Source organism: Acipenser ruthenus, chromosome 24 (genome assembly GCF_902713425.1).
Source record: "Acipenser ruthenus chromosome 24, fAciRut3.2 maternal haplotype, whole genome shotgun sequence".
In the NCBI taxonomy this organism is placed as follows: domain Eukaryota; kingdom Metazoa; phylum Chordata; class Actinopteri; order Acipenseriformes; family Acipenseridae; genus Acipenser; species Acipenser ruthenus.
Window position 1 is genome coordinate 11483660 of NC_081212.1, and position 124886 is coordinate 11608545.

Here is a 124886-nt window from a genome sequence, read left to right on the forward strand (position 1 = left end):
TATATAGTTGCCTACTTAGAAGTTTGCTATGAGCCTTCTACCAAGACATTTAACCTCCTCTTTGAATGTTCTCTTGCTGTTATAATATTGGAAAACATTTTGGAATTGGTTTTAGCCCCCTTAGCAATATTGATTTCTATCTCTCTATCTTGGCCTTTCTAACTTCCTTTTTGACATGTGTTTGCAGTTCCAAGTACTCTTTCTGTGTACTTTGTTTTTGGTCCCTTTTAAACACTCTGTAAAGTGCCTGTTTTCGCTGAATATTTAATTGATCTATTAAACCATTTTGGCCATTTTGTTTTAGATTTAGATTTGTCTACTTTTGGGATGTAATTGTTTTGCACCTCTAGTACTACATTTTTAAAAAACAGCCATCCTTTTTCTGTGGATGTTTTCTCTATTTTACTCCAATCTACTTCTGTTAGTCTCTGTTTCATACCTTCATAGTTTGCTTTTCTAAAATTGTAACCCTTAGCTTTAGTCATTACTTTTGGGGTTTTAAAAAACACTTCAAATGAGACCATGTTGTGGTCTGAGTTTACCAATGGCTCTCTGACTTCTGTTTTAGTTCTGTCTTCGTTATTTGAAAAGACTAAATCAGGGCATGCCTCCCCTCTAGTCGGTGCCTTGACAATTTCGTCCGTCATGCTCCCCACCGGGTTTTCCCATTTTATACGGGGGAAGTTGAAATCCCCCATTAGTATGGCTTCTCCTTTGCTACACGCATTTCTAATGTTATTGTATAACAGATTATTTTGCTCGGCGTCTGAATTTGGCGGTCTATAGCATGCTCCTATTATGCCTTTTGAATTTTTGTCCATTATTCTGACCCATATTGATTCGGCGTTGTTTTCTTTGTCCAGATTTAACACCTGGGCTTCAAGACTTTCTTATTTATAGCGCTACCCCTCCGCCTCTTCTGTCCTGCCTGTCTTTCCTATACAGTGTGTACCCACTAATATTATATTCGTCTCGATCACTCTCAGACAACCACATTTCTGTAACACCTATCCCATCGTGGGGGGGGGGGGGTTCCCAACACAGAGGTATCATCTTTTTAGCTGCTGTGAGGCCTGCCAACCAGATACGTTTCTGCTGCAGTGAAAGGTCAAGGGATGAATTGTCATTTAGTAAAAGCACCAAAGAGGAACAAAGAATATTCTTTTCCAAAATAGTGGACACGGTAGAAGAAACCTGAGCCCAGAATGAAGCCACATCCGGACACTCCCAGACCATATGCAGAAAGGTACCCTGAGAACAGAGCGTGCACAGAGGACTATGAATAATTTTCATTTGGAAGCATCTGCGAGGAGTTAAATATATTCTATGATAATAATTAAAATGGATAATCTGATGATTAGGGTTCCTGGAAGCAATGTTTATATTGTTCCAAACAGTATCCCAGCAAATTTCTTGATCTAAAGTTAAATCCCTATTCCAAGTACATGTAGCTGCAAGAGGTTTATACGAAGCCTTTAAAGGTATACATAAATGGTAGAAACCACTTCAACATGTTATTCAGTATATGTGAAGGCAGCTCTGTCCCCCAGGGCACCCCATAGGCACGCATTGCTGAGTGAAGTCTAAGATAGAAAAAAAGAAGAACCTGGCAGGTCAAACTGTAATTATAAATCCTGGAGCCTTGACCAGACTGCACCCAGCTACCTCCAGACCCTCATCTCTCCCTACACCCCCACTCGACCTCTCCGCTCCCCCTACACTAGAAGACTGGCCGTACCTCCTCTACGCTCCCCTGCCTCCAGAGCCTGCTCCATCTCCACCCTCGCCCCGCAGTGGTGGAATGACCTTCCTACAGATGTCAGGACTGCCCAGTCCCTGACCACCTTCCGTCGCCTCCTCAAGACTCACCTCTTCAGACAGCACCTGTTGAACTCCTCTTTTCCCTCTGGACACTTTATCACTCTTCCTTAATGTGCTTTACTTGCACTTATCTGCTCCCTATTTTACTGCATTTAATCCTGTACTTTACAGAGTACTATACTGTAATCTGCCATTAGTGTTATTCAATCTGTAGTATTTTGCATTTAATCGTATCCTGATGTAACTATCATTATCATTGAATCGTATTTTGTCATATACTTGTACTTACTAGAACTGAAGTCAGTGTATTTTATCTTGCTCTTAATTGTATTAATACTTGTACTGTGATTCTTGAAATGTATTTTTGTTTATGACTGTAAGTCAACCTGGATAAGGGCGTCTGCTGAGAAATAAATAATAATAATAATAATATAGCCAGCCTGTTCACAACAACCCAAACAGCAATCAGCTCGATCAGAAATCTTCAGAGGATGGACCACACAACTTGTAGTTAGCAAGTTGAGTGATACTTGACTAGGATTTTACCTCGGTTTTTATAGAGTTTTTGCCTTGTTTCTTACGTCAGAAGTTTCAATTAAGTCAACAACATTAATCAGCCTTAACAGCTCCTGTCCTTCAAGTCAACAACATTCCCAAAACACCCAGCAACTCCCTCCATAAAATTAATTAGCCATCATCCCCTAGTCCACCTCTCCTACATCTCTGAAATATGTAAGGTGAACTTTTGAACTGATTATATTCTTTCTTGGTACCACAGAGTTCCTGAACCCAGCATGCATGTGAATACAGTACAAGTATAAAAATACATAGAAAGATGTATTTAATATATAACACCTACTTTGGTGTAATAATCCCAATCCTGGGTCAAATATATATATATATAGGGGCTGGTAGAAGGCTCATAGCAAACTTCTAAGTAGGCAACTATATATCCAAGTATTCTCACTGAAATCCAGTCTATCAGGAACATAATCAAAATATAATGGTCACATTTTAGCCATTCAGTGCTTTAAACTAAACATGACCTCTCTCTGTTTTTCTCTTACAAAAATCCTGTTCAGGCAAGATCCGAACCACCTGCTTCTCTATTGAGGTTATCCATCATTAATAGAAGATTCTTTTGTATGACGTATGTCATACCATGATCCTATGCTATAGCCCCCCCCCCCCCCCCCCACACTTGTACCAAGAGGTATTTCTTATATGTAATAGATCACTCATTATAGAAACCTCGGATTCCAAACCCCCAAACTTCACCCTCTGCCTGGTACTGCAAACGAGCAAGGGTTACCAAGATTAATAACTTTCTTTTTGGCAAGCCTACTATATGCTTGACACAGACTGGTACCATTCTGCTTTGACTAAAGTTTTTATTTTAAGTTAATTTTTGCACTATATTCTCTTAGTTCCAATTTCTTGTAAACGTTCTGATAATACACTTCTTATTGTTCTTATTTTACAGAAAAAAATCACAAACCACTGTTTCCTTGAATTCAGTTCTAACTGTCCCTACACGTTTTGCTATTTTTATAGAGTTTGCTCTCCTTTACTTCACTGGTTCAGAATGCCAAAGAGGCTTTATGTTTATTTTAGAGATCCTACCAATTAAAGCTGCTTCTGGCAGGCTTGTGCAAGGTGTATGAATCTTGATCAGATAACCATGATGTTAACAAAGGACCATCCACCTTAAACCCCTCATCACCCAGGGTCCTTTGAAGGGATTGCGGACCCCCAAAACTCCCAGGATTTAAAGTATCATAGTATATTTTTTTCATGCGATTACGGGCCATTCCCCCCCCCCCCCCCCCCCCGAAAAAATTATAACAAATGCCTTGTGATCTCTGTTCAAAAAGTTTTTATTCACAGTTTATCAATCAACACAGGATCCTTTACAAGTTTTATAAAGTTCATACATAAAAGAGGGTGTCAGCCCATTAAACAGGATACCGTGTCTTGGACAATCTGAGGTATATCGGGACGTAAACCACAGTCTGTCTGGTAAAGACATACTTCAAACCCGTAGGCATACAAAACAATTATATGCACACACTTACAGGATTTTATTTAATTAAACATTTGAGGGATCATTCTCTTTAGAAACTCATTTAAGGGGGTATTACTTTGTACAGAGTCTGTAAGCATTACAACCCATTCTTCATCATCAACAACATCATGTATTAAGGCTGTAACTCTTTTTAGGTTGTTGTACATCTTTACATTTACAGAGAGGCTATTTTGAAAGAATCTCTTACATGACACTTTTTCGACTATTAACTCACACAGCAGTCATTCCATTGCCTTGCGTATTTTAGTTGGAGTCATGATATTCCCCATATTCAAAGTCACTAGCACCGTAATAAGCTAAAGGAGCTCTGGGATGAGTAAAACTTCGATGGAAGTAGGCCTGAGTTATTTTCTTGACCATGACTTTGGTCTCATCGTCCAGCTCTTCTTGGATTTGCTGTAGTTTCTCTCTTATGTAGGGCTCCGGCCTTAATTCTTGTGAAATGTTATCCACCAGTTTCTTGATCTTGGTCAAAGAGGGGTGACTATTGAAACAAGCAAGAGCTTTAGACACCAGAATTTTTAGCCAAGGAATGTGAATTTTTTCTAGTATTACAACCTTCACAATTTTTCCTCAGATCACGGTTTATGATCACTCCACCACATCCCTCATAAAAGATTAATTCTCAAACTGAACGCAGTAGGGATTCAAGTAAATGCATGCACATGGATTAGGGAGTGGTTAACATGTAGAAAACAGAAGGTACTGATTAGAGGAGAAACCTCAAAATGGAGCATGGTAACAAGTGGTGTACCACAGGGATCAGTATTTGGTCCTCTGCTTTTCCTAATCTTCATTAATGATTTAGATTCTGGTATAGTAAGCAAACTTGTTAAATTTGCAGATGACACAAAAATAGTTTTTTATGTTATGTTTTTATGTTCTTAACCTGCTTAATCCACTTGTTAGCCGTTTGCTGTGACAGTAGAGTCTTCACAGGGCAGTACTGTACATGCACAGTGTGCAGGATGTGCTGTGACAGTAGAGTCTTCACAGGGCAGTACTGTACATGCACAGTGTGCAGGATGTGCTGTGACAGTAGAGTCTTCACAGGGCAGTACTGTACATGCACAGTGTCGAAAAGACCTTACCCCTCAGGGGCAGGAAAAATGAAAAAATGGAGATGGAATCCATACAAAAAGAAAAAGGTATTAATATATATATACCTTAATACCTTTTTCTTTTTGTATGGATTCCATCTCCATTTTTTTATTTTTATAATTATACATAATTGGTATGGGTCAGTTGTCAGGTTTCTGAAATTTGTAGTATACAGTATATATAGTGCCTTGCAAAAGTATTCAGACCCCTGACCAATTCTCTCATATTACTGAATTACAAATGGTACACTGAAATTTCGTTCTGTTTGATATTTTATTTTAAAACAATGAAACTCAAAATCAATTATTGTAAGGTGACATTGGCTTTATGTTGGGAAATATTTTTAAGAAAAATAAAAAGCTGAAATATCTTGCTTGCATAAGTATTCAACCCCCACACATTAATATTTGGTAGAGCCACCTTTCGCTGCAATAACAGCTTTAAGTCTTTTGGGGTAAGTATGTACCAGCTTCGCACACAGTGTCGGAGTGATTTTGGCCCATTCTTCTTGGCAGATTTGCTCCAGGTTGTTCAGGTTGGTTGGACGATGCTTGTGGACCGCAATTTTCAAATAGTGCCACAGATTCTCAATGGGATTGAGATCAGGTCTTTGACTGGGCCACTGTAGGCACAATGTTGCTTTGGCCTTGTGCTTGGGATCATTGTCCTGCTGAAAGTAAATTTCCTCCCAAGCTTCAGTTTTTTAGCGGACTGAAGCAGGTTCTCTTGCAGTATTTCCCTGTATTTTGCTCCATCCATTCTTCCTTCAATTTTAACAAGATGCCCAGTCCCTGCTGATGAGAAGCATCCCCACAGCATGATGCTGCCACCACCATACTTCACCGTAGTGATGGTGTGTCTTGAGGCATGGGCAGTGTTAGGTTTGTGCCACACATAGCGCTTTGAGTATTAGCCAAAAAGCTCTATCTTGGTCTCATCTGACCACAAAACCTTTTCCCACATCGCAGCTGGGTCACTCTCATGCTTTCTGGCAAACTCCAGACGTGCTTTCAGATGGTACTTTTTGAGTAACGGCTTCTTTCTTGCCACCCTCCCATACAGGCCAGTGTTATGCAGAGCTCTTGATATGGTTGACTCGTGCACCATTACTCCACTCCCAGCCACTGAACTCTGTAGCTCCTTCAAAGTGATTGTTGGCCTGTCTGTGGCTTCTCTCACAAGTCTCCTTCTTGTTTGAGCGCTGAGTTTTGAGGGACGGCCTTTTCTTGGCAGTGCCTGGGTGGTGTGATGCAGCTTCCACTTCCTGATTATTGATCCAACTGTGCTCACTGGGATATCCAAACACTTGGATATTATTTTGTACCCTTTCCCTAATCTATGCATTTGTATTACTTTATCTCTAACTTCCGTAGAATGCTCTTTGGTCTTCATTTTCCTTCAGATTCACAGCCTGACCAATGATCCTTCAACAGTGGGGTTTTTATCCAGAAAATGTGACAGCAACTTTAATGGTTCACGGGTGAAGGCTAATGGTAAGGTAATTGTGTCCTCGTTAGGGCAATTTCTTTCATCGTTGTAAACTGGGAGCTTCCACAGCACAGGGGTTGAATACTTATGCAAGCAAGATATTTCAGTTTTTTATTTTTCTTAAAAATATTTCCCAACATAAAACCAATGTCACCTTACAATAATTGATTTTGAGTTTCAGTGTTTTAAAATAAAATATCAAACAGAACGAAATTTCAATGTACCATTTGTAATTCAGTAATATGAGAGAATTGGTCAGGGGTCTCAATACTTTTGCAAGGCACTGTGTGTATATATATATATATATATATATATATATATATATATATATATTGTAAACGATCCAGTAGCATGGTGCTGCTGACCACTGGTTTCCCGTTCCCACCAACTGACACAGACTCGATACGTTTGCAGGTAAGTATGTTTTATTTACAATATTTACACAATAAAGCAGTTTCTGCTACAGGCTAATGCCCTGTACGGGCCACTGACTAACTCACTTCTTCGACCCTCTCTAAGCTACTTCAAGACTACTACACGTCTACAGGCTTTGGCCTGTGCATGATCCACTTAGGTGGGACCGAGTCCACTGGAGCGAACCACGCTGACAACTGTAGCCATGGAGACAGAAGAGTAGTACAGAGATTCCTTCCGCCGAAGTGAGTCAGTCCACAGGTAAGAACAGGACCAGCTCTTTAGAGCTGTCCTGGATCACAGGTAAGTACAGGGTAGGCTCCTTCTGCTGGAGTAGTCCTGTAACACATGTGAACACAGAGCTGGCTCCCCCTTGCTGGAGTAACTCTGCAACACAGGTAAGTATAAGACAGACTCCCTCTGCTGGAGTAGTCCTGTAACACAGGTAAGTGCAAGACAGGCTCCCTCTGCTGGAGCAATCCTGCAACACAGGTAAGTACAAGACAGGCTCCCTCTGCTGGAGTAGTCCTGTAACACAGGTAAGTGCAAGACAGGTTCCCTCTGCTGGAGTTCTCCTGGAACACAGGTAAGCGCAGGTTGAATCCCCTTTAGAAAAGAATCCCAGGAACACAATTGAGATGACCCCAGATGTCCAGAGAAGTAACCCAGATAAAACAAGTTATATCCGAGCTGTGGGGAGGAACCCCTGCAGCCAACTCCTGGTCGTCCTCAGAAACAAATTGTGTCCCAACTAAAAGCAAGTGTCCACTTTTCCTGTGTAATGCGTATGCAATGTGTCTTGTATCTGTATTACAATAAACAATGTCTTGCACATCCCGACTAATAAATCCGATCTTTCTGGTAATTATTCACTGTTTCTGCAGCGCGTGAATAATCCAATACACCTTCTGGTCGTCCGTATAAAACTAAACACCCTGCGGTTGTGACGACGCACAACCGCACAACACGGAATACCACAGACCTCTTGTAAATAGCTGAGAAGTAAATTAAACTTCAACTAGCACCACGACAAAAGAAAAATAAATAAACTTACACAAAACCAAAAGGCTACCTCACCAAGAGGAAAATCTTAAACCGTTTAAACTAAATACTATATTCTAAATACAAACGATCACTTTTCCTTACGTTGTTCTAACAACACACTCGAAATTGCAGGCTTCTTCTCTGCAGAACAATAGTGTTCCCCATGATCATACAACGATGGTTCTGCCCTGCTTCCTTATAAACCCAGAAACCCCTCCCAATCAATTGGCACTCGGATTTCTGGGTTGTGTAGTTTCTCCCCTAGCGCCGCCATTTCATAAAGGCGACACTACCCTTTCCTCACAATATATATATATATATATATATATATATATATATATATATACACCAGATGAGTAGTTAAGTTATAATTTCATACAATTTTTTTAAAAAATTTGTATCGACAAGATCAGAATGTAGTTATTAATGAACTGAACAACTGAACTTGGTGTATTCAGCCTACTTGATAGTCTATCTATTCATGTTGCAAATGTAAGCAAGCCAAATACAGCAAGCAAGTTAGACTTGTCTTTAAATAGAAATCCTCTGCTGTTGAAAGCAAGTAGTACATTGTTTATTCAGTTGAGTTTCCATATGTCTGGTTTATAGTAATCTGTTGCGCTGTTCTGCTCTGTGTACCAGAATCACCCGGAATGATGGTATGAAGTAAAGAAACATTTACAGGACAACTTTCAAAGCCTTTTGCTCCAATGCAAAATGTACTTTACTTTTTCTAACTGCAAATAAACGCCAGTTAATTTTCCAAAACTGTTTAAGTGAAAAATGCTATTCATTTAATTTCTCTTTTCCATACCTACGTTGTCTCTTGCTAGATTTGCAGCTTTTACAATTATTTTCAGAAAATCAGGATCTAATTGTGCTCTGGAGCAGAAAGCTTGAAAATCAACCTGTTTAATTAAGAATCGCAGTCGAATAATAGTAATTGTAAGGAAAAATTGATGAAAACTGAAAAACAATATTAGTGAAAGTCAAAAATATGTTTATTGCTGTAATACAAGAATAGAACTACTGTACAGAGTCGTGTCACTCTGGGCTGCAGTGAGATTGGTAGAACTGAGCACCACACAATGCATTCACTTCAGTTTTGTAGATTCCAAAACACATCCTTTTAATGATGTCATTTATGACCCCCTCCTCACTATACCTGTACATGGCAAGTCTCCAAGCCTCACACACATTCCTTTGCATCTGTAGATTCTCTGAGATTCTCCCATCCCCCCATGCAACCAAGCAGAGCAGAGCAGGGGACCTTCTTCAGAAATATATATATATATACATATTTGCTCTCCCTCTATGGACTATCAAATTTCCTTACATAATCAATTACCTGTTTAATTAAGAATCACAGTCGAATAATAGTAATAATAGTAATAATTAAGAATCGCAGTCAAATAGTAATCAATGACCTGTTTAATTAAGAACCGCAGTCAAATAATAGTAATTAATTATCTGTTTAATTAAGAATCGCAGTCAAATAATAGTAATTAATTATCTGTTAATTTAAGAATTGCAGTTGAATAATAGGATCATTTACCTGTTTAATTAACCCTTTGCAGTCCATTCATTAAGTGCGTGTCAGGCGCGTCAGGTACAATTTATTTTCACACGCGCAGTTAATTTTAGACACGCTGTTTAAAAGTATTTTTTTTCCACAGTCAAACGTGTTTTACAAGGCCCTGCATAGCAACAAAGCACTCACTAGGCATCTCCAGCCGTGCCCCACCCTTTCGTTCGCTATCGCTTTCACATATGCTAATAAATAAATAATAATAATAATAATAGTCGTACATACCAATCAATCATCTCCTGATCACTCGTTTTATCACCAAATGCCTCAATAATGCGATCCAAGTCATTATTTTATTACTATAACATCTGAAAAAAGCTCTGCAAATGTCTGTGATATTCTCTGAGCACTGATGCGGTAACAGCCAGCTTGTTTCCTTATGGCCATTGTTATCTGATGCCAGGGGCAAGTATGACTATTCATGAGATACGCCCTTTTTTCGTCTTGTCTCGACTAGAAACCAGTTTTTTGCGTTTTTTTGAAACCGGATAGGAATAGTTGCAATGTCGGACCAGGTCCGACATAGGACCGCAAAGGGTTAAGAATCGCAGTCGAATAATAGTAATCAATTATAACATAAAGAAGAGGTGAATAAAATAAGTCAAAAAAAGGGGGGGGGGGGTTATGGCCCCCAATCAGCTGCACTGCCACTGTCTGGTACTGCACTGAGTTAAAGATATGTTCAGTAAACATCATATCTGGTACTGCACTAAGTTAAAGATATGTTCAGTAAACATCATATCTGGTACTGCACTTAAGGAAAGTCAAAGGAAGCATTGCTTTCAGGTAGTGTTGAATTTCCTTTGTCATTTCACCTGGAGAGTAAAATTGTCCCCATTCCTTCAATAGCTTCAGCCAGTAACAAACTATGACCCAGAATACACTGCTGAAGTGAAATGACCTAGGAATGTTTAACAGATTTTCTGAGGATAAAGGAAAACCGAGAGCTTTCTTTAGCACTACTGTGTTTAAAGTGAAATCCACACTTGTTATAACAGGTGTTTAGCACTACTGTGTTTAAAGCGAAATCCACGCTTGTTATAACAGGTGTTTAGCACTACTGTGTTTAAAGCGAAATCCACGCTTGTTATAACAGGTGTTTAGCACTACTGTGTTTAAAGCGAAATCCACACTTGTTATAACAGGTGTTTAGCACTAGATACTGTGGTAAAAGTGAACTCCACGCTGCTGCTTTGTTTTTTATTTTGTAATTTTTTATAAATACCTTTTTCAACCTCGGCTTTTAAAGTAAGAACTTTCTAAAACTGTATTGGGCAATAGAAGAGATTTTTAATATAGCCTGAAGTAAGCCAGTGGACAATAGGATAATATATTAGAGTTATGATTTCTATGAATTTAGCAGATTTAGAAAGTCCACAGTATTACTACAGCATAGTCTGAGTGACAGCTAGCACGCTGTGAGAGGCACATACAAAATCAACTGTAGCTTTTGAAAATCTGTGTTCACTGGATACAACACAGTGCTGGGGCTTTTGGTCTTTGTGAGGTCACCAGTGCAAGGCAAGCAAGCAGACAGGTCACAGTCAAGGGAAGGCCTTTGAAGATCACAGACGCGCTGCAAGACGTGCTGCAATGACTTACTACAGCAGATACCAGGGGTGAGTTTCAGAACAGGTTTGACAGCGGGTTAGCCCCTATACTAAAGCATTAGCCTAACAGTAAGCTCAATACAGGAATTGAAAGTCATTGAAGTGTGTAACCCCTGTAATAGCAACATGTAGTGTCATTTCATTTAAAAACATCTCTGGTACTGCTTTGAAGCTCTCAGATTCTTAGGATCTCTGGTGCTGTCTGAAAGAATCTCATTAAATAGGGGAAGCACAGGCTTTGCCTCCCGGTTAAAAAAAAAAATATTGATGCAAATTTCATGCCTCTTGGACAACATATTGTCACATAATCTGAGCAGCGCTGGAAAAGGGCATACTTTCTGTAAACTCTGCAGGGCTGATTTTAATGGTGGGATATCGAGCAAGAATAATGTTTGTGGTGAGCAGAGAGATCACAAAAATACCGACAAGCCAGCGACGCTCAGAAAACCAGAGCTTCAATAACATCTTTCATTGCCAAAGGAAAAACAGAGATGAAGAAAGTTACACATGCAGAGACCTTTACATGTTGTGACTGGTTCAGCAAATCATTTCCCAGACTCACACACTGCAAAGTAATCTGCAGGAAAGTCTAAAAGTCACACAAATAGTGAAAGGTGTTTCTAATTTCAGCATCAACATTGCTTTATAAATTCAGATTGATTACAAGTGTTTATATACAGCAATAGTGTGTTAATTTAAAATAGAAGATAGTTGACAATGAAATGTTACTGACAGTAGTTGTAATGTGTAACCCGTGTAATGAATAACGTTGCAATACCACGTTGTGTATTTTGGCTTTAAAAAAATAATGATGATGGACTTTATATCCAGTTATTTTCTTGTTATAAGAAAAGGCACCATAGATCACCCTTTGATGATGAGGTCAGTGTGCAGTACCAAACTCAGCCTTTAGGGGTGTGTGTGATGAAAGTAATAATTGATGAGGTCAGTGTGCAGTGTCAAACTCAGCCTTTAGGGGTGTGTGTGATGAAAGTTACAACGCCACTGTATATGCTTTGCTGTCCTGCAAAATCAACTACAGTGGATCTGTTTACAAAATATTTGCTGCTGCCAAATAAGCCACCTACACCTACAGTACAATACAATGTTTTTTGTTTGATATTTTTTCATTTTCAAAGCAATTAGAAGGAGCACTGTATCACAGTCTAACATTCTACCAAGGTTCAAGTGGAATAGTTGTATGCCTTTGTCTTATGTAGGTATTCACTTCAATTCAGACCACTAAGACTTCAGTCCCCTTCTTTTGAAAACTCAATGTTGACTTTTTAACAGCTCCAGTAGTTGTGATTGTGAAGCATTCACACAACACAGAACAGTACCGATATGGACTGAGAAATGTATTTGCACTATGCGGGACTTTTTCATGTCTGCACAGGTAATGGTCAATGCTGCCAAGAACGCTTCGGAGAGAACTTGGTTCATCTCCATTTATTTTTTTACTGAGAAGATGAAATTGGAAAGGTGTTTGTCCAGGTCTTTGTCAGTTATCTGGTGAAATTCTCTCGTTTCTCTCACTGAACACTAATATGACTTTGTGAGGTTTATGTGGGTCAATCAATAGTTATTTTATATAGCGCCTTTCATAGTGTGGGACCACCATCACAAAGCGCTTTAGTGTGTGTTTGTCTTGTTTTCATTTTCTTGCTGTTTTAAACCGTTGTTTAAATGATTCTGTTATTGGTAAGAACCAGGGGTTTAATTGGCGTGTTATGGTCCGGGACGGTGTACGGCCTCTTCAGGATTCCGTTGCTGGTCTTCTGATTGAAAGTAAGAACTACCAATCACAGAGCACCCACTAGTATACAGTTACAGCCACTGTTATGCTACATGCAGAATATATATCGTAAAATGATGTGCCAAAGATTATTAAGTTAGTTTTGATGGTCATAAGTGCATATGTCCTTTGTTGTACCACGCTGCTACTCCAGCCCAGAACACAACACGACCAAGTTAGAACGCACACCGGATTAATTCACCTTGTCCCTTAAAAGTTTCCCACAGAAAAGTATTCCTTCAAGAAACTGCTTCTGGGGTCAATTCTTCAATCAAGACCCAGCCACATGGATTCTGGGATTAACCTCATCCCTGTCAAGCTTCGATTCAAAATAATCAAACTTTATTAGAACCCAACACCAAAACTACACACACACACTATTTACATGCCAGGCTTGCCATGCCACAATAAGTAAATATTGTAAAGCCCACAGAGGTATGGTAAATGTTATTAAAAAAAACAATGATGGTAAACCCATAGCATAACCACAGCAAGAACATACTGTGCACATTTCCAGTGGTACACTTTTCTAAGGGACAGACCTTTTAGAAGTGTAAAACTGAATGAAGAGGAATAGAATACGGAATCACTTGAATATGTTCACTTAGTGAGGGTATGGTACAATGGGATGAAGCTGAAACCTGTTGTCTGTGTGTAGTGTATGTTGTATGTTGTATGTTGAATGTTTTTTCCATGTTTCTCCAGGAAATTTCCTGTAGTGGCTAAACTCGTCCCTCCCAATGTGAACTGCAAGCGTGCCACTGTTTACATGCCCAATATAGTAAGTGTGTTTAATAATGAAGTATCTGCTGCAGCCACCTTACCTCACAAACCACTGGAGATACATGAGCCTGGTTTAACTTCACCTCCCACCTAATATGGATACAATATTGTGGTCAGGTTACTCCCACAATTCAAATGAAACCTTTCTCTTGACAAAGCAGTCACATCACATTACAAGAGACCTTTAGATACTGACTTTCTATTTGCAGGGCTATATTATACTGCAGACTACATGTGCCAAATACCTTTGACATGACCTTTGACCCAGTATCAAAACACACATTTTGAATGAGACACACTGTCTTCACATTTTGAATGAGACACGCTATCTTCACATTTTGAATGAGACACGCTGACCTCACATTTTGAATGCAGTGCACAGGTGTAGAGGTGATGCAGTGCTCAAGACAATGACAAACAACACAGTACTGGTGAAATGGAGGTTTATTTATAATCTGGAGGGCTGGCAATAAACGGGTTGCAGTCCCGAAATAATAGACACAGGTAAACACACACGCACAAAACACAGACACAGTCACAAGTCCAGAGTGAGTGATGTAGTGCTCGTGGTGAAATACAATTTTAATCCATGAACAATGGTGAAGTGTTGTCCGGGTTTGTGTGGCCTTAAGCGACAGCTCCGGATCGTGTTAGCCGTCTAATAAATAACAAGCAGTACAATTAGACGATACAAACAAACAAAACACTCACGGTTATATTTCACTTGTCCTTTACATTCTCTTATTTGTACCTTCTCTTATTTGACCTTCAGTCACGCCCCCTTGGTTAGAGAGTGCTCCAATCCGCGGTTGCCACATCACTTTCCCTCTGAGGCGATGACTTAATGTATCGTAGCTCCGCCCCCTTTCTAGATGGCCAACTTCCACCTAACCCTGGGAATGAAATGCCAGGCCATCCAATCCAGGGCACTCTGTTCCCTTTACACAGCACCCTCACAGGTCAGGAGGGAGATTTATCACCAAGAATCATTCTGTCTCTGTCACACATCCTATAATAAAAAAACGTACCAGTGACTGACATTTACTACCCAAACTAAAAAGGGCTGCTACATTACCATCATACGGCCAGATGATGGAGGTGAAAAATATTTGTGTGCAAAGGGACACAGTCCAACACTGCAAATACCAGAGGGATGTGTGTGTCCTCTGAAATAACATTTCCATTACATTGTGCTATAGGGAGATTCATAGTAGCGCTTATACATATGGTCTGTTTGTTTCTCTTTAACTCCCTAGAACAGAATGTTTCTGTTAGATCTGGCCCACAAACCACAACCACAAGCCTACGATAAAGAAGCCTTCCAAAACATGTCCTCTAACTTCTGCAGGACCAGGGCAGGGTACCAAGTGTCTCCGATGTTATACCCTATGACCAACTGGACAGGTAGATCCTTTAAATAGCAATGTGAACCCTGATCTGAATCTGTATGTTTTAACACTGCCTGGAAAACACAAGAATGCAGTAAAAGCCCTCATTGCATGTGGCACTGCCCTGATAAACACAAGCATGCAGTAACAGCCCTCATTGCCACGGCTGTAAAATAAAGAATCAGAGCCTTCAGTATGATGAAAAAGCTGAAGACCATGACATAGATCAATAATATGTAAAGAATAGTATAGAAGAATCCTAGCAGTGAAATGTTGATTGGTAATTTGATAAGCTGTGTGTCATACAGACAGGCAGACACATCCATATATCTCTCATCATCTCAATAACTTGTGCTACATAATGTTAATACCAAGATGCATGACAATGTTCCCCAGATAAATGAAAAATGTGAAGTGACACGCAGACATACAGACATACGACAGCCTCCACTATATTCTATCTGCAGGGGATAATAAAGCTGCTTCCTATCATATCGTAGTATCTGCTGTAACGCTCTCTCAGATGCATAACTCCACTCTTGCCTCAGTTCTTGATGTCTAACTATATGACTGAGGCTCTTTGCTCTAACACTTTCTCTGATAAGCAGGTGCTAGTGAACAGACTCGTATATACAACAGAAACCAGCCTGATCAGCACACAGCCGGGAAGCCATTTGGTAAGGTGTTTGCTCTTTCTGGATACTGCGGGAGTCCCCAGGCTGACCTGCACAGTGCCTTGCCCCTAGCGAAACACTGCAATGAAAATGGAAACTTCAACATACAGTTGTTCATACAACAAAATGCTTTTGCCAGTAGAATTTGTTTTCTTACCCACCCATTAGAGAAGGTCCTGTTCCTTATACCATTTTTACCTTTAAATGTACCTGCAGTTGGTGTAAGGAACTGGGTTTTTTAAGTAATTGTGGCTTACAAAATATTTCTACACAACCATTCATTATATAGGTCTCAAGTGTGCAGTTTTGAAAAAGCAGGTTGGACTTTCATTTTAAAACATGAGCACTGCTGCTACACTGAGATCTGCACTGAGCTCTGCTGCTACAGAGCTCTACTGCTACAATGAGCTCTACAGCTACCCTGAGATCTACAGCTACACTGAGCTCTACAGCTACCCTGAGATCTGCCTCTACACTGAGCTCTACAGCTACCCTGAGATCTGCTGCTACACTGAGCTCTACAGCTACCCTGAGATCTACTGCTACACTGAGCTCTACAGCTACCCTGGGATCTGCTGCTACTCTGAGCTCTACTGGTACCGAGATCTGCTGCTACACTGAGATCTGCACTGAGCTCTGTACTGAACTCTGCTGCTACACTGAGCTCTACAACTACCCTGAGATCTGCACTGAGCTCTGCTGCTACCCTGAGCTCTACTGCTACACTGAGATCTGCACTGAGCTCTACAGCTACCCTGAGCTCTGCTGCTACACTGAGATCTGCACTGAGATCTGCACTGAGCTCTGCTGCTACACTGAGATCTGCACTGAGCTCTACTGCAACACTGAGATCTGCACTGAGCTCTACTGCTACACTAAGATCTGCTGCTACACTGAGATCTGCACTGAGCTCTGTACTGAGCTCTACAGCTACCCTGAGATCTGCACTGAGCTCTACTGCTACACTGAGATCTGCACTGAGCTCTACAGCTACCCTGAGCTCTACTGCTACACTGAGATCTGCACTGAGCTCTACTGCTACACTGAGATCTGCACGGAGCTCTGCTGCTACACTGAGATCTGCACTGAGCTCTACTGCTACACTAAGATCTGCTGCTACACTGAGATCTGCACTGAGCTCTGTACTGAACTCTGCTGCTACACTGAGCTCTACAGCTACCCTGAGATCTGCACTGAGCTCTACTGCTACACTGAGATCTGCACTGAGCTCTACAGCTACCCTGAGCTCTACTGCTACACTGAGATCTGCACTGAGCTCTGCTGCTACCCTGAGCTCTACTGCTACACTGAGATCTGCACTGAGCTCTACAGCTACCCTGAGCTCTGCTGCTACACTGAGATCTGCACTGAGCTCTACTGCTACACTGAGATCTGCACTGAGCTCTACTGCTACACTGAGATCTGCACTGAGCTCTGCTGCTACACTGAGATCTGCACTGAGCTCTACTGCTACACTGGGTTAAAAAACATCTTTGCAAGCTATGCTTTCATACTGTTTGCACTTCCTGGGTCATTTCACCTGGACAATGAATTTGTACCAACCGCTTCACTGGCTTCTTTCCTGTTAATAAGCAATCAGCTGTTTCTCCTGCTGATTGATACTAGGGATGCACTGAAACCAAGTTTTGGGGATTCGGCCGAATACCGAATCCATCTCAAAAGATTTGGCCAAATACCGAACCGAATACCGAATCTACAAAAACTGTCAAGAAAAGGAAACTGTTGACTGAAAAATGGACTGGCAGCTACTAACAAGGGACGCGCACAATCTATAGTTTTGAGCCTTTTAGTTAATAGTATTTTTATTACCGAATATATCCCTGAATATGATTTCAGTTTGAAACGTAATACAAATTATCCGCTAGCCCCCTCCACCCACAACAGAAATGTTTACTTTACCTTTTTACAAGAAAGCACAAACGTCTACAACCATTTGCCATTACTATATATTACAGGTTTACTGCATAACTTTACTCCATGAAAAGTGTGATGTGACTGTGCTGTTGCATGCGGGGGTATGTTTGCATTCAGCAGCTGCATGTGTTTAGTGCGTGCGCCTCCAGTAATTTAGGGGGACGAGAGCTGCAACAGAGTTCATCAAACATGTTCTTGTTATTAAATACAACAGTCACGTTACATACCGGATTCGTGTCTTTTATTTAAAGAAGAACCGCATATTGGAGGGATGTATTAAAATGGATGTGCGTCTGAGCAGATATAGAATTCTGATTCTGTTCACCGAAGTATTTGGCCGAATCTGAACCTTGCTCAAAAAGTAGGTATTCGGGGTGAATCCGAAACTGAATACTGGATTCGGTGCATCCCTAATTGATACCCTTACAACCAGAACAAAATGAAAAAAATACCGTATATTTGATGCAACATGTGATTATTTGAAAAACTGCACATTGAGACCTATGTAGCTACCAGAAGTTCAAAATGGGTAAGATATAGGAAATTATTTTTGTTCGCTACAATTAATAATTGCACAGAGCAGTATTACAAAGGTACCAAGATAATCATGTTTTGAGTTTACTGGAGTACAGGACTAGATGCAAGGTGCTGTGCGCAGGTCGCTGTCTCCCCTGAAGATGTAGTCTGTGTTGATGTTTATTCATACTATTGTGATAGCATTGGTGTGGTATGCAGAAATCTGTAAATGTGATCACCAGCTGTTATCATTGTAACATCTCTATAATAAGAAGCTGCCCTTGTGCTCTCCTGTCCCTCAGTTCAGTCAGGTATTCAAGTAGTAAATGCAGTGTGGTGTCTGTTGCATGACTTGCTGCTGTTGTTGTTCTTCTCAGTATGTGACCGGTTCAACCTGTGGAAGAGTTAAATGGCAAGTGGGAGGCGTTGCTGCAAAGCAAGGGTGACTCCTAGTGGCCCATTACATCATTACTCTGGAGGTGGAATTGTTGAAGCTTCTGAACATTTGTATTGTGTTAAACTCTCACATTAATACACATCTGATGTGTCTCACTCACATTCAGTGTGTTAAACTCTCGCATTAATACACAGCTGCTGTGTCTCACTCAGTGTGTGCATTTTGTTGAAAATTTCAGTTATACTAAACCATATAGTATGTTGAAATGTACAGTGTAAAATGCATACAGTAGGACAGGCATCACCTTATATTCCAGAGATTCCGATACTCTCAGTAACTTGTAGTAAGAGACGTACTGTTTTCATGACAACTGGTTAAGCAGTTCTCTGGGTAAGTTAATGTCAGTGTGACGTATGCAAGTAAAGACAGAAACAGAAATTTCAATGCACTTAACTCCGTATCAACTGGCTTCACCAAACCTTATCGGCACTAAATTATAATTTGTGCAGTCTTAGAAGGACCTGACAACCAAGCACCCATCATCAGTTATTCACATCTGCTGTCTTATACATCACAACAAATTGACGAGGTAACAGGGAGATGCATCTTTCATAAAGGACTGGCCAAAAATGTAGAGACACATGCTACTGAAGCCCATAATGCATAGCTCTGTCTGTGGGCTTGACTTGTCACAACCCACTGAGACTGCAGTTGTGACCTTTGCAGGGGGTGGATTCTGCCACCATTGCCATTAACCCACATTGGTCAGTGCAGCACTGGAGGGACAATGGAGGTTGCACAATCATCACCCTAATGATATCAGTGGCAGCCTTCTGCTTTCCCACACAGCTTCATGGGTTGAGTGTATCACATTACATTCATTTGCATGCACTGCAGACTTGGGAACTTTCACATCCCATTTTTAAACACACATTTATTTTTTTTAAATGTATTTTGTTGGGTGTGTAAGAGGTTCAATTTCTTAGCACACAGTAGGCCTCAGAAGGTAGCATCAGTGTAGATGTTACTTTCTGAGCTCAGAAATGACTTTGTACAGCACAGATATATATAGCTAGCTAACGTAATTTCCTTGACCACATTTGGTCTTGTTTCCCTAGCATGAGACAAAGCACATTAGAAGTTATGTTTGCATTTCTTCTTCACTTTACCAATGTCAGCAGAAACCCAGATAAGAAGTTACATTTAAGAACAATATGACTTTTGCTCAATTCTCACAGGCAGCAAAGTGCTATACCTGCGCATCACAAGGTTGAACAACATGGCTAGTGATTGCAATTTGCTTAATTTTAAGAATTTATTAACCCTGCGTTGATTCAGAGCTTAAATTACAAAACACAGGAAAATCACACAACTGTTTACAGACAGTTTCAATGATTTCTTTACCATTTAAATGGGAAGCATAAGTAACGGGTTGTACAATGCAAAAGAACAGATGGCTGAAGAAACAATAAGCTTGTGCTATTTAACTGGAACAAGGTGTACCCTGCCCCACAGAAGGTGCGTGTTCATCAGAAAAAACCTCCATGTGCCAATAGTGTGTTTCAATTGGTTAGTACACAGGCTCAAAACAGCTTATTAAGCAGAAACAATTTATGCAAAATACAAAAGTGTTATCTGACCAAAGACCACAGCTACACTCTGAGTTATGAAAAGCCAGTCACTCCAACATGGGTGTATTTTGGGCCACGTGCCAAGCTAAAAAGCTACAATGTGAGGGAAGCAAGAGTTTTAAAAGCCTTAAGGGGCGTTCACACCGGACGCGGCGCGGCAAAAGCAATGGTTTTCAATGAAGGCGGTTACGCGCAGCAGCAGAGGGACGCGCAAGAGATCAAATATTTTCAACTTTTGCCGCGCTTTAAATTTCAGATTTCCTGGCGTTGTATAATACAATTAAAAAAAAAAAAAAGATGTAGAATGGTGGTCTGTGGGTGTACAAATGAGATTACCGAGTGAATATTAAATATACATAATTACGTAAATGAGGTAATATATATTTTTTGTGCTAAACTCCACATTGAAAATAATTATGCACCTGCTTCTATAACGTAAGCTTTTTTTTTTTTTTTTTGATAAATTAACTGCAGACAAACTTTTAAAAGATAAAGCAAAACGTTTTATCCAAATCTGAGACCTATGGGTGACAATGATGTATTGACACGGAATGACCCATAAGTAAAAATGTAAAAGATAGTAAACTTAAAAAGACCCGCTGTATTTATTTATTTAAAACATGCTGTGCTGCCACTTCACCTGGAGCAGCCGGTGGTATTCGCCGTACTGTTTTCTTTTCTTTGGGAGAGGGGGGGGGGGGGGTCTTTCGGGGTGGTGCTACGCAACGTAAGCATTTTTTTTTTTTTTTTTTTGATAAATTAACTGCAGACAGACAACTGTTAAAAGATAAAGAAAAATGTTTTATTTGGCGTACATTTATTATATTTTTAACAGTTTTTAACAAAATTAATACAAAAGGAGGGGGGGGGGGGGGATTGTGGTGGTGTGGGGGTTACAATTAGATTTTATAAAAAAATATTTATAAATGTTTCGCTCCTCAGTTTTGTCTTTTGTCAGTGTCTTCAGTTCTGTCAAAATAGCTTTATTTTCCCGCTGGAATTTACTGTTTGTTGCTCGGTAACCAAAAGCCACTGTACCTGCAGCCGTGACGTAACAACGGACCGCCCACTGAATTTACCCTGCCGCGTGTGGTGTGAACAGTACTGCAGCGCGACGCGTCCGGTGTGAACGCCCCTTTACAGGTGAAAGGTTTTATTGTAACAGTGAAGGGTAAGAGTCTGGGTTTGGTTTCAGCGACTCCCCACAAACACAACCACTGAGCAATCGGAGGCTCTAAATGTATTGAAAAGGCTGTCAGCTGTGTATCTCTCGTTTGAGTTGTGCCCACCGGCGCCTCAGATCCTGCTTGACCGACTCCGGGGCGAAGCTGCAGTCGATCGCCTGCTCCGACAGGGCCCACACCTCAGCTGTGCTCAGGTTAAAGGTAGTGGCAGCCAACTGGTACTCCTGGGAGAGCTCGGTGGCAAAAACCCCCTTATCATCCGTCTGGATAGAGGGAGAACGGGACACACATGGACCTTTTATCACAAGTTACAGCAGTCAAACATTATTTTGTAAATAAAACTGTCTTACTGTTTTCTTTTCTAAGGCAATCCTATCAATATATAGTATGCAGGACTGGCACCTCCTATAGTTTAGAGATTCGGATACTCGTAACTCGTGCTACAAAAAACTCAGCAGCAGCATTTGGCACAGCACTAAGTTAAACACCACTACTTTCACATTTTCCTGTGTTCTTTCCCCACATTCTTACTGCATGCCATGTAGTTTAATTCCGTATTGTTCTGGAGAAAACCCCATCCATAAAAAAATAATTAATAAATAAATAAATGGTGAACATGTAAATCTGGCAGCCTTATCAATCAGTGTAGAGATTGGACCCCCAGCCCCCGGAGTCATCAGGCCTGGTTGTCCTGGTCTAAATTGGGGCAGCTTGCTATGGTTAATAATGTTATTAACAAAAAATGACCGGGACAAATGAGAAAGTCCCGCATTAGAAATACAGATATGGACATGTGTGTATACAGTCACATACAGCAGTGTTTTATGGACAGTCATTCCTACTCTAAGACCGGTAAACTCACACAGAGGACACAGGGATGGCCCAGGTTGTTCCAGTACAGGAAGTGATGTTTATCGTAGGAGGAGACAGTCTGGCCCTTGATGTTGGAGGTCATGCACAGCTCTATAGAGAGAGAGAGAGAGAGAGAGACACACACAGTCAAGTGCAGTTAAAGGAACAGAGGCTATTCTAACAAGCTCTCATGGGTTCAATGGCATTGTGCAGTTTCTATACAGCTTCCTCCAAAGAATTAGAGCACTCCCCACAGCTGGCAATAAGGGATACAGCACTCCCCACAGCAGGTAATCAGGGATACAGTACTCCCCACAGCAGGTAATCAGGGATACAGCACTCCCCACAGTGGGTAACAAGGGGATACAGCACTCCCCACAGCGGGTAACAAGGGATACAGGAGCACTGCCCACAGCGAGTAACAAGGGAGACAGAACTCCCCACAGCAGGTAATAAGGGATACAGCACTCCCCACAGCTGGCAATAAGGGATACAGCACTCCCCACAGCAGATAATAAGGGATACAGGATGGTGAATGAATAGGCGTGAATATCGGCAAGAGAAGTAAACAAAATGAAGATTGAAAGTCGAGGTCTGTTTACACGCTGCAAGTGTTGATCTAACCCATGCACAGATTCTTACAGTCCTAAAACTCTATTATATACTGATGTATTATTAATCTAGGACTATAAAATTCATCTATATTTGTTTCCTATTCATGACCAAATTGTTATTGTTTTGCAAGTGAATTTCGAGGGGTGCCTCATATATGATTATTAAATACTTCATTTTTAAAAGTTAATGTCAGCTGTGCCATTAAGAATAAAGCACAGTACCAAGTCAACATGGTACGAATGGGGTTTCTTCGTGATGTGGTGACATACAGACTAATTGAATGAATGATCCTCAGAACTTAAAACATCAGAGCAGTGAAAGCTGTAACTGTCATGGTTTTGTGCCACTTAACACAGTTCTGCTGCATCTCTGTATTCTTTTGATTAAATTTCTATTGACAGCATGTAGTCCTAGCCTGCTGAGGAGCTTTCTGACAGTTTTGTATGCTGCTTGCATCACAAACAAGCTCCATTCATGTAATCAACCAGACTGAATGAATTTCAATCCTATATTCTCAATACCAGCACAGCTGACATGTCCAGCTTCACTCAATTGTCCTGCTTGTTCCAATACTGCAGGGTCTCCTCATGCTTACCCAGAGGGATGCGTTTCTTCATCACGGTGTCCACGAGCTCCTGTGACCCGCCCACTTCTGGGTGAAGGAAGGTACCATGTCCTATCCTGTCAGGGGGGAGACTCAGGAGCAACTGAGTCTCTTCCTGCTGACTGGGCACCTGAAAGGGTATTGAAAGAGGCTTGATACAGTATAGCAGGTCTTTGATTCTCTTGATACAGCGTGACAGGTCTTTGATTCTCTTGATACAGTCGGCACCGCCTAATCAGGATTTCTGCTTAAATGGGACACAACTCTAGGTTCTTCCCAATGCTATTTGCGTTGTTTAAATTGGGACATCAGAGCAGGACAGGTACACGTAGCACAGTGCAACAAGTACATGATTACACTGTTGAACTCTTGAAGGAGCTTGAGTCTCCTGTGGTTTCTCAGGTGCCTCGCCTTGTGGTAAGATGTGATTGCTCATTTCATGTAGAAATAAAAAAAACAGCGATTCATTTTGTGTAGGAATAAAAAAACAAATTGCCTCGTATTTTATATTATGTATTTAACATTTAATCATAATGTGATGTAATTTAATTATTTTACTTTTCATTTAGAAACAAAAAAAGTATGACTAAGGTCGTGTCAAACGCCTCTCGTTTAATTGGGTCAGCCTCTTATTTGGGATATATTTACTTCTCCGTGGCATCCCGATGAAGTGGCACCGACTGTACTCACAGCTCTTACACCGCTCTACATGGCACTGAAACAGCTCACTTACAGTACAATGACAAGACAACATTGGCACTGGTCTCCCAGCCCAGTGAGCCCTACAAAAAGGTCTCATAATACATTTACTGTGAAAAGGGCTCTTAAACACTCAGCCTCTTTCTGATCACAAGGTACCCATACTGATCAGAGATCAATATGTTTAACACTTCTTTTAAAGTTAAGAGCTTGATGTTTAAATGTAGGCTTTAAAAATGAGCGTCCCGCGATTGTATTTAATAACAATTCTCATTGAGCCTTCGTTGCAAATGAACTATCTGATTAAACCCAGCATGCAAACCGACAGACTGCCAAACCCAAACTGATGAATGTGCTAGAATGACTTCCAATATGATATGTTGTTGTGTTATCTGTTTTCCAGAAAAACAAATCTAAAGCTCTGAATTTATGGACATACTGTAAATGGAAGCACACAAAGCAATACTTTAGTTTTTCCATACATTTCAGCCTCTTACAGAAAACGTTACCTTAGGATGCAGTTCAATAGTGCCGTTAGCCATTGGTCAGTATTAAATTATTCCATGTTTTTAATGTATTGTTTTACTGTGAACTGTTCCTTGATTGATAAATAACATATTGACCTTTACTTGAACGTCTTTTATAAGTAAATGCACTTCATGTCAAGTAATCCGTATGAACAGAAAATAAATTGGAGGTGAAGCTGGAGAACATGAACATGGAGAACACAATGGGTCACAGGGCATTACTAAGGGAAGTTTTACCCCCTTCAGACATGCAGGGGCATCCTGAGACACACTGCTCTTCCTGTGTGCGGACGGAACTCCTGCCCTCGAACCCTTTTCTCCATCACATGTGGTTTAGGTGTCGTCAACCACAAGCGGAGGAAACGCCACAGAATTTGGTCAGCTTAATGGAATGACCAACAAAGCATTCCATCTCCAAAGGTCCAACACTCCAGCCTCCCTGCAGCAGTAATGTCAGCGCTCTTACCTCAGCCAGGTGCAGAGCCAGTTTGAGTCCTGAATTCCTAGCCCTCTGAAGTGAAGGAATGAGGTCCTTGCCGTGACCTACCTTCAAAACAAAGAAACACTATTTGTTCATTAACTGAAGACAACAGCAACGGTGTTTCATTTCATATCGATTTCAGTAAAACCTGGAGTTCAGCCTTAAGCAGTGGCCATCATTCTACTATCCACTTCAATTAACATTGCCTGTCTTACCCTAAAACTAGAAAGGAAGGGGTGAGAAATTAAAAAAAAAAAAAAAAAGAAAACAGAAGGGAGACCACATCAAATCAAGTGCAACACCTCAGGAAGATAGCCATTAAATATATTTATCTAAATGCTAGAAGTCTCAAACTAAATGTTAGAACTTAAAGCTACTGCACTAACAAGTAATTACAATGTGATAGGTGTTACAGAAACTTGGTTATGCGACAGTGATGGAGACAAATATAATATCAGTGGGTATACACTGTATAGGAAAGACAGGCAGGACAGAAGGGGCGGAGGGGTAGCGCTATACATCAAAAATAGTCTTGAAACCCAGGTGTTAAATCTGGAAGAAAAAAAACATAATAGGGGCATGCTATAGACAGCCAAATTCAGATACCGAGCAAAATAATCTGTTATACAATGACATTAGAAATGCGTGCAGCAAAGGAGAAGCCATACTAATGGAGGATTTCAACTTCCAACATATAAAATGGGAAAACCCAGTGGGGAGCATGACAGACAAAACTGAAATGGTAGACATGGCAAATGACTGTATCCTAACGCAATTTGTCAAGGCACCGACTAGAAGGGAGGCATGCCTTGATTTAGTCTTTTCAAATAACCAAGACAGAATAACTAAAACAGAGGTCAGAGAACCATTGGCAAACTCGGATCACAATGGTCTCATTTGAAGTGCTTTTTAAAACCCCAAAAGTAATGATTAAAGCTAAGGTTTACAATTTTAAAAAGGCAAACTATGAAGGTATGAAAGAGAGACTAACAGAAGTAGACTGGAATAAATAGAGAAAACATCCACAGAAAAGGGATGGCTAGTTTTTTTTTTTTTTAAATATAGTACTAGAGGCGCAAAACAATTACATCCCAAAAGTAAACAAATCTAAATCTAAAACAAAATGGAAAAAATTGTTTAATAGATCAATTAAAACAAATATTCAAAGAAAAAAAAGGCACTTTAGAGTGTTTAAAAGGGACCAAGAACAAAGTACACAGAAAGAGTACTTGGAACTGCAAGCGCAAGTCAAAAAGGAAGTTAGAAAGGCCAAGACAGAGATAGAAATGAACATTGCTAAGGGGGCTAAAACCAATTCCAAAATGTTTTTCCAATATTATAACAGCAAACTAACATTCAAGGAGTAGGTAAAATGTCTAAGATACAAATGGCAAAATCTTAGATGTAGAGAAAAAATAGCAAATATATAAATGGATTACTTTTCACAAGTTTTTACAAAGGAGGATACAGACATGCCCCACATGTCGACCTGTTCCTATCCAGTTCTAAATAACTTTAGCATAAGAGGTAGAAGTGTTAAATGGACTAGGAGCTCTTAAAATAAACAAATCCCCTGGGCCGGATGAGATCCTCCCAATGGTACTCAAACAAATGAAAAAAGTTATTTACAAACCGCTAACCAAGATCATGCAACAGTCTCTTGACACAGGGGGTGTTCTAACATACTTGAGAATTGCAAATGTAATACCGATCCTCAAAAAGGGAGACAAAACCGAACAAGGTAACTACAGACCAATAAGCCTGACTTCTATTATATGTAAACTTATGGAAACTATAAGAAGATCGAAAATGGAAAATGACCTATATGGTAACAGTATCCTGGGAGACAGTCAGCATGGTTTTAGGAAAGGGAGATCGTGTCTAACTATCCTGCTTGATATTTTTGAGGATGCAACATCGACAATGACATGGTTTATTTAGATTTCCAGAAAGCTTTTGACAAAGTCTACATAAAAGATTAATTCTCAAACTGAACGCAGTAGGGAATCAAGGAAATGCATGCATGTGGATTAGGGAGTGGTTAACATGTAGAAAACAGACAGTACTGATAAGAGGAGAAACCTCAAAATGGAGCAAGGTAACCAATGGATTACCACACGGATCAGTATTAGGTCCTCTGCTATTCCTACACTACATTAATTACTTAGATTCTGGTATAGTAAGAAAAGTTGTTAAATTTGCAGAAGACACAAAAATGGGAGGAGTGGCAAACACTGTTGCAGCAGCAAAGGTCATTCAAAATGATCTAGACAGCATTCAGAACTGGGCAGACACATGGTAAATAACATTTAATAGAGAAGAGAAAAGTGTAGGCAATAAAAATGTGCATTATAACTATCATATGGGAGATACTGAAATTGAAGAAGGAATCTATGAAAAAGACCTAGGAGTTTATGTTGACTCAGAAATGTCTTCATCTAGACAATGTGGGGAAGCTATAAAAAAGGCCAACAAGATGCTCGGATATATTGTGAGAAGTGTTGAATTTAAATTAAGGGAAGTAATGTTAAAACTTTACAATGCATTAGTAAGACCTCATCTAGAATATTGTGTTCAGTTCTGGTCACCTCGTTACAAAAAGGATATTGCTGCTCTAGAAAGAGTGCAAAGAAGAGCAACCAGAATTATCCCGTATGCAGACAGGCTAAAAGAATTGAATCTATTCAGTCTTAAACAAAGAAGACTACGCGGCGATCTGATTCAAGCATTCAAAATTCTAAAAAGTATAGACAATGTCGACCCAGGGGACTTCTTTGACCTGAAAAAAGAAACAAAGGAACAGGGGTCACAAATGGAGATTAGATAAAGGGGCATTCAGAACAGAATAGGAGGGACTTTCTTTACACAGAGAATTGTGAGGGTCTGGAACCAACTCCCCAGTAATGTTGTTGAAGCCGACACCCTGGGATCCTTCAAGAAGCTGCTTGATGAGATTCTGGGATCAACTTTTTACACTCATAACTTTACAGTCTGTATCAAAGCGCTTTTCAAAATGTCCACTCTAGTGCACTGGGGTTTGAGATCTTTCCTTTAAATCACTGCAGGAACAGCAATGAAATTTTTTTTTAAAACATTGCAACAAGTGCTCTGACTTTTCTGTTCTGCCCAACGTCATGGATCGTTATTGCTGCGTTACCCGTTTGACAATGTGGGCAATAATTCTTGCATTATCAGTGCACTAGAGCAGACATTTTGAAAACAGCTTTGAAACAGACTTTAAATAAGTGTAAAAAGTTGTCAGGATGGCAACAATGAAAAGACAAAATTACAGGTACGTTATTTAAACAATTGTAGCAACGTGTAACGCTATACTGTTCAGAACCCCGCTACTTACTCCTTAGTTGGTATGACCACGTAGCTCCCAGTTCACTGTTAATATTAATACAGGGCCTCAATGGTTTTTTGCAGACTGCACACTTAAAAACCCGACGGACATGCTGGTTACCACAGCTACACAGGAACCCACTACGATGCCCTTGATTGAGATCGTGCTTTCCCATCACTGCTATTCAATAGTTTCACACAACTCTCACAATGTCTTATAATGTCTAGTGGATCAAATGACACTTCCATGCACATGACAAATGTTCTTACATTTTCTATCCTCAAATATATTGGGCAGTCAGTGCAGTATAACAGGATAACCACAAGGGCCAGGCCAATGAGCTCAATATTAATGTGACTGCTGGCAAGATAACCACTTCGACTTGGTGGTCATCTATTTGTGAGTCAAGTTAATAAGAACATAAGAAAGTTTACAAACGAGAGAAGGTCATTTGGCCCATCTTGCTTGTTTGGTTGTTAGTAGCTTATTGATCCCAGAATCTCATCAAGCAGCTTCTTGAAAGATCTCAGGGTGTCAGCTTCAACATTACTGGGGAGTTGGTTCTCCGTACACTCGTCAAAGCCAAGGGATTTTAAATAAACCTCAGAACAGATTTTCTAATCGTCCACAAGTTCGGTTTCTTTGGTGACAAGGTAATTAAAGTTTTATTGTATTGAAGACACTGCAGCAAAAAGGAAATCTCAGAGAGACTGACCGTCGGGTCTCCGCTGAGGTCCAGCCCCACCACAACACCATCGCTGGACACAGAGAAATCTTCAGCCATCTTTACAGTTTCCATGGCAACTTCGGTACCATGCCTTCTGTCAATGGCCACCAAAAATCTAGAGAAAGGAAATCCTTCAGCTTCCCCTCACACCATAGCAGCAACATCAATCACTAAACACTGTCAACAGAGTGTAGGGGGTGTCTGTGCATCACAGCCTAGAGTGTGAGCACTAACAATGAAAACCGTGTGCGACTAACTTTAGTCAATGAATACTTGTTGAATGCTTACTGTTAAATAAACAAGCTTGTCTGGAACATACATCGGACTACAGAAGCAGAAGTACATTATAGAATATGCATGAATTAGTTGAATGAAAAGAGCATAAGTGATGTTTAAGACCAAGATGTCTTTAGGTAAAGTAGGTGTTAGCATCATGGTAAAGTACAGTAAAATGGTCGATTTACAGCCCATGGACTAACTTCTTGAGTTCAAGATACATGTAAAAATGTAAGTGCGACAGAGGTGGACAAATGTATACACTGACAGACAGAATGAGATTTATCAGATTTTAGTTTTTTGTTCATTTATTTGACAGGTTTGATAAAATTAAGTTCCTAGCATACAAGTTTACACCAAAGGTGTAGGGTATGGTTAACTTTCTATTTACCTTACTTCGACATCCACACCTTCTTGTTTACAGTGTTTGATGGCTTCAAGTACTGTTTCTACATACTTCCTTTTAGTCAGCCCTACAAAAATGAAAAAGAACCTGTACATGTATGTAATAAGGCCCAACAGGGTGTGTGTATACGTTGAATATACAGACGCCTCGGGGTGCTGTGAGGCAAGAGACGAAGTCAAGTTCCTCCACACACACACACCCCTTGTATATTCGACTTATACAGGCGCCCTGAATGACCTTATTGCATTTATAATCCAGGTCAAACTGTGGATTTGAAGAAAAACACACACACACACACACACACACACACAAATCCGCAAAAAAAAAAAAAAAAAGTTTATGAAATATGCTAATGCCAATAAAAGTAATCCCATTTATAACTTTGAACTACACACAAAGTTAAGCTGAGTAAATTAATTTTAGTGGAACATGCAGAAGAAAGTTCATCTTTATTTTTGATATTGTGCACACTGCCATTGTAAAGATACACCAGGGGGCGGAGTTGAGACGGCACAGAGTTATTTTTTTCCGGTCACTGACAGTGCAGACACTCTGTTTGAGCAGAAAAGACAGGAGGAATAAAAATAAATTCAACGACATCTCTGATTTCAGTAATTTGTTCAAGGTGTCTGTCAGAGCGGTGGATAATGTGCAGAAATGTATTTTTTGTTTTTCTTTAGCGTTTACAAACCACTAAGAATACATTATTTGAAGTGACAAAGTTGGGGTGAGTGAGTATAAAACACAGTCATTTTCTTTCTCCTGTTTTGCTATCTTTCAGTTCATTAATCATCACCCAAATCAGCATGTCTACTTACTATTTTTGGGATTTCTTTGCTGGTGATTGGTCACTCAGTGTTATAGTTGAGGCTGTACATCCGTTACTGTAAACAAGACGGTTACCGGTACTTTAAATGCTGTGAGGCAGTGCAGTGATTTCGAAATGTCCATATCCATTTAATATATCACATTGCTTGTTTCACGTTCCATTGCCAGCCCTGGATTTATTTTTATATAAACTGTATGGGGCACTGGATCTTTAAAAGGGGATACTATAACTGTCAATTTAAATTAATATACACACGTGCTCAAATTTGTTGGTACCCTTCCACAAAAAACGAATGCACAATTTTCTCTAAAATAACTTGAAACTGACAAAAGTAATTGGCATCCACCATTGTTTATTCCATATTTCATAGAAATCAGACTTTGCTTTTGATTTTTTATTCAACATAATATTGTAAATAAGAAAACAAATGAAAATGGCATGGACAAAAATGATGGGACCGCTAACCTAATATTTTGTTGCACAACCTTTAGAGGCAATCACTGCAATCAAACGTTTTCTGTAGCTCTCAATGAGACTTCTGCACCTGTTAACAGGTAGTTTGGCCCACTCTTCCTGAGCAAACTGCTCCAGCTGTCTCAGGTTTGATGGGTGCCTTCTCCAGACTGCAAGTTTCAGCTCTTTCCATAGATGTTCAATAGGATTCAGATCAGGACTCATAGAAGGCCACTTCAGAATAGTCCAATGTTTTGTTCTTATCCCTTCTTGGGTGCTTTTAGCTGTGTGTTTTGGGTCATTATCCTGTTGGAGGACCCATGACCTGCGACTGAGACAGAGCTTTCTGACACTGGGCAGTACGATTCGCTCCAGAATGCCTTGATAGTCTTGAGATTTCATTGTGCCCTGCACAGATTCAAGGCACCCTGTGCCAGGCGCAGCAAAGCAGCCCCAAAACATAACCGAGCCTCCTCCATGTTTCACTGTAGGTATGGTGTTCTTTTCTTTGAAAGCTTCATTTTTTCATCTGTGAACATAGAGCTGATGTGACTTGCCAAAAAGCTCCAGTTTCGACTCATCTTTCCAAAAGACATTCTCCCAGAAGGACTGTGGCTTGTCAATATGCATTTTAGCAAATTCCAGTCTGGCTTTATGTTTTTCTGTCAAAAGTGGAGTCCTGCTGGGTCTTCTTCCATGGAGCCCACTTTCGCTCAAAAAGCGACGGATGGTGAGATCAGAAACTGACGTACCTTCACCTTGGAGTTCAGCTTGTATCTTTGGCAGTTATCCTTGGTTCTTTTTCTACCATTCGCACTGTCCTTCTGTTCAATCTGGGGTCGATTTTCCTCTTGCGGCCGCGCCCAGGGAGGTTGGCTACAGTTCCATGGACCTTAAACTTCTTAATAATATTTGCAACTGTTGTCACAGGAACATCAAGCTGCTTGGAGATGGTCTTGTAGCCTTTACCTTTACCATGCTTGTCTTATTTTCTTTCTGGTCTCCTCAGACAACTCTCTCCTTTGCTTTCTCTGGTCCATGTTCAGTGTGGTGCACACAATGATACCAAACAAAACAGTGACTACTTTTCTCCATTTAAATAGGCTGAATGACTGATTACAAGATTGGAGACATGTGTGATACTAATTAAAGAAACTAATTAGTTTGAAATATCACTATAATCCAATTATTTATTACCTTTTCTAAGGGGTACCAACAAATGTGTCCAGGCCATTTTAGAATATCTTTGTAGAATAAGCAATAATTCATCTCTTTTCACAGCTTCTTTGCTTTATTCTATGACATACCAAAGGCATCTAAGTATACATGATAAAATAGCTTTTAATTTCATCACTTTTCAGGAGGAATGAAGCATTATTTCAATGAGCTGTAAGGGTACCAACAAATTTCAGCACGTCTGTATATTGTGGTAGAGTAGGGGGGAGGAGGAAAATAAGAAAAGTTGTAGTCCAAGAGGAACTGCAGGACTACAATGCACAGAAGAGAGGCCACAGAGTTACCAGGATCCAGAGGGGACCTGGCTCCTTTTCAATGTGAAGCACCTGGCTCCAATTGAATTGAATGAAGCCCTGTATAAAGGGGGGGGGGGGGGGGGCTGCAGTCAGGGCTACTGCGGAGTCTGTAAAGAGACCTGTGAGGTCAGAAAGGTACGGGCGCAAAAAATGGCTGTGTTTTGCTTCTAACATTGTTGACGGTGTAAAGACAAGTGTTGGTATCTTTAACTGGGAAATGGCGTATCCATCCACTTTGGTTAGTTTAAGGAATTTGTAAATGTTAAGGAAGTGCTCTGGGTTTTTTTTTTTTTGTTTATTTTTATTTTGTGTAAAATAAATGTGCGCACCAGCGCTTAAAAACAAAGTTCCTGTGTCGGTCAGTAACTGTGCTTAAAATCAAGATCTATCACAAAGATTGTTCACTATATACATAAGAAGGGCTGAATGGCCTCCGCTCATTAGTAATCTATATATTCATGCTGTCTCTCAATGAACAACACTAAACAAGTCCTAATACTTGGAGTCAATAGGATGTAGATTCTCCAGCTCCCAAAACACTTTTGAAACAACTTACCAGAACTATTTTGGTATGAAAGGGATAAAGGGGTAGAACCAAATGAAAGCAGCCAGTACCTGTGCTCTTCTCCTCTCTGGGTGTGCTTCTCAACTCCAGGTATTTCACTCCGTCTGAAGCAAACTCCTTTATGACATCTGTGGTTACCTGCAACACAAAAAGGTACCCCCAGACATGGTCACACAGGCCAGTACTGAAACTGCAGCAGGAACTGGAAAACAAAGGAAATCCCATTCATTGCAGAAGTCTTTTTTGATGGGTTAGTAAAAGTTTGATATTCGTAAAACTGCTCTACACTGCTGTAGACTTATTACCAACATCGTAAAAGTTAAATTCATAGGAATCTATGCTGCAACAGCAGGACATGAAAAAGTAGTGGTGGGCTGATCAATCTAAAGTACTGCTATTTCAATCCAAAACAAAGGTGAACACACACATCTGTATGATTGAATCACACAAATGATATCTGTACACTTAAACCTTTACGGTCCATTGTCGGACCTGGTCTGACATTGCAATTATTCTTATCAGGTCCATTGTCGGACCCTGTCCGACATCATTATAGAAACGCAAAAAACAAGTTTTACTCGTTTTTTCTCCGGAAAAAGTCAAGAAAACCATTCAATGGCCGAGTGGGAACGACAGGAGCCGAGACAAGTCGAAAAAAAAAAAAAAGGCGTATCTCATGAATAGTCATACATGGCCCTGGTATCAGATAACGGGGCAGTCATAAGTAAACAACCTGGCTGATAGAAAGTCAGTGCACAGAGAACACGGACATTTGCAGAGCTTTTTTGAGATGTTATAGTAATAAAATAATGACTTGGATCGCATTATTGAGGAGTTTGGTGATAAAACGAGTGATCAGGAGACGATTGATCGGTATGCACGACTATTATTATTTATTTCTTACATAGGTGAAAGCTATAACGAACGAAAGGGTGGGGCGGGGCTGGAGATGCCTAGTGCTTTGTCGATATGCCGGGCCATTTAAACCCGTTTGACTGTGAAAAAAAAACACTTTTAAACAGCGCGTCTAAAATTAACTGCGCGTGTGAAAATAAATTAGACCTGACGTGCCCGACGCGCATTTAATAAATGGACAGCAAAGGGTTAATGTCAAGCCATTAAAAAAAAAAAAAAAAAAACCTGTTACAACAATGTGGCAGTGAAATGGTTACTTTCTACTTAAATAGACAGCGAGAAGAATCTATACCGTGAATATGTCTTCCACTCTATCCGTCAACTGGTGGATTACTTCAAACACCTGGAAACACCTCAAACAAGAGAACCACACAATTCATTATCATCATGTCCTTTTTCAAATAACCACAGGATACAATAACTGAATTTCTTGTCGTTTTACACAATTATGCAGCTATCTAAAGGGCTACTTTCACAATTAGCAAAACATTTTGTGCATAACAACATGCCCCACAATAATACAAGACACTGGCCAGTGTTGTAGTCCTATGTTTTATACAGCAGGTGACACTTGAAACTGTACATATGTATGAAAGATGTTGGAGTATTAAAATGCCTGCTGGGGGTATTGGGTCTACAACCCCAGCTGGTTACAGTGTGGCAGTACTCACTCATCGAGCGTCCTGCGCTGCCCCCTGTTGATGGCAGTCATGCTGTGCTGGATGTGGAGGTGTGGCTTCTGAGCAATGAGCCGCTGCATCGTGGCCGAGCTGATGGAACCATTCAGGTGAGCGTGCAGCTCCTGTGCAGACAACAAGGGTCACGTCACCCTTCATATGTTTAAAACCACACTTTTGTCTGTATGCTACCTACCTACAAGAAGTGAACTTTTATGACCACCTGTCATTTGTGGGGGTGTCTTATAATCTCAAATAATTAATACAAGTACTTGAAAATAGGTAAGTGATATCTTACAGCAGGGGTTCTGTGACGAAGTGCCCGCCCCTGTGTGCATTCTGTTATATGTTGCGTGTGGTGTGTTAAATGTTGGTGTATAGTCATTGGTACACGGGATATAAACGGGTCTGTGTAACACGAGTGTTTAAAATGTATATTTGTATTTAGGCACGAGGATGGCACAGCACTTCACGTGCAAGTAAAATGTAATATGTGAGCACAGGGAATTGCACTTTATTGATTCACGTGCAGTTGTACCGCGACTCCAATTGAATGATTGATTAGCAGTCGAGTCTCGGTACAACTGCATAAAAGCAGCATGTTTTCACTCAGTCGGGGTTGGGTGTTCGAGAGTGGAGAACGGGAGAGAGAGAGGAGTTAAAATAAGTAATAATAATAAGTGTTTTGTACTCACCGTGTTTGTTTGTCTCCGTGCACCGTTTGTTAATTGTTAGTTCGTTTTGTTTGTCTGTTTATTTTGGCTACAAGTGTCGTGTCCTGTTTTGTGTTTAAAACCTTTTATTTTCTGTTCTGTTTAATTATTAAATGCTGAGCGCGATCACGCGATCTGGTCTGACGCCACCCACTCCGGCCGTCTTTGTGACAGGTTCTCAAACTGTTTTTGCTGGGCCCCCCTTTGGAAATGTTTCAGGCTGCATCAACCCGCAGCAGCCTACGCCACAATACTGGAGCTCAAAACAACCATGGCGGCTAATGCAAAAATTGTATCTTCCACAGCAAATAATGTATTTGCAACCACAGAGCACACTTCTCACATCCAGTCACAGGAATTAGAAAGACATAGTTCTAAGTGCCATTTACTTAGATACTTTGTGGTTAATTTGTGACTGCTCCTGTTCAACATGGAACTTGGTAGGTATCATCCTGTGTAGATTACAGTTGGCGACCTGACGCATTTTTTGGAAAAACCTTTCAAAATCTTCTTGGGAAGCGATGAACTGATTGATATGAAACTTTGCATATGTCATCAACAACCAAACACGCCTCAAGTTTGTGAGCAGAAATTGCTGTGAAAGTTTACTATCAAAATGGCTGCCACAAATTTTACCGAAACTGCGTTTATTTGAAAGCAGTTTGACCAACAAACTCCAAACTTGGTAAACATTGTCCCGGTGACAATGGAATACAAATATGTCAAAATGGTAATGTTTTGTAAAACAATATGGCCACCAGACATACATTTACATCTTAAATTTAAAACTGCCTCAGTTGACACACGGTTTACTTGACTAACTCCAAATTTCACAAGCATCATCCCTGTCACTATCAATTCACCTGACTAAGAAAAAGGTGTTGACCTGAACCAAAATGGCCGTCTGATGCACTTTTTTTAGAAATCATCTTTTGAAATCATCTTGGGAACTGGTGAAGTTATTGACCTGACACTTTGCATCTATCAGCAACCAAACCCTCTTCAACTTTGCCAAAACGCACACCAAACTGCTTCTGCTCGAAAACCATTTAACCAACTTAATCCCAGTGACAATGGAATTAAAATATGGCAAAATGGTGTTGTTTTGTTAAACAAGATGGCTGCTGGACCTACATTTTCAAATTAAATTTAAAACTGCTTCAATTTAAAAATGGTTTACTTGAAAAACTCCAAACCTGAAAGCCATCATGCCTGTGTCAGTACAATTAACTTTTTCAAAAATGGTGTTTGTGCGTGAACCAAGATGGCCACCCAAAGCATTTTTTGGAAAAAAACTTTCAAAATCTTCTTGTGGTGAACTGGTGAAGTTACTGATTTCAAACTTGTCAAATATCAAGAATATGTTTGGTACTGGTACTGGGGCTTGGGAGCTGTAAAACTGCCTGGCTGCTAAAGAAAAATAAGTGGCCTGAAAACTCTCTGCTGTTTTGATATTTTTTGTGAAATGCCTAAATAATCCAAACACAGTGGAATGCAAACTGTACAAGTGGCTCTTAACATATGAAGGCACAACCGATTTCTGCAGTACTTGATGTAAGTTCACATTAATATTATTATTGGGGACCAATTGTTGTGCACCCATTGCTTACCTGAACATTAGGGAAATCCTAGAACACTTCAGAACGCTTTAGACAGCTCTTCCTTTTTAAACGTTTGAGTTACCATGGAGCTCAGGACAGAAAAAAAAAATTCACAGTGACACTGCCAGTGAACACGTGTGACTGAAAATTCCTTGAGGCGCACTCATATTGAGCTCAGTCTGACAGCGTCCCTCCCTCTGTTTGCCCGTCATTAACCAATCATACAGTATGTCTTTCTTGAGGCTTAATGCTGGGAGGTGCACAGTAAAAACAATGGCAACAATAATACATTATGAAAATGATTCACTTTCTTGCAGGACGAGATTAGACAGAATTCAACTGAATTGTGACCGAATGGGCCAGCTGATGCTGAGCATGTTTGTGAATGTGTTGTAGATCAGATGTGATGGTGTTGACGGACTGGCACATAAACAACTTTTTTTTTTTTTTTAATTTGAGAGGCATTGCGGCAAGTGGCTTTGGCAATGTGGCTATTGACGCCAGTGCCATCCGTTACTTTGCGCCTTGCGAGAGATAGACGTGCTCAAATTTGTTGGTAACCTTACAGCTCATTGAAATAATGCTTCATTCCTCCTGAAAAGTGATGACATTAAAAGCTTTTTTATCATGTATACTTAGATGCCTTTGGTATGTCATAGAATCAAGCAAAGAAGCTGTGAAAAGAGATGAATTATTGCTTATTCTACAAAGATATTCTAAAATGGCCTGGACACATTTGTTGGTAACTCTTAGAAAAGGTAATAAATAATTGGATTATAGTGATATTTCAAACCAATTAGTTTATTTAATTAGTATCACACATGTCTCCAATCTTGTAATCAGTCATTCAGCCTATTTAAATGGAGAAAAGTAGTCACTGTGCTGTTTGGTATCATTGTGTGCACCACACTGAACATGGACCAGAAAAAACAAAGGAGAGAGTTGTCTGAGGAGATCAGAAAGAAAAGAAGACAAGCATGGTAAAGGTAAAGGCTACAAGACCATCTCCAAGCAGCTTGATGTTCCTGTGACAACAGTTGCAAATATTATTAAGAAGTTTAAGGTCCATGGAACTGTAGCCAACCTCCCTGGGCGCGGCCGCAAGAGGAAAATCGACCCCAGGTTGAACAGAAGGATAGTGCGAATGGTAGAAAAAGAACCAAGGATAACTGCCAAAGAGATACAAGCTGAACTCCAAGGTGAAGGTACGTCAGTTTCTGATCTCACCATCCGTCGCTTTTTGAGCGAAAGTGGGCTCCATGGAAAAAGACCCACTTTTGACAGAAAAACATAAAAAAGCCAGACTGGAATTTGCTAAAATGCATATTGACAAGCCACAGTCCTTCTGGGAGAATGTCCTTTGGACAGATGAGTCAAAACTGGAGCTTTTTGGCAAGTCACATCAGCTCTATGTTCACAGACGAAAAAATTAAGCTTTCAAAGAAAAGAACACCATACCTACAGTGAAACATGGAGGAGGCTCGGTTATGTTTTGGGGCTGCTTTGCTGCGCCTGGCACAGGGTGCCTTGAATCTGTGCAGGGCACAATGAAATCTCAAGACTATCAAGGCATTCTGGAGCGAAACGTACTGCCCAGTGTCAGAAAGCTCTGTCTCAGTCGCAGGTCATGGGTCCTCCAACAGGATAATGACCCAAAACACACAGCTAAAAGCACCCAAGAAGGGATAAGAACAAAACATTGGACTATTCTGAAGTGGCCTTCTATGAGTCCTGATCTGAATCCTATCGAACATCTATGGAAAGAGCTGAAACTTGCAGTCTGGAGAAGGCACCCATCAAACCTGAGACAGCTGGAGCAGTTTGCTCAGGAAGAGTGGGCCAAACTACCTGTTAACAGGTGCAGAAGTCTCATTGAGAGCTACAGAAAACGTTTGATTGCAGTGATTGCCTCTAAAGGTTGTGCAACAAAATATTAGGTTAGCGGTCTGTCACAAAGACGGCCGGAGTGGGTGGCGTCAGACCAGAAACAGGAACACAAACGACAGAGAGATGGGGTTTTGGTGAGGCTGAACGCGTGATCGCGTTCAGCATTTAATAAACAGAACAGAAAATAAAAAGTTGGAACAGACAAAAACACTGGACACGGCACTACACGCCAAAATAAACAGACAGACAGACAGACAAAACGGACTAGACAGTGCACAACACACAGACGAACAAACACGGTGAGTGAAAACACTTTAACTATTATTATTCTTCTTCTTAACATTTACCTCCGTCTCCAATCCCGTTCTCCACTCACCGAACACCTAACCACCAGCGAGTGAAAACATGCAGCTTTTATGCAGTTGTACCGAGATTCGATTGCTAGTCAATCATTCAATTGGAATCTCGGTACAACTGCACGTGAATTAATTAAAGTGCAATTCCCCGTGCTCACATACTATTACTTTTTACTTGCACGTGATGTGATGTGCCATCCCCGTGCCTAACTACAAATCTACACTTTTTAAATACACGTGAAACACAGACCCGTTTATATCCCGTGTACCAATCTATACACCGACATTAACACACGCAACATCCAACATACAACACAGATCACACAAATGCACACAGGGGCGGGGCACTTTGCCACACGGTCCCATCATTTTTGTCCATGCCATTTTTCATTTGTTTTCTTATTTACAATATTATGTTGAATAAAAAATCAAAAGCAAAGTCTGATTTCTATGAAATATGGAATAAACAATGGTGGATGCCAATTACTTTTGTCAGTTTCAAGTTATTTCAGAGAAAATTGTGCATTCTTCGTTTTCTGTGGAGGGGTACCAACAAATTTGAGCACGTCTGTAGATATGAACATTGCCAAGGGAGCTAAAACCAATTCCAAAAAGCTTTTCTAATGTTATAACAGCAAAAGAACATTCAAGGAGGGAGTAAAATGTCTGAGAGATGCAAATGGCAACCTCATAGCTGAAGAGAAAAAAACAGCAAATATATTAAATGATTACTTTTCAAAAGTTTTTATAAAGGAGGATACAGACAACATGCCCCACATGTCGACCTGTTCCTATCCAGTTTTAAATAACTTTAGCATAAGAGGCTGAAGTGTTAAATGGACTAGGAGCTCTTAAAATAAACAAATCCCCCTGGGCCAGATGAGATCCTCACAATAGTACTCAAAGAAGTTATTTACAAACCGCTATCCAAGATCATGCAACAGTCTCTGGAGACAGGGGTTGTACCGACAGACTGGAGAACTGCAAACGTAATACCGATCCACAAAAAGGGAGACAAAACCGAACCAGGTAACTACAGACCAATAAGCCTGACTTCTACTATAATAAGATCCAAAATGGAAAATTACCTATATGGTAACAGTATCCTGGGAGACAGTCAGCATGGTTTTAGGAAAGGGAGATCGTGTCTAACTAACCTGCTTGACTTTTTTGAGGATGCAACATCGACAATGGATAATTGCAAAGCATACGACATGGTTTATTTAGATTTCCAGAAAGCTTTTGACAAAGTCCCGCATAAAAGATTAATTCTCAAACTGAACGCAGTAGGGATTCAAGGAAATGCATGCACATGGATTAGGGAGTGGTTAACATGTAGAAAACAGAAAGTACTGATTAGAGGAGAAACCTCAAAATGGAGCGAGGTAACCAGTGGTGTACCACAGGGATCAGTATTAGGTCCTCTGCTATTCCCAATCTACATTAATGATTTAGATTCTGGTATAGTAAGCAAACTCGTTAAAATTTGCAGACGACACAAAAATAGGAGGAGTGGCAAACACTGTTGCAGCAGCAAAGGTGATTAAAAATGATCTAGACAGCATTCAGAACTGGGCAGACACATGGCAAATGATATTTAATAGAGAAAAGTGTAAAGTACTGCACACAGGCAATAAAAATGTGCATTATAAAGATCATATGGGAGATAGTGAAATTGAAGAAGGGAACAATGAAAAAGACCTAGGAGTTTATGTTGACTCAGAAATATCTTCATCTAGACAATGTGGGGAAGCTATAAAAAAGGCCAACAAGATGCTCGGATATATTGTAAGAAATGTTTAAATTTAAATCAAGGGAAGTAATGTTAAAACTTTACAATGCATTAGTAAGACCTCACCCAGAATATCGTGTTCAGTTCTGGTCACCTTGTTACAAAAAGGATATTGCTGCTCTAGAAAGAGTGCAAAGAAGAGCAACCAGAATTATCCCGGGTTTAAAAGGCATGTTGTATGCAGACAGGCTAAAAGAATTGAATCTATTCAGTCTTGAACAAAGAAGACGCTGTGATCTGATTTAAGCATTCAAAATCCTAAAAGGTATTGACAAAGTCGACCCAGGGGACTTTTTTGACCTGAAAAAAGAAACAAGGACCAGGGGTCACAAATGGAGATTAGATAAAGGGGCATTCAGAACAGAAAATAGGAGGCACTTTTACACAGAGAATTGTGAGGGTCTGGAACCAACTCCCCAGTAATGTTGTTGAAGCTGACACCCTGGGATCCTTCAAGAAGTTGCTTGATGAGATTCTGGGATCAATAAGTTACTAACAACCATACGAGCAAGATGGGCTGAATGGCCTCCTCTCGTTTGTAAACTTTCTTATGTTCTTATGTCTATCAATAATCACAAACAGTAGCTGCAATACAAAGTGAAGTTGTGCAATCAAGTCTCAGTATAGGGGCGGGGTGGGGCGGGGCGGGGGATTAACAGGATTACTAATCACAACTAATATAAGAAAACTCAAGACTAGAGTGCTTATTATATAAACCAAATTGTAACGCAAATAAACAAAATCAAACACACACTACAAACTCAAAACATAACAGAAATCATTGTGGAATACAAAACAACAACTCAAACAATAAATCTCAATAATAAAAGTACAAAACTCACCTCCCCCCCGCCACCAGACATTACACAGGTACCTCGATGCAGCAGTATCTGCAGCGCTGTGCATCCTCTGCCTCATCTGTTATTTTTTCTTTGTATACTTCAAAATATTAATTTTCTTTTGAATATTCATAAACTGATTTAGATTTACGTTCTCTCCATTCCTCATCCACTGAAAATATTATATTTTCGTGTAAGAATTTCAATTTAGTTTTTGATCAAGCTAGTAGTTACTATGCCCAGCAATTGCCACAATAATCAGACTTTGATTGGCCAACATAATCAGGTGGTAATGTGTTTGTGAAGTGACAGGGAACCGTTTGAATATATTTGATCCTCCGACGTCTAAGCGTCTGTTGTATCCTAGGACATACAGCGTTGAGCTGCTATTACAATGTTGGAGTAAAAATAAAACCGCACTTTAATCTAAATATTGTGTATTTCATAGAAAATAGTACCGGGAAAATATTGAATAGACAAAACCCGACGTCCAGTTAAAAAAAAATCTTGTAATTTTTCGGTAAAATTCTGAATAAGCCCAAAACGCAGAACAGTAACCATACCTCACGCTTCAATATGTAATCTGCAATGCATTTCATTATTGTAAAATGTAGCTTTTTAAAATAACGATTGTGACAACATTTAATGTTAGCACACTTTGCTGTGTTTTACAATGTACATACAGTAATTGTTCAAAGATTAAAGCTCAGGTAGAAAATGTAAACTGGCGTGAACTCTCCCTTTAATTTCAGAACTAAAAGCGATTTTTTTCCCCATGGTCTACCCATTTCCGGTGACAACGACACTTTACAAATCGTAAATAAGATGAACAAACTGAGAGGTATGACACAGGCCCGGTTTTTGGGATGGAACCGCATAACAGTCTCGCATTTTGATTGGTCCATGTCTGTCACATGAATATGTCATCACACGAGTGGAAAAGCTTGCAGGCACTTTTAACATTGTAATCAGAGAGAGAGAGAGAGAGAGAGAGAGAGAGAGAGAGAGAGAGAGAGAGAGAGAGAGAGAGAGAGAGAGAGAGAGAGAGAGAGAGAGAGAGAGAGAGAGAGAGAGAGAGAGAGAGAGAGAGAGAGAGAGAGAGAGAGAGAGAGAGAGAGAGAGAGAGAGAGAGAGAGAGAGAGAGATCTGCTTTCCACAACCTTACCATTAAAATATAATGTGGTATTACGCTGTACTGATATAACAAACTATGGGTAATTACTTTATATGAATTATCATGTTATGCACGAATGTAAGAATTGGCTTTCTGTGGTGGTGTACTTTTTTCTTTCAAGGAGCATATATCTATAATCGTTTTTGCAATATATTTTAATATAAAATGTATACACTATTGCAGTTTTGTTAGAGGATACATTAGTTTATCTCTAATGTAACCACAGTTTTAAATATAGACTGCCTCTGTTTTCATTTACATCGCAAATTCTGGGCCGCTTTGCTTTTCAGATAATGTCCCAAATTCTTGGCCGATTTGGTTTGCAGATAACGTCCCAAATTCTGTGCCGCTTTGGTTTTTAGATAACCTCTCAAATTCTGGGCCGCTCTGATAACATCCCAATTTCTGGGCTGCTCTGGTTTTTAGATAACGTCCCGAATTCTGCATTTTCGAATTCAGGCCAGTTTTTGAGATATTCTGCTTAGCTGACAGCCGAGTTTCTAAGTCATGCATGCACAGTTTACCATAAACTGGACCATTAATTCATTTAAGAGTAACCCTTAGTACATGAATCAAAGTTAATGTATTTTTTACTCTCCCCAGAAAACATTTAGGAACATGGTATACCAAAAAAAAAAAAAAAAAAAAAAGACATATCATTTGCTTATGTAATGTCCATCAATATATATTATTATTATTATTTATTTCTTAGCAGACGCCCTTATCCAGGGCGACTTACAATCGTAAGCAAAAACATTTCAAGCGTTACAATACAAGTAATACAATAAGAGCAAGAAATACAATAACTTTTGTTCAAGTAAAGTACAAGTTTGACAAACCACAATTCAATAATACAGCAGGTAATAGTGATAGTTACATCAGGATATGATTAAATAGTGATAGTTACATCAGGATGTGATTAAATACAAAGTACTATAGGTTAAAAACTTGGCAGATTACAGTATTCTGAAGTACAGGATTAAATGCAGTAAAATAGGGGCTGATAAGAGCAAAATAAAGCACATTTACATGAAGGGTGATAGTGTCCCAGGATACAAACAGAGGAGTTCTACAGGTGCTCTTTTTTACTCTCCCCAGAAAACATTTAGGAACATGGTATACCAAAAAAAAAAAAAAAAAAAAAGGACATATCATTTGCTTATGTAATGTCCATCAATATATAGTGAGGCGTAGGGGTTTATCAGAATTTCTGGGTTTAAGAGACCAGTGCCCTTCAACAACTTCAAATAAATCCTATTGTATTGTATTAGTCAACATTTCCCTTATCTATACCTGATAGTTTATACTGTAGGTCAGGGATTTCCAACCTTTTTTTGAAACTGTACCCCTTCTATCTGGAGGTTTCCGCTCGAGTACCCCTTTACAATTTTTGCTCAACTGAACGGTACCTCAGTTACAATAAAATGGAGAATAATCTGATGACCCCCCCAACCCCCCCCCTTCCTGTTTATTTAATAAATTTGGGTGACAAACTGCTGGTTTAGGACAGAACAACAAACAGTAGGCTTAATTCTTAAAACTTTTAAACTACAAGTATTTGGATGCACAGAATTAAAAAGACAAATATTGGGTTAGGAGCACACCTATTTTTTTGTAACTGTGACAGCCTTTTGTAAAAGTGAAGGCCTTTTGATACCCAGCATACACTGCAATACCCAGCAAAGTTATACACTGATATTCTGATAGCACAGCAATTCAAATGGAGTTTGTAACTGGTTGTGTTCCTCAAATACACAATAAAAAGTGATATTTATAGGGTATGCAGTTATACAGCGATACAGTGGTTTCGGGCATCTAAAAACAGGTACTGCGAGCATCTGGATTCATACCCAGAGGTACTCTGTAGCCTCCTAGGACATTCATAGCTTGTTTAACACCCTCTTGTAGTTGCCCGTTTCTGCATATAAAGCAAAATGTTTGTCAATCTCTCTTTTTTCTTATAAATCAGTCTTTGCAGGAATCATTCCAAAAACACTTGAATCAGTTAGGGACTACCAGTCTGACACTACAGGCCTTTAAATTGCTGTACCAATTTGCAAGTTGCCAAGTGGTTTCGTTCCTCAAATTTGCACTGCAAAGTGATATTTTAAAGAATAGGGTATATAGTGCTTTTTTTTTTTTTTGCCTCTGCTCGCTTTTGGTGCAAAACTATGCTCCGTTACACTCAAGCTCATACTGTGATCACAAAACACTTGGAATAGACTTAAATTGGTGCTACTGTTGCATAAATACACTACAAAATGTGCACATTTCAGGTCTTATATATAACGGACATTTTTTGTATGAATTTTGCTATAGGAAATCGCGGTCGGGGGGTGGGGTCCTCCTGTTGTACCCCATGAGTCCACAAATCCTAGGCCAACAAACTCGCTAGTACTCTCTTTAGATGCACAACAGTCTTAGCTAAAGAAAATGTGTCCCTTCGAGTTCGTACGACCCACGACCGCCATTGGCCTAGCCTTACCCCGATGGTGTTTTTATAATGGGATTTGCCATAGGGAAGGGGGTGGTCTCTTATCGTACCCGTATCTCCACGACCCCTGGGCCAACAAACTCAGAAGGGCACTCTTTGTGTGCACAAGAGTCTTAGCTAAAGAAAGACAATCGGCCACGGGTTCATACGCCACCCCACCACCAGATGGTGGGCGTTGCTCCAAAGTGGTTTTATAATGGGATTTCCCATAGACATTTTTCAGGGTGCTATATCTCGGGTTCCGGGGGTCCCCGAGACTTAAAAATCGGTACGGAGGTCCACCTCTGGGCCACCTTGGTTTTTAGATAACGTCCCAAATTCTGGGCCACCTTGGTTTTTAGATAACGTCCCAAATTCTGGGCCGCTTTGCATTTTCGAATTCAGCCCAGTTTTGGGGACTCAGCCGACAGCCGAGCTTCCAAGTCATCCATGCGCAGTTTACCATAAACTGGATCGTGAATTCATTTGAGAGTAACCCATAGTACATGAATCAAAGTTAATGTATTTTTTACTCTCCCCAGAAATCGTATTTGTTTAAAAAAAAAAAAAAAAAAAAAGTAAACGTTTTTTTTTTTAAAACATATTTATTACATGAAGAAACTACATTGTACTGAAATAGATACATGAAAATTAATTAAAGCAATCGTTTTCCTTTATTAAAGACTAATATTAAAACACATTTTTGGGAAGGAACATGGTATTCCGAAAAAAGGACATCTCATTTTCTTATGTAATGTCCATCAATATATTGTAGTGTTTCAGGTTCTTTTTGGACAGAAATGAGACTGCAACTGTGAGTAGATGAAGACTGTTTATTTTGACAATAATTAAATAATCACAAAATAAAATCATAAAGTGAGGGCAAGGTGACTGGGAGTCGACAGTGAAAATAAATGATTGTAGTAATTTCTTTTACCCTACCCTTCCCAGTCTTTTCCCCGCCCCTCTTTTGCGCAAAACCTGCACTCCAATTCCCCTCCACACACGTGTACCACCATGCAACCCCGGCACGCACACACCACCATGCAACCCCTGCACGCATACACCCACCATGCAACCCCTGCACGCATACACCCACCATGCAACCCCTGCATGCATACACCCACCATGCAACCCCTGCACGCACACACCACCATAAGACCCCTGAACACACACACCACCATAAGACCCCTACATGTATACACCCACCATGCGACCCCTGCACGCACACACCACCATGCGACCCCTGCACGCACACACCACCATGCAACCTCTGCACGCACACACCCACCGTAGCAATTCTTTGCAAAATATATTTTCGGGTATTCTGACCCATTCATGTCTATGGCAGTGTTAAAAAAACATTTTCAGTCATATCTCTCGAACCAGAGCACCTACAACCACCGTTCGAAGGGTTCTAGACCAGCCTGAATGTAATATGCCCAGTTTCGTAGCAATTCTGTACAAAAAATATTTTCAGGGTGTTCAGCCTCATTCATGTCTATAGCAGGGTTGAAAAACACATTTCAGGCATATCTCTTGAACCAGAGCATGTAGAACCACCATTCAAAGTGATATAGACTCAGGGGAGCACCCCAAACCACCCCCTAAAATGGTGTGGTGGTTCACCCAAAAACCCATGTCATGACGAAAAAATTCACTTTGCCAAGCTGTCCTGGCATCTGAATCATGAAAACGGTGACTCCTTGTGCGGGGCCCCATGGGGCCCCACCACAAAAATAAAATCCTAACCCCCACAGAAATAAAATCCTAACCCCCACAGAACCCGAGATACGCCCTGTCAAAAATGTCCAAAAACTACCCTTTTTGGGGTCATATCTCCATGATCCTGGGGCCTAGAAACCGGGTTGAACTTCCTAGGGTCATGTCTGGGGGCCCTCTTTCACAGGGAGACGTCCGTTTTCAAATACTACATTTTCAACAAATTTACATATTTTCAGCATGATGGCATGTCAAGGTTGCATTTCCAATAGCTTTTGAGCTCCAGGTTGGCAAAAAAAGTCTAAAGTGGTGTCCTTTCTAGCTGGGGACACGTCGCTTGGAGCGATCGACAGGGACCCCGAGGTGGACCTCCGTACCGATTTTCAAGTCTCGGGGGACCCCCGGAACCCGAGATATAGCACCCTGAAAAATGTCTATGGGAAATCCCATTATAAAACCACTTTGGAGCAACGCCCACCATCTGGTGGTGGGGTGGCGTATGAACCCGTGGCCGATTGTCTTTCTTTAGCTAAGACTCTTGTGCACACAAAGAGTGCCCTTCTGAGTTTGTTGGCCCAGGGGTCGTGGAGATACGGGTACGATAAGAGACCACCCCCTTCCCTATGGCAAATCCCATTATAAAAACACCATCGGGGTAAGGCTAGGCCAATGGCGGTCGTGGGTCGTACGAACTCGAAGGGACACATTTTCTTTAGCTAAGACTGTTGTGCATCTAAAGAGAGTACTAGCGAGTTTGTTGGCCTAGGATTTGTGGACTCATGGGGTACAACAGGAGGACCCCACCCCCCGACCGCGATTTCCTATAGCAAAATTCATACAAAAAATGTCCGTTATATATAAGACCTGAAATGTGCACATTTTGTAGTGTATTTATGCAACAGTAGCACCAATTTAAGTCTATTCCAAGTGTTTTGTGATCACAGTATGAGCTTGAGTGTAACGGAGCATAGTTTTGCACCAAAAGCGAGCAGAGGCAAAAAAAAAAAAAAAGCACTATATACCCTATTCTTTAAAATATCACTTTGCAGTGCAAATTTGAGGAACGAAACCACTTGGCAACTTGCAAATTGGTACAGCAATTTAAAGGCCTGTAGTGTCAGACTGGTAGTCCCTAACTGATTCAAGTGTTTTTGGAATGATTCCTGCAAAGACTGATTTATAAGAAAAAAGAGAGATTGACAAACATTTTGCTTTATATGCAGAAACGGGCAACTACAAGAGGGTGTTAAACAAGCTATGAATGTCCTAGGAGGCTACAGAGTACCTCTGGGTATGAATCCAGATGCTCGCAGTACCTGTTTTTAGATGCCCGAAACCACTGTATCGCTGTATAACTGCATACCCTATAAATATCACTTTTTATTGTGTATTTGAGGAACACAACCAGTTACAAACTCCATTTGAATTGCTGTGCTATCAGAATATCAGTGTATAACTTTGCTGGGTATTGCAGTGTATGCTGGGTATCAAAAGGCCTTCACTTTTACAAAAGGCTGTCACAGTTACAAAAAAATAGGTGTGCTCCTAACCCAATATTTGTCTTTTTAATTCTGTGCATCCAAATACTTGTAGTTTAAAAGTTTTAAGAATTAAGCCTACTGTTTGTTGTTCTGTCCTAAACCAGCAGTTTGTCACCCAAATTTATTAAATAAACATGGGTCATCAGATTATTCTCCATTTTATTGTAACTGAGGTACCGTTCAGTTGAGCAAAAATTGTAAAGGGGTACTCGAGCGGAAACCTCCAGATAGAAGGGGTACAGTTTCAAAAAAAGGTTGGAAATCCCTGACCTACAGTATAAACTATCGGGTATAGATAAGGGAAATGTTGACTAATGCAGTACAATAGGATTTATTTGAAGTTGTTGAAGGGCACTGGTCTCTTAAACCCAGAAATTCTGATAAACCCCTACGCCTCACTATATATTGATGGACATTACATAAGCAAATGATATGTCCTTTTTTTTTTTTGGTATACCATGTTCCTAAATGTTTTCTGGGGAGAGTAAAAAATACATTAACTTTGATTCATGTACTAAGGGTTACTCGTAAATGAATTAATGGTCCAGTTTATGGTAAACTGTGCATGCATGACTTAGAAACTCGGCTGTCAGCTAAGCAGAATATCTCAAAAACTGGCCTGAATTCGAAAATGCAGAATTCGGGACGTTATCTAAAAACCAGAGCAGCCCAGAAATTGGGATGTTATCAGAGCGGCCCAGAATTTGAGAGGTTATCTAAAAACCAAAGCGGCACAGAATTTGGGACGTTATCTGCAAACCAAATCGGCCAAGAATTTGGGACATTATCTGAAAAGCAAAGCGGCCCAGAATTTGCGATGTAAATGAAAACAGAGGCAGTCTATATTTAAAACTGTGGTTACATTAGAGATAAACTAATGTATCCTCTAACAAAACTGCAATAGTGTATACATTTTATATTAAAATATATCGCAAAAACGATTATAGATATATGCTCCTTGAAAGAAAAAAGTACACCACCACAGAAAGCCAATTCTTACATTCGTGCATAACATGATAATTCATATAAAGTAATTACCTATAGTTTGTTATATCAGTACAGCGTAATACCACATTATATTTTAATGGTAAGGTTGTTGAAAGCAGATCACTCTCTCTCTCTCTGATTACAATGTTAAATGCCTGCAAGCTTTTCCACTCGTGTGATGACATATTCATGTGACAGACATGGACCAATCAAAACGCGAGACTTATGCGGTTCCATCCCAAAACCGGGCCTGTATCATACCTCGAGGCAAACTGATTATCGAAAAAGCGACTCACCACTTTTGGAAGCTGTCGGTAAAATAGGTCAGCTTCGCCCTGCATTCGCTCTGTTAGAGTGCCTGAAAAAGAAACAAATCCTAAACAAACAACCTGTTAATTTACACTACATGTGTTCAAAGACAGCGCTACAGATTTCACCATGTACTACTGCCGTTAGATCTTTGCACTGTGTGGTTGCAGCATTGAAATATTTCCCCCACGTAACACAGACTTTTGAATGCAAGTGCCTTCTCGTTTTGTTTATTTATTTATTGTTTAAATTAAATACACCGTGTAAGAATTTTTTTTTTTTTTTTGTTCCTGGGTAGTAAATGTTATTTCCTAATTGCTTATGCCTCAAAAGTATAGAAAATGGCTATTATTCCCCACAAACTTTGCTTTTGTGTCCAGGACAGTGATATTTTGAAATTTACCCATTTTCCAGAACATTCCAGATAGATTCAGTGCTGAGTAAACTTGGAGTAACTTCTAGAACTTTCTAGAACTTTCCAGTAATATAAATAGTAGTATAAATACAGGGGCCTTAAGCCCACCAGTTCAGTTTAGTTCCAGCTGCCTAAGTGGATACATATCTGCATTTTTCTGAGATGGCATCAAGAGGCTGCAAGCATCCGGCAGACGCATTTTGCTATGTCTGCGGCCAATTTATCAAGACAAGAGCGAAAAAGTACTCCGTGGAAGCATCTGCTAAGATGTGTGAGGCCTACAAGGCATATTTCGGCATGCCTGTCGGGGATCAAGACAAACCCTGGGCACCTCATTTCACCTGCGAGCACTGCAAAAAAACTCTGGAAGGTAAGATGGACAATTGTTGCTCGGAATTTTATGTTATAAAATTTGTTAATTTTTAAAATTGTAAAAGTTTTTAATTTTAAAATGTTTTACAATTTTCAATGTTATTGAAAAAATATATCATATATGAAAAATGTTGCGAGAATCTCTTACACATTAGTCATGGGTGAAATAAATGTATTTTTGTAGGATGGTACAGAGGGGAAAAGAGAGCCATGAAGTTCGCTATCCCAAGAATTTGGCGGGAACCCACTGACCACTCAAGCAACTGCTACTTCTGCATGGTGGACCCTTCCAAACGTCGGACTGGCAAGAATGCACCTGCTATCACGTATCCGGACCTTCCTTCATCCATCGCCCCGGTGCCACACTGCCATGAGCTCCCCGTACCCATTCCTCCGGAGAGAGAGTAGCCGTCTTTAGAAGAGAGCAGCAAGTCAGAGAGCGAGGAAGTTGTAGATCCAGATGACAATTTCAGAGGTGGAGCCGAGGAGAGAAACCCATACTACCTCAACCAAAAAGACTACTCACTTCTAAATCTTTTGTAGTCATTTTTGTATTACTTTAGTATAAATACATGTTAATTTGGATTCATATGTTGTTTTTTTCTGACTTTATGTGAACGAAGAGACACAAATTCACCCGTTTTCTCATTGGAAATAGGTAAATTTCAAAATATCACTGTCCTGGTCACAAAAGCAAAGTTTGTGGGAATAATAGCTATTTTCTATACTTTTGAGGCATAAGCAATTAGGAAATAACACTTACTACCCAGGAACAAAAATTGTGTTACATAACCACAATAAGAGCAAATAGCCGTGTGGATTATAATGTAGATTATCCCTGACGTGCACTGTGTGATACAAGCTGCATCTCCCTGCAGCAATTCAGTGTCGCTCACTCTCGCAGAATCTCGTTGACAGCGTTGGTTTCTTTCATTTTCATGCTCCTAAATCCACATTAGAATATGGATAGGAGATTTCCTGTAACCTGATTTGTCAGTCAGGCGGGATAAACCACGATTAAGCCCGCCCGAATGTTAGTATTCAAACTTTGTTTATTCACCGTTCAAAATCAAACCGCATGAAAAAAAAAAAAAAAAGTCCCGCAGACCTGTACTCGCTTCTGATATAATTTACATTTTCCTGCTTGATGAAACACATCTCCGTTCTTACTGTGCACACACTCTGAACGCAGTCTGTCAGGTCTGCTTCCTAGCTGTCCTTACTGTATCTATTTAAATTTAGAATAGCATTTTTTTTTTTTTTTGAAACTCAATCAAAAATAATGTTAATCAGCGGCTATAGCAACTACTCTATGGTTTTATTCACAAGCTGTAAAACAAATGGATGCAGACTGACATTCAATAACTTTATTTCAAAGGATCACCAGCAACACAGACAAGGTACCATGTTCTCTGACAGCACTTTGAATAAACTTTATGAACACAACAAACAGCACTATTACCAATAACACATTACCAAAAAAGTAGCCTAACAGTAAATACTGATATCTGGCTACACAAATATGTACACGCAAAAAAAAAAAATATCGATAACAAACACTTCACAAAACGGCACGAACAGCTGCATGGAAGTAGAATATTTGAATTAAATGCGGTACTGTATCAAGTTGTTACTTACACCGCAGCTGGAAATAGCCTACAGGGTCCACTGCTTGGATTACACCAGAGAGTCTGAACAGACCACGGATGTTTGAGAAAACCGCATTACTCATGGAATACTATGGAAAATGCTTAGCAACCAAAACCAGTTCTTCATACAATCAGGATGAAACTATTAGGAAAACATATTTTTTTAATGTTGTGTCACGTGTCCATATTCTAATAGCCCTCAGGATCCTTCTCGCCGCCTGCTCGGACATGTGACTGCAGGAGGCGGGCATTACCACACGATTAAGCAGGGTTTACACTGCACGGCTTTCACAATCGGGAGACGCAACGCCACTCACATCTTCCGAATGAGCTACGATTTCTCACTGTAGATCGGGGATTGCAAGCTACACACACTATACGAGATATCTTGTCGCGGACTGCGCCTATTTTCATTGCAGAATCGTAGACATCATTCGAGAGAATCATGGACTCAAGCAAGGAGGCGACCGCTGTTGTCTGCATTGTTTTGCATAGAAAAAAAAAGAAAACGGAGAAGATCCATTTGGACGCGCAATTGGCTTATGTAGATTTTGCTATTAATATTTCTCTGATATGAAAAACATTAAATACTAGAAAAATATTATCATTTAATTTTTTTTTTTTTTTTTTTTTTTTTTTTTTTACTTGCTTCCAAACTGGTTTCTCTGTGACGGTGCACAAGAAATGGTTTTAATAAGAATTAAACATTCTGTAAAATCCATTTCTGCCTGGAAGAGAGGTCTTTTGTCCCACTGCCACTGGGACGAGGTTTCAGCAGCTTTCCGTATTGTGTCCGCAGAGAGGATGCTTTTGTTTGGACTTCTACCACTGACCAAAAATAAATATAACTACATATTACAGTATAATGCTCCATACCTATATAATTGAAAGCATTCAGTCATGCATTTTGAATATGTAAGTACTATGTGTATATAATAGGACAGTGGATATTGCTAATTTCATACTCTGCAAATTCCAGCATGATAACTTATACTTAAGGGCCATAGACTGCACAAATGTTCAGTATTGCGATAAAAATATTTATTTCCTTGACGTCTGTGCTCTGAACCAACTCGAGTCGTGGTGCATCCAAAATAACAAAATCTAATCTGTTCAAAAAGCGCAACACTCGCTCATAGTACAAAATATTTACTAGATTAAAAGATTGGCATGGGAGATTGGCCGTCAAGCGATCTTCAACAGAATACCACATTCTGATGAATAATTTGAAGACTTTTAAACTAATAAATATTTTGTACTACGAGCGAGTGTTGCGCTTTTGAACAGACTAGACTACAACTTTAATAGTGGCTACTACAAGTTTGTCGTAGGTTTAAATATGCAACAACGTAATCTACATTCTCTCTATTTCTCACACTCACAAACGCGCCCCCCTCCTCGTATTTTGATTAAATTAGCAATACAAGCATACAGTAGGGGTTTGAAAGGGATATCGAATACGAGTGACTGTAGAAATTGATTGCCATGAGCAAGGGCGTAGGTTTGGTTTGAACATTGGTGGGGACACAATTTTTTATGGGGGCCGAGTCGCGGTCGCTAAGGGGGTCCGGAGGCATGCCCGCCCGGGAAGAAATTTTTTAGGAGACAGCTATTAAATGGTCACTTCTGGGGGCTTGAAATGAATGCTGGACATGAATCAAGGACAATTTGATTGACATGAAGTTGGCTGGTATACACTTAAAACACTATGATAAAGTGTCCCTCCTGGAAGCTGGTTTGACATCCCTGCTATAGAATTACTAACAATCTGAATTATAACCTATCCCAGCCTTACTGTAAGCTACCAATACCCCTGCCGCTACAAGCATGAGCACATGCACGCTTACATACACACACACACACACACACACACAAGATACTGCATTGTAGAGGGCATAAGTTTCAAAAAACAGTTATAGGTTTATTCACATAGAGTGCAGTTAACAGTCTTGCTTTTAGGTCTGTAGTTATCTGACACAAACCATTATCCCTAGCTAACATTAGCTGGCTTGCCAGCTACATTTGCTTCCTCCTGCTGAAAAGTGCAGCTTCCTCTTCCTTGCTTCTATGTAAAAGACCCAAACACATGCCTACGTCTGTCATTGACAGAAACGAATTGTTGGCAGATCGCTCTGAGATCAATAAGGTCCAGTTTGTCCTGATGGACATGGCACACTGCAGCGTTGTTTAGGCGCATTTGTGACATTGTGGATCTGAGCCACGTTTTCAGTCTTCTGAGTGCGCTGACGCTTCTTTCAGCTTCTGCTGAGGACACAGGAATGACCAAAAACAGCCTAACAAGGGCCTCAACCTGATCAAACAAGCCTCTAACCTCAACTGACATTCCTCTTAGGATATCTGCAGCTTGAGCGCTGGACTTGTAGGTGTTGTTTGAGAGGAACATAGGTAGTTGCACTTTCAAACTCTCCCTGTTCAGCTCTGGGTACTGATCTACAACCTCATCCATTTCCCCAGTAAGGAGAACTTTCTCCAGTTTCAGAAGGATTTGTAAATCTGTCTGGTTAAACCGCTCTGTAAACTGCAAATCCACTGTGTCTAACATTTTGTTGAATTCAATCCTGTAGTATTCTTCAGGTGACTTTGGAGCATGCTGGCTTGCCCTACCAGTATACCATTTCGGTGGCTGTCTTTGGTGAGGCATTTGAATGGGCTCAATACCAAGGGAGTCAACCATTGCCACTGCCTTGTCAAACACATCCTGGAAGCTTTCCTTATTTCTTTTGCCTTGAAGAGTGGATTTAACATACTCTATTGCAGCTTGCATTCCTGCAATGGCGTGTGTCTGTTTTTGCAGAGACTTATTCAAACACTCTAGTTCCCCTATCACTTCTGATGCTAGAAGGAGTCCAAGGACAGTTTTCCCTTTCTGGAATCTGTCTAGGAGACCATTAGCCCTCACACCTGTGTCTGATCCATTTGAAGCCATCTCTTCCAAACTAGACAACACACTGTCATACTGACAGAGAACTGAGTTCACAGCCTTCCCTCAGACCGTCCACCTCGTCAGACATAGTGGTTTTAGTGTTGTGTCCTTCTGATCCTGCCTTTACCTCAAACATCGCCTTGAATTTTCCTGATTGATTGCTCAGATTCCCCAGCTCATGGACCCACTGCAAGGAGTCACGTATTAAGGGAGAGGCTGTGCAAGCAGACTGTGTGATGAGATTCAAAAAGTGTGTACCACAGTGCACATAGAGAGCCAATGGCTGCTGTCTCTTCAGCACAGCCTGTGCTCCTGTGTACTTCCCTGCCATATTGGCAGCACCATCATATGTCTGACCGCGTAAGCCAGACATTGGAAGATTCAATCTCAAAAGGACATCAACAGCTACTTTTGCTATCTCCTCTCCAGTGGTCCCTGAGACTGCATACAAACCAGTGAATAACTCATGTGGCACCAGGTCATGGTCCACATATCTGAAACATACAGACTCTTGCTCTTTCCCTGCTACATCTTGAGTGCCATCAATTATTATGGAGTACTGCAGAACTGGTAGAGACCTGATGGATGTTGCAATGTCTCTGACAATTGTATTGCCCAACAAGTTCAAAAACTCATTTTGGGCCTGAGGACTGGCATAATCATGACAACAGGATAACCAAAGAGAGAGTGGGGTCATCCTTCCCTATGAATTTTAAAAGGCGAAATACATTCCCATCATTTGCCTCATGGCCTCGAAAGGCTCCACCCTGCCTAGCAAGGTACTGCACTGAACCCACAATCTTCTCAAGACAATGCCTTGCCTCTTTCTGTTTTTTTGCCCAGACACTTGACAGCTGTGCATCTATTGGCCTTGCCTCTTGGGTGTTAACTGTGACAGCATGATGGTGGGATTTACTACATTGATGACGATCAAAGCTAACTAGAGCATTCTTCCAGTTATTGAATCCCTTTGAGGAAAAAGCAGTGTCTGCTTTTTTTTCCAATGTGCACTTCTTGATGTTGTATGCTTTGACACACTGGAAACAGAACTCTTTTCAAGTTGGGGCTATAGTGAAGCCATGGATATTGCTTGTACCAGCTGTCTTGAAAACACAGGACCTTATTTGACAATCTCTGTACTTCTATATACTTAGGGTGAGGTTGGTTTGGCTTGTTTTCAACAATGTCCATAACATTGACATCTTCGCTGCTACACTGATCTTCACTGGAACCGTCACTGCCACTGCTACTGTCACTGTTATTATTATTTATTTCTTAGCAGATGCCCTTATCCAGGGCAACTTACAAGATATCACATTATTTTTACATACAATTACCCATTTATACAGTTGGGTTTTTACTGGAGTAATCTAGGTAAAGAACCTTGCTCAAGGGTACAGCAGCAGTGTCCCCACCGGGGATTGAACCCACAACCCTCTGGTCAGGAGTCCAGAGCCCTAACCACTACTCCACACTGCTGCCCCGGATGTAGACACTGTTGCTGTCTACATCCTTCCTAGCATGCAACCCTATTGCTCTGCCTGCCTCTCCTGTGTCTGTGCTGCTGCTCGCACCTGGTTGCATTGCTTCATTCACCTGATAAAATAATAAATTGATGCATGCCATATAAAGAGAAAATATATGGCTATGCTAACTTTATTTGCCGAGTATTACTATACAGCATTAGCCTACCATCATATCACAATGTGCCTCAAACAATAATATAGCTCAAAACTGAGTCTAACAATTTCACTGTTATAATCACCAAGTCATTACAGACCTCACCTGCGACCCTGTTGCTCCACCTGCCTCTGTACTGCTTTTACCAGGTTGCACTGCTTCATTCGCCTGATAAAATGATAAATTGATGCATGCTGTTTAGAGAGAAAGTATGACTCTGCTAACTTCATTAATAAATTATTTTTACATTTGCTATGAGAATCATTATCAACTGTGTTTATTACTTTAACGACATCTTCCTACTTACACTTTGTAAAAAACGTCCTGATGTCCATCTTTCTTTTTTTGGCTGCCATTCTGCTTTAGTCACCTAAAGCCAAACTGAATTAGCCAACGTTAGTTGGTTGACAATATTCTCTCTCTCTCTCTCAGCTGTGAAACAAGCTACAGGGTTCATACACTTTTTCAACATTAAAATTCCATACTTTTTCCAGACTTCCATTTGTTTTTCCCAGACTTGTGTTTTAGTTAGTTTCTACTAGTTTTTTTTATAGTTATCCACATAGGCGGGCAACCGCAGAGCATTATAGCTTTTTGATCCAGAGAAGAAGTTGCTCCTGGTTTTCTAAAAGTATTTGTCTGAATCTGGAGGTGCATATCTAACAAGAGACAATGAAGATATGCAAAAGAGAAGATACAATCCAAGAAATGATTATGTTGCACTATGTTGCATTATTTACAAAGAGAATATAAAAAGTTGTATACTGCAAGTATACTTGTGCCAAAATAGGATAGTATAATGGTACCAATAGTATATTAAAACCAGACAACCCTGTAACGATCACTCTGCACAACTGAGAAGCAGTTGTACTGTCCTCCCTAAGGAGATACTACTGGCCCTATTCCTATAGCTAAATAAGTCAGCAAGAGTGACAGACAGCAAAAGCAGGGACGTCAGAGGTGTCAATTTAAAGAACAATCGGTTTATTATTGTGAACAATAATGTCAACAAATGAAAAAATGAACAAATGAATGAAATGAATAATGATAAGAAAGGAATTCAAATAATTGCAGGTAACAGGTAAGAATAAAGCTGGTACAGATAAATATGTAGGGACAAACAGAAGGCTAAACAGTATCACCAAATAGAAATGAATGTAGTGTCCGGAGGGTCTCCAATAAACCCACACTCACAAACACAACACACACACACAGATAAAGATCAAGGATAAATAAATAGATACAGATGAAAAACAGTGACTTGTGGAAACAATTACATTTAACAGTCTCTATGGCAATGGTGGGAAAATGACAGGTAGGCCCAACAAGTCCAGTAATAGCAGGGTAATTGAAATCCATACAAAGTAACAAAATACCAAAAAATACAGGAAACAAAGTATCAAATTAAAGTAGAAAAAATCCAAACAAAAAAGAAATGATCTCACCCACAAATAAGGCAGTCCAGCAAAGTGTCCCAAAATGATGGGGATTGTAGAAGGTTGAAAACATTGAGTATGTTGAAATTGTTGAGACTGTCCAGTAGTGTTGAGTTGAATGGTGAACAGTTGTTTGGAAAAAATCAGGAGGATCAGGAAAAAATGGAGTCTGTCACACATAAAACAACAAACACTAAACAGACCTAGAAAAACAGCTAAACTTAAACAAGTAACAGTGAAAACAAAAAAAGAGCAGTTTAGACAAAACGCAGCAACAAAAGAAAATGAACGGATGCACTGGAATTATCTAAGGATGGTAATGGATTCACTGAAATTTAAGTAAAGAAAATGCTGCCGTTTAATGGATTCCTCTGAGAAAGGGAGTCTCCCTCAGGCCTGATTAGCCAGCTTTAATACAAGTGCTGGCTACTAAGGAGCTCTGAGATTGGAGGGGTGGAAATCTGAATGAGCCAATGGGGAGAGAGGATGGACAGAGGGTGGTTGCAAGGAACTATGGGAAATGAAGTTTTAACCTGGCCAGGCTACTGACCCTAATTAAAGGGACAGGTGGGTGAGACTTACACCCACATTATGTAGCATGGGAATTGCTACAACCCTGTTTGGGTTCAAAACCTTTTGTTCACTATAGTAAAAGGACAATACAAAATGAACAATATAAACTGCTGGAGTAAGTTAAGGAAGTCACCTTGGATAAAGGCATTAGCTAGATTATTAATAATATTAGTACTGTTTTTATTATTTGATTTTCTTTATTATTACAGTATGTGTCACTACTACCACTTATATAATAATAATAATAATAATAATAATAATAATAATAATAATAATAATAATAATAATAATAATAATAACAGCAATGAGATTGTGTGAATAAAAGTAGAATTACAAGTACAGTACCTATTTGTGTTATGCTGCATCCAGTATTCTGGCTATATCCTATTCGTTGAAGAACACAGTACAACCCCCCCCCCCCCCCCCCCCCCCAAAAAAAAAGCATTAACAAAGCTTCAGTTTTGTGTTTCCTTATTAACAAAAACACACACACACACACACACAATGTTTCTTTGCCGTGTCGGTTGCATAGAGCTGTACAAGCCAACATCAGCAGCAGTTTTAGAATTTTTTTTATTTATTATTTTTTTTTTAAAATCAGTATTTAATCGTATAATGAAGGCCATATAGCGAGGATGTAAGTAGTATATCTACACTCAGCTGACGGTTTGGAGACTGTTGCTGCACTTGGGACTGTAAGTTACAAACAAGCACCATACATTTAAAATACAATTACCGGTACATTTTATTAATCACATTAAATAAATGAAAAAAGCGACGTTAACATGCTACGTTTATACACACCATAGGGGCTACAGAAAACTTTTTTTTTTTTAAATCCGAGTCAGTGATGACAATAACTTGTTTTGTATTCGTATTTTTTCCCCCTGGGTTGGGAAATAACGTTAATGATTTAATAAAGGTAACGACAAGATAACAAAATGTGAATCTGGGTGAACAGAGTACAGTAGCTTGTAATTCTTTTGCCCTTCGTTTCACTGGAGCAGACAGGGTCATGTGACATATACCAGTGTGCTGACTGGATAGGATTGCTTGAGTTGTGATGACGTTGTCAGCGGTGATACACGGGGCAATCCTCGTGCGATTTGGTCGCAAGCAATATAGTTGCTACTACTATCAAATTGCCTAGACAGTTGTCACTGCTGACCCTCTTTCAAAATCAATTATTATTAATAATAAAAAATAAAAATAAACGCGGAATTATTTTCATTCTCCCGTGATACTAGTAAAGTTCCAGACTTTTTCAAGACTTTCATAACGGAGACATGGTTTTTCAAGCATTTTCAAGCCCTGGAAATCAGTTTGGCATTTTTCCAGACTTCCAGAATAACGTACGACCTGACAATACCTTAAGCCCAGGCACCTGGCTTTGTTTCATTCAGTCAGTGGCTCACACTCATAACCAGACTGACCGGCAAGCGGCAACTTCAGCGTCTTTCCAGAGTCCAGTCTAAGCCAGCGGTTCTCAACCTTTTTTTTACTCACACCCCACTGAAATTTATTTTTACATCTGCCCCCCCTTTTTAATTTAACTTTTTAATATATATTTTTTATTCCTGGCTATATAATATAGTGCGTTTATTGAGCCTCCTGGATAGTCACACTGTCCATTCAATCAAAAACACTGTTCGTGTTCGCTTTTTACACACACGATACAAAAACAAATCAAGCAAGGAGTAAGTTAGTTACAAAGTAAGGTGGAGGATAGAAATACTGTGACAACGCATTAACCAACAAACACAAACTAAATATCGAATTAAACTGATTACATTTACTCTTATTTTTTAAGTAAATGTGAAAATTGTGGCACAATATACACCGTTTGAGAGTGACTAGTTTTTTTTTTTTTTTAATTTTAAATCCGGATAATTACCTTTCACTCCCGAGTCCTTGTATACTTTCGTATGGGGTGCCATGTGTAAAATAAGTCTTTTTTTCCAAATTTAACTTAAATCTTGTATTTTTTCCCAGATTTAACTTAAATGTTGTATTTTTTCGACGGATTTATAAATCTTGTGAAAATAAATAAATATTTTTTTTAAATGTGTACATTCAGATATAATTTATAAATCTAGTTAGAAGGTTTACCATTTAGCTAAATATTTAACTAAATATTAAATCCCTTAACACGATTTAACATTTAGCTAAATATTAAAATAAATCTTAAATCTCTTAAAAGATGTAACATTTAGCTAAATATTTAACTGACCAGCTAAATCTGGAGTTTGTATGCAAATGAGCTCCGTCCACTTTGTGACGGACTTCGGTTAGGCTCACGTTCAGAACGTCATGGCGGATTCCAGTAACTTGCATGTAATTATCGAGCGCGCAGTTGCTGCTGGTGTAAGGGCCGCGCTACAGGCTGGAACAGCCAGCGGTGCTCAACCACCAGAAACTGAGGGACGGGTACGGATGTCATCCGTGGGACTACGACAGTCGCATTCGGTAAGTTTAGCGAAATGTCATTTAATCAAACCAAGTAGTGTAAGAAGTTGTATCGTTCATGACGTTTTTCAAATCAAGGTTATTTGTGTATATAAAAGACAATTGTGCAGCCAGTGTCGTCTTACTTAAAGGCACTCAACATGAAATCGTAAAGTAATTTAAAGTCGGCTAAAAACGTGGCAGCGGGCTGTCTCTTTAGCGCGCACGCAAGAACTTGCAGACTTTATACAACTGTGTTGAGAATTTAAAAAGAAAGCATTTTATTATATTTTTAATTAGAGGTACCGGGAATATGACTGCATGCCAAATTAAACACCGAGTATAGCGATGTAGAAACAAACTTTTAAATATCCCAGTCGATGGAAATTCAAACTTCAATTGAAGGCCAAAGCTATTTCAAATTAAATGAGTGTGTCGATGTAATAATACATGTACTGGAATAGACGGTCACGATAAAAGCGGAAAAAAAGATTACCTGTGATATTAAGAGGTATGAAAAACGTATGGTTTCCTACATTGCAGGTTCCACTCCCTTCTTTTATATAGTTGTATACGTTTTTTTTTAAAATTATTTAATTACTTCACCTGATTTGTTTACATATTACCAAAAGTGTTCCTACAGGAAGTCCTGTTTTAGAAATCAACATTTAACATGCATCATAATATACTATGCATCATAATATAAAGCAATGCTACCATATATACAGGAGCCTCCAGAATTATTCATACCCTTCATAGACTATGATGAGTTTTAGCAAAATAAATGCAAGTGTACATTCAGTATTTGTTGCATAAATATATGAAAACATTAATTTTTTCAGACATTCAGTATTGGACTTTGCAAAAATATATTTGTCCAACATATTTTGATTTTTTAAAAAATTTTATACTGGAGGTTCAGAATTATTCACACCCTAACATTAAAATGCAGTAACTCTGGACATACATGTTTTTGCAATATCTAATACTGATAGTCTTACAATGTTTCATGTTTGCACAGGGCTGCGGAGAGCCATCATGGGCCTGGGGAAGGATTGGTATGTCCCGCTGCGGAAAAAAAAAAAAAAAGTTCCCCCTTCAAGTTCCCCGTCCTCTCGTGGGCCTGTGTTAGCATGTATTTATGCAAAAAAAACCAAAACTGAATGTGTACACTAAAACCAACTTTTTGTTACCGGAATCGGGTATGAATAATGCTGGAGACTACTGTGTGTGTGTGTGTGTGTGTGTATGTGTGTGTATATATATATAATTTTTTTCCTTTGTACAGTAGCCTCCAGAATTATTCACACCCTTAATACACTGTAACTGGTTTTAGCCAATTATTGCATGTTATTCTAAAATCACGATGTTCAAATGTATTCTGTAGATTAAGTTATTTTGGACAGATACTGATGTTTTCATTTATTTATGCAACAAATAATTAATGTACACTTACATTTATTTATTTTGAATAATTCTGGAGGCTACTGTATGTCTGTGTATAATAAAATGGAGAAAGCATATTTCATTAGATTGTCTACACTTAAGCCCTGATATTATTATTATTATTATTATTATTATTATTATTACTAGTAGTAATAAATTGAGCTGCAACAGAGGATTTTGCAATTGTTGAACTACAGTATGTTACGTGTAGTTACAACATTCATGTACAACATTACAGAAAGACATTTCCATTGATGGATTTAATTGTCAAACCAAAAGAACATAAATCTTATCTCATTTTATTTAAAACTATTTATGTATTTATCTTCAGGATGGAAATTGTGGAAGACCCAGACAAAATGTCTCAAAAGAAGAAATGGAACATTTGCTCTCATTAAAAACAAAATTGTCTGACGTTGCATCCATACTTGGGATTTCAAGACCAACTCTGAACAGACTAATGAGAGAATATCAGATCACTGGACCCACATTTTCAACTTTAAGTGATGAGCAGCTTGATGCTGCTGTATGTGAGATAAAAGTCCACCACCCACATGTAGGAGAGATAATGCTAAATGGCCACCTGCGGTCTAGAGGCATATTTATTCGGAGAAACCGTCTCAGACAGTCTTTAAAGAGAGTGGACTCTCATGGTATTGAGGCTCGGAGGAGCAGAACAATACAGCGACGTCTGTACTCTGTGCCATGCCCAAATTACTTATGGCATATAGATGGTAATCACAAATTGATTAGTTGGAAATTAGTGGTTCATGGTGCCATGGACGGATTTAGCAGGATGGTAATGTTTCTACGGTGCTCAAATAATAACCGAGCAGATACTGTAAAGCACAATTTCAGACAGGCAGTGTCTGAGTTTGGCAGACCACTTCATGTGAGAACAGATCATGGAGGAGAGAATGTCCATGTTTGGGAAGACATGTGCCAAACCAGAGGAGAAGGTTCTGTCTTCACAGGAAGTTCAGTACACAATCAGCGCATTGAACGTTTCAACAGGGACTTAAACAGAAATTGCAGCCAAGTCTATGCTCCTGTGTTCTACGCCTTAGAATCCATGCACCTGTTGGACCTAGACAATAAAACTGACCTCTTTAGCCTTCACTACGTTTATCTTCCAAGGGTCAATCGTACACTGAATGAATTCAGAGCTGCGTACAACCACCACTCTGTGTCTTCAGAGGGAAACAGAACACCACTCCAGCTGTTCATGGGAGAGAAGCATCTGTTGTACATTCATAATCCACATGCTGAAGCTGAGGAAAGAGCAGTTCCCTCACAACCAACAAGTGCTCCTCCTACCAATGAAACATTTTGTCCACTGAATGAAGGAGATTTACAAGAACTCTCAGAAACAATTGACCCCCTTGCAAATGACCACAATCACGGTAAGACTTTCTTTCAGAGTCCAGGAATTTATTTACAACAAATTATCAAATTCCCAGTAAATAAATTAATAGTGGTATGACCCAGTTTCTTCCATAGCTAACTTATGCCCATATTAAGTCAATTTGGTCCCACCTGCTAATTGCAAATTACAATATGTACTTATCAATGTTTATTTTTAATTTAAAAAGCTGCTTCTACTCATGGAAACACCAGCCATCAAATACTGGGTTATAATTTGCGATTAGTGAGTGGGTCAAAGTTTTGATTTAACCTGTGCCTTTCGTTTCCCTGTGAAAACGACTAATTATATCGGTGGTTCTCAACCCTGGTCCTCGTGGACCCGTGTCTGCTGGTTTTCATTCCAGCTGAGTTGTCAGTTACTTAATTGAACACTTACCTGAACTATCTCCACCTGTTTCAGAGCTGAAAACAACAGAAACGGTAAAAAATAAGCCAAGTATTAGTTAAATTAATGATTCCATTAGGTATTTAAGGGCTCAGTTGGAACGAAAACCAGCAGACCGAGTTACGCGAGGACCAGGGTTGAGAACCACCGAATTACATGACTTGTTGCATATGTGTTTAACTGCATTCTTCAACACCAAAACTCAAACACTTCTGAACTGCTTTCATTTCTATAAATGAGGTAAACGTATGTCTGCTTACTCTGTGCAGTTCAGTGGTGTTCAATCCTGGGCCCTGCGACTCACTGGGTCGACTGGTTTTTGTTCCAGCTGATCTATTCATTAATAAATTGAACTAATAATGAGCTTAAGTTACTTGAGCCCTAATGTGAAATATCTTCACGTGTAAGAGCTGAAAACAATAGAAAAGGTCTTAAGCTCATTATTTGTTCAATAAAGTAATTAAGGGATCAGTTGAAGGGAAAACCAGCAGACACGGGTATGCGAGGGCCAGGATTGAAAACCACTGGAATAGTGTATATAAAGCTGTTTTATATTTTTGTTTTTTGTATATCGATTGTTTTGTTTGTTCTGTTCTTCTGCACTGTACACTGGCTTCCTATCCCAGGTCTTATATTTAATACCCATGTCCTTAACCACTGCTGTCTTTTTTTCAATGTACTCCACTCCATCCTACCTCCAATCTCTGATCTCTCCCTTGTTCCTCTTCTACAGGCTGACTCAATTTCAAAATCAGGAAAATAAAATTTAAATTCTTGAAATCCTATTTTTGTTTAGTTTAATAAAGGACAAATACAAGTGGGCTTAACACTAGAACTGATGTGAGCAGGAGGATGATGGCTGTGTGGTCCAGTGGGGCTTGTAACCAGGAGGTCCCCGGTTCAAATCCCACCTCAGCCAGTGACTCATTGTGTGACCCTGAGCAAGTCACTTAACCTCCTTGTGCTCCGTCTTTCGGGTGAGACGTAATTGTAAGTGACTCTGCAGCTAATACATAGTTCACACACCCTAGTCTCTGTAAGTCGCCTTGGATAAAGGTGTCTGCTAAATAAACTAATAATAATAATAATGGGAAATGTAGTTCTGAAGGGGTCAAAATAACTTCATTGGCATTTCTAGTCAAAGGTACATGAATATGCACATGCTGTAAATTGTATTATCAAACTGAAATGTTAAAGTAGTCTACACAATAAATGAGATGAATAATTCATTAAACTTTATTATTTGCACAAAAGAGCTTTATCTTTAAAAAGCTGAAAAACTGATTTGGTCGGCTTAAAGTGTACAATAGCCCGATTTTCATGAGTTTTATACTGCTTGTATGTCATCTTATATAAGACACGATTTTTTTTATTTTTTTATTATTCATGTTTCTGTATGCTACACAAATGGACTTGAACCTGAATGTTTTCTTTATTTTTAACAATAAAGGAGGACAACATTTCTGTCTGTGACAATCTTAAATTTATTTCCACAATCTGTTTAATTGTTCTTACGTAAAAAATAAATAACCAGATTGTTGTGAGGGAAAAACATTAACACACTGTAGTTTAACAAATTTGTGCAACAGGTGTATTCCATGACACGTCCTAGTTGAATTTTAAGTAAGAAAAATCTATAAAAACAATGTAGTGACAATACAGAACATCATGAACTGGTGAATTAACAGCATTTGTATGTACTTGCCATTATGAATATGAAATACTTAAACCACAAAGCTAGTTCATTGTCATGTCAAGTACCAATGTAAAACCACAAGCTTCCTTCCTATCCGGTTTTCATTTTCTACTACATTTACAAAATCAAATTGGACCGTGTGCTTGTTATGTTCTGCCCGTCAAACTTACTCACCACTCTGGGACAATTCTAGTATTTAGTTTGGCATTAAAGCATTTGCATTTTACTTTTATTTAAATGCGCTTCACCCATGTCCTTATTATTGGTCAAATTGTATAAATTAAAAAAATTAATATTGAAATTAGCCTATAATAAACTCAAATTCAATAGGTGCGTTTACACTGACATTTCTGATTGTGATCAAATGCATCGGTGCAATTGATAACGATCAGTGGTGTTGCATCTACACTGCCATTGAAAAGGATCACCTTTAAACACAGCCCAAGAGCTTTGCATGTGCAATTAGTGCAGAAGAGTTAAAAGAAAAAAAACACACACACAACACTCCTTGGTTATTTATTAACAAGTGGTGAATGATTAAGTGTATGACTAAAAGTTTCACACATACACTTTTTGCCATGAAAAGCCCCTAATGAGAGGCTGTAGTAGTTACATTTTGCTTTCCAACAGTTCTCTCCATGTTAATTGACTAGTATTATTTTGAAGGGTTACTGTAGGGGTAGATTATGGCTTAATTTGTAATGAAATATTTATTTACCAACTAGTTTATCTGCAATTAATAGATTAGGAAGAAAGTTAGCTTTGGTATGTTTAATTTACCTACAAGATGTACAGGTGGGCTGCTCTTTCATAGTGGTCTACTTGTCCTGTACATGTTACACTGTGCTGAACACAGCCCCATTCATTAGGGCAGCTAAAATAATATACTCAAACTCATCATTGTTAGCCAGAGTTCTGTTATTGACAAAAAGTTGCAGCTCATTGGCACACGTGTGAGCGATGGGGTGCACTTTTGCCTCATCATGACTGAAACTTAGTTTGGGATTTGGATTGAATCCCATAGCTGGAATGGTGCTACTTCCTGTCGCAAATGCCAAGATGTGACCCAGTCGTAAAGCATTCACAAAGTCCTTTTCTGCTTCTGTCAATTCCCTGTCCTTCAGCCTGTCACCAAGCTCTTTATCTGAAAAAAAAAAAAAAAAGTGGAGGCTATAACCAAGCTAAGAGCATAAAGATTACAAATGCTTTCAAAATTACATTTCACTTAAAGGCTGTTAGAACATCACGTGCCATAAATGAGAAGTTGAAATGTATCTTTTTTTTGTTCCCATATTAATTCTGAACCTTTGAAGGTCTGAATGTATCCCTCATAACAAGCGTACATTTAAGTGGATACTGGTAACAGTCCTTATAATGAATCTTGACAGAAATGCACTTGAGTTTGTCTAGGAGAGACACACAAAGGCAGACAATTTCAGTTCTATTAAAACAATGTTTAAGGAATCATGCTGCTCACGTCCAGAACTATTTAATAATGAAAATGTATGAAATACAAAAACCTATAACAATATGAAAGTAACTTTGTACCAGTGTTTTTCAACAAGCTTATCAGTATATGGGTTGTACATGATTTTAAAGAATTCTAGTTAGGTATCGTGTGATGAGAATATCAATCAATCAATCATTATTTTATATAGCGCCTTTCTCAGTGGACCACCATCACAAAGATCTTTACAAGATGCAGTAACAAGAAGAAAATCCATAAAACTTTAAATAGAGAAATACGTAATACATCCTATACAGTAAAAAAAAAAAAAAAAAGCATAATACATTAAATATCACAGCACTGAACTAACTTGGCCTGGACTGAGTGAAATGAACTATGGGCCTGTGGAAAAGGGGGGTTAATTAAATAAGAGAAAAGATATTGACTTACCTGTTCCAAGGTTCACCAGGAATCCACAGCCTATGATTCCAGCTACCACCCTCATTTGTCAGTTGTATGCATCAGTGACCCATTGCATCTTTAATCTGTCGCCATGCCTAGCACACTGTATCGACGCGAGAGGAAACCGACATGATACGTTCACGATGGGGTAAAAATGTTCAAACTTGTTGAAAACCCACAGACGAGCAAAATCCAAAATCACAACGAAATCGTGTCAGTGTCTTATCGGGTCAGTCTAGTGTGCGATGGCTTTTATGGTAGGGACCTCCCAGCATTCAGAGGAAAAGGGGAGGGGCCTAGGGTATAAAAGGAGTGTGTGGGGAATGGAGAGAGTGAGTGAGGTTGCTGGAAGTCCGTAAGGGAGCCAAGTAGAGCAAAGCTCAACAGGGACAATATGTCTTGTTTCCAAGATCTATAATATCAGCTGCTAAAGATAACTGGGTTTTTTTTTTGGTTGTTTGTTTTGTTAATCTAATTAATTATTTTTGAATTGCACCTTCATTATTATTTTTGCACAATAAACAACCGCACTTCTGCTCTGCAACTTGTGGAAGTGGACTCAGATTTCTGTCCAATGACTGGCCTTCCTGCACTGGTCCATGGCCACATGAAGGCGGCGTGCGACATATCACTGGTTAATTATTAGATCAGTGGTCTAAACTGACCTACCCTACACTACAATGAGCTGTACACTCCTGTTGTTCTGCTTCTTCAGTTCCCTTAACTACTAAATGAGTTTGTGGTCACATATATTCAGGTAGAGAGTACTGTACCATAAGAAATAATTATTAGTAACAACCAGTAAGTAAAAAGCTCCCACAATTAATTATTAATAAGCGGTGTGTACATGATTTAATAAAGTGAGCACACATTAAATCCTGTTTTTTGGTCTCAACAATGCTGTCTCTGGAGCTCTGGGATAAGTAGTTGCTGTATGAAATGAATATATGGGTATTTCCAGGGGAAGGTCAACCCCAGGGGTGATTTTTAAAAATAATTTGGGTTTTATACTCACCCTGGATACTGTGGAGAATATCCCTAAACTTCACTACTAGGATTTCTTCTCTCTGTCTTCTGTTGCTCCCAAGCACAGAGTAGCTGGGTTTGAGCAGGTTTATTACACTTTCTGCAGTAATTGCACCACTGTCTGCACTCTGTCCATCCAAAAGAGACCGCATACACGGTTTCTTCCTCAGAAGCTGGAGCACCTAAATGCAATGATGTAGAGTAAACTATCAGTATTTAGATTATATTTATAACAGTCAAAATATCAATTAATAAATAATGGTTGTTATAAATATTACTTAATTACATTTTATTTATTTTTGAACAAAAGAAAAAAAGACGAAGCAGCGCATAAATACAGAGTAAACATAATACATGATTAAAAAGGAGGAAGTATGAACTGATAACTGTTATTGCATCAAAGAAATAACATAAGTAACACTAACACACTTATCTAAGGAAAGATTCTTGCGAAGCTCCCAAATAACTAAGCCAATTATTCACAACAATGCTAATGCCATATATTTCAAGTTTCTTCATTAACAAATTAATCAATTGTATCAAATAGATTTTAATGAGACAAAGGTTTTTACCAGAAAGGAAAGCGCTATTAAGTACAGGTTTGTAATTTGTGATTAGCGCGCTGGTTCAAAGCTTTGATTTAATCTGACCCAGAGTATGTTTTATCATACTTAAAACATTCACCTCATAGTAGGCCAATCCATCCATTATCTGATTAAGACAACTCTGCCGTTGTAGGATCACTGTGTACAAAGTTGCAATTCTCACAAATTGAAGCCGGTTTGTCATTGTCACAGGGTTTGGCACTGTAAAACGCCATGAGTCACACAACTGTAAAACTTCCTCCAATTCAGAGTCATCAGTTGATTGTTCAATCTGGGGAAATATATAATACAGTATGAAAACATATGGCTAGTATGTATGTGTGTTGGTGCAAATGTGATAGGACTTGCTCATTTAATCTCTCACGAGTCTTTTAGAGGACGTGATTGCGTTTCAGAATATACTCAGATATTCAGTGAGCAAGCCGTGTTGGGGGTTAAATTGAGCAATAAAAACATGCTCTACTACTGAGAGCATGTTAGAAGCAATTATCAGTCACATTTTTTATTAAAATGATTCTCGCTACCTTCTACTGTGCTCTCCAGACGCACTTTTTCACACTGCACCTAGTCTCTTAAATCAAAATAATTTATAACAACAATAACTAAAGTTAAAAGATGGGTGTAGGGGGCTCCCGAGTGGCGCATCCAGTAAAAAGCACCCACGTAGAGTGCAGGATATGCCCTATAGTCTGGACGTTGCCGGTTTGAGTCCAGGCTATTCCTTTGCCGACTGAGGACGGGAGCTCCCAGGGGGCAGTGCACAATTTGCCAAGCGCGGGGGGAGGGAGCTGAGCTAAACAAAATAATTGGACACTATTAAATTGGGGAGACAACAACAAAACATGAATTGGCATCTACTAAATTTATATATATATATATATATATATATATATATATATATATTGTGAGACAGCAGGGAGGGGGTTAAAACCTCTCTGCAGTAAAAACATGTGCGGAATGCACATTTGTCTGGGTTAATTGTTTTCTGTTAATTGTTTTATTGTTAATTATCACCTGCACCTGGCTATGATTGTAAATTAGAGCCAGGTGCAGGGTTTATAAGGAGAACAGCTCTAGGCTGCTGAGTAGGAGGCAGGAAGAGGTACTCTGCGTCCCAGCAGTTGTAAGGTAAAAGTGTGTTGTATTAAACCTGTGTGGTGTTGTTTATTGTGTAGTGGGGAAACAGCCTAGCTGTCCCACTGGCAGTCGGGGTGTTCCTGTGGTTTAGTTAGTGCTCGTACAGAGCTAGGTGTTTGTTTTCTATTTTGTTTTATTTTTGTGTGCATTAAAAATTAGCGCTCCATTTCATTGTTCTGGGTCGTATTTTTAAAGGGGCACGAACCCGAGTGAGTTGCGCTTTGTCACAATATATATATTTAAAAAAAGGGTGGAAAAACTTACACAACACCTTTTTCAATGATTCCCTGAGGAGTGTATCAGGAATATCATCAGTGTTGACACAAACTTTCATCACATCACCAGTTAGGATGTAGTCAACAACGCATCTAGCCAGAAATGCAGGTGGTTCACCACCTTGCACAAGGTCTGTGGACATCATCTGGCCAATCGTGTGAAATAATCCACTTGAAACCCATGATACATGCATCTGAGGCACAAATCCATTGGGTGACTCTAAGAGGAAAAAACAAAACAACGTAGTACTCCTAAGTTGATAGAGAAGTGTTTTCTTCAATACACAGTACTTAAAAAAAAAAAATACAGCCCCTTAAGTAACCACTTCAGTGAATCTGAGATGGAAATGTTTAAAGATAATCTACATTCACTAAAATTTGATTTAAGATACACTTTTCTGAAGAATTTTTTTTTAATTGTGCGGATGTTCAGCCATACTCAATTTTCTTGGTCTTTGACAGTTTTGAAAATTTGAATTACTTGGTAAAATAGTAAAGTAAAATAAATGTTAATCAAATAATGGAATTGTATAATCAATTACTAATACAATATCAAACACCATATGGAACTCAAGCTGATGTCGAGATGTCAGTGAATCAGCTTGTTTAAAGTAGTCCTAGTTGTCCTGGGTCACATAAAAATAATTTAAAAAACAAAACAAAACAAAACAAAAAAAACTATAAACAAACTTTGAAATGCTCCGCTATCTTGGAATATAGCTTTAACAAGGAGTCTAAAAAACTCCCTTCTCGGTCCTCCCAAGTCAGCAGCGTTCTCTTGGCTCCCATGTTCATCACAGTCAAAAGTGACATAAAGCATGCCATGTTTCTTAATAAAACTGGGCCTGCTGAACTGCCGAAAGGCAGTGGTCCACAAAGCACTCCGGCTTATATAAATTGGTCTTGTCGGTGGAACAATGACCCTCTCGCTGTGAGCTTTGAGTACTCCAATAATTTCTTCCTTGGACATTGTAATTTCAACTGACCTTAAAAAAAATGTATATATTACTACAGTGGGGTATGGAAGTTTCCATACATTGCTTTATGTAAACTTGGATGAAGTGTAAAAATAAACAAATAAATAAATAAATAAAATAAAATAAATATCAAACCTTGGTTCAAATATGCCATCCTGAGAATCTTCCTGCTGAATAGCTTCTTCGACTGCTTGCTCTTCCAGGACCACAGGACTGAATTGTTAAACAAACAAAACAAAATCAGTAAACAGAGAACACATTCCACTATGTCAATGTACTATGCTTTCTATTAATTGTAATGTAAAGTTTATATGACTGTACTGTTCAAGCTGTTAATTATTGCATCCAAGGGTTTAAAATACTATGTAGTGCTGTTAATTACAGTAAGTAAAACACATGGATTATAACAGTATATGGAAATGCAACTCCAAGTAACAAGTATTAACACCAAACAAACATTAAACCAAAAATATATAGAAGTCCATACAATGTGAATGAAAAGTAACTGTAGTTACTGTTAAGCTGTAATGCAAAAGTATTCAACCTCCTTTCTGCTCACAGAACTTTCTCTCATAAAATGTCTTACACAAAGTCTGCAAATTCAATAGGAATATATGAATCAACTGCCAGAAGTTCAGCTGACTCCAGTGCTTCCTGTCTTTCCATATTAGTAACTGCCCCTATCTGTCCATCATCTGGATATGGATTCCACCTCATTCTGACTCTCTGGATTTAAGTTTTCAGTGAGTGCCAAAGTACTTGCAGCTTCACTTGTTCCTGGCAAGTCACTGCTCTGGCGCTGATCTAAATAAAATTAAAACAGTGCATAGACATGAAGAGCAAGGTTTTTAAAAACAACATACATTGTTTGATTTGTTTTAACACAATAAGTACTCACAACTATTCAGATAATGTAGCCCATACATTATTCTACTTCAAGGTTGAACCTGATAACCATGCATGGATACAATTTTTTTTTTTTTTTTTTAAACAAACAGACATTTCAGGATGGATAACAACTTTACATCAAGCCTCTCACAAAAATTTAATAAAAACTCTTTAAACACATTTCACAAGACAATGTATATTTAGCAACATGCAGCCTAAGGACCAAACAAACCTATTTCTTACCTCCTCCTCCTCCTTAGTTGTGGAGACCTTTCAAAATCACTATCATCTGACATTTGTGAATTGTCATACTGAAAAAAAAAAAAAGCTTTAAAATGTAACTGGTATTTTAATTAAAATATTTGGTATGACAAAAACATTTATTAACCCATTATGCAACAACAGAAACAATTGTGTCCCAATCAGCTTTGAGATATAGCGGACACCTAAATGTCATAGCTATTTTTCATGCCACAAACAAAAGAAATTCCTGAAGACCTCCGGAAAAAAAGTTGTTGATGCCTATCAGTCTGGAAAGGGTTACAAAGCCATTTCTAAGGCTCTGGGGCTCCACCGAACCACGGTCAGAGCCATATTGTCCAAATGGAGTGTTTGGGACAGTAGTGAATCTTCCCAAGAGTGGCAATCCTGCCAAAATCTCTCCAAGAGCAAGGCGTAAAATTGTCCAGGAAGTCACAAAGAACCCTAGAACCACATCCAGGGATCTGCAGGCCTCTCGCCTCGGCTAAGGTCAGTGTTAATGACTCCATCATCAGAAAGACACTGGGTTAAAATGAGATTCATAGCAAAATAGCAAGGCGGAAACCATTGCTCACTAAGAACAACATGAATGCTCGTCTCAAGTTTGCCAAAAAGCACCTGGATGATCAAGAGTTCTGGAACAATGTTCTATGGACAGATGAGTCAAAAGTGGAACTTTCTGGCCGACATGGGCCCTGTTATGTCTGGTGAAAACCAAACACTGCATTCCACAGTAAGAACCTCATACCAACTGTCAAGCATGGTGGTGGTAGTGTCATGGTTTGGGGATGCTTTGCTGCATCTGGACCTGGACACCTTGCCATCATTGAAGGAACCATGAATTCTGCTCTGTATCAGAGAATTTACAGGAGTCAGGCCATCCGTCCGTGAGCTGAAGCTGAAGCGCAGCTGGGTCATGCTGCAAGACAATGATCCGAAACACACAAGCAAGTCTACATTAGAATGGTTGAAGAACAAGAAATTTAAAGTTTTGGAATGGCCTAGTCAAAGTCCAGACCTAAACCCCATTGAGATGTTGTAGCAGGACCTGAAACGAGCAGTTCATGCTCAAAAATCCACAAATGTCACTGAGTTGAAGCAGTTCTGCATGGAGGAGTGGGCCAAAATTCCTCCACGGCGCTGTGAGACTAATCAATAACTACAGGAAGCGTTTGGTTGCAGTTATTGCTGCTAAAGGCGGCATAATCAGTTATTGAGTCTACGGGGGTGATTACTTTTTCACACTGGGGCATTGGGTGTTGCATAACTTTCTTTAATAAATGAAATATGTATCCAATTTGTGTTATTTGTTCACTCAGGGTCCCTTTTATCTAATATTAGGTTTTGGTTGAAGATCTGATAACATTCAGTGTCAAAAATATGCAAAAATGCAGAAAATCAGACAGGAGGCAAATACTTTCACGGCACTGTATTTATATATACACACGTATTGTACACATTTTTTCAACACTGAAATTAAATATATAAAACATTTTGGATAGACCATTTAAGACTATTAGGAAGTAATTAGGAAGAGTTTACCTGAGCAGGTCTCTGTATTCCATCCAAAATGTACAGACAAGAGTTAGAGCAAAGGGTTGCAACCTCTTCCCCTCCCCAGAGGAAATGCTGCGATACATTTGGTTTAGTGAGTTTTTTTGACCCTCTTACTGTACTTAAATATTCGAACGAGAACGTTTCGTGTTCTGCTACATTAAATTTGGTTTTAAAAAGGGTGCCGATCTCCTCTCATTTGCCCTTCTGACCATTCATTACTAAAGGAAATCTTGCCAATAAGGCCACATTCAGCTAGTCGAGCTCTATTTTCCCCTCTGGGTATTGTGAATGAAGACCCTGAATGGAATGGTAAACACACAACATCCTTGGTGTAAAATTTGTGTCTTCTGCGAAAATTCCCACGATGAAAGTTGGCTCTTCCCAAGGGTTGAAAAGAAGGGAGTGGAACCTGCAATATAGGAAAAAATACATTTCATACTTACTAATATCACCAAATATAATATTATCACATATTTCGGATGAGACATTTAACCAAGGTCCTGACTCTCGTGGTCATTAAAGATCCCATGGCACATTTCCAAAGGAGTAGGGGTGCCAACCCCAGTGTCCTGGCTAATCTAAATAATAATAATAATAATAATAATAATAATAAACCCTATAATTTTACCCACCCCCCCATGATCATAACAATATAAATGTCCTTCATCCATAATTGATATTGATAGCACAGATTTTGTAACCTCCGTCAAAGAAAGTTACGTATGTTATTTTTAGTTTTTAGTTGTTTTTTTTTACCAGAGAAAGAATAAGGACTTTCATATTTTATAGTTGAATATGGTATTGTATAACAGAGACAAAAAGCAAGATGTTTTATTTACTTTATAAAAAAAAATACAAATACACCCAACTTTAAATAAAGCCTTATCTTTATCTTACACAATTATATATATATATATATATATATATATATATATATATATATATATATATATATATATATAATCTTATCAAAGCACAATCAGCTTAGAAGTGACATGAAGAACTTATAAAATCATAATTTTTTTTATCGTATTTAATTTTAGCCTAATAGGTGTATGGAGCGGGCATGTTATGGTTGTGACAATATTAAACTAATTAGTTTGGTTAATTTAACAAAATTATAAAGGCCATGTGCTGTCCTTAAATTTATAATTGAAACAATTATTTGCAGAAAGTAGGCCTATCTTGTCTGGCAACATAGGCGTGCAATTTTACAGGGAGAGGGCGCCAAGCAGGACCGTAACTACAGCGGACGAGCGGAAAAATTACTTTGTTTAAAAAAAAAAAAGAAAAAGAAAAAAGGCCAGATTTATTAACCCTATGCTGCCGACTACAGTTCGAGTGTGTGCTCATTGGTTGGTTGCCTCATTATTTTTTATTATTTTATTAATTTTCTTAACAATGCAAATTTACAAATAAAAATAGGCAGTATTTATATCTACATACAATACATATTATATAAGTATTATACATATCCTAACTCCTATAACGTCAAAAAGAAAAAATGGGTAGGGGGCGCGAATATTCTTGCTCGCCCCGGGAGTTAAAATACTTAGTTACGGCTCTGGCACCAATGGAAGACGCGGGAAATGTCATTGTACTGTATGGTACACTTATTACATATCGTGCCCGCCTTTTACATTAATTAAATCGCGACGCTCATTCAATCTGAAATAGCTTCGGACCAGTGTTAGAGCTATAGACTACACCAGGGGTTTTCAACCTTTTTTTGAAACTGCACCCCTTATGTCTGGAGGTTTCAGGTCGAGTACCCGTTTACAATTTTCGCTCTACTGGATGGCACAACAGTTGCAATAAAATGACAAAATAACAAACAGTACGCTTAATTCTTAAAATTTTTAATAAGTATTTGGATGCACAGAATTAATAGACATGTATTTACTAATCTATTTGGAAACAGTCGTATTCGCTTTCTATTCGGCAAAGTTAGTATAAATAATAGTGTGCATTGTAAACACGAACGTTTACTTCCCATCTCCGCATAATTACGTGCCATTTAAAATGTTTACCTAAACATAAAACTATAATAACTACTAACAATCATGTCATTTTTATTTGTGCTTTTCTGAGTCATCCTGTGTACCCCCTATGACCCTTAGAAGTACCCCGGTTGAAAACCCGTAGCATAGATACACGTAAATTGTAAGGCCTATTATGAAATTAAATAAATAAACAAAAACATTTCGCTAAACTTACCGAATGCGACTGTCGTAGTCCCACGGATGACATCCGTACCCGTCCCTCAGTTTCTGGTGGTTGAGCACCGCTGGCTGTTCCAGCCTGTAGCGCGGCCCTTACACCAGCAGCAACTGCGCGCTCGATAATTACATGCAAGTTACTGGAATCCGCCATGACGTTCTGAACGTGAGCCTAACCGAAGTCCGTGGACAGTTGCCCGCCCTTCTTAAGAATGTTGACGTCACAAAGTGGGCGGAGCTCATTTGCATACAAACTCCAGATTTAGCTGGCCAGTTAAATATTTAGCTAAATGTTAAATCTTGATAAGAGATTTAAGATTTAGTTAAATATTTAGCTAAATGTTAAATGTTGTTAAGAATTTAATATTTACTTAAATATTTAGCTAAATGTTACATCTTTTAAGAGATTTAAGATTTATTTAAATATTTAGCTAAATGTTAAATCTTGTTAAGAGATTTAATATTTAGTTAAATATTTAGCTAAATGGTAAACCTTCTAACTAGATTTATAAATTATATCTGAATGTACACATTTAAAAAAATATTTATTTACTTTCACGAGATTTATAAATCTGGCGAAAAAATAAGATTTAAGTTAAATCTGGAAAAAAAGACATGTTAAAATATTAACGCGTTTTTTTTACACATGGCACCCCATACTTTCGCGCCTCAATGAAAACAACACAGACTCTGCTTGGTCCCTGACGTCAGCTGCGCACTGAGTCTGTGTTACAGTGATGCATTATGGAATTTGTAGTTTTCTTGTCTGCTGATTGCACCCCAAAACCCCACCAAACACCTACAAATCCCAGGGTGCCATTTTTTTTAAAGCTACCGGTACCTATTTTTCTCTCTTTAATAACTCGCTGCACTCAAAGGGCGAAATCGGGAGTATCGTTGGGCACGTCACTGTTATTATTACTAGAACATTATTATTCAGACGTTCACTGTGAGGGAGGAGCAACTAGGGGATCTTGAGAGAGTTAACCCTTTGTGAAGCAGATAAAATGACTTGACAAAAGACGTTTCAGATTTATCAAAATTATTGGTAGGGACAATTCAACAGTCCCTTGACATTGGTAGGGACATGTCCCTACCGTCCCTAGCTAAATCTACACCAGTGGCCATGAGAGCACACACTACCACACACAGTATCTGCTTCGGCATTAATAAGTTATAACAAAGCATTTTCCCTCCATTTTTGTTCCTTCAATGAGCGATCATGATAGGAAATGTCACTTATGTTAAAGAGACACGGGTGTTCTGCCACATCGCCACCATCCTTTCCTCAATTTTGAGGCTCCACATCTTGCGGGGCACAACCTTTCTCTTCGTCGCCATTGTTGCTAGCGTGTGCTATTGGCTACTGGCAGTATTCGTCAAGAAATCGGCCCGTAGCCCCTCACACATTTCACAAATTGCTTTGTCGGGGACTAAAGTTTTCTGACATGTTAAGCCGGGCTTACACTACACGATTTTTGCTGATTGCCGACGAGCTGAGGAGTCAATGACTAATTTCTTAAAATCTGGGACAAAATGAAGACATAAGTGACATCTCTTTGACATAAGTGACATTTCCTATCATGATCGCTCATTGAAGGAGCAAAGATGGAGGGAAATTGCTTTGGAACTTCAGGTACCTAAGTAAATAATTGTTATAACTTGTTAACGCCGAAGCAGATACTGTGTGTGGTAGTGTGTGCTCTCATTGCAATCCATTTCTACAATCACTCGATATCCCTTTCAAACCCCTGCTGTATGCTTGTATTGCTAATCTAATCAAATACGAGGAGGAGGGGTGCGCGTCTGTGTGGTGAAATACAGAGAAATTAGATTACGTTGTTGCATATTTAAACCTTAACAAACTTGTAGTAGCCACTATTAAAGTTGTAGAGTCTGTTCAAAAGCGCAACACTCGCTCGTAGTACAAAATATTTATAAGTCTTCAAATTATTCATCAGAATTTGGTATTCTGATGACAATCGCTTAACGGCCAATCTCCCACGCCAATCTTTTAAACTAATAAATATTTTGTACTATGAGCGAGTGTTGCGGTTTTTGAACAGATTCGATTTTGTTATTTTGGATGCACCTCGACTTGGTTCAGAGCACAGATGTCAAGGAAATAAATATTGACATTACTATAATGTTATAACTGTTATAAACGTTTTTGTTTGTTTGTTTTTATCGCAATATTGAACATTTGTGCAGCAGTCTATGGCCCTGAAGTATAAATTCTCGTGCTGGAATTTGCAGAGTATGAAATTAGCAATATCCACGGTCCTATTATACACACGTGTACTTACATATTCAAAATGCATGACTGTATGCTTTCAATTATATAGATATGAAACATTATACTGTAATATGTATTTATAATTATTTTTGGTCAGTGGTAGAAGTCCAAACAAAAGCATCCTCTCTGTGGACACAATAGGGAAAGCTGCTGAAACCTCGTCACACACAGACCTCACTTCCAGGCAGAAATGGATTTTAAAGAATCTTGAATTCTTAAAGCCATGCTTGTGCACCGTCATAGTGAAACCAGTTTGGAAGCAAGTAAAATATATATTTTTTTAATGAGAATATTTTTCTCATGGTGCAGCGCTTGGTGCTAGCACGTCTGCGCTTGGGGACTCGGTGCTCGACGCTTCGGCGCTCGATGCACGCACCGTCGACGCTTGGTTCTCGACACGTCGGTGCTCGACGCGTCGGTGCTCAACGCACGCACTTCGGTGCTCGACGCTCGGTGCTTGACGCGTCGGTGGTTGACGCACGCACTTCAGGTGCTCAACGCTCGGTGCTCGACGTGTCGGCGCTCGACGCACGCACTTCGGTGCTTTGGCGCTCGACGCTTCGGCGTTTGACGCACGCACTTCGGTGCTCGATGCTTCGCTCCGCTGCTCGTCAGTGCTTGCAAATTTCAAGGCACTATGTCGGGCTTTCACCGATGCGTGACCTGCCAGGCCAAGTTGCCTGCCAGCGATCCGCACGATGACTGCGTAGCGTGTTTGGGGCCGGAGCACATCGCATCTGCCTTGGCGGATAAGGCATACTGCCATCTATGTGCGGGGTTCCAGACCCGCACCCTTCGCCAGAGAGCAAGGAGGGCGGTTGGGGGTCATTCTCCATCCTCGGGGTCGTCCCATACTATCTCGGCCCCGCCGTCGTCTGTTATGACGCCGCCGGTGACGTTGCAGCTCTCCAGGAGCCCATCCTCCCAGCTTACAGCTGGTCAGAGGTCCCCAGCCAGACGTGCTCTGGAACGTTCCCGCAGCCCCTCCTCTCGCGGGGCACGTCCAGGTCAAGATCTCGATCGCCTCGCCATAGAAGGCACTCTCGCTCCCCTCGACGGGGCAGGCGACATCAGGACAGATTTGGAGTGGCTGAGCTCACCTCCAAAATGTCACAGTTTATGGAGGTCATGATGGGGCAGCAATCCCTCCTCATGACCCTAGCGAACGTGGCGCCTCGGGTTCCAGAACAAACAACCGGGCCCATCGCTAATCAGCCGGTGGCTCCTCCACCAGTGGCTCAGGCCAACCCCAGGAAGTGTGGGACGTCGATGCGGTCTCAAGGGACGCATCCGACGTAGAGCCCTTATTGGAGGAGGATAGCACAGAGGCCGAGGTGGCATCCCAGCACTCTGGGCAGGACGACCCTGAAGTGCCGGACATTAATGACCCTATGTGGTCAGTGGTGGAGAGAGCAACCCGTCACTTGGGTGTGGACTGGCCCATGTTAGAGCCAACACGACGCTCCCTCTTTGAGTCGCCGTCAGCCCAGCCCCTTCAGTCCAGGATGCTACCGGCATTCCCGGATTTTATTAAGGAGGTGCAGTCCACCTGGGGGGCCCCGGCCTCCTCCCCTGCAACTTCTCGCAAGGCTTCGGCCTTCACCATGCAAGGGGCGAGCGAAGCTGGATTAGCGTCCTTCCCACCGGTGGGCGCTGCGTTCGCCGCGTTGGTGAAGGCGCCAACATTATCGGGGCTGACTAAGGACCCTTTGTGCCCTAACAGATGTACTTTCACGTTCCCATCTGCCCGGGTCACAGGAAGTATCTGCGGTTCGCATTTCAGAGCAGGGTATACGAGTTTTGTGTCCTTCCATTCGGCCTGTCACTAGCTCCTCGAACCTTTTCGAAATGTATGGATGCTATCCTAGCCCCTTTGCGGGCCCTTGGTATCCGACCCTGGAGGTCAGCCCACATCAATGCTCTGGAACTCAGAGCGGTGGACCTCGCCCTCCGGCACTTCTTGCCAGTGCTTCTAGGCAAGCACGTGTTCGTGCGGTCAGACAACACCACAGTTGTGGCGTATATCAACCGCCAGGGCTGCCTACGGTCCCCCAGCCTTCACCGGATGGTAACACGGATGTTGCTATGGGCACAACCGTGTTTAACCTCTCTGCGTGCAGTTCACCTACTGGGCAGAGTCAATTACGCAGCGGATCTCCTATCCAGAGGAGGCCGTCTTGCGGGCGAATGGCGTCTTCACCCTCAGGTGGTAGAGCACGTTTGGGAATGGTTTGGCATAGCGCAAGTAGATCTCTTCGCTTCGCGGCCATTCGTGAGCCATCCGAGGGAGCTTCCCCTGCGAGCTGACTTATTGTCCCAGGCCCAAGGAGGCCTTTGGTACCCGAACCCCAAGCTCATGCAGCTATGGGCTTGGCCCCTGAGCGGGAGCGCCTGTCAGCCTTAGGGCTTTCAGCGGCGGTGATTTCGACCATTCAGAGCGCCAGGGCGCCCTCTACTTGGTCGCAATATACGTACAAGTGGGAGTTGTTTCAAGATTGGTGTCTGGCTAAGCCATGACCCAATATCCTGCCCTATGACGGTGATAGAAACTGCTAGATGAGGGGAAATCTCCCTCTACACTTAAGGTGTATTTAGCCGCCATATCGGCTTGCCATGTATGCATTGACGGTTTGTCACCAGGTTGCCATTTTCTGGTATCTCAGTTCCTGAAAGGCGCGAGACGCTTGCGGCCTTCAAGGACGACCAGTTTACCGTCATGGAGCCTTGACGTGGTGTTAGAAGCCCTTACCAAGGCACTGTTCGAGCCTCTCCACAGCATGGACATGAAGCTCGTGTCTATAAAAACCACGTTTTTGCTATCAGTGGTATCTGCGAAACAAGTGCATTCATCATGTACTTGTTTCGCAGGAGACGGTTCTAAGGTCTCCATGCGTCCAAATCCGGCCTTTTTACCCAAGGTCATATCCCCGTTTCATTTGAACCAATCAGTCGAGTTGATGGCGTTCCATCCTCCTCCTTTTTCTTCCCCAGAGGAAGAACGGTTACACATGCTCTGCCCCGTGCGGGCATTGAGGTGTTATATTGACCGTACAATGACTGTGAGGCAAACAGAACAGTTGTTCATATGCCATGGTTCTAGGTCTTTGGGTCAGCTGTTGTCTAAACAATGCCTTTCCCATTGGATAGTGGATGCTATTAAATTGGCATATGAATTGCACATTCCACTAGGGGTATGGCGACATCCTGGGCCCTCTTTAGAGGGGTGCCAATGTCTGACATTTGCACTGCAGCCAGTTGGGCTACACCGCATACTTTTATGAGGTTCGACCGTTTAAATGTACTGGAATCCTCTGCTCAGTCATTCGGAGCATCCATGTTACACTCTATGATGCCCTAGTTGGCGGTCATATTGAGTATTGTCACGATATGGTGTTGATTATTCCACCTTAGGACAGGTGTCATTGCGAGCATAGACGCTGAGGCGCGGTTCCGCATACGCGTAGATGTGTTGCCTACGCAATTGCGTTATGATGCAAGTCTGTCCTACTGCCGAGAATCCTCCCTCGCGACGGCTTGGGTACACTGTTCCCATACTTGATGGTTATTTTCGACTTGAAAGGGAACGATAGGTTGCGGATGCAACCCCGGTTCCCTGATTGTCCCAGATTTTAAGAAATTAGTCGCCGACTCCTCAGCTCGTCGGCGATCAACAAAAATCGTGCAGTGTAAACACACCAGACGCGACACGAAGAGCAATACGACAAAGCGACGCGAGAAAATCAATAGCACCCTTCACACCAAACAGCGACACAAATTCCAACGCGAGCGATGAAAAAAAAAAAAAATAGAACCTGGTCCTATTTTTGCGAATTCGTTGCGTGACAACTACACAACTGAGCAATCAGAGAACAGCTTCCTGTCATGTGGTTTGAAATCAAGCCCTGTTTCACTTTGTGATAGGTGCTCAGCCCTTGTGCGTATTTTATTATTTATGTAGGTATTCATTAATTATTATTATTATTATTATAATATATTGTGTTTATGTGCAGACGGACGAAAGCCGTCCGACATGATTATTTATTATTTAAGATGACGGCAAAAAGCCGTGTGTTTGTGTTTTTCCAATTCATTACAGTACCTCAACTGAATCAATCAAGTACTTTCCTCTTATTTCCATGTAGTAGCTTTACAGGAGAGGTCACTCTCACCGTCACTCTTCACTGCTCACGTCCCTTACTATTTACTCATCTATTCATATGGCTCTATCAGTCTTTCTGGACGTTTCACTTCACAAGCTCATCTTCTTACTGCTATGCTCAATCCACAATTCTCATCTCACTCCGCTTCACTGGCTGTGTTGCTCAAAGTGCACACCTACAGTGAATAGTAATCGGACACAATCAAAAAATCTCTTTCTCGGCACATGAATAGGTCTGTGCCTACCTAAGAGAGACAAAACTGAACCAGGTAACTACAGACCAATAATCCTGACTTCTATTATATGTAAACTTATGGAAACTATAATAAGATCCAAAATGGAAAATTACCTATATGGTAACAGTATCCTGGGAGACAGTCAGCATGGCTTTAGGAAAGGGAGATCGTGTCTAACTAACCTGCTTGATTTTTTTGAGGATGCAACATCAACAATGGATAATTGCAAAGCCTACGACATGGTTTATTTAGATTTCCAGAAAGCTTTTGACAAAGTCCCGCATAAAAGATTATCCATAATCCATATTCGAATAGCCCCAAAAGTAATGATAAAGCTAAGGTTTACAATTTTAGAAAAGCAAACTATGAAGGTATGAAACAAGAGACTAACAGAAGTAGATTGGAGTAAAATAGAGAAAACATCCACAGAAAAAGGATGGCTGTTTTTTAAAATTGTAGCACTAGAGGTGCAAAACAATTACATCCCAAAAGTAGACAAATCTAAATCTAAAACAAAATGGCCAAAATGGTTTAATAGATCAATTAAAAAAATATTCAGCGAAAAAGGGCACTTTTCAGAGCGTTTATAAAGGGACCAAAAACAAAGTACACAGAAAGAGTACTTAGAACTGCAAAAACAAGTCAAAAAGGAATTTAGAAAGGCCAAGAGATAGAAATCAATATTGCTAAGGGGGCTAAAACCAATTCCAAAATGTTTTTTCCAATATTATAACAGCAGGAGAACATTCAAAGAGGAGGTTAAATGTCTAAGAGACACACATGGCAAAATCATAGACAGAGAACAAAAATAGCAAATATATTAAATGATTACTTTTCACAGGTTTTTACAAAGGAGGACACGGACAACATGCCCCACATGTCGACCTATTCCTATCCAGTTTTAAATAACTTTAGCATAAGAGGCTGAAGTGTTAAAGGGACTAGGAGCTCTTAAAATAAACAAATCCCCTGGGCCGGATGAGATCCTCCCAATAGTACTCAAAGAAATGAAAGAAGTTATTTACAAACTGCTAACCAAGATCATGGAACAGTCTCTTGACACAGGGGTTGTACCGACAGACTGGAAAATAGCAAACGTAATACCGATCCACGAAAGGGAGACAAAACCGAACCAGGTAACTACAGACCAATAAGCCTGACTTCTATTATATGTAAACTTATGGAAACTATAATAAGATCCAAAATGGAAAATTACCTATATGGGAACAATATCCTGGGAGACAGTCAGCATGGTTTTAGGAAAGGGAGATCATGTCTAACTAACCTGCTTGATTTTTTTGAGGATGCAACATCAACAATGGATAATTGCAAAGCACACGACATGGTTTATTTAGATTTCCAGAAAGCTTTTGACAAAGACCCGCATAAAAGATTAATTCTCAAACTGAGCGCAGTAGGCATTCAAGGTAATGTGTGCACATGGATTAGGGAGTGGTTAACATGTAGAAAACAGAAAGTACTGATTAGAGGAGAAATCTCAAAATGGAGTGAGGTAACCAGTGGTGTACCACACAGATCAGTATTAGGGCCTCTGCTATTCCTAATCTACATTAATGATTTAGATTCTAGTATAGTAAGCAAACTTGTTAAATTTGTAGACAACACAAAAATAGGAGGAGTGGCAAACACTGTTGCAGCAGCAAAGGTAAATCAAAATGATCTAGACAGCATTCAGAACTGGGCAGACACATGGCAAATGACATTTAATAGAGAAAAGTGTAAAGTACTGCATGCAGGCAATACAAATGTGCATTATAAATATATGGGAGATACTGAAATTGAAGAAGGGAACAATGAAAAAGACCTAGGAATTTATGTTGACTCAGAAATGTCTTCATCTAGACAATGTGGGGAAGCTATAAAAAAAAGGCCAACAAGATGCTTGGATATACAGTGCTTTGCGAAAGTATTCGGCCCCCTTGAACTTTGCGACCTTTTGCCACATTTCAGGCTTCAAACATAAAGATATGAAACTGTAATTTTTTGTGAAGAATCAACAACAAGTGGGACACAATCATGAAGTGGAACGAAATTTATTGGATATTTCAAACTTTAACAAATAAAAAACTGAAAAACTGGGCGTGCAAAATTATTAAGCCCCCTTAAGTTAATACTTTGTAGCACCACCTTTTGCTGCGATTACAGCTGTAAGTCGCTTGGGGTATGTCTCTATCAGTTTTGCACATTGAGAGACTGAAATTTTTGCCCATTCCTCCTTGCAAAACAGCTCGAGCTCAGTGAGGTTGGATGGAGAGCATTTGTGAACAGCAGTTTTCAGTTCTTTCCACAGATTCTCGATTGGATTCAGGTCTGGACTTTGACTTGGCCATTCTAACACCTGGATATGTTTATTTGTGAACCATTCCATTGTAGATTTTGCTTTATGTTTTGGATCATTGTCTTGTTGGAAGACAAATCTCCGTCCCAGTCTCAGGTCTTTTGCAGACTCCATCAGGTTTTCTTCCAGAATGGTCCTGTATTTGGCTCCATCCATCTTCCCATCAATTTTAACCATCTTCCCTGTCCCTGCTGAAGAAAAGCAGGCCCAAACCATGATGCTGCCACCACCATGTTTGACAGTGGTGATGGTGTGTTCAGGGTGATGAGCTGTGTTGCTTTTACGCCAAACATAACGTTTTGCATTGTTGCCAAAAAGTTCGATTTTGGTTTCATCTGACCAGAGCACCTTCTTCCACATGTTTGGTGTGTCTCCCAGGTGGCTTGTGGCAAACTGTAAACGACACTTTTTATGGATATCTTTAAGAAATGGCTTTCTTCTTGCCACTCTTCCATAAAGGCCAGATTTGTGCAGTATACGACTGATTGTTGTCCTATGGACAGAGTCTCCCACCTCAGCTGTAGATCTCTGCAGTTCATCCAGGGTGATCATGGGCCTCTTGGCTGCATCTCTGATCAGTCTTCTCCTTGTATGAGCTGAAAGTTTAGAGGGACGGCCAGGTCTTGGTAGATTTGCAGTGGTCTGATACTCCTTCCATTTCAATATTATCGCTTGCACAGTGCTCCTTGGGATGTTTAAAGCTTGGGAAATCTTTTTGTATCCAAATCCGGCTTTAAACTTCTCCACAACAGTATCTCGGACCTGCCTGGTGTGTTCCTTGTTCTTCATGATGCTCTCTGCGCTTTAAACGGACCTCTGAGACTATCACAGTGCAGGTGCATTTATACGGAGACTTGATTACACACAGGTGGATTCTATTTATCATCATTAGTCGTTTAGGTCAACATTGGATCATTCAGAGATCCTCACTGAACTTCTGGAGAGAGTTTGCTGCACTGAAAGTAAAGGGGCTGAATAATTTTGCACGCCCAATTTTTCAGTTTTTTATTTGTTAAAAAAGTTTGAAATATCCAATAAATTTCGTTCCACTTCATGATTGTGTCCCACTTGTTGATTCTTCACAAAAAATTACAGTTTCATATCTTTATGTTTGAAGCCTGAAATGTGGCAAAAGGTCGCAAAGTTCAAGGGGGCCGAATACTTTCGCAAGGCACTGTATTGTGAGAAGTGTTGAATTTAAATCGAGGGAAGTGTAAATCAGAAGCATTGTTACCATGTTTAATAAAAATAAATTCGATTTAAACAAATAAATATATTTCTAAATACCCAATGAGAAATTTCAAATTTAATTTCATCTACAAAATGAACGTTAGAGAGTAAACTGTTGTAAGGATTTTTGACGATGCATTCCCGAGCTTGTAGCTCTTTAGCTTAGCATGTGGCCTGAAATACACCCATGTCAGAGTGACTGGCTTTTCATAACTCAGAGTGCAGCTGTGGCCTCGGGACAGAGAACACTTGTTTTCACATAAATTGTTTCTGCTTAATAAGCTGTTTTGAGCCTCTATATACAAACCATAATCAAACCAATTGAAACTGGTTCTAAAACCACTTACTTTTGTTAAAAGTGACTTGCTATAACTTTAGGTGTCACAGAATGCATAATAATACACCACTGGAACATGACAAACTAATGATTCTCAAAAGACAAGTCAAAATTGTGTTAAATATGCTCCAGATTGCTTCACTGAGTCCTGCAATAGGGGCAATATGGGCTTCTATATTCTCTATACCTAGTTTAAGATGCTATAACTAAATCAAAGTTGCATGATGCTTTATCTGATCACGATGAAGTCAAATGAATTGCTTTGCTGAAACACAAATGCAGTACACATGGCAACATTTGTACAGAGAAGGCATTCAGTAAGTTTCCATTTATTTACAGTGCAGAAGAGACTTACACAGATGTGGCTGCAGTTATGAGAAAGGCAGGTTAATACCATTAGAAGTTCACAGCACTACATGGAATCTTATCCAAAGGTCATTTTAGGAACCTAGATGGGACTTTAGTAGATGCAGGATTTTAACCAGGGCTGTTTTACATTACAAAGGATTAAGCCCTCTGGTTTTAACTAATTGAAATGACATGAGCTTGGACACTTAAGATTTATTCCCTTCAATTATTTTTCAAATATAAAAGCAGTTTTTTTTCCAATTTAAATTGCACATTCAAACATTTTGTTTAGGAGGGTAAAATATGAAAATAGCCATGATGGTGGACCCTCTTGTTTATCGATACTGTGAACAGCATTTGTTTGGGGGTAGAAAAAACTAAAAGAGTAATGAATGGCCATGTAGCAAAAATAATTTTGTTTCTTCTAAGTGAAATGTATTCAGTTTACAGTACCCAAGAGCAATGTTAAACAGAAGTACTTTACAAAGCTTTACAATAGCTCACTATTCCAGGTTATAAATACGTACTGATGGTTCCGATTCAAAATATGCATCTGATGTACATATCTACTGATCTGCCTGGCCACACACTCTACATGGTAACCATGACAACTGATCTGCCTGGTCACACACTCTACATGGTAACCATGACAACTGATCTACCTGGTCACACACTCTACATGGTAACCATGACAACTGACCTGAGTTGTGACAAATCTTCTCCAAACTTATCATACACTCCTAGCCTCCCATTCCTCTTTTGGATTGCATTTGTGTCCAACCCGATAGACTGTGGATTCTATACATACTTTACAAATATTTACAAGACCGAGGACTGCAGACAGCTTTCCAAAGAATGGCAGGGGGAAACTGAAGCAGGACCAGTCCATATAATTGTGGCCTGGTCTCCCTCCCCCAGCTCTTATTTTAAAATTGAGAAATATTCCAGGTTTTGAAATGAGTCAATTTCTTATTAAGAAAAGCATTTTAGGCAGCGAAAAAAAGTCCATGATTATGTTTTTCGTCACATCATGCAAGATTCATTTAAAACTATAGTAAACAAAGCCAAGTAGAAAAAGGTGCAGTCTGGAGGTAGTCACTGCAGGTTGGCTCCTTGGTTCCCTCGTTGGCTCAGATGTAGAGGGAGCCGTCGGCCGGCCCCACGTAGCCCACTCCAATGAGCAGCACGTCGATCAGAGTCCAGATCCCCAGACCTCCGAAACTGAAGAGCTTCCCCAGACCCTCCCTCCACTGGCCCAGGTAGAAGCGATCCGCGCCGAACCCACCCAGAGTGATGCTGTAAGAGAGGGGGAGACAAGGGGAGACGGGCTTTGCATCAGATATCCTCCTCTATCCCTGTGTCCAAAGGAATTAAGAACATAAGAAAGTTTACAAACGAGAGGAGGCCATTCGGCCCATCTTGCTCATTTGGTTGTTAGTAGCTTATTGATCCCAGAATCTCATCAAGCAGCTTCTTGAAGGATCCCAGAGTGTCAGCTTCAACAACATTACTGGGGAGTTGGTTCCAGACCCTCACAATTCTCTGTGTAAAAAAGTGCCTCCTATTTTCTGTTCTGAATGCCCCTTTATCTAATCTCCACTTGTGACCCCTGGTCCTTGTTTTTTCAGGTCGAAAAAGTCCCCTGGGTTGACATTATCAATATCTTTTAGAATTTTGAATGCTTGAATCAGATCGGCGTGTAGTCTTCTTTGTTCAAGACTGAATAGATTCAATTCTTTATCACTAGAACCGCCGGGTTTATGCTACTACCTAGAACCGCCAGCAGTAGTCATTTTGGGGGGGGTACATTTTAAAACAGCTTCGATATGAAAATGAAACACAAACTATCGGATATAACTCAAAAGTTTTATTTATGAACATCATATCTAACATTTGCATAGCAGAAACATTGTATTTAAATGAAAAAATAAATAGGCGGCATAATTTTTGAAATTAGCGCATATAATGCATGACGTAAAATAAATGTAAAACTAAAAATAAAATAAAAGAATACTGTAAACAGGTGTAAACTGACATATGTACATACAAAATTGTAAAAACAAAGTCATTATTTACAAAAATAACATAAAAGGCTTTTTTTCACATTAGCCTACTGCATAGCACGATTTCAAAAAATAAAAAACTATAATAAAATAAACATTCCAAAATAAAATAGTGTAACCAGCTGTAAACTGGTTATATGTAGGCCTACATACAAAATTGTAAAATATAATTATTTATAAAAAAAATAACAAAGAAAATAAAACTCAGTTCTCATTGTGTAACGGGAATGTGCATTCAGGGAAACATACTTCAAAGTAGCCCCCATATTAGCACAATCCATACAGATGTAACACTTATCAGCTTGTGTGCATTTACCACATACTGCTCTTTCACACTGGGCACAGATATCAGAAGTTTTATTTTTACTGCATTTAGTTACCTGGCATTGTTTTCTGTTGCATGTATCACTTGATGCACACTGTATCCAGGTTGAGCTGCGTTTCCCTGCTGCTTTGCAGTTTTCTGATCAAAATGTTTCTGCCAAAGCTCCGTGGCTAGCATCATAAGAGATCTCTCCTACTGATATTTTCCCCGGTGCACTTATTGTACAAAATGAAGGAATTGATAGCTGCCATGTCCAGTACATTGTAAAATACAGCACCTGGACACCGGTGATTGCTGTCACCGAGTACTAAGTTTTGCGCAGATGGTGGAAAAGCTCTTCTCCATTGTTTACTGTTGCAACCAGGCTGTTATATATGTGCAACATTCATCTATTTTCCTAAGCACGTTTACATCAGCACATCATCAACACATTGTCACCCAGTCTCTGACCAGCTGGGCGAGTTTCATCCTTGCACAGGACACTGTGCTTTTGTTGGAAACAGCTGCTTATCCATGTAATGTTTTATGTTTAGCTGGCGGCTCCACTGCAGAGCCACAGGCGCCCTATCGGCCACAGGGGTCGCTGATGCGCGGTGAGCCGTGGATTCCCCTGCCGACCTAAGCCCTCCCTACCCGGGCAGCGCTCAGCCAATTGTGCGCCGCCCCCTAGGAACTCTCGGTCACGGTCAGCTGTGACATAGCCTGGACTCGAACCTGCGATCTCCAGGCTATAGGGCACATCCTGCGAGGAGCGCCTTTACTGGATGCGCCACTCGGGAGCTCCGCGGCAATGCTGTTTTCAATGAAGTCGTTCCAAATTTCTGATGCCAAGGCAAATATATCTGTAGTTGCTCTCAAATCAAAAAGCAAAAATATCACGATTTCTCAAAAAACTCTTGTAATAGTAATATTATAAGACAACAGACATTTTATATATATATATATATATATATATATATATATATATATATATATATATATATATGCTCACGTAGTCAGCCTGACAGCAGTTCTCCAAGGAATTGATAGGATTACAACAGAGATTTGGATAACACAGATCTAGACGTCAAGAGCAATATTCTATTCAAACACATACTGCTGTAAACTCAGCGGAGGTAGAGATAACAAACTGGCTTGTATACAGATACAAAACAGCGCATTGTAGGTTATACTAACAATAAAAGCACGTATTGTAACAAGCCGTCAAAATGACTACTTTTGGCGGTTCTTGGTAGAAGTGCTCATAACCTCTTTGTTTTTGCAATTCTGACTTTCAAACGCCGTCAGTATATTTAATACATGTTGTAGCAGGGCGGTAGTAAGCCCTGCTGATTAAATGCATTTGTTTATTTTTAGAACAGGGTTTCCCCCTCCGCCCCTGTGTAGTGTGTTATTTTGTATTATGATTTAGTTATTGTAATTATATGATGACGAAGCGCCGCGTGTTTTGTTATTGTTCATTTGTATTTATGTATTGATGGAGTAGCCATGCGTTTTGTTTATTTTGGTTAGAAGCGTGGATGGGAAACCCAATCCACAGTAATTAATAAACTCGTGCAGAAGGTGGCCATCTCCCAAATTAATTAGGTGATTTAATTTGTTGCTAATCGGGAGATGGTCACCTGCATAAAAGCCTGCAACTCTCTATCCTCGAGGTGGGTTTATGAGGAGCGTGAGTGGAGAGAGCGAGGAGAGAAAAACAAAACTAAAAAAAGATACAGGAACAGTGAAGGCTACAGCCCAGCCTGACCTGTATTTATTATTTTGTGTTCAAGATTTGTTTCTGTTTGAACCTTTTATTTTGCTCTGTGAGCAGAGTTTCTTTGTTTAAACCTTTGACTTATTTTTGTATTTAAATAAAACGGCGGCCAGCCGCTTCTTTCTTTTGCAACTGCAGTATTTGGTGTCAGTGTTTTTAGTTCCTGCTTCTGTCTGATGTCACCGCCCAGCCAGCCTGCCACACATGTATTTAGGAAAAGTCAAGAACAGACAACCGCGGATCCTTAACACACAGTCATTTAAATTTTAAAAGTGAAAACCGTCAAAATGACTACCATGGCGGTTCTAGTGTTAAGCCTTCTAGCCATGATGTAAAAAAAATTGTTTAATAAATTACTGAGTCCCCTTTTCTTGGTTGTGAATTTAGTCCACATTGAAGTTAAGGGACTGATATGGTCTGAAGACTAAACAGCAGCCATCTGCGGTTTTGTTTGTGACACACTGTAGACAGTAGCTATCAGACATTTCATTTGTGATATACTGTAGACAGTAGCTATCAGACATTTCATTTGTGACACACTGTAGGCAGTAGCTATCGGACATATGATTTGTGTAGACAGTAGCTATCGGACATTTCATTTGTGATATACTGTAGACAGTAGCTATCGGACATTTCGTTTGTGATACACTGTAGACAGTAGCTATCAGACATTTCATTTGTGATATACTGTAGACAGTAGCTATCAGACATTTCATTTGTGACACTGTAGGCAGTAGCTATCGGACATATCATTTGTGTAGACAGTAGCTATCGGACATTTCATTTGTGATATACTGTAGACAGTAGCTATCGGACATTTCATTTGTGATATACTGTAGACAGTAGCTATCGGACATTTCATTTGTGACACACTGTAGGCAGTAGCTATCAGACATTTAGTTTGTGATATACTGTAGACAGTAGCTATCAGACATTTCATTTGTGACACTGTAGGCAGTAGCTATCGGACATATCATTTGTGTAGACAGTAGCTATCGGACATTTCATTTGTGATATACTGTAGACAGTAGCTATCGGACATTTCATTTGTGACACACTGTAGGCAGTAGCTATCAGACATTTAGTTTGTGATATACTGTAGACAGTAGCTATCAGACATTTCATTTGTGACACTGTAGGCAGTAGCTATCGGACATATCATTTGTGTAGACAGTAGCTATCGGACATTTCATTTGTGATATACTGTAGACAGTAGCTATCGGACATTTCATTTGTGACACACTGTAGGCAGTAGCTATCAGACATTTAGTTTGTGATATACTGTAGACAGTAGCTATCAGACATTTTGTTTGTGATATACTGTAGACAGTAGCTATCGGACATATCATTTGTGTAGACAGTAGCTATCGGACATTTCATTTGTGATATACTGTAGACAGTAGCTATCGGACATATCATTTGTGATATACTGTAGACAGTAGCTATCGGACATTTCGTTTGTGATATACTGTAGACAGTAGCTATCGGTCATTTCGTTTGTGATATACTGTAGACAGTAGCTATCGGACATTTCGTTTGTGATATACTGTAGGCAGTAGCTATCAGACATTTCGTTTGTGATATACTGTAGACAGTAGCTATCAGACATTTCATTTGTGACACACTGTAGGCAGTAGCTATCGGACATATCATTTGTGTAGACAGTAGCTATCGGACATTTCATTTGTGATATACTGTAGACAGTAGCTATCGGACATATCATTTGTGATATACTGTAGACAGTAGCTATCGGACATTTCGTTTGTGATATACTGTAGACAGTAGCTATCGGTCATTTCGTTTGTGATATACTGTAGACAGTAGCTATCGGACATTTCGTTTGTGATATACTGTAGGCAGTAGCTATCAGACATTTCGTTTGTGATATACTGTAGACAGTAGCTATCGGTCATTTCATTTGTGATATACTGTAGACAGTAGCTATCGGACATATCATTTGTGTAGACAGTAGCTATCGGACATTTCATTTGTGATATACTGTAGACAGTAGCTATCGGACATTTCATTTGTGATATACTGTAGACAGTAGCTATCGGACATTTCGTTTGTGACACACTGTAGACAGTAGCTATCAGACATTTAGTTTGTGATATACTGTAGACAGTAGCTATCAGACATTTCATTTGTGATATACAGTAGACAGTAGCTATCGGACATATCATTTGTGTAGACAGTAGCTATCGGACATTTCATTTGTGATATACTGTAGACAGTAGCTATCAGACATTTTGTTTGTGATATACTGTAGACAGTAGCTATCGGTCATTTCGTTTGTGATATACTGTAGACAGTAGCTATCGGTCATTTCGTTTGTGATACACTGTAGACAGTAGCTATCGGACATATCATTTGTGTAGACAGTAGCTATCGGACATTTCATTTGTGATATACTGTAGACAGTAGCTATCAGACATTTTGTTTGTGATATACTGTAGACAGTAGCTATCGGACATTTTGTTTGTGATACACTGTAGACAGTAGCTATCGGACATATCATTTGTGATATACTGTAGACAGTAGCTATCGGACATTTCGTTTGTGATATACTGTAGACAGTAGCTATCGGTCATTTTGTTTGTGATATACTGTAGACAGTAGCTATCGGACATATCATTTGTGATACTGTAGATAGTAGCTATTTGCTGTAGTAAAGAAAGTAGTTTTTTTCAGCTAGAAATGAACAGATACCAAGATATATTTCCAAATTTATTTGCATGTAATGAAACACCCACATCCCAGCTCTAATGTATGATTACTCACCTCAGAGCCAGCGCGGTTGACCACTTGTAACCCCCTGTCCAGTTGCAGTAAAGCATTTTGTGGAATTTCCGGTTCCCTGTGGAGGAGACAGAGGTCAGATCTTCAACCATTAAAATACTGAGAAAACCAAGATCCATTCAAGCAGTCAGATCACCAGCCTTACAACTGCATGATGTGGGAAATCCGAGAAAACCCAACAGAGCTCAACCAAGTTTGTGTAAAGTGCCGCACGATCCAGGACTTGCTTCAACGAGTAAGTCTGTTAGAAATGCAGCTGGAGGAAATGAGACAGCAACAGGAGCTTGAGGAGCTGAAACACCCACAATTCATGGAAGTCTGCACCCCTAGCAGACTGAAAGCCACCAAGGAGATGGAGTGTGGAGTAGTGGTTAGGGCTCTGGACTCTTGACCGGAGGGTCGTGGGTTCAATCCCCGGTGGGGACACTGCTGCTGTACCCTTGAGCAAGGTACTTTACCTAGATTGCTCCAGTAAAAAAAACCCAACTGTATAAATGGGTAATTGTATGTAAAAAGAATGTGATATCTTGTAACCATTGTAAGTCGCCCTGGATAAGGGCGTCTGCTAAGAAATAAATAATAATAATAATAATAATAATAATAATAATAATAATAATAATAATAATAAAGAGAGTCGAAACAGCTGGGTTCAGATAGGCAGAAGCAGGGAAAAAAGAAAATTTTGTCAAGTACAACCACCAGAAATCCAAACATCCAACAAATTTGAGCCACTTCAACATTTAGATGACCAAAACCAACATCAAGAGAATGAAAGGAACAACATCCAGGACCCTATAAACAGTGCTGGCCAGGCAGAAAAAAGAAGGGAGGTCATGATTGTTGGGGACTCCATATATTGAGAAACACAGCAAGTTCAGTTCGCAGTTTGGACCCCCTTACTACAACAGTGTGCTGCCTTCCAGGAGCCTCTGTCACGCACATCACTGAGAACGTGGACAGGCTCCTAGAATGAACAGGAGACGACCCGGTAGTAGTCGTCCACATCGGTACAAACAACATTGGAAGAGACAGACCAAGATCCCTGCAAAACAAATTCAGAGAGCTAGGAAGGAAATTAAAAGACAAGACCAAAACAGTGGTATTTTCTGGGATACTGCCGGCACCTTGCAAAGGACCATATGGACAGCTGGAAATACAAAATCAAAATGCAAATGCGTAGTGCACACAGGAAGGCTTCACGTTTCTTGAACATTGGAGCACATTCTACAACAAGGACTATCTATATAGGCCGGACGGACTGTTAAACAGAAAGGGAACCAATCTACTCGGAGAAAGGATCCTTGAGGAGGTCCAGAAGCATTTAAACTAGAAGGGAAGGGCGGAGAAAACAAAAAAACAGAAGGGAGACTACATCAAAACAAGGGCAACAACTCAGGTAAGACAACTATTAAATGTATTTATCTTAATGCTAGAAGTCTCAGAAACAAAATGTTAGAACTTGAAGCTACTGCACTAACAAGTAACTACGATGTGATGGATGTTACAGAAACTTGGTTGTCTGAGAGTGATGGAGACCAATATAATATTAGTGGGTACACACTGCATAGGAAAGACAGGCAGGACAGAAGAGGCGGAGGGGTAGCGCTATACATACGAAATAGTCTTGAAGCCCAGGTGTTAAATCAGGACAAAGAAAACAATGCAGAATCAATATGGGTCAGAATAATGGACACAAATTCAAAGGGCATAATAATAGGAGCATGCTATAGACCGCCAAATTCAGACGGCGAGCAAAATAATCTGTTATACAAAGACATTCGAAATGCGTGCAGAAAAGGAGAAGCCATACTAATGGGGGATTTCAAATTCCCCCGTATAAAATGGGAGAACCCGGTGGGGAGCACGACAGACGGAATTGAAATGGTGGAAATGACAAATGACTGCTTCCTAACGCAATTTGTCAAGGCACCGACTAGAGGGGAGGCATGCCTTGATTTAGTCTTTTCAAATAATGAAGACAGAATAACTAAAACAGAGGTCAGACAGCCATTGGCAAACTCAGACCACAAAATGGTCTCATTTGAAGTATTTTTTAAAACCCCAAAAGTAATAACTAAAGCTAAGGTTTACAATTTTAGAAAAGCAAACTACGAAGGTATGAAACAGAGACTAATAGAAGTAGATTGGAGTAAAATAGAGAAAACATCCACAGAAAAAGGATGGCTGTTTTTTAAAAATGTAGTACTAGAGGCGCAAAACAATTACATCCCAAAAGTAGACAAATCTAAATCTAAAACAAAATGGTTTAATAGATCAATTAAAAAAAATATTCAGTGAAAAAAAGGCACTTTTCAGAGCGATTAAAAGGGACCAAAAACAAAGTACACAGAAAGAGTACTTGGAACTGCAAACACAAGCCAAAAAGGAAGTTAGAAAGGCCAAGAGAGAGATAGAAATCAATATTGCTAAGGGGGCTAAAACCAATTCCAAAATGTTTTTCCAATATTATAACAGCAAGAGAACATTCAAAGAGGAGGTTAAATGTCTAAGAGACACAAATGGCAAAGTCATAGATGAAGAAAAAAAATAGCAAATATATTAAATGATTACTTTTCACAGGTTTTTACGAAGGAGGACACGGACAACATGCCCCACATGTCGACCTGTTCCTATCCAATTTTAAATAACTTTAGCATAACAGAGACAGAAGTGTTAAAGGGACTAGGAGCTCTTAAAATAAACAAATCCCCTGGGCCAGATGAGATCCTCCCAATAGTACTCAAAGAAATGAAAGAAGTTATTTACAAACCGCTAACCAAGATCATGCAACAGTCTCTTGACACAGGGGTTGTACCGACAGACTGGAAAATAGCAAACGTAATACCGATCCACAAAAAGGAAGACAAAATCGAACCAGATAACTAGACCAGTAAGCCTGACTTCTACTATATGTAAACTTATGGAAACTATAATAAGACCTAAAATGGAAAATTACCTATATGGTAACAATATCCTGGGAGACAGTCAGCATGGTTTTAGGAAAGGGAGATCGCGTCTAACTAACCTGCTGGACTTTTTAGAGGATGCAAAATTGACAATGGATAATTGCAAAGCATACGACATGGTTTATTTAGATTTCCAGAAAGCTTTTGACAAAGTCCCGCATAAAAGATTAATTCTCAAACTGAATGCAGTAGGGATTCAAGGAAATGCATGCACATGGATTAGGGAGTGGTTAACATGTAGAAAACTGAAAGTACCGATTAGAGGAGAAACCTCAAAATGAAGCGAGGTAACCAGTGGTGTACCACAGGGATCAGTATTAGGTCCTCTGCTATTCCTAATCTACATTAATGATTTACATTCTGGTATAGTAAGCAAATTTGTTAAATCTGCAGACGACACAAAAATAGGAGGAGTGGCAAACACTGTTGCAGCAGCAAAGGTCATTCAAAATGATCTAGACAGCATTCAGAACTGAGCAGACACATGGCGAATGACATTTAATAGAGAAAAGTGTAAAGTATTGCATGCAGGCAATAACAATGTGCATTATAAATATATGGGAGATACTGAAATTGAAGAAGGGAACAATGAAAAAGACCTAGGAATTTATGTTGACTCAGAAATGTCTTCATCTAGACAATGTGGGGAAGCTATAAAAAAGGCCAACAAGATGCTCGGATATATTGTGAGAAGTGTTGAATTTAAATTAAGGGAAGTAATGTTAAAACTTTACAATGCATTAGTAAGACCTCATCTAGAATATTCTGTTCAGTTCTGGCCACCTCGTTACAAAAAGGATATTGCTGCTCTAGAAAGAGTGCAAAGAAGAGCAACCATCCTGCTCTAGCTCCTTCAAGAAGCTGCTTGATGAGATTCTGGGATCAATAAGCTACTAACAACCAAACGAGCAAGATGGGCTGAATGGCCTCCTCTCGTTTGTAAACTTTCTTATGTTCTTATGCAAGATCCATTCAAGCAGTCAGATCACCAGCCTTACTAATAACAAACCAAGATCCATTCAAGCAGTCAGATCACCAGCCTTACTAAATAACAAACCAAGATCCATTCAAGCAGTCAGATCACCAGCCTTACTAATAACAAACCAAGATCCATTGAAGCAGTCAGATCACCAGCCTTACTAATAACAAACCAAGATCCATTGAAGCAGTCAGATCACCAGCCTTACTAATAACAACCAAGATCCATTCAAGCAGTCAGATCACCAGCCTTACTAATAACAACCAAGATCCATTCAAGCAGTCAGTCACCAGCCTTACTAATAACAAACTAAGAAAGATAAAACAAGAACAATATACAGATTTGGTGCTCAAGTTTCAATTTTTGGCCCATGGCCGGCTTTTTCTAACAAACTCTACATTTTATGTCAACTGACAACTGATAAACTCTTTTGATGCATGTCCTTTCTGTAAAATGTAACTTGGTTAGACAACCTGGATTTAATATATGAATAAACTATATATATATATATATATATATATATATATATATATATATATATATATATACACACACACACACACACACACACACACACACACACACACATTATATATATATATATATATATTATATATATATATATATATACATAGAGTACTGTGCAAAAGTTTTAGGTAGGTGTGAAAAAATGCTGTAAAGTAAGAATGCTTTCAAAAATAGACTTGTTAATAGTTTATATTTATCAATTAACAAAATGCAAAGTGAGTGAACAGAAGAAAAATCTACATCAAATCAATATTTGGTGTGACCACCCTTTGCCTTCAAAACAGCATCAATTCTTCTAGGTACACTTGCACACAGTTTTTGAAGGAACTCGGCAGGTAGGTTGGCCCAAACATCTTGTAGAACTAACCACAGTTCTTCTGTGGATTTAGGCAGCCTCAGTTGCTTCTCTCTCTTCATGTAATCCCAGACAGACTCGATGATGTTGAGATCAGGGCTCTGTGGGGGCCATACCATCACTTCCAGGACTCCTTGTTCTTCTTTATGCTGAAGATAGTTCTTAATGACTTGCGCTGTATGTTTGGAGTCGTTGTCATGCTGCAAAATAAATTTGGGGCCAATCAGATGCCTCCCTGATGGTATTGCATGATGGATAAGTATCTGCCTGTACTTCTTAGCATTGAGGAGACCATTAATTCTGACCAAATCCCCAACTCCATTTGCAGAAATGCAGCCCCAAACTTGCAAGGAACCTCCACCATGCTTCACTGTTGCCTGCAGACACTCATTCGTGTACCGCTCTCCAGCCCTTCGGCGAACAAACTGCCTTCTGCTACAGCCAAATATTTCAAATTTTGACTCATCAGTCTAGAGCACCTGCTGCCATTTTTCTGCACCCCAATTCCTGTGTTTTCGTGCATAGTTGAGTCGCTTGGCCTTGTTTCCACGTCGGAGGTATGGCTTTTTGGCCGCAAGTCTTCCATGAAGGCCACTTCTGACCAGACTTCTCCGGACAGTAGATGGGTGTACCAGGGTCCCACTGTTTTCTGCCAATTCTGAGCTGATGGCACTGCTGGACATCTGATTGTGAAGGGAAGTAAGCATGATGTGTCTTTCATCTGCTGCAGTAAGTTTCCTTGGCCGACCACTGCGTCTACGGTCCTCAACGTTGCCCGTTTCTTTGTGCTTCTTCAAAAGAGCTTGGACAGCACATCTGGAAACCCCTGTCTGCGTTGAAATTTCTGCCTGGGAGAGACCTTGCTGATGCAGTATAACTACCTTGTGTCTTGTTGCTGTGCTCAGTCTTGCCATGGTGTATGACTTTTGACAGTAAACTATCTTCAGCAACCTCACCTTGTTAGCTGAGTTTGGCTGTTCCTCACCCAGTTTTATTCCTCCTACACAGCTGTTTCTGTTTCAGTTAATGATTGTGTTTCAACCTACATATTGAATTGATGATCATTAGCACCCGTTTGGTATAATTGTTTAATCATACACCTGACTATATGCCTACAAAATCCCTGACTTTGTGCAAGTGTACCTAGAAGAATTGATGCTGTTTTGAAGGCAAAGGGTGGTCACACCAAATATGGATTTGATTTAGATTTTTCTTCTGTTCACTCACTTTGCATTTAGTTAATTGATAAATATAATCTATTAACATGTCTATTTTTGAAAGCATTCTTACTTTACAGCATTTTTTCACACCTGCCTAAAACTTTTGCACAGTACTGTGTATATATATATATATATATATATATATATATATGCAGCTGTTATAAACTGTCCCTTCAGGTACTGTCCGATTACAAGGACCCTCTGAATGGACCTGTACTGGTTTTGTCAGATTGTCGTGTTTGTAAGAACAGGACATTCTACACAAACAATCGTCTGTGTTATTCAGTTGACTCAATATCAAAGTCACTGTAGCACACAAAATAGTTCCATACATTTTCTTCACCATGCATGTGTATTCATTATAAGGTAATAATGGAAGGTGAAATTGTCCCCACGCCTTCTTTCCTTCTTTCAGATGCTTCTCCTATTGACATCATGCTTTCAGTCAGGAACATGCTTTGACCCAGAAGACACTACTGGGGTTAAATGGCCACTTACAGGAAGTAAAGCATTAACATACTTCCTGGAAGGCGGGGCTTCTTTAGTTTTCTAAACAAGTGTTGTACCAGATGTCTGTTTTAAAATGAAAATCCATGTTGCTAGAACACGTGTTTCTTTCAAACCTGCACATCTGGAGACCTATAAGAACATCAGAAGAACATAAAGTTTACAAAAGAGAGGAGGCCATTCGGCCTATCTTGCTCATTTGGTTGTAGTTTATTGATCCCAGAATCTCAAACAGCTTCTTGAAGGATCCCAGGGTGTCAGCTTCAACAACATTACTGGGGAGTTGGTTCCAGACCCTCGCAGTTCTCTGTGTAAAAAAGTGCCACCTACTTTCTGTTCTGAATGCCCCTTTATTTAATCTCCATTTGTGACCCCTGGTCCTTGTTTCTTTTTTCAGGTCAAAAAAGTCCCCTGGGTCGACATTGTCTATACCTTTTAGGATTTTGAACGCTTGAATCAGATCACCGCATAGTCTTCTTTGTTCAAGACTGAATAGATTCAATTATTTAAGCCTGTCTCCATACGACATGCCTTTCAAACCCAGAATAATTCGCTCTTCTTTGCACTCTTTCTAGAGCAGCAATATCCTTTTTGTAGAAAGGTGACCAGAACTGAACACAATATTCTAGATGAGGTCTTACTAATGCATTGTAAAGTTTTAACATTACTTCCCTTGATTTAAATTCAACACTTCTCACAATATATCCGAGCATCTTGTTGGCCTTTTTTATAGCCTCCCCACATTGTATAGATGAAGACATTTCTGAGTCAATATAAACTCCTAGGTCTTTTTCATAGTTCCCTTCTTCAATTTCAGTATCTCCCGTATGATATTTATAATGCACATTTTTATTGCCTGTGTGCAGTACTTTACACTTTTCTCTATTAAATGTCATTTGCCATGTGTCTGCCCAGTTCTGAATGCTGTCTAGATTTTTGAATGACCTTTGCTGCTGCAACGGTGTTTGCCACTCCTCCTATTTTTGTGTCGGCTGCAAAATTTAACAAGTTTGCTTACTATTAGGGATGCACCGAATCCAAGTTTTTGGGATTCGGCCGAATACCTAATCCATCTCTAAAGATTTGGCCGAATACCGAATCTACAAAAACTGTCAAGAAAACTGAAGGAAACTGTTGAATGAAAAACAGACTGGCAGCTACTTACAAGGACACAGTCTATAGTTTTGAGCCTTTTAGTTAATAGTATTTTTATTGAATAAGATTTCAGTTTGAAACTCAATTTACCGCTAGCCCCCTCCCCCCACAATAGAAACGTCAAAAGACAGAACCATTTACTTTATCTTTACAAGAAAGGAGAGCTGCATCTTTGCCATAACCCACTATTTTCTTTAATGATGTTTCAACCTGTGTCACCTGATCTGAGAGTAGGGTTGCCAACAGGCTCCAGAATCTCGGGACACTAAGGAAAGTCAGGTTTTGTAATTCGCCTCTCTAAACACTGCAATGTATTCAGTAATGTGAGTGTGAATTGTGCAAACTGTCGCTAAATCAATTGAATTGTTTTACTTAGTTGTTACCAAATGCACACACCTGCCTGCGAGGATCGTTTCCATCAATCAGACCTATAGAGCAGCTGATTGGCTTTGAGTCTCTCACTGGGCGGGACTGTGTAAAGCAATATTAAACAATTAGAAACTTTACCTGCTGCCACAAGGTTAAATGAAAAAGTGCAGGTGAGTGCAAAGTTATCTATAATAATGGTGTTGCACAATTTTGATAAACATTGTTTAATGTATAAAAAAATTCAAGCAATCGCCACCACAATTAAACAATTAAAATAAATTTACTAAACTGCTCAAGCAATTCACACTCGCTTTACATGTCAAATACATTGCAGTTTAGAGAGGCGAAAAAACCTTAAAAAACCTGACCTGCCTTAAAGTGTCCCGAGATTCTAGAGCCTGCCGGCAACCTGAGAGCTATGAGGAAAAAATGACCATGATGAGTGACCTGAATCTCCCTGCGTTGACTTAAATGCACTGTGTGTGTAACACATATCAAATAGGCTACAAAATAGTTTTAAAAATATTTTAATAAAACACAGAAGTTCCCAAATAAATCAACATGTATTGGCACATTACAATAATGTAATTTACTGAAGCATATTGTTCAACAACGTCTTGCACATCTGACAGTTGTAAAGTTACAAAAAATATATATTTCTTTGAACCGATTATTATTATTTATTTTTTTTATCTAGAATACGTTTGACAGACAAAGCAACAAAGCACAGAAGTCTACAACAGTTTGCCATTACTATATATTACAGGTTTACTGCATAACTTTACTGCATGAAAAGTGTGATGTGACTGTGCTGTTGCATGCGGGGGTATGTTTGCATTCAGCAGCTGCGTGTGTTTAGTGCGTGCGCCACCAGTAATTTAGGGGGACGAGAACTGCAACAGAGTTCAAACGTGTTCCTGTTATTAAATACAACAGTTACGTTCAATACCGTTGTAACAGGGCGAGCAGCCCTGTACAGGGTTTGTTTATTTTAGAACTGGTTTCCCCCTCCGCCCCAGTGTTATTTTGTACTGTTGTTATTATTATTATTATTATTATTATTTAGTTGTATTTATATGATGGCGAAGCGCCGGTTGTTTCGTTGTATTTATTTAAAAATGTATTTACGGCATAGCCGTGTTTTGTTTTAAAAAAACCTCGTGGAAATGCGTGACTGTCAGCTGGCAGCCCCAGGCAATGCGGCGCAGCAGGCGACCCAGGTGTGGCATCCCTAAGCGGAGCGGGCATGGCATCCCTGGGCGGTGCAAGGCAGGCATCCCTGGGCGGTGCGAGGCAGGCGGTGCGAGGCAGGCATCCCTGGGCGATGGCGAACTGGCATCCCCGGGCGATGGCGAACTGGCATCCCCGGGCGATGGCGAACTGGCATCCCCGGGCGATGCACGACAGGGCGGCAGCAGTCCCTCAGGAGGCGACGGCGGCAGCGGATCCTCAGGAGGCGATTGCAGGAGGGGAGCCAGGACCAGCGGTGGTGCTGGGGTTGGCCCTCTTCTCAGCCGCGATTTTCCCCCTTGCTTGGCTCAGCAACCTATGCAAGGGCGGCTGCGGACCGCCAGCCTTCTGTCCCGGTTCGTCCTGTCTTGAAGGGAGAGGCAGCTCCTGCTTCTCTCCCTCAGGTGGTGGTGGTGGTGGAGGCAGAGGCAGCTCCTGCTCCTCTCCCTCAGGTGGTGGTGGTGGAGGCAGAGGCAGCTCCTGCTCCTCTCCCTCAGGTGGTGGTGGTGGTGGAGGCAGAGGCAGCTCCTGCTCCTCTCCCTCAGGTGGTGGTGGTGGTGGTGGAGGCAGAGGCAGCTCCTGCTCCTCTCCCTCAGGTGGTGGTGGTGGTGGAGGCAGAGGCAGCTCCTGCTCCTCTCCCTCAGGTGGTGGTGGTGGTGGAGGCAGAGGCAGCTCCTGCTCCTCTCCCTCAGGTGGTGGTGGTGGAGGCAGAGGCAGCTCCTGCTCCTCTTCCCTCAGGTGGTGGTGGTGGAGGCAGAGGCAGCTCCTGCTCCTCTTCCCTCAGGTGGTGGTGGTGGAGGCAGAGGCAGCTCCTGCTCCTCTTCTCTCAAGTGGTGGTGGTGGTGGTGGAGGCAGAGGCAGCTCCTGCTCCTCTTCTCTCAAGTGGTGGTGGTGGCGGTGGAGGCAGAGGCAGCTCCTGCTCCTATTCTCTCAGGTGGTGGTGGTGGAGGCAGAGGCAGCTCCTGCTCCTCTTCTCTCAGGTGGTGGTGGTGGAGGCAGAGGCAGCTCCTGCTCCTCTTCCCTCAGGTGGTGGTGGTGGAGGCAGAGACAGCTCCTGCTCCTCTTCTCTCAAGTGGTGGTGGTGGTGGTGGAGGCAGAGGCAGCTCCTGCTCCTCTTCTCTCAAGTGGTGGTGGTGGCGGTGGAGGCAGAGGCAGCTCCTGCTCCTATTCTCTCAGGTGGTGGTGGTGGAGGCAGAGGCAGCTCCTGCTCCTCTTCCCTCAGGTGGTGGTGGTGGAGGCAGAGGCAGCTCCTGCTCCTCTTCTCTCAAGTGGTGGTGGTGGTGGTGGAGGCAGAGGCAGCTCCTGCTCCTCTTCTCTCAAGTGGTGGTGGTGGCGGTGGAGGCAGAGGCAGCTCCTGCTCCTATTCTCTCAGGTGGTGGTGGTGGAGGCAGAGGCAGCTCCTGCTCCTCTTCTCTCAGGTGGTGGTGGTGGAGGCAGAGGCAGGGGCTCCTCCCCTTCTGGCTGCGAAGGCGGCAGGGGCTCCTCCCCTTCTGGCTGCGAAGGCGGCAGGGGTTCCCTGCTGCGCCGCATCACCTGGGGTTGCCAGCTGACAGTCACGCATTTTCACAAGGTTTTTTTTAAAACAAAAGACAATGTGGGGAAGCTATAAAAAAGGCTAACAAGATGCTTGGATATATTGTGAGAAGTGTTGAATTTAAATCAAGGGAAGTAATGTTAAAACTCTACAATGCATTAGTAAGACCTCACCTAGAATATTGTGTTCAGTTCTGGTCACCTCATTACAAAAAGGATATTGCTGCTCTAGAAAGAGTGCAAAGAAGAGCGACCAGAATTATCCCGGGTTTAAAAGGCATGTCGTATGCAGACAGGCTAAAAGAATTGAATCTATTCAGTCTTGAACAAAGAAGACTACGCGGCGATCTGATTCAAACATTCAAAATCCTAAAAGGTATAGACAATGTCAACCCGGGGGACTTCTTTGACTTGAAAAAAGAAACAAGGACCAGGGGTCATAAATGGAGATTAGGTAAAGGGGCATTCAGAACAGAAAATAGGAGGCACTTTTTTACACAGAGAATTGTGAGGGTCTGGAACCAACTCCCCAGTAATGTTGATGAAGCTGGCACCCTGGGATCCTTCAAGAAGCTGCTTGATGAGATTCTGGGATCAATAAGCTACTAACAACCAAACGAGCAAGATGGGCTGAATGGCCTCCTCTCGTTTGTAAACTTTCTTATGTTCTTATGTTCTTAAAACACGACTACGCCGTAAATACATTTTTAAATAAATACAACGAAAGAACCGGCGCTTCGCCATCATATAAATACAACTAAATCATAACGACAATATTAATAATAATAATAATAATAATAATAATAATAATAACAACAACAACAACAACAACAACACCAGCAATACAAAATAACACGGGGGCGGAGGGGGAAACCAGTTCTAAAATAAACAAACCCTGTACAGGGCTGCTCGCCCTGTTACAACCGTACTCGTGTCTTATTTCAAGGAGAACCGCACACATTGGAGGGATGTATTAAAATGGATGTGCGTCTGGGTGGATATAGGAAATCGGTTCACCGAATCCGAAGTATTCAGCTGAATCCGAACCCTGCTCAAAAAGTAGGTATTCGGGCCAAATCCGAAAATACTGGATTTGGTGCATCCCTACTTACTACACCAGAATCTAAATCATTAATGTAGATTAGGAATAGCAGAGGACCTAATACTGATCCCTGTGGTACACCACTTGTTACCGTGCTCCATTTTGAGCTTTCTCCTCTAATCGGTACTTTCTGTTTTTTACATGTTAACCACTCCCTAATCCATGTGCATGCATTTCCTTGAATCCCTACTGCATTCAGTCTGAGAATTAATCTTATGCGGGACTTTGTCAAAAGCTTTCTGGAAATCTAAATAAACCATGTCGTATTCTTTGACCCAGTAAGATTTATGATGACACGCTATGTCTGTACGATTTATGATTGTGTTAGCTGCAATCACTTTAAAGCCAGGCTGTCTCAGACACAATGCTGCAGTGGTAGTGGTACGTACCCAGGCAGTGGACGTGGTCCAGCACACTGCAGTTGGCGTTGTAGCGCTTGCGGGGACAGGAGACGGTCATGCAGCTGGTAGACTCGCTACACCTGTACTGAAAGGGGGGCAGCTGCCAGCAGAACTGGCACTTCATCAGAAAAGGGAATGTCTTCTGTGGCTGTCCAGACTCATCCTGCAGGGCAAACAGGACAGGTTAGAGCAGGGGTGTGCAAAAACTTTGAAAACAACTTGTTCTCCAAGGAACAAAATGCTCAAAAAATCTACTTGTCTTTCTTAAAAATCTACTTGCCCCCTCCCCGTCGCACAAAACACACACACAGAAAAGCAGAATATAACTTGTAGGATTTATTTAACAGTGAACACAATCAATCAATTAGTGATTAACAGGGGCAGGTCTAGCCTTGTTGCTGGACTGGTTCACTAAATTCTTCAAGATATACAAAAGGTTCCCTGTGAGCCCACCTCACCTCAACACATGTACACCATACTTTAAGGAAATGTTCCTTTCAGTGCAGTTTGGAACACATTTACTAGTACATTGAAGTACCATATGAAGAGTATAACTATAATAAGCAATACTTCAGATTTATTCAAATATAAAAATAGCTTCTGCCTGTTTTTTTCCACTCTTTCTCTATAAGCTGAATCCAACTCCTAGTGTACAGGTGTTTTAGTTTGTTGCATCACAGATATAAAATCACTGCCAACTATTACTGCTGCTTTGTGGAATTCTGATTTTTCTTGATGTTCTCTCAGTTTTGTAACTGCTAAATGTTAGGTTCATGTATTCAGAAAGCAGTACCACTTACTTGCTCATTTACAAAAAAACGTAAATAACACCTTAAATTTAAAAGAGTAGTGTGTGCGTTGCCAGAGGCTCTCTTCAGCCATTTCATAAGAACATAAGAAAGTTTACAAACGAGAGCTTGTAAACCAATCCCTAATCCATGTGCATGCATTTCCTTGAATCCCTACTGCATTCAGTTTGAGAATTAATCTTTTATGCAGGACTTTGTCAAAAGCTTTCTGGAAATCTAAATAAACCATGTCATATGCTTTGCAATTATCCATTGTCGATGTTGCATCCTCAAACACATCAAGCAGGTTAGTTAGACACGATCTCCCTTTCCCTTTCTTGGTTTCTTTGTAACCAATAGAAGATTAGCTTCTTCCACAGCTAGCCAATCAGAAGTGATAGGGGTGGGACGTAAACACTTTTTGTGTGCTTTGGTGCTAGACTTCCGCAATTCAGTTTTTAGCAGCTTGCGTGGCTCTCTACAGATATACCAGGAGTGTCTTTCTAGCAACAGAACGAACAAAGGACAAACAAATACATAAAAACGATTTGTCCGACGGCAAAACGTGCTGTCTGTGACACAAATCATGTTGCCCTGCGTGTCGGGCGATACGAACTGCACACCCCTGTTGAGACATCAGATCACAATATGCAGTCAACAACTGTACTAACTGAAACATGCTTTAAATACGAGCAGGGTGCAGAACACACCCCTACACTCAACAACTGTACTAATTGAAACATGCTTTAAATACGAGCAGGGTGCAGAACACACCCCTACACTCAACAACTGTACTAACTGAAACATGCTTTAAATACGAGCAGGGTGCAGAACACACCCCTACACTCAACAACTGTACTAACTGAAACATGCTTTAAATACGAACAGGGTGCAGCACACACCCCTACACTCAACAACTGTACTAATTGAAACATGCTTTAAATACGAGCAGGGTGCAGCACACACCCCTACACTCAACAGCTGTACTAATTGAAACATGCTTTAAATAAGAGCAGGGTGCAGCACACACCCCTACACTCAACAACTGTACTAACTGAAACATGCTTTAAATACGAGCAGGGTGCAGCACACACCCCTACACTCAACAGCTGTACTAATTGAAACATGCTTTAAATAAGAGCAGGGTGCAGCACACACCCCTACACTCAACAACTGTACTAATTGAAACATGCTTTAAATACGAGCAGGGTGCAGCACACACCCCTACACTCAACAGCTGTACTAATTGAAACATGCTTTAAATACGAGCAGGGTGCAGCACACACCCCTACACTCAACAACTGTACTAACCGCGTCTCATCAAAACTGGAAACACGCTTCTCAAGACAAGTAAAAATGGAAGCGTTATATACAGACGGATGACATATTTGAATATGAATATTTTATTAACAGATAATGACAACATTTACACCAAGTGAAAAAATGATCATCAGTCACATATCCATGCATTCAAATATTAAGGTTTGGAAATCCTGAAGTCAGACACCCTATTAACTCAAAAACCTAAACTTAAACATCCATTGGTGCCTATTTGTAGCCTAATACATGTATTAGATTACTAGCTGTGACAGAAAGACAATGATTCTTGGTAAATCTCCCTCCCGACCTGTGAGGGCGCCAAGTAACGGGAACAGAGTACCCTGGACTGTTTGGCCTGACACTTCATTCCCAGAGTTAAAAGGAAGTCGTCATCTAGAAAGGAGGCGGAGCTTCGGTGCAATAACTCAAGGGGTCAGATGTGACGGTAAAAATAGGGGATGAAGCGATGTAATCCGTTCCTGGAAGGACCCGTATTATTGTATCGCGAGGGTTTTGTTTGTTTGTCTAATTGTTACTTCTTGTTTGGTAGATGGCTAACACGTTCCGGAGCTGTCTCCAGAGGCCAGCACGTACCCGGAACATCACTGCACCAGAGCATGATAAATTGTACATTCACTACGAGCACTACTGCACTCACCGAGGACTGGTGATCGTGTATGTGTATTGTGTGTGTGTGTCTTTGTGATTATCGTGTACTTTATTTGGGACTGCCCCGTGCATTAATTACACAGAGCAGTACACATGTAGTGTACTGCCTGTATTTCATTTATAATTTCTGCTGGTCAGTTTCGACCCTTGGATTACAATTAAAAACCCATCGCTTCATCAGAACTGTGTTGTTTGTTGTTGTTTGGAGCACTGCATCACCTTTACACCTGCGCACTGCAACCCACTTTGCCACACTAGCTCATACATGTTCAGCAGTTGTATCAGAATCCATCGTGAAGAGCCTTTTTTAAACTAGCAACATTTTGCTTGCTGCATTCTAACAATGATGTGCTCTCAATGAATTGGTTATTACCAGTCTGATATTGGCTGCTGACTGCACCTCTCCCCATACTCACCACACAGTGCACAGTTTGATTGACGCTGCACTGGAACGTGACAAGCTTGCCGTATCTGCAGGAGGTGCTGGTGTTGCAGGTCATGCAGGCTGGAGGCAGCTTGGAGCATAGCCCTCTGCTCGGACACTGGGAAGAGTAGCTGGTTGTGCTGGTCATCTGAACTGTGGGGGGGGGGGAGAGTTTGTAACATGTATGTTCCGCTACACCTGCAAAGATGTATGTAAAATACATCATGTGAAACTTCACTGGATTAGGGTTTGGATTACAGTATCATGATATTATCAATAATTTGTTTGGTCACTGAAATGAATGGTAATTCATTTCTAAAATAGCAAGTGGAACAAGAGCTCCGTCTGTGTGGGACTGCTATAAAAACACTGAAAAACAACACTGCAGCTCTGACCACCTGTTTAAAATGCTGAAGTTGTGACAGCAGGAAGTAGAGTCATGCAAGATGGGCATGCAAGCCAAGCTGCCAGTGAGCTCTACCTAAAGTTGCAGGTGCTGCTTCAGATTTGTGAAGCGAGTCAATCAGGTTCTTATATATAGGGCTTTGATGAAGCTTTTCAAATGATAAAATATTCCAATACTTGTCTAAATCTTAAATGGATATCCATACATGGAATTGTCCCAGCACTACTCACTTGGGAGAAATTCACAATCAAACAGAAATTAAAGCACAATTTAAGATAACCATGAGAATTGTTAGCCGATCATCAATAAACATCAAACGTCCAACCCAACAATGGATGAGTCCCGACTACTGCAAGCTCACTATGTTCTGATTATCAGAATAGACTGAACACCAAGCCTTGTGCTTGCCGTTAGTCTGATTCTGCTGCCTTATCGGTGTGACAAATCCTTTTCCTGGATCGGACCGGCTGCCTTACCCTTAACAGCCGCAGCAGCGGGCGTGGCTGTGCTGCGGGCCTGTGGAACGTCCTGAACATAGTTAGGGATGTGCTGCTCCGAGCTCAGGTAACCTGCACAACCCAGAGAGAGAAAGCATGGGTGAGCAGGTACTGTGCAGGTAAAATACAGGGTAGAGTTTAAACGTTAGCCAAGTGTTAACCCAACGTTAACCCCAAATCAGTGTTAGCCTGTAAAGCCAAAACCTGAATCGCATCCACTAGTGGATCTCAACAGATTTTTGGTGGATCTTGGTCCATATCTGAACAAGCATCAACAAATATGCATAGAATAGTTTTAACCTGGTTGATTGCGTATTTAAAAATATAATTCCTGACTATGAAGAAATGACATTCATTCCAAACAGAGATGGCGCTAATAACTGTATTCAGTAACCAAGCAACACGTTTCCTCAACTTGTTGGTTCGTAGAGTACAGTTGTGAGTTTGTGTTTGCCTTTTTTTTTTTAACTCTATTTAGTAGGAAAGGAAGAAGGTAACATACAATTGTACATATTTGTTTCAGACAAAAAAATAATAAGTCAATTTTCTTATTTTTTTCTTCATCTTTTAAAACTATTCACAATTTGCCCAGGGAGATGTTGTAAATTGTCCGCTGTCCTTGTGTGTAGCTTTAGGGTTGCCTTCATAGTACAAAAGTCAGGTCTCAGAGGTGTTACAAACATAATCCATTTTGTCCAGTATTTTACAAACTTTCTGTTTGCAGTTTTAAAGAAAAAGTCAAATTTTCCGTTAGTTAAATGTCATATATAATGTCTATCCATTCTTCCACTATTGGTGCCTCTCGTGATAACAATTTCCGTGTTATTGATTTTTTTACTTGCTGCTAAAAGTATTCCTAATAAATATCGGTCCTTCTTTTCTATTAATCCAAAAGAAAGATTTCCCAAGTACAATACTGAGAACTCTTGAGGAATTTCAAAATCGCTTTTAAGCCTCTCCTATACGACACAAAAATAGAAGGAGTGACAAACACTGTTGCAGCAGCAAAGGTCATTCAAAATGATCTAGACAGCATTCAGAACTGGGCAGACACATGGCAAATTACATTTAAGAGAGAAAAGTGTAAGGTACTGCACACAGGCAATAAAAATGTGCACTATAAATATCATATGGGAGATACTGAAATTGAAGAAGGGAACTATGAAAAAGACCTAGGAGTTTATGTTGACTCAGAAATGTCTTCATCTAAACAATGTGGGGAAGCTATAAAAAAGGCCAACAAGATGCTCGGATATATTGTCTGAAGTGCTGAATTTAAATCAAGGGAAGTAATGTTAAAACTTTACAATGCATTAGTAAGACCTCACCTAGAATATTGTGTTCAGTTCTGGTCACCTCGTTACAAAAAGGATATTGCTGCTCTAGAAAGTGTGCAAAGAAGAGCGACCAGAATTATCCCGGGTTTAAAAGGTATTTTATCCCTGCATGTTTGGACAAAACCACAGTATGAGGTGTGACTGGCCTCTTGACTCCCACACTTTCTCCAGCACATTGACTGGGCACCTGTCTGATGTGTCTTTTGTTTAGGGGTAATAAAAAAAAAAAAAAAAAAAAAACGGGTTATATTTTTTTAGCAAAATTCCCTCCAAGTCTGTGGATTAGTGGAACTCCATTGAAACCTGCAAATATTTACCCAACCTTCCCCTGGAAGTACTAGGTTATTTTCTTTCTCCCTTTTATTTTTTATATACTTTGTTGAATCTGGTTTACATACCAAAAGCTATTGTATAACTTGGAAATGTTTTTTTCACATTTTTGCTTTATATGGTGTAATGTATTTCATTATTTATTTTCATCTTATCTGTCCTTATTTGTTTACAAAAATACTGGCACATCTGTAGAAATCCTGATTTTCCAAATTAAAGCTTTCTTTTTAAACTTGGAAACTATCCAGTTCTCCTTCATCCATAATTGTGCAAAATGCAGTCCGTGTTTGGTGGTTTTAATGGATCGCTTTGTGGTACGAGTAACCAAACATGGAGGAGAGCCTTCTGTGCCTTCCAGTAGTACCAATTTGGATGAAAATATCCCAGCTGTTTCAAAGAAGTACAGTTTGTTTCGAAGTAGAATTTGTCCTTTCAGTACTTCTTTTGCCTTGGATATAAAAACATTTACGTTTCCATTTGTTTAGAGGTAGAGTTTGTCCTTTGTTAAAGTGCCGATACATTTGCATTCTGTTTCATTTCATTTTTTTTTCATTGCTACAGTAACGTACTGGTCACCACTGGCTTAAAGCTAGATAATCCCAACTGGTCAAAAGGGTTTCACTTTATGAAATTTATAATTAAAGTTCGGGAGGAGGGTCAGACACCAATCTCCGCATCACCAAATTGAATCATTCAATTTACACATTAGCTCATTTAAATTGTTAGCACTATAAATACCCTCTTCACTTATCTCTCAGTTGCGTTTTGATTTCATCGTACATGCACGCATCATGGTCTGCATTCTGGATTATTCCGTTTCGACGTATGATGATCTGTTTGCTGTTTCACCGGAGCCGAGATCCACGCAACCAGTTCAACCAGCCCTTCCTGGGCCAACTCCACCACAACTTCGGTCGGCGGTATTACCACTCCAAACTTCTCTGCCCAGATGTCAGCTTCTCCTGTCTGCTGTGGCTCCCGCCTGGCCACTCGTTCCTCCGCAACTCCTGAAATCAGAGACTGGACGATCTCCCGGATCCAGCTTTATCTTCGTAGCAACAACATCCCATTCAAATCTACAGCACGTAAGGAGAATCTGTTTACTTTATTTCATCCTTCCCGTCGCAGGCGCTATGACGTCAGCACTGATCGTTGCTTTACGCAGTGTTGCCAAGTCTCACGACAAAACAAGCCCAACCCATGTCAGTATGGGTGTTTTTACAAATTCCAACCCGCGACTCAAGAAGCTAGCCCAATTTCCGCGTATTATAAGCGGACTTGAAACACCTCGCCCGCACCGACTGCATCTCCACGAAGCGCTTCTACTACCGGAAAAATCCGAAAGCAGGACCTGTCAATCAAAGGCTCATTTAGCAGTTCCTGAGCATTCTGGCTCCAACTCTAACCTTTCAGGTTACCTCCCCTCACTGCAGGCGTCCAGCAGGCCCCTGCAGTGACCTCTTTGGCCACTATGGGCGTCCAGCAGGCCCTCATAGTGATCCTTTCTCTGTGAAATGCCTTTCTTTCTGCGCTTCAGCAGTTTTGAGCATTTGTATCCAGAGATTGTTATTACAGTTAGGAGCGGCTGCTCCCGCGATCTATCCTGGGGTTTCGACACCCGCCACTGTTGTATAATATGCATCTGTAACCTTTCTGGTTACACCCCCTCATCACTGCAGGCGTCCAGCAGGCCCCTGCAGTGATCTCTTTGGCCACTATGGGCGTCCAGCAGGCCCCCATAGTGCTCCCTTCACCTCCAAATATAACCTTTCTGGTTCCCTTCCCTCACTGCAGGCGTCCAGCAGGCCCCTGCAATGACCTCTTTGGCCACTATGGGCGTCCAGCAGGCCCCCATAGTGCTCCCTTCACCTCCAAATATAACCTTTCTGGTTCCCTTCCCTCACTGCAGGCGTCCAGCAGGCCCCTGCAGTGACCTCTTTGGCCACTATGGGCATCCAGCAGGCCCCCATAGTGCTCCCTTCACCTCTAACTATAACCTTTCTGGTTCCCTTCCCTCACTGCAGGCGTCCAGCAGGCCCCTGCAGTGATCTCTTTGGCCACTATGGGCGTCCAGCAGGCCCCCATAGTGCTCCCTTCACCTCTAACTATAACCTTTCTGGTTCCCTTCTCTCACTACAGGTTCCCTAACCTTTCTGGTTCCCTTCCCTCACTGCTCATCGGCAGTTTTGAGCATTTGTAATAACTTCATTGAAGGAACCTGTGCTATTCCGCCTGTAACTTCCTTCATTTCCGCTCACCGTAACTCCATCACACCCAGCATCAACAGTCCCTCATGAAGATTGCTCCCTGCACTATGCAAATCGACCACGCCATATTCTTAATCAAAATTCCTGGGAAAAACGCATGACTGGCTAAAGCCAATATATCAAACACATTTAAAATCATGCCCATTGAGCCTGTCCTCAGGGGATTGTATTTTTTATATTTCCACTTTTCTGTCCGGTCCCCCCCCCCCCCCCCTACTAAACGCAATCTTCTGTCCCTCATAGGCCATTTAAACTACATGGGAGCATGGGAGGATTTGCAAACAAGAGGATGCCATTCAGCCCATCTTGCTCGTTTGGTTGTTAGTAGCTTATTGATCTCAGAGTATCATCAAGAAGGATCAAGAAGGATCCCAGGGTGTCGGCTTCAACATTACTAAGTTGGTTCCAGACCCTCACAATTTTCTATGTAAAAAAAGTGCCTCCTATTTTCTGTTCTGAATGCCCCTTTGTCTAATTTCCATTTGTGACCCCTGGTCCTGGTTCAAAAAGTCTCCTGGGTTGACATTATCAATACCTTTTAGGATTTTGAAAGCTTGAATCAGATCACCGCATAGTCTTTGTTCAAGTCTGAATAGCTTCTTTTCTTTTGGCCTGTCTGCATACGACATGTGTTTTAAATCCGGGACAGTTCTGGTCGCTGTTCTTTGCACTCTTTCTGGAGCAGCAATATCCTTTTCTTTTAATGAAGTGTCCAGAACTGAACACAGTATTCTAGGTGAGGTCTTACTAATCGATTGTACATTTTTAACATTACTTCCCTTGATTTTAAATTCAAAACTTTTCACAATATATCCGAGCATCTTGTTGGCCTTTTTACAGCTTCCCCACATTGTCTAGATGAAGACATATCTGAGTCAACATAAACTCCTAGGTCTTTTTCAAAGATTCCTTCAATTTCAGTATCTTCCATATGATATTTATAATGCACATTTTTCTTGCCTGTGTGCAGTACTTTACACTTCTCTATTAAATGTCATTTGCCATGTGCTTGCCCAGTTCTGAATGCTGTCTAGATCATTTTGAATGACCTTCGCTGCTGCAACAGTGTTTGCCACTCCGCCTATTTTTGTGTTGTGTGCAAATTTAACAAGTCTGCTTACTATGCCATAATCTAAATCATTATGTAGATTAGGAATAGCAGAGGACCTAATACTGATCCCTGTAATACACCACTGGTTACCTTGCTCTATTTTTGATGTCTCCTCTAATCAGTAATTACAGTTGGGTGCGGCTGCTCCCGCGTTCCCCACCCCCCATCACTGCAGGCCCCTGCAGTGACCTCGCTGGCCACTATGGGCGTCCAGCAGGCCCCCATAGTGCTCCCTTCTCTGTCAAACGGTTTTCTACCAGCTGCGAGCTTCAACAGGGCCCCACTGCCCCCTTCTATTCCTTACCTCCGCGGTCTTCCAAATGTAACCTTTTAGGTTACCCTCCCCTCACTGCAGGCATTCAGCAGGCCCCTGCAGTGACCTCCCTGGCCGCCATGGGTGTCCAGCACGACCCCATAGTGGTCTTCTCTGTGAGATGCTTTTCTTCTTTCAGCTTACCGGCAGTTTATTCAAACACTTTCAAAACCATTCCCATTTCTTTGAATATCAGTCAGGGCCGCAATACTGCATACTCTGGAGGCCTTCTGTTTTCTACATGTTAACTACTCCCTAATCCACGTGCATGCATTTCATTGAATCCCTACTGCGTTCAATATGAGAAATTAATCTTTTATGTGGGACTTTGTCAAAAGCTTTCTCGAAATTTAAATAAACCATGTCATATGCTTTGCAATTTGTACGCAATGAGGATAAATCCTCGAGGCAGAGCTTTTATCTCCTACCTTCTCTCTATTTGATCCTTTCTGTTGATTTCCCTCAATGATGTCATACTTATGGTTTGGTTCCTTTTTTTTCGCAAGGAACTCCGCCTGTGGGAGCTCCTACTAAAAGAAAGGAATGGCAGTACTTTCTTTTACGACAACTGTCTCCTGCTGCACAAAGACATTCAGCCGTTCAAAGATGCAGCTCCCTCTCTTGGCTTTGGAGGATACTACAAGGGAAAATTGGTTTTCTGCTCCATGGCCCAACGAATTCAGCATTATTCCTATAACCGATCACTCCTCGTCATTGCGCAAAGTGTGTCCATTTGCTGTAGCCGCACTCCTTTTGGGGGTCTTCCTGGGCTCAATCCATTCTTCTCCACTCACAATTCACCTTCAGTCTAAATCTTTAACAAGATCGTTCATTCTCCCACCATATAATGAGTATTCAGAAGGATTACCTGTTTATCTGTTACTCATCAGTTCATTTTCAGAGCTCAACACATTCTCGGCCACCTGAATATAATTGATTCTCTTTCTCGTTTCCAAACGCAGAGATTCAGAGCATTGGCTTCCGAAGACGACCTCCTGCAAACTCAGATTCCTCATTTTTCAGACCTGACATTCATGTGAGCCACCTGCTGCATTCCCTGATTTCTGCAGGCTCAAGAAACAACTCTTCTCAGCATCACTCCCCGCTCACTGCAAATGTACCGGTCATCCTGGAATTGCTTTAAAATTTCACTTTGCATTCAACATTCCTTTCCATCATTTTCAGTGCCCGTAGTGTCATCCTGTTTTATGTCCCTTAAGAACAGAGCTATACGATTTGAATTTCCGCCATCAAGTTTTTCTACAAACTCAACTCAATTTCAGTGTCCCAGCTCTACACTCTGCAACTCACAAATTTCACTAATCCTGAAAGGGCTTCAACTATCAGAATCTCTTTCTCCTCCTGCTTGCCTACCTATTGCCATCAACGTACTCTCTTGGTGCCTCTCGTCTGCTCCAGCTACTCCTGCCTGTTTTAGATAAAACCTTACAGCTCTTTCTCTTAGCCTTCTTGGGTTCCCATAGGTGCTGGGAGTCTACATCGCTCTCAAATTCAACCCCCAGATTCACCCCTTAATCTCTGACCTAGCAATCCCCTCATCTGATACCCTTTCCTTCCTGCTCAAAAGAAGTAAAACGGACCAGGAAGATTAGAGAAAGCTTTTCAATTTTGTTTATAAATTAAACTCCCATGTTGGCCCATATGACCCCTTTCTCTCTTGTCCATCTCCATCTTTCTCAGGGCGCATCACCCCCAGGCCCGCTGTTTATTAACGAAAACTGAACAATCGTCACCCAACATTTGTTCTTCTTTCACCTGATTTATTTCCAGGTCCGGATTCGCAGCTGAGCAGTTTTCCGGTCCTTCCTTCAGAATCGTAGCAGCTTTTTCCCACTGAGTTCCAGACTCTCTTATCAAACGGTTAGGTCGTTGATCCTCCAGTGCTACCAAGTTTACATTATAACAAATATTATGGAGCCTAAAAATGCTTTTACAGAAATGTGCTCTTAAGTGTTAGTAGCCTGCCTGGAGGAAGGGCAATCGAATCAGCCATGGATTCCCAGAGGTTTATTTCCCAAAAATGGGTTTTGTTTTCCTCTCCTGCGTGCTGATGATCATTTGTTAAAGGTTGGCTAAACCTTCAAGTGGGCTATATTCAATTCTAATTGTGGCATTGAGACCGGCTTGTTCTTTTTGGGGGTCTCAGCCTCGTCCAGTTGGCCAGGCAGCGAACCCTCAAACCAAGTTAGGTTTGATGCCAAATGAATGTGTATATACAGCATACTTTTCTGTTAAATCGCATACTCCGCATTCTCTACAATAAATATTTGTACTAAAACATTTTGTGATTGGTGTTTGTCCCGAACTACTGAAATTGTACTTGTGCTCACTTTATTGCTGGTGGATCGCAGAGTCCACTGATCCACCAAAACGTATCTCAATACTTAGTGTATTGGCCCCCCACTGCTGTATAGTGCAGGGCAATTTATTTCATTTTTCTTAAGGCTTTTTGTACAGTTAAATGGTGTCTTATACATAAACACACAGTCTTATAGACAAACACGCACACACACAGCAATACACAAACACAGAGAACACACAGAACTATGCATCAGCTGCAGAAACACACAGTCATACACACAGTCTTATAGACAAACACGCAGTTTTACAGACAAACACACACACAGTCTTATAGAAAAACAAACACACACACAGTCACACACACACAGTCTTATACACAAACACAGCCATACACAAACACACACAGTCTTATACACAAACACACGGTACAGTCATTTATAAAGAGTGATGGACATTAAGATGGCTTTTTTGGTTGCTTACAAATATGTTAAAGTTTAAACATTCATGAAATGAAGAAGAAACTATTGCCTCTAACATGGCGAGATAACCAGCTCCAAACACAGCGCTAATTATCAGCGTAATTATCAGATAGTTCTGGTCAGTCAATAAGGTGCTCTTTGGAAAACTACAGGAGCAGTAAACAGAAATCGAGGCATAGTGATGTGTAAACATGATTGTGTGGCCCTGCATCATTCCAATGGTTTTACAACAATCTTCAACATAACCACAGGCTAACGAGGACTTCTGACAAAATGCAGAATCTGAAAAATAAATCGAACTTGAACCGTAGAAAACATGCTGGCAGCAGCCTTTTCGGGTTTTGTTATTAACCTGTACCAATTCTTCTGCCAGTAAGAAGCCACCAGAAACACTGCTGACACGAGTAACAACATCAGGGCTGAAGGAAGAGAAATATTTTACTGATTTAAGTTTATTTCTTTTTGTCTTACTTGCCTGTGTTTTTGTAAACGCTGCAGTTTTTTGTGTTAACTGCAAAAAGACCACTTAAATGACTACTCAAATGGCAATTACCGTCCTTACTAAGCACAATTATGGAAGTAAATATAGAGATGTTTTATAGACAAAATAATTTGACCACAAAATGCACGTTGCGTGCCCTATTTCCCGTCGTATCAACTTTGAAACGTCATTACTGTTAGAGCTTCTTTCATACCTCGCACAGGCTGAAGACACAAATCCAGCAGCAATAAAACAACGAGTCCAGCTCTTCTCATGTTGCCCAATTCCTTCAACGCTCTCAACCGATCCCCGTTCGCAGCCATGTCTGACACTGATTCAAACACTTCCGCCTCCACAGCCTTCTTCCTCGTCCCCGCTGTGAACTCAGCTCCTAGCTCTTAAAGTGGCAGTCACACTATTGGAATAGACGTAATTAATTAAATCGTACAGCAAATTCTACAGATTTTAACCTGACATGTTTTTATAATGTACTTCTGCTGCAACAGAAATCCTGGCATACAAAGGTACATAAAAAAAAAACTTGTATTGATTTTTTACTGAATTTGATTTGATTTGTGCTGTACAATAATTTGTTAGTTTTTGTAACCCATTTACTATTTTGTTGTTGTTGTTGTTATTTTCATTAGCCTCCATAGCTTGGATTCGAACCGACGGTCTCAAAATGCTGTGGGGCCAGGAAAAAAAAAAAAAAAAAAACATATTCAGAAGGTAGTGTAAAATGACATTGTCCAGAACTGTTAGCAGGTAGTCTTTAAAAATACATTAAAAAAATATTCTCACTGTACTGATACACTTCTTAAATTGATGACTAATAATAATAATAATAATAATAATAATAATAATAATAATAAATTAAATGCAGTACCTATTAAATGTTACCTCAAGTTCAATGTACAACGTGAATTCGTATAATTTGTTTTAGAAAAATCCATAGTTCCAGTACTTTAAAATGTAGGACTATTATCATATTTTTCCCCCATTGTTAAAAATAAATAAATAAAAAATAAGCATTAGTAGCAATTTCTGATTAAGAGGCAAATTGTGACAACTATTGATGTCAGATTCTGCTACAGGTAGCACATTTTTACGGGGAGGTCAACACACTCCTCATCCCTAGTTGTACTTCCAAATAACACACAACGTTTTGGCGACGTTGCGTTTAGGTTGTATTTAAGTTATGGCAAACGTGACGTGTTATAAACGTTGCACACACGTTATACAATGAAACGTAATGTTGCAGAAAGGCTGTATATTGGTCGTATTAGATACAACGCTGTGTAGAAGTTACCTGAAGATCCTAACCCCTTGTGTTCTCTGAATGTTGCACAATAACACTGTGTGCACATTTAATTGCTCCGTTTCTGGAACTTTAATTTCAAAAAGATTAATCAGTTAAGGTATGAAGAAGAAGACGATGAAGAAGAAGAAATAATTTTTTGCCCATTTTCTTTTTATTTTATTTTGTTTCACTAATTTTGAAATAAAGATTAATACAGTAGTTTCATATAATTGCATCATGTTTTGTTATTAAGCAGTATTGTTTTATTTTTGTACTTTTTACTGTACAATGTTTCCTCACTTAAATATACAAATGAATTAATACAGCTCACTTTGACAAGAATCAAACTCTTGATTTATGGTTCTGAAATATAAACAAAACAAATATAAGCATACATACATAAATAAACAAATACAAATACCATCAGAGATGTTTAAATATGCAACTGTCAAAATTAGCTTGCCATCAACGAGGTGTTTCAAACGCTGGAGCATCTGCCTCTCGTGAAAATCCTTGCCCTCGGAAACTTTCAGATCAACAGCGGCAGTTGAGGTAAGTTGGTTCCCTGACGTAATTTCTATAAAAACAGCAACTTTGTAAAATGTTTTAATTTCAAGGATTTCATTATTTTTTGTATGCGTTTCCCATGTATGTATTCTTGTGTGTTTTTTCTTTCTTTCAGAATAACAACTTCACACCTTAAGGTAGGTTTACCTTCAGATTTCTGTTGGGAATTTTAGAATATATGCAGTGGTAGTAGTGGTGTTACGATAACTAGCCTTGAAGTCGCTAGATGGCGCACTAGTATATGTGTTAAGTACATGTCTGTTATAATCTTTACGCATCACTAGAGTTCAAGTCTGTGTCAGTTGTAAGCAAGCCAGAACGCGAGACACACGGCATTGTATGAGCTACAATAAAGCTGAGTTATCTCAACCAACACACTGTCTTCATTGTTCCCGAGACACAACAAAACAGTGGCAGGCCAGGCGTTATGGACGGGCCTTAGTGGGCCTGGCCCATCCAGTTTACATCCAGTGCCCCACCCCCCTCTCCCGTTTCAGATTCTCAATTGATTTAGAAAACGATTCACAGTCAGGGATCCAGACACACTGAAATGGGATGTACCTGACTCAGTCTGCTATACTCCTCCATCCAGTTTTTTTTTATAAGTTTAAACCCTAAGAAATAAGCATCAAGAGGCCTGCTCTGCCGGAACGCTTGCAGAATATGAAAAAGTAATGATTTTAATGATTTTAATGATGTCAACTTGGTTTTCAAGATATGAGTCAATAAAAGCATCAAATCACATAGACTTGTATAGTAAATAGAACACTTTTGGGGCATTTTCCAATGTTTACCCATTTTTTCACAAATGTTTATTAGCGCTCTTTATAACTTCATAAATTCTTATTTTAAACACTAAATCTGTGCTTGTTTTGAATAGCATTTGTAAAGGCATTTTCAACTAGAAATGGTAGGAAATATTCTGAATTTTCCACCATATCCACTTGTGGGCCTGAAAAAGATGTGTTAGGAACACGCTCTTCAACACCATCTCCTATCCATCTAAAAGAAAACAGCTTTGTTTGCGACAGAAAACGTGACAAATCAGGTAACTGGTACCTTATAAACATTTTTCAAAAGGAACGTGTACATGTAATTTGGAAGAAAGCGCAAGAACTTAAACATGATACTATGCTGATCAAAATTCAGGGCTTTGGAGACACATGTATCGACATGGTAGCACACCATTTTAAGTATCATCAATCCTGCCTAAACACCTTCAACCCCAGAATGAAATCCACTGTCACTGACACCAGAGATATATATGTGTAACAGGGGAGGTCTGTGCTGACTATCTGGTGCATGCGTGGTTCTGCAGGAAGAGGGCAGCAGCCTCGTAAGATCTGCCTGTCAGTCATGGTAATGAGGTGGGGAAGAGGGTGTGTTGGCTTTCCCTCCCTCTGAGAGGCGGGCCTTGGGAGATTGCTCTGCCCATAAGAACTGAGCTTGGTTGTGGATTCAGGTGGCCATGAATGGGGAAACCCAGTGACGCTAGTTGAGGAGGCAAGCGTACACAAACACCAGAACTTTTCAGAACTTATTGGTCAGATAGAAGCCCCACTTTTCAATGAAGGGAGTGTGTTCTATATATCAAGCTTATGCAATCAGTATCGTCATCTCCTTAACAAACATGGAGTTGAAAATGCAGATGTCTATAGAACATCCTACTTAAAAAGACGTATTGAAAATCACTACAAAACACCAACGAGCTGTAGGGTATTGATTGTACCTCAGAAAGGTACTTCTGGTCTTCTCTGTTCCTTTCAACTAAATGTTGGTGAGCTTCATCCAACATCTAATGAATTGAAATGGATGGAAGAAAGTGGGGATCAAGATTAAGAACCCATTCACAGTCCACAGCAGCTGACAATGATGTCATATCTTTCAGCTAAAAGTATAAGATCTGACTTGAAGGAAACAATGAAATTATACAGGCAAAACATAAAGGCTGGGAGACAGCAGACTTCTGAAATTAATATGGACATATCATAGATGAAGCATCTGAGCGTGTCACCAACAGTTTATATAATCACTTTGCATGGCTTTTAACTGAAACTGATATTGCAGTTGGTGACATTGGAAGAGTGAGCCTTGAATCACATCAGCAAGAGCTTGTTCTCAACCTTGCTCAAGATGTATGTGCTGCTGTGAGTGGTATGCCAACCCCTAAGCAAGTTGGTACTGCACATCTGCTTAATGAAACTCAGAGCAAGGAAACAGTAACTTTGTTTAACAGGCTTGGGAACAGCATCGGCTACCAGGCCCAAAGGTATATTACTGCCATGGCAATTTCTGTTGAAGACGAGATTAAACATGATGGGTTCTTTACACCAAAACATCTGAAGG

General features: G+C 40.2%; 4 protein-coding genes across 10 annotated transcripts; 1 reads left to right on the plus strand and 3 right to left on the minus strand.

The window, feature by feature from the left end:
- Positions 1-19936: 19936 nt before the first annotated feature.
- Positions 19937-50535, minus strand: adal (adenosine deaminase-like). Of its 2 annotated transcripts, XM_034915818.2 has the most exons (10): positions 50341-50535; positions 34954-35084; positions 34575-34635; positions 33418-33505; positions 29974-30055; positions 29295-29421; positions 25219-25299; positions 23518-23656; positions 22318-22418; positions 19937-21718 (listed from the first exon to the last, which is right to left on the minus strand). In XM_034915818.2, the coding sequence occupies exons 1-10, from the start codon at positions 50383-50385 to the stop codon at positions 21527-21529; spliced, it is 1047 nt and encodes a 348-aa protein (XP_034771709.1). In that variant the 5' UTR covers positions 50386-50535; the 3' UTR covers positions 19937-21526. The 2 variants fall into 2 exon arrangements, with proteins under 2 accessions (XP_034771709.1, XP_058854359.1); XM_058998376.1 differs by lacking the exons at positions 34575-34635; positions 34954-35084 and having other exon boundaries at positions 50341-50534.
- An 11173-nt stretch (positions 50536-61708) lies between these two features.
- On the plus strand, positions 61709-66952 carry LOC117398633 (uncharacterized). Of its 3 annotated transcripts, none has more exons than XM_058998378.1 (3): positions 61709-61888; positions 62889-62925; positions 63645-66952. In XM_058998378.1, exon 3 carries the CDS (start codon positions 63690-63692, stop codon positions 64794-64796), a length of 1107 nt encoding a protein of 368 aa, XP_058854361.1. In that variant the 5' UTR covers positions 61709-61888; positions 62889-62925; positions 63645-63689; the 3' UTR covers positions 64797-66952. The 3 variants fall into 3 exon arrangements, with proteins under 3 accessions (XP_058854361.1, XP_033853531.3, XP_058854360.1); XM_033997640.3 differs by lacking the exon at positions 62889-62925 and having other exon boundaries at positions 63645-64716; positions 65857-66947; XM_058998377.1 differs by lacking the exon at positions 62889-62925.
- A 28-nt stretch (positions 66953-66980) lies between these two features.
- On the minus strand, positions 66981-78061 carry LOC117398677 (uncharacterized). Of its 4 annotated transcripts, none has more exons than XR_009308403.1 (9): positions 77672-78059; positions 73880-75863; positions 73335-73552; positions 72884-72961; positions 71761-71991; positions 70439-70630; positions 69744-69936; positions 68717-68831; positions 66981-67963 (listed from the first exon to the last, which is right to left on the minus strand). XR_009308403.1 is itself a non-coding variant. In XM_058998379.1 (9 exons), the coding sequence occupies exons 5-9, from the start codon at positions 72900-72902 to the stop codon at positions 67656-67658; spliced, it is 936 nt and encodes a 311-aa protein (XP_058854362.1). In that variant the 5' UTR covers positions 72903-72961; positions 73335-73552; positions 73880-74816; positions 75440-75863; positions 77672-78048; the 3' UTR covers positions 66981-67655. The 4 variants fall into 4 exon arrangements, 1 of the variants encoding a protein (XP_058854362.1); XR_009308402.1 differs by having other exon boundaries at positions 68717-69024; XM_058998379.1 differs by lacking the exon at positions 68717-68831 and having other exon boundaries at positions 71768-71991; positions 73880-74816; positions 75440-75863; positions 77672-78048.
- A 10542-nt stretch (positions 78062-88603) lies between these two features.
- On the minus strand, positions 88604-121072 carry LOC117398671 (TM2 domain-containing protein 3-like). The gene is made up of 6 exons (XM_033997711.3): positions 120888-121072; positions 112013-112105; positions 111123-111283; positions 107918-108092; positions 95567-95642; positions 88604-89934 (listed from the first exon to the last, which is right to left on the minus strand). Exons 1-6 carry the CDS (start codon positions 120994-120996, stop codon positions 89769-89771), a joined length of 780 nt encoding a protein of 259 aa, XP_033853602.1. The 5' UTR covers positions 120997-121072; the 3' UTR covers positions 88604-89768.
- Between the last annotated feature and the right edge of the window lie 3814 nt (positions 121073-124886).

Bases quoted from the DNA above. Each gene is read 5' to 3' on its own strand.
- adal (XM_034915818.2), bottom strand. From the start codon at position 50,385: ATGCAGGGCGAAGCTGACCTATTTTACCGACAGCTTCCAAAAGTG. The intron at 34,636-34,953 runs GTGAGTACTGCC...CTCTTGTTTGAG, and splicing joins CAGCGCAGGACGCTCGATGA to GTGTTTCCAGGTGTTTGAAG. The intron at 33,506-34,574 runs GTATAGATTCTT...TTTGTGTTGCAG, and splicing joins GAGTGGAAGACATATTCACG to GTAACCACAGATGTCATAAA.
- LOC117398633 (XM_058998377.1), top strand. From the start codon at position 61,733: ATGGCGGATTCCAGTAACTTGCATGTAATTATCGAGCGCGCAGTTGCT. The intron at 61,889-63,644 runs GTAAGTTTAGCG...ATTTATCTTCAG, and splicing joins GACTACGACAGTCGCATTCG to GATGGAAATTGTGGAAGACC.
- LOC117398677 (XM_058998379.1), bottom strand. The intron at 70,631-71,767 runs GTGTTGTGTAAG...ATATTTCCCCAG, and splicing joins TCAGGGAATCATTGAAAAAG to ATTGAACAATCAACTGATGA. The intron at 67,964-69,743 runs GTGAGTATAAAA...TTTTTTTTTCAG, and splicing joins TATTCTCCACAGTATCCAGG to ATAAAGAGCTTGGTGACAGG.
- LOC117398671 (XM_033997711.3), bottom strand. From the start codon at position 120,996: ATGGCTGCGAACGGGGATCGGTTGAGAGCGTTGAAGGAATTGGGCAAC. The intron at 112,106-120,887 runs GTATGAAAGAAG...TGGGTTGTGCAG, and splicing joins GTGTCTTCAGCCTGTGCGAG to GTTACCTGAGCTCGGAGCAG. The intron at 89,935-95,566 runs GTGAGTAATCAT...CCTCTCTTACAG, and splicing joins TCAACCGCGCTGGCTCTGAG to CATCACTCTGGGTGGGTTCG.